Here is a 144,179-nt window from a genome sequence, read left to right as displayed (position 1 = left end):
GAGTCTCTATGGGAGACCTCAGCAAATAAAAATCTGCATGGATGGAGACTGTGATGGGTAAATGGTATTCTGTTCCTCTTTCATCAGTGTGAACTTAGACTTAAATAGTAGACAACAGTGGATCTGTTACTTTGCTGGATGTGAGATCTCTTTTTGTTGCAGTGTGAGAGACTGCACTGTCATCTGCTGGCAGTGGATGTGCCCTCTGCAGTGCTTGTTGATCACAGTGAGGAAAAAGCCAAAATGGTGTGCTCAAGTTATCTGTCCTCTGGAGCATGGAAAACATGGAGCTAAAGTTACTTAGTTTTCCAGTGGATTAAAATACATTTATCATGAACACACACCAGGACCTTTGTTTGACTGGTCACAAAGATGCAGAAAGCCCCTCATTGTCATTCCACAGTTGATGGGAAGTGTCTGTGCCCAGACAAACAAGATGAAGGGAGGACACAGACTTCACAGCACAAAAAAGAGACACTTTTGTAGTTCTAAAGTGAAGCCTTTGACAAGAAGGAAAACAAGGAAGAGGAGGAGAAATAGTGATAAAATAAAGTTGGAAACTGTAGACTTGACAAAACAGATATTAAAACAGATATTTGTGACTTCAGTAAGGTTTCCCACCTTCTCACTGGTACCAAGTCCTGTCAGTGGTTCAGTCTAATGATGCTTCTACATCTACAGAGATTATTTCTGTGACAGGTTTGAAACAATTAATTAAATGAAGCAAAGGTCAAAGGTCAGGTGCTGTTACATATTTTATTTATTGTTTATTTATTTACATTTTTCGGGCTTGCCTCTATTCACTCTGACTTTTTTCATGTTTTATAGTTTTACAACTCTGAATCACGGTGGATTCATTATGCTGTTTTGATTGTAATGTGAACTGCATCATGTTTCAACCCTTTTTGAACTTTTAACTTTCATCAAGCTGAAGTTTCTCTTCAGGCAATATAATATAATATAATATAATATAATATAATATAATATACTATAATATAATATAATATAATATAATATAATATAATATGTGTTGGAGCTGTTTGTTATTCTTGTAATATTTAATCACTAATTATTTAGTTATTTTTTGTTGTTTAGTTCTGAAGAATACACCTTTAGTTTTCTTATTATATTTAGTATTGTTTGAGTTAATTTGAGTACTTATTAATGCTTTTATTTTGAAGGTACTGGGTAGCTGGGGCGCACTAGGTGACTCTACATGGGTATGCAGGTACAGGTGAGCCAGGCACCTGGGAGGGTTTATGGTTTTTTACCAGGGCAAAAGAGGCGGCAAAGGCCATTTTTCTTTGTTTGTTTGCCAATGGAAAAATAAACCGAAGAAACTTCATTTTTGCCTGGACAATGGACTTTGTTTTTTCCTGCGTAAATTAATTCCCTAGGTGCCTCAGTGGCCGTGTGATTTGATTTTGTCTTATTTTAGTTTTTGATATTTTGATTCTTGATCACTAAATTGAGGACAAATAGCCGCTACAATATGATATGATATGATAAAATATAATATAAGCACATGCAGATCAGCCATCTAGAAATATATATTCAGTAGTGATGATGTACCAGGATGTAAAAAGATGTTTTAACAGCACAAATCTACTCCATAAGTTACAAATCTTAACTCCATGTTCAAAATACACAGGAGCGTGTCGGGGAAAAGCTCTGTACCTGTTTTTATAGCAGCAGGTTTAACAGCTGCTGAACAGAGTGCCTTAATTTTCGGGACTTTTCAAACCAAACCTCCTAGGAAGCTAAATTATTAGCTACATGTCAGGTAAGTGACATAGGCTACTTTATTTAAATAACGCAATTACGGACGTTACTGACGAAAGGACATTAGGATTCTATGGTTGCTATGGGTTGTAACATTATATATATATAAGCAGGTGGCTCTGCTGTCAGTCACCATTTCACTCCTGAACCCAGAGAGAAAGATTTTGAAGGAAGTTTAAGCCAGCTAAAAGCAACGACCAAAACAGTCCCAACGACTACTGACTGACCTCAGCTCCACCATTTCTACATGGAGAGGGTAATAAAACGAACCGTTTTAAACAACTGTAACATTAAAGCTTTTTATGGTGTTTTGAATTAACAGCCTGTCCAGTGATTAATTAGCTTGTTAGCTAAATTGATGTTAACGTTAACCTGAAGCTCTAGTTCATGAATTCACTTATGTTGTTAACAAATATCAGTGTGGGCTTAACTTTGAATAATTGAAATAACACCAAAAAGTTAAAAGAAGTTACTTTAAACTCTTGAAGTGTTTTGAAGTGTTTATCAAGTCTCCACTCATGGTACTTTGACGGTGGAAAGCTAGAATTCACTCTGAAGTTCAAGGACAAACAAGCTAACATCAAATAACTTTACCGAAATCTGAAGAAGTTTGATAATGAAATTGTTTGAACATAAAATGTTTCATGCACCACAGGATTTTTTCCCAAGATGTCGCTGACATACATTGTTTAATACAAACATTATACATTGGTCAGGTTTCTGTTATGTTTAATGGTAGATCGAAAAAACTGGTGTTTACTTTCAAATGAAGCCACCAATTTATCTGAAACACACGAGAATTGCTTTAATAGCTGATGGTTGCTGATTTGATGATAAAGTTAGATAAGATAAGATAATTTAAGATAAGATAAGATAAAATAAAGTTTATTGTCCCAGTTTGTTTTGGGCACATAGTGCAACATAGCTGCATAGCAGATACAACCATCATATACAAAGAAGACAAAGTGTATTTGAAAGTGTCAACCTGTCCAGTATAGTGTCAACCTGACTGTCTTGTTGTGCGCTGTTGTGCCTGTTTTAATGTAATATCAGAAACTGTTACCTGTCAGAATAAGAAAAGATAAAATGAGCAACGGTTTTAATAAGGAGCTAATGACAAAAAAACAAACTTGGAAAAGCAGAGCCTGATGTTTACTTGGTTGTGGTCTCAAAAATCAAGTGAGAGATTTTTATCCTTAAGATGCTTCCACATCTTTACTGCACAGAGAATTTCCTTAAGTGATTTTGGGAAATGTAACTGAAGAATAGACCAGACAAGCTGAGAGAAAGTAGATTCACCAGTAACTTGTGCAATAGTATGAACAAAGTCAGTTAAATCAGACATGCTCTATCCTAATCCTGTCATGATTAGTTTGATGTATCCCACTGTACTGCATGAGTCTAAAAGGGATTTAAGTGAAAAAAGTCCAACGTAACTGCCTCCTTTTCTCTCTCTCTCTCTCCATATCATTAACAGGGAAACAAGAGGAAGTGGGAGGAGGACAGCAGCCCTCAGCTGTCCACCTCTGGCTCACAGGTAAGGGTGGGGATCTTTGGGTACCTGACATTTTGGTTTGATTCCAATTATTTGGTGTGGATTGAATGATAGAAAAGGGGGCACAGTCTCTTTCTCCAGCACACCTAGTGTGTCCCAAACCATTCAGCTTTTGGTCCAGTCAACAACATGTTATTAATTTCAATTCGGATACTTGATTTTTGACATTTGTGAATGGATGCTGGATCATCCATGTCGACATTGAGATGCATCAAATAATGGATTTTTCCCCCCACCCTTACTTACAGGTGCAGCCAGAGAGGAGCTCCAGCCCTCAGCCGTCCACCTCCGGCCATCAGGTGAACGCTGCTTTGCCACAGAGGAGCTCCACTCGCCAGCCATCCACCCCAGGGCCACGGGGTAGAGAGCAGGAGGCTGCCTGTATGGGTGTAAGTAGTTCATCCTAAACACTCTGCTGTAAATGTACACAGTAAGAGCACTGCCCTTTGTGGAGGTTGCCCACAGTGATTCTTGAAAATACAGGAAATCAGTCACTGAAAAATCCCAGCAGGCATTTTTAGAGCAGATCATAAAAATAAAGTTGATGTTAATGGATTTTTTTTCCTTAAAGCAAATAGGACTGACTTGTGAATAGTTTTGGTGTTTCTGTTGGCAGAGTGACCTCCACAATCTGCCTCAACCCAAATGACGTATCTCATTCCTCTCACTGAAGTAGTTTGACTTGTGTCTTCCTTTTTCTCCTCTGCCCATCTCTCTAACAGCCTTATACCAGGTGGCTGAGAAGGAGACGGAGGGAGCAGACTAGTAGCCGCCAACGCTGCCAGCAGTTCGCCTCTAGTCTGCAGCAAGGAGGGGGGGAGGTGCCGCCGAGGAACTTCCCTATGGAGGTAAGACTCGCCCTGGATTTCACGCCTGTTGTAATCATTCCCGCTTCGGTTTCACTTGCAGAACAGACAGAAGCAGTAGACATGGTATGGTGATGGTGGGCCACTTCCCCATACGGTAGGGAGCTCTAAGTATCTCCGCACAGGTATAGTATACTTAGTGATAATTCCATCTCCACACACACGTTTCCTAATCTTCTTCTACAGCTCTTTCGTTTCCTCCTTTGAAACAAAAAACAAAAAACAAAAAAAAAGCTTTGGTATGTAGACATAATGATAAGTTTAGATTAATTTAAGATATTGTTAAGTAGTAACACATTAAGAATAAAGATGAGTTGTGATAAGTTTAAGTTGTAGGTAAGTTTAGGATGTAAGTAAGTGTGAAGATTAGGGTTTATGGATAAGAGATGTTCAGTGTAAGATATTGATAAGTTTTGTTAAGCTCAGGTTATAAATAAGTAATGGTAAGTTAAAGATATTTATGAGTATTGATTGGTTTAGGCTATGGATAAGTGTTGCATTTAAGACATTGATAAGAATTGATAAGTTGAGGATATAGATAAGAGCTAAGTTTAAGTAATAGATAAGTAATGGTAAGTTTAGGATATAGATAACCACCTGTCAGGCTCTGAACTCTTCCCCTTTCCTCTTCCGAAACAAAAAACCTAAACTTTTTGAGATAGTTAAGTTTAGTGTTTAGTTTCGTCCTCCTCTTTCTCTTAAACAGTTTAATCAAGATAAATTAAAATAGTGTAAAATAAGGAAAGGCTTTAGGAGGGTCTCCAGGAAATGTTCCATTCATTTGTTCTATTTTAAAGCTGTGTTCAGGTTATTATAATGGCTTAAAAACAGGACAAGAAATACTACAAAATCATCATCTGTGGTCTGTTTTTTTAAATTACATCTCAGTTATTGATCTGAAAACAAGGTCAAAGCAATTGTCAGAGTTTACAGAGCAGTTTTAGATAGTTGTTATTGGTTTGTTATATTTGGATGGAACATTTCCAGGGGGTTAGGGTTAGGGTGGGTGGACCCTCCTAAAGCCCTTTGCTTCTTTTACTCTTGTTACTGTTACTGAGTAATGACAAGTTTAGGATATTGATAAATATTGGTATTTTGGGGATATAAATAAGTGTTAAATTTAGGTTATAGATAAATTATGTCAGGTTCATGTTCTAACTCAGTAATGATAAGTTTAAGATATTGATATGTATCAATAAATATAAGATATAGATTCGTGTAACATTTAGGTTATGGATAAGTAGTGTTAAGTTTATGTTTTAACTGAGCCATGATACGTTTAAACAGGGTTGAAAATTAGCGCTAGCCACCAGCTAGTTATAAATAGGTCATGATAAGTTTAAGCTATTGATAAATATTGATAAGTCGAGGATATAGATAAGAGTTAAGTTTAGGTCATAAAGAAGTAATGGTCAGTTTAGGCTAAAGATGAGCAGTTATAAGGTTTTCAGCTCTTCCCCTTTTTTCTTCAAAAAACAAAAACATTTTTGTAGATAGTAAAGATTGGTGTTATGACTAATTTTTCTTCCTCCACTATCTTTAAAAAGTGTCATCAAAATAAATTTGAATAGTGTAAACAGAGGAAGGGCTTTAGGAGGGTCTCCAGGAAATGTTCCATTCATTTGTTCAATTTTAAAGTTGTGTTCAGGTTATTATAATGGCTTAGAAACAGGACAAGAAATACATTACAATTACAAAATCATCTATAGTCTGTTTTTTAATTACATCTCAGTTAATGAACTGAAAATAAAAGCAAATGTAAGAGTTTACAGAACAGTTTTAGATAGTTGTTGTTGTTTTGTTATATTTGGATGGACCATTTCCAGGGGGTTAGGTTTAGGGTGGGTGGACCCTCCTAAAGCCCTGCTTCTGTTACTCTTGTTACTGTTACTGAGTAATGATTCGTCTTCTCTTAAATTTCTTCCTATATTTCTTAAAAAAACAACAGCAAGCATCAAGATATATCCTTACACACACACACCTATGAATATATACATACATATACAGTACAGGCCAAAAGTTTGGACACACCTTCTCATTCAATGCGTTTTCTTTATTTTCATGACTATTTACATTGTAGATTCTCACTGAAGGCATCAAAACTATGAATGAACACATGTGGAGTTATGTACTTAACAAAAAAAGGTGAAATAACTGAAAACATGTTTTATATTCTAGTTTCTTCAAAATAGCCACCCTTTGCTCTGATTACTGCTTTGCACACTCTTGGCATTCTCTCCATGAGCTTCAAGAGGTAGTCACCTGAATGGTTTCCACTTCACAGGTGTGCCTTATCAGGGTTAATTAGTGGAATTTCTTGCTTTATCAATGGGGTTGGGACCATCAGTTGTGTTGTGCAGAAGTCAGGTTAATACACAGCCGACAGCCCTATTGGACAACTGTTAAAATTCATATTATGGCAAGAACCAATCAGCTAACTAAAGAAAAACAAGTGGCCATCATCACTTTAAGAAATGAAGGTCAGTCAGTCCGGAAAATTGCAAAAACTTTAAATGTGTCCCCAAGTGGAGTCGCAAAAACCATCAAGCGCTACAACGAAATTGGCACACATGAGGACTGACCCAGGAAAGGAAGACCAAGAGTCACCTCTGCTTCTGAGGATAAGTTCATCCGAGTCACCAGCCTCAGAAATCACAAGTTAACAGCAGCTCAGATCAGAGACCAGATGAATGCCACACAGAGTTCTAGCAGCAGACCCATCTCTAGAACAACTGTTAAGAGGAGACTGCGCCAATCAGGCCTTCATGGTCAAATAGCTGCTAGGAAACCACTGCTAAGGAGAGGCAACAAGCAGAAGAGATTTGTTTGGGCCAAGAAACACAAGGAATGGATATTAGACCAGTGGAAATCTGTGCTTTGGTCTGATGAGTCCAAATTTGAGATCTTTGGTTCCAACCGCCGTGTCTTTGTGAGACGCAGAAAAGGTGAACGGATGGATTCCACATGCCTGGTTCCCACTGTGAAGCATGGAGGAGGAGGTGTGATGGTGTGGGGGTATTTTGCTGGTGACACTGTTGGGGATTTATTCAAAATTGAAGGCACACTGAACCAGCATGGCTACCACAGCATCCTGCAGCGACATGCCATCCCATCCGGTTTGCGTTTAGTTGGACGATGATTTATTTTTCAACAGGACAATGACCCCAAACACACCTCCAGGCTGTGTAAGGGCTATTTGACCAAGAAGGAGAGTGATGGAGTGCTGCGGCAGATGACCTGGCCTCCACAGTCACCGGACCTGAACACAATCGAGATGGTTTGGGGTGAGCTGGACCGCAGAGTGAAGGCAAAGGGGCCAACAAGTGCTAAACACCTCTGGGAACTCCTTCAAGACTGTTGGAAAACCATTTCAGGTGACTACCTCTTGAAGCTCATGGAGAGAATGCCAAGAGTGTGCAAAGCAGTAATCAGAGCAAAGGGTGGCTATTTTGAAGAAACTAGAATATAAAACATGTTTTCAGTTATTTCACCTTTTTTTGTTAAGTACATAACTCCACATGTGTTCATTCATAGTTTTGATGCCTTCAGTGAGAATCTACAATGTAAATAGTCATGAAAATAAAGAAAACGCATTGAATGAGAAGGTGTGTCCAAACTTTTGGCCTGTACTGTACATTTATATATATATATATATATATACATACATATATATATATCGAGGGCTTGGAGCACAAGGGGAGTAAGTGACATCTTGGGCAAAAATTAGTTTTATATATCATTTTAAAGGTCTTGGTGAGCCCTATCAAATGGTAAAAATATATGGTCACTGTCATTTTTACTTTTTGAAATAAAGGCTGAAAACATACAGGCGTAAGTGAAAACCTTCAATTGAATTTGGAGTGAAATAAGCATAAGTGCACTGACCTTGGCACACAAAAGGCGTAAGTGCAGGCCAAATGCAGAAAAATGGCGTCACTGTACAGTGTTAAAGGACAAAAAGCTGTTGATACATCACTTTATGAAATTTTGATTTTGTTTCAAATATAAAAGTAACCATTTAAGATAAGATAAGATAAGATACACCTGTATTGATCCCACAATTGAGAAATTCCAGTGTTACAGCAGTCAAGGGGAAAGAGTCAGATTAAAGATTTCAAAATTTAAAAACGTAAAACAAACTAGGCATGCAATAAAAGTACAAAAATACAAGAAACAGCAATAAATAATAATAATGAGCAGTGAATAAAAAGTGAGCAATGGATTAAAGTGAACATATTCAGTGCAGAGTGAATATTGTATGTACAAATAAACAACAGCAACATGGGGGACAGTTATGCTTATTATGGTGTCCATAAAGTTTCCATAGTGTCCCTAAAGTGTCCATGGTGCAGTTTACTGTGAGCAGTGCTGGTTATGTAGCCTGACAGCAGCAGGCAGGAAGGACCTGCGATAGCGTTCCTTCACACACTTTGGGTGAATCAGTCTATCGCTGAAGGAGCTCTCCAGAGCTTTTATCTCCTCCTGCAGAGGATGGGAGTCATTAGTCCTCAGAGATGACAGCTTGGCTGTCATCCTCCTTTCTCCCACCACCTGCACAGTGTCCAGAGAGCATCCCAGGACAGAGCTGGCCAGTCTCTTCCTGTCTGCATCCGAGACGCTGCTGCCCCAGCAGACCACTCTGTAAAAGATGGCTGATGCCACCACAGTGTCAAAGAAGGTCTTCAGGAGCGCCCCCTGCACTCCAAAAGACCTGAGCCGCCTCAGCAGGTAGAGTCTGCTTTGGCCTTTCCTGTACAGTGCTGTTATGTGATCAGTCCAGTCCAGTTTATTGTTAAGATGAACACCCAGGTACTTATAAGATGTCACCATCTCAATGTCCTTTCCCTGGATGTTTACCGGTGTTGGGGGGAGGAGTCTGCGCCTGCGGAAATCCACCACCAGCTCTTTGGTTTTCCTCACGTTGATCTGAAAGTGGTTCCTCAGGCACCAGTCAACAAAGTCCTGGTTCAGTTCTCTGTACTCCCTGTTGTTCCCATCTGTGATGAGGCCGACTATGGCAGAGTCGTCAGAGAACTTCTGCAGATGACAGGTGGGGGTGTCGTATGAAAAGTCTGCAGTGTAGAGGGTGAAGAGGAACGGTGCCAGCACCGTCCCCTGCGGGGCCCCCGTAGTGCAGACAACTAAGTCCGATACACAATCCTGGGTCCTGACATACTGCAGCCGGTCTGTGAGGTAGTCCAGGATCCAGGATGTGAGGTGATTAGCCACCCCTATGTGCTCCAGTTTGTTCCTCAGAAGTGCAGGCTGTATTGTGTTGAAAGCGCTGGAGAAATCAAAGAACATGATTCTCACAGAGCTTCCAGGCTTCTCCAGGTGAGAAAGAGCTCTATGCAGGAGGAAGATGACGGCGTCGTCCACCCCAATGCCAGTTTGGTAGGCAAACTGCAGCGGGTCCATTGAAGGGCCTACTGCGGGGCTGAGACGAGACAGGACCAGGCGCCCCAGAGTCTTCATGAGGTGCAATGTTAATGCCACCGGTCTGAAGCTGCTGAAGTCCTTGAGGTGCGGAGTCTGGGCACAGGTACCACGCAGGATGTCTTCCACAGCTGTGGTACTCTCCCCAGCCTCAGGCTCAGGTTGATCAATCTGATGGTTTCAACTATCCTGCACAGTTGCCGTCTGGACCTGCAGCCTTCCTCGTCTTTATCCTCCTCAGCTGATCTCTCACCTGACAGGTAGTGAAGGACAAGCTGGAGCAGGGGGGCTGTGTGCTGGGGGTGGAGGTGATGAGGGTGGGGGGAGGAGTGGGGGTTGGTGAGATGTCAGGGGGAGTGGGGGTAGGGGAGGTGTCGAAGCAGTGTGCCAGGAGTGTAGGTGGGGGGAAGGTGGAGGTGAGGATGAGGGGAGTTGCAGCCGTGATGTCTGGGCCAGGGGAGGGGCAGACTGATCAAATCTATTGAAGAACAGATTCAGATCATTCACCCACTGCTGGTCACCTCTGGCCTGGGAGTCTGGTTGTTTGTGTCCTGAGATGGTTTTCAGACCTCTCCAGACTCCGCTGACATCACTCTGCTGCAGCTGTTCCTCCATCTTCTTTTTAGATTCACAACTTGTAGTCAGTTACCTAAAAAACCCGTAAGAGATGATGAGCAGTTGTAGGCATTGAGGCCCAATGATTCTCACTACTGTAACTGTAACATCTTAACTGTAAGCATAATAATAACATGAGTTTCCTTGGGGTTACTCACAGAGGGTTAAATGAACTGATATAGAGTAATGGTACAAACAGTTTTAAATTCATATAATGTTAATGATAATTAACTGTTAGAATGGATTTTTTACTAGCATGTGGTTCCTGGAGTTCCTTACATAGGATTAAATGAGCTGATATAATTAGAATATGGTTCCATCTGTTTTTGAATGTTATATTCATGAAAAGTTACTGATGATTGACAATATTCAAACATTTATAGAGAAAATTACATGTTTTTAATGATGTTCCTCTGGTTATGTTCAAATGTTTTTAAATAGGCTGTTATGTCGCTGTTACAGTATCTTGTCAATGAAAATAAAGAAGCAAAAACTATTTAGGACTTATTTTGGCTTGTTACTCTGTCTCTATTCTAGTATCAGTGTCACTTACGCCCTTCACAACAACCAAAAGGTATAAAATACATAAATATATATATATTACTCAGATTTACATCGTCAGTGGGAACCAATGAGATTAAGGTTGAGCATCACAGACAGAGTTGGGAAGTCAGAAAGAACTGAGAGATGGACTAATGCATTGTTGCTTTTGATCTTTTCATGAGTTTTATTTATATCAATAAATATTTAGTAGCTTCACCTTAATATAAATATAAATCAAGGAGTGATAAAGAACATTTGGATGAAACATTGTCACATGGTTACAAAAGTATTATTTTTGTATTATTCTAATAATCATAAACAATATTTGTATTATCTTACAGCCCTTTCTCAGTCTGAAATTAGTTCAACAGCAGCAAAACTTTAGTAAAAATAAACAATTGATATTTGACAAAGTAAGAACACTTTAGGAGGGTCTACTGACAATATTCCAACTGATTTTTATTACACTGCATTATGTGAAGGCAATAACTTGACAGAAACAACTTTCATCAGTATTTGGTACGATTTTAGACTCATTTCAGCCACAAGAGGTCAGGAGTTGACAGGTCTCATATATTAATATCACAGCCTGCACTCTTTTGTCAAAGTATAAGCACATCTGTCATTTCCAGGTGTTGAGTGTGAATGTCAGCTGAATATTTAGCGTACATTGGTAGATAGATATAGATGTAAAGATGTAATGAGGGAATAAACAATAGATTGCAGTTAATTTGTTTTTCTTTTACATCCATGCTTACACAACAGGTCAGTAATAATAATTGCTATGTTTTTTGGTTGATAGGAATGTGTATTGTGCCACTGTGTATTGGAATGTGCATTGTGCCAGTCACATGCTCATGCATGTACACGTGTCCTCACACACATGCTAATCAATTACAAGACACAAACAAAACAGGAACCCAGTCATCAAAACACTGCTCCATAGTTCTACCGGTGATCAGAACCTCCACAGGGTACCTGTTATGGAGCTCATACTGTGCACTCCTGACCTCCTGTGGCTAAAACTGAAACGCTCTTTCAAGTAGCTGCGTTGCTCCTGGCATTTTCTTCACTGGTTCATGTCAAGTATGAGACATAAACAGTTGAATGAAATAAACTTTGAGGCCGATACCTGTTTACATTGCATTTAATGAAAATGTACATTTGGATGGAACATTGTCAAAGCCCTTTGCTTCAGTCACTGAGTCATTAGAGTGAGTTCAACAGCAGAGCAAAAAGTTTGGATGCAACTTAGGAAAAGAAATAAGCAATATATGCATAAAAGTTATATTAATGTGTGCTTAAAAATTAAGACCTCATCAATTTTTGAAGCAAAATAATAATAATAATAATAATAATAAACAACTTTATTTATTTAGCACCTTTCATACGTGGTGAAGCTCAAAGTGCTTCACAAAAAGTGAAGAAACAAGAAAAATTAAAACGTGCAAATACTATCTGATAAAACCAACAATCAGATAAAAAACAGAAGAGGCAGCAAATAGCAAGAACAGTTACACTACAACCAAAGGTCAACGTCACTGTCAAATCACTTAGTTAAAATAAATTGGAAGGCACAATGATGGACCTCTATTTCTCATGCTTCCGTGTTGGAAAGCCACATCATCAACACATGTCTACGACATTATCAAGGCACCCCATGCAGATAGTATGGTAATGTCTGGACAAACAAATCCACTCCACCTGCAAATTACAGTGTGGACAGTCTGTATTCAAGATCTGATTGGAGAAACAAATGTGATTTGCTTGCAGTCTGAACGTAGCCAGTGACATCAGAGCTCACCTGAGAGCCTGTAGCTTACCTGTGTGTGTATCTCTGTGCTGGTCGGTTGATGCTGCTACCACCAGGACTGATAAAATGATTCATGGTATTTACAAACAAAGTGATCAGTTAGATAAGCTGTGGCTAATTTGCCCTACATGAAATGTCCATAATATATTGACCCATACAAATAAGATAAGACCAGATAAGCGTCTGATGATCCTCAGAGGGGACATTCAGGTGTTGCAGCAGCACAAAGAAATAAGTACAGATATACAGAGAATTTAAAAAAACAAAATACAATAAAATAAAGACAAGATAGTACTTTACTTATCCAGAGGGAAATTGTTGTACAGCACAAGAAAAGAGTACAAATATATAGCATGCAAATCAAGCAAAATATAAACAATAAAGATTATCCTTAAGGTGCAAAAATAGTACACAATGGCAGAAATGTAAACAGGCTAATGGTAAGGCTTGTAAACAGGTTAATAGCATGGTGCATATCCAACATATACAGGTATGTAAAATAAAAAATAATAATAGAAATACAATAGATACAAAGTAAGGCTTGTAAACAGGTTAATAGCATGGTGCATATCCAACATGTACAGGTATGTAAAATAAAAAATAAGAATAGAAATACAATAGATACAAAGTTAAAATTACAAAGCAGCAGTGACATAATTGTGTGATTACAGTTTGAATGTGATCATTTGACAATGTTGCATCAAATGAAAACTCTTCTCCCCCTCTCTTTTTTAACAAAGAGCACTGTATTAGCAGCACTTGCTGTCACTTTTACTGATTAAAATCTCACTCAGCTGTTACCGTTTAACAACAATTTTGTGAGTAACCTGGTGACAGGTCAAAACATTTCTAATGTTGGGTTTGTGTACTCTCTGCAGGCAGGTGTGTATACTAAAGATGGTTTGTGGGAAAACAAACTCCAATCACAATGTGATGCAACTTCACTAGTAAACAAAAGAAATGCGTAACGTCAGTTTCAGAAAAAGCACCCCCAGCTTTATTTGCAGTCATATTGTAACAATAATTTCAAAGTAATAGTTTTGAACTTTGGCCTTCAGTTTTTTGGATCGAGTAGTGTAAAATAGAGTGGCCTATACTTGTTTCGGTGAAGGAAATGTCAGATGAAACAGGCAGAGCTAGTCAGTGGATTTGGATGAGGAGGAATAATGTCAGTTGGGGGCCAGCAGGGGGAACTACTAAGCAGGGTACATAAGTCCTTGAGATCAGGTGGAGGAAGGTTATTTAAGTGTGGGAGTGGCCTATTTGAATCCCTTTTGTTTGAGACTATGCTGCAAGGTGAGTGTGTTTGCTGATCCTGTGAGTTTATATTCTCTATCTCCTTTAACTTAAGCTTATATTGGAGTTATGCTATGTAACATGAGTATGGTGAATGTGCTAGGATAGGAAGTATCAGCACTGTCACTACCTGGAGCTTGCATAAACGGAGCCTGGGTTTGTTGAAGGTGGCAGTGCTGTTTGGGCTGAGAAAGCCTGTGAGTTTATTTTCTCTATCTCCTTTAACTTTAGCTTATATTTGAGTTATGCTATGAAGCGTGTGAAATAGATTATGGTGAATGTGCTAAGAAAAGTTGTATCGGCACTGTCTCTACCTGGAGCTCGAATGTATGGAGCCTGAGTTTGTTGAAGGTGGCAGTGCTGTTTGGGCTGAGAAAGCTATGTGTAAGTAGAGAGATCACTGTCTAGCCTCCTGGAGGTGTTATGGGACCAACTAGATGAAAAACTGGTGAAAGGAGGTTCCCACCTGATGACCCCAAAGACATGTTAGTTATCACTGCTCACTGGTCTGTATAGTTAACCCTATGGGCCCGAACGACGCATAGTGCGTCCAAATTCACACCTGTTCTTCTCTATTGATTTTCTCCACGACCGTGCATCATAGCGAGAAGCCAACCATATCATGTGAAACAGTGGAATTGTAGCTTTCCGACAAGACTGAGCACTTGTCAGTAGTCCAGTGTTTTCACAGCGAAAAAGAATGATAAAATTACACTAAAATTATGTATAACAGAGCTTTCACACAGCTTTGCACACACATTACTCTTGGATGGATTACTCGTGAATGCAGGGTTGCACAGAAATGCCACATCACATGAAAGTGCAGGAGCAGAGCTTTCCAATGATACCACACACATCATTGTGCTGTCATCCCATCATGCAATAAATCCAGATTAACTGTCTACAAAATAAAAACCTGACAAATTTCTTTACAATCCATTATACCGATTTGGTATCAGTCACTTCATATAGTGAGGAATATCGTATCTTACCACGTCTTGGGCTTGTGTGTGTTTCTCCCTGTCTATCCACATTTGTAGTCCTGCTTTCAAGATGCAAATATCTCCATATTGTCCAGTTGACACTCCATCAAACTTTGTATGACAAGACCAGCCACTTCACCTTTGCGCACCCAGACAACTGAGGCCTAATTATGCATGCATGACAGGGCAGTAGTCACCATATACATTGAGGGGGACATGTGTCCCCCCCCAATGCCCAAAATGCCCCCCCCCCCCCCCAAATATATAACTGAAATTGAGAAACAAACTTCGTTTACTGCAAACAAAGTGGCAAATATCATCTTGGAGGACATCATTGCACTTGGTTGACTATTGTTCTATGATCTTAGATGTAAAAATTGCATGTTTCTTTCAGATAAAACACATTTTTGACTTGTGAATGAGTCAATGGAATTTCTTGCAATAATGAAAAAATACTGGCAATCATGTCCGCCTGGCACAAACCACATGTTTTGGACAGCTGTGAAGTGAGAGAATGTCCCACCATCATGGTTCTTATATTGCCAGATTCCAGAGAGTCTCCCCTCTTCATATATGGCAGAATATGTCATTTTCCAACTTGCTATGGTGAGATACATGTAAAAATGTAAGAATTTAGTAACAAAGATTTGGTTTTTTTCATTGATATAAAAATTAATATAAAATACAGGCACATAGAAGGACATGTAATGATGGCAAATCTGGTTAGCCCAGATTGTCCTGAAAAAACCCCAAGATATAGTATGTGTATGTAGCCTTTATAATGACTGTGATATGAGCTTAAAAGTAAAGGCAGTAAAAATACCCCAAAAATGCCTAGGGCCCATAGGGTTAAGCCTTGCTATTGATACCAGTAACACTGCCACTGAGGAGGAGCAGGAGGAGGAGGAGGAGGAGGGGGTAGTAAGAGAGGATGCAGGTGACATTGAGGTCAGTATGCCAGTCAGAGAGAGAACCATGGAGCAAAAGGTTAGAGTTAGATGGCCTAGGGCAAATGACAGTAAAGAATGGAAGATAGTTAAAGCCGCAACAAGGAACTTTTAACTGGATATGCAAAAGTCTCTCGTTTCTGCTGATGTCTGTGCATGACCTACAACAGCAAATGAGACCATCGGTCTGAAGAGAAGCTATTTCTATATAGTGTATATCCATACCTTTAGGAAACTGTCTCCGGGTCTGCCCCAGGTCGCTTCCAGGACGAAACAATTTACGGCACTCAGACGGCACACGTCATCTTACCTAGCTGCTTACATTTAGTGACTCTTATAAATAGTTGCTATTCCTCCTCCTCGACCCGACGTCCGTGGGGAGTTAAAATAGCAGCAATCATCGGGTAAAAGTTCTGTGAAAGCACTGGACTCACCAACAGTCAGCCACGTCTCAGTCACACAGAGAAAATCCAATCCTTGGGAAGTCAGGAAATCCTTCAGGAGAAACGTTTTGTTCGCTAGCGATCTAGCATTTACCAGCCTAATCCTGGCAGGAGCGGGCGGGTCCACGGCGTTAGCTGTCCGGGGAGCCACACATAGAGGCCACAGGCTGCGCAGATTCACCCGGTGCCAGCAGGGACGAGGAGAGCAGGGGCCACGGGGCTGGAACACCTCATCCGGGCCGACCACAGGTACCAGCCAGGCGTCGACAGGGTCCAGTGAGTGCCGAGAAATAAAGAGGTGAGGCACCGCTCCATACTCAGTCCAAGAAGCTGTGGAAGTGCTCGCCAAACTTAAGCCTTGGTAAGCCTTCAGCCTTACCAGCCGACTGCTGCGTTTACGCTGGCAGCGGTGGCGCTTATGCCGGAGAGGTGGAGCTGGGGCGCGGCAGAGGTGAGCTGGGATCACCGATAGGAGCGGGGGCAAAGTTTTCCCGTCTTGTTGTTTCATTCATCCCGGAAAAAAAAAACACATGTGCGAGCCAGGTAAGCGTCTATACGACAATACGCACTAGAGCTCATGGGAAATGTAGGCTTCATTCCGGCAAAACACTACTGCTTTTGTCCACAGGGTTGCCAAAATCAACTCAAAATGAAAGTTCCTTGTAGGGGCTTTAATAGAGATTTGTCAGTAATCTCAAGCAGGCTTAGAGGAAATGCAATAGAAAAGTTAGAAAAGATGGGAGATATAATTTACTAATATGGTGCAGAGAGGTTTGGGGTGTATGAGAGACGGGGGTGAGAGGGCACAGTCAGGTAAGTCTAGGCAGCAAAGAGAAATAGAGAAGTTAGTTAAGGAAAGGAAACAGTTAAGAAAGCAGTGGAAAAAGGCTACAGAAGAAGAAAGGGAGGGCATTAATGTGTTGCAAGAGGAGTTGAGAAGCAGGCTAGCAGTTCTTAGAAGGGCAGAGCATCTCAGGAAAAAGAGGAGGAAGAAGGAACATGTAAGGACAGGTTTTTTCAGTGACCCTTTTAAGTTTGTGAAAGGATTGTTTAGCCAGGAAAAGGGAGGGCGTATAGTTAAGCTTTGCCATAATAGCTTATAGGGTTGGGAACGATTAACCGATACGACCAGATATCCGGTTTGACAAGCGAGAGATACGGCTATGTCGGTAGCAGCCTCCTCAATCGATACGAATCAGCCATGAATCCTTAGATCCTTAGACTGTAGAGTCATGGATTCGGGTATTGCGAGATTAGCAATCGGTTGACTGACTTTAACAGTTTGCATCTCGAAAACAACGCGAGAGCCGGCGGCATGCTCCATAGCAGGCATTACTGACAGCGATAATGGATGTAAACAACAGCGCCAGCTTGACCGGTGGAGATGAGGAACAGAAGCTAATGCTGGTTGGATAAACCAGGAAGCAGCCAAGCCGCAGCAGAAACTAAAGGCGAATCCTGCCGGTTGTGGGTTGAATGGGGGTCACAGACACAGACAGAAATACGTATTCCTGTCAAATACGGTGGCGCATGATAACGGCTTACCGGCGACCGACAAGCCTGGCTCCAGGTCCAAGAAGTCTTTGTCGGTGTCATGATTGCCCAGAAATACCATGCGAGCCCTGGCAGCACACAGGTATGTGACGTGTCAGAGGAGAAACGAGCAGTTCACATTTCCACAAACCTCACCGCACTTTAGGGACTGTTCTTTACTTGTCAGGGGAGAAGGGTGGCTGGTTGATTTTTATTTTATTTATTTATTTTATTTTGATCCCCCCTTATGTTAATCACTTATTCATGCTGTTTTTGAAGTATGAATAAGTCAGTAAGTAATTTATTCCATTGAAATATCATTGATGTATTTTAGAAAAGTGATTTATCTTTTTTATAAATGACAGAGTGTAGCAAACACAGAGAAATAGTCTGACATGCTGTCAGTGATAAGCTGCTAGTCATCACAGTCCATGATATCAACTAATAACAGGAGATGTCAGATTCTGCCCCTACATTGCATGTTATTATTTTATTCTGCTTTATGTTTATATTGTACAGCGTTATAATAAACTTTATTCCAGACTCAAGTCCATATGAGATACATACAAAAACACAGACAATACAATAAAAACAACACAACAAGTAGGTTTAAAACACTTAAATTTTACTTAAAGTTCACTTCACTTAAAGTTTAAAACTTCTCATTTTTATATTGATCCCATCCAACAAAATGATGTTCATTCAGCAAGACTTTTTTTGGTCCATGTCTAAAAAGAAATACATTTGACATGTGATTTTGTTGTTGTTTGACTTTTTATTTTATTTTTGCAAGTGCCATACAGCAACAATGCTTGGGGATGTGGTCTTTTACAAATTTGAAAGTACTGTAAGAATGTCACTTTTATAGAATTGGCTTTATTTTATAATGTATGATTAATGTCTACATCAACAAATGTTAACCATAGAATCGTATCAAATCGTATTGTTCCTACACTGTATCGAATCGTATCGAATCGTTCTGTATTAAAAATATATCGTTTTTGAATCGTATCGTAACCCGTGTATCTAGATATGTATCGAATCATCTATCACAGAGAGATTCCCAACCCTAATAGCTTATCATAGGGCTTAGGAGGTGCTGATCTTTACTCTAGAGCACAAACTTCTTGTGTTTATTTGAATTCAGTGTGCCAGATATATATTACATCAACACTGCATGTCTTCTGCTGCTATGAGTATATTTATTTTCATAAGGCATCTTTGTTGTAAAAACCTAAAGGTGAATAAAGTTCTGTTTTTTCATTCACAGGTTGTAGATCAAATTCTTTATTTAGCATTGCTGTGAATGACAGCAGAAAGCACTTTTTTGTAATGTTCCCGTGGTTATGCCATTCTCTTCATCTGCTAGCCCTGTGGTGTCTCCCTGGCAGAGCAGGGCTGCTATTGTGACTATTGACCTGTTGCACACTTGGTTCGTTCCTACTGGCACTTTAGTTTTTATTTGCAACAGTTTAATTTGCACTAGCCTACTGTATTTTATCTGCACTATTTATACTACAGGTTTTTTAGTGCACTTTTTATGATTACCTCCTGGGCTAGTGCAACCTTAAGGAGCTTTTATTCTTTTAGCTTGACCTGATATGATAAAGTTGTTGTATTTATTTCATCCAGTAGTCCTAATTGCACTATTATGTTATTCAAATCTGCGCCTTGCGTACTACATGGTTGTCTTCTGTGTGTCTTGTTTGTATATGATGGTTGTAACTGCTATGCAGCTATGTTGCACTATGTGCCCAAAACAAATTTCCCGCTTGGGACAATAAAGTTTATCTTATCTTATCTTATAAGGTTTCTCTCCTGCCTTTTTTCTCAAGGTTATGCTACATTATGACTTTAATGGTACACATTCACAGAATTTAATTAACAAATGTTTAAATGTTGATAATGCAAACAAAAACAGGACAGCATTTACAGCAAGGTAAAAGTAAATACTATCTAATGATAGTTGTGATGATATGTGGATGGCCAGGTGTAGGAGGTTTGCTGACTCTCTGAAGCTGGAAACAGGCCAGTATCAAGACAGAAGAAATTATGTTTATGTGAAAGTAAAACTGTTACCTTTAAATCAAGTTACAGCAAACACTTCATGGCTGGTGCAAATGAAATTTATATTGTAGTTGCATTTACCTTGTTTGATATCTTCCAAACAGAGAAGTGTCCTCTGCAGTATAATACAGGAAATTACTTACTGAAGAATCCCAGCAGGTTTTTTTAGAGCACATCATTTAATATTAAGAAAGTTCATTTGGATGTTTCTTTCTCTTAAATAAAATGTAATAATAATAATAATAATAATAATAATAATAATTATACATTTTATTTGGAGGTCCCTTTCAAGTCAAGGTCACCTTACAGAGCATAGAAGATAAAAGATCAGTAAGACGGTTAGAGTGAATATGCCAGTTTGAACAGGTGGTTTCTGAGTTGGGATTTGAATGATGTGATGGAGTCTGACTATCTTATGTGTAGGGGGAGGGAGCTGCTCGGGCACCCATGGTACTGAAGCGTGAGGTGGGGATGGTGAGGAGTCCAGCAGAGGTTGAGTGGAGGGTGTGGGGTAGGGAGGGGTGTATTCCTGAAGGAGGTCACAGAGGTAAGTGGGGGCTAGATTGTGGAGAGCTTTGTAGGTGAGGGCAAGGTTTTTGTTTGTACAGGGAGCCAGTGAAGTTGGATGAGAACAGGGGTAATGTGGTGAATTTGACTGATTTGTGAATGGTTTTGGTGTTTCTGTTGGCACAGTGACCTTTGCGGCCTGCCTCAACCCAAATGATTTGTCTCATTATTCTCAACTACACTGAACAAAAATATAAACGCAACACTTTTGTTTTTGCTCCCATTTTTCGTTAGCTGAACTCAAAGATCTAAAACTTTTTCTACATACACAAAAGACCATTTCCCTCAAATATTGTTCACGATTCTGTCTAAATCTGTGTTAGTGAGCACTTCTCCTTTGCCGAGATAATCCATCCCACCTCACAGGTGTGGCGTATCAAGATGCTGATTAGACAGTATGATTATTGCACAGGTGTGCCTTAGGCTGGCCACAATAAAAGGCCACTCTGAAATGTGCAGTTTTGCTTTATTGGGGGGGTCAGAAAACCAGTCAGTATCTGGCGTGACCACCATTTGCCTCACGCAGTGCAACACGTCTCCTTCGCATAGAGTTGATCAGGTTGTTGATTGTGGCCTGTAGAATGTTGGTCCACTCCTCTTCAATGGCTGTGCGAAGTTGCTGGATATTGGCAGGAACTGGAACACGCTGTCGTATACACCGATCCAGAGCATCTCAAACATGCTCAATGGGTGACATGTCCGGTGAGTATGCTGGCCATGCAAGAACTGGGATGTTTTCAGCTTCCAGGAATTGTGTACAGATCCTTGCAACATGTGGCCGTGCATTATCATGCTGCAACATGAGGTGATGGTCGTGGATGAATAGCACAACAATGGGCCTCAGGATCTCATCACCGTATCTCTGTGCATTCAAAATGCCATCAATAAAATGCACCTGTGTTCATTGTCCATAACATACGCCTGCCCATACCATAACCCCACCGCCACCATGGGCCACTCGATCCACAACGTTGACATCAGCAAACCGCTCAACCACACGACGCCACACATGCTGTCTGCCATCTGCCCTGAACAGTGAAAACCTGGTTTCATCCGTGAAGAGAACACCTCTCCAACGTGCCAGACGCCATCGAATGTGAGCATTTGCCCACTCAAGTCGGTTATGACGATGAACTGCAGTCAGGTCGAGACCCCGATGAGGACGACGAGCATGCAGATGAGCTTCCCTGAGACGGTTTCTGACAGTTTGTGCAGAAATTCTTTGGTTATGCAAACCGATTGTTGCAGCAGCTGTCTGGGTGGCTGGTCTCAGACGATCTTGGAGGTGAACATGCTGGATGTAGAGGTCCTGGGCTGGTGTGGTTACACGTGGTCTGCGGTTGTAAGGCTGGTTGGATGTACTGCCAAATTGTCTGAAACGCCTTTGGAGACGGCTTATGGTAGAGAAATGAACATTCAATTCACAGGCAACAGCTCTGGTGAACATTCCTGCAGTCAGCATGCCAATTGCATGCTCCCACAAAACTTGCGACATCTGTGGCATTGTGCTGTGTGATAAAACTGAACATTTCAGAGTGACCTTTTATTGTGGCCAGCCTAAGGCACACCTGTGCAATATTCATGCTGTCTAATCAGCATTTTGATATGCCACACCTGTGTCGTGGGATGGATTATCTCGGCAAAGGAGAAGTGCTCACTAACACAGATTTAGACAGATTCGTGAACAATATTTGAGGGAAATGGTCTTATGTGTATGTAGAAAAAGTTTTAGATCTTTGAGTCCAGCTCACGAAAAATGGGAGCAAAAACAAAAGTGTTGCGTTTATATTTTTGTTCAGTGTAGATTGGCCTGTGATTTTCTTTTCCTCCTCTGCCCATCTGTCTAACAGCCTTGAGCGACGAGGCTGAGAAGGAGATGGAGGGAGCAGGAGAGACACCGCGATCGCTGCCAGCCACCTGCCTCTGGTCCACAGCGTGGAGGGGGAGGGGAGCAGAGAGACATTGCACGCTCTGCCGCGGCTACTAATGTGCACCAAGTGGGCTGGCCCTTCGTACATGTCTGCTTGGGTTCCGCGTTCTAATCAGGTGGAAGTGACGGCGGAAGTACGACGATGGTGTAACAGTTTTCCATGCAGAGCAGAGCTCTAAGTAACTCCTCACAGGTAAAGCGCCATGCTTAGCTGCACCACCAAGTATAGTGTACTTAGTGTCACTTACACCGCCACACACACTGTTGCTTAGTGTTTTTCTACAACTCTGTCTTTTTCTTTTTTTGAGACATAATGATAAGTTTAGGATAGATATTGATCAGATTTAAATTAGTAGGCTAATGATAAAGTTAAGATATTGATAAGTATTGATTATTTTAGAATAAAGATAAATGTTTGGTTAGTGTTATGACTTTTTTTGCTCCACCACTTTCTTTAAAAAGCTTCTATAGAATAGATAATAATAATAACAATAATAATAAGATAATAGATTTAAAAAAAATGTAAAAGAAGGAAAGGCTTTAGGAGGCAAATATTCTATTTTTTGTTCTATTTTACAGCTGTATTAAGGTTATTACAGTGACTCAAGAACAGGACAAGACATACGCTTCCAGAATCCATATATATAGTCTTTTTATTTTGATCTCAGTTTATGAATTGAAATAAAATTGAAAGCAATTGCAAGAGCAGTTTTAGATTGTTGTTGTTGGTTGGTTAGACCCTCTTAAAAGCAACTCTTAGACAGTAGACTCTCAGTACTGTCAATACTGTTATTATGTGCTTAAATCTGATGTAAATAGGGCCTATATATTCAGTTCTAACGGTCTAAATGCTTAAATTAATGTTTCAGTGAACATAATGAATATGACTTAAAGAAGTCTGAACTGTGCGCGAATACTTGCCACTAAAGACTACATATCCCATAAGCCTCTGCAACACATAAGTGATGTCACCTGATAATAAGGACGAGGGGAGGGTGTGCTAATGTTTACAACCACTGGACTGTCAATAATTTTATCGTAAAAACTGTGATTTTGTCGATACTTCAGCAGCATATGAAAAGACAAGTATACAGGGACGCAAACTAAATGACCTCTTCTCGCATTCAGGTAAAAAGAATATTTTAATTAAGCATTTGAGCACTTAATCAAGCAAGCTTGTTAGCGCTTAGCTCGTCGTAGTTATCTGATATTGATAAACAAGTAAGCGTAGCACAGCTATGTTATTTGCTAACGGTAACTGCACAAATTAACTGGACCTCAACCAACTCCTGCCAATGAACAAGCAGTAATGTTACATTGAAACACAACTCCTAGCGTTTCTTGTTGACCTCCAGTCTGTAACAGTTTAACAGCCACTACAACAGCTAGCTTGTAAGCTGTTTCGCTAGCTTGCAGGGGTTGAAGAAGCGACTAATTTTTGACCACGATAACTCTGATGGGTTTCACTCATAGCTTAACGCAACGTTACCCGGTTATAGATGTAAAATAGCCAGTTAACCAAACTAACTCACAAAATTTGCAGCTACGTACAGCACAGCTCCATTATACAGTAAGTTGTTTACTATGCAGCACCCGAAGCTGATATTTAGCCAGCTGGCACTTAGCTCACCCTACTTTACTCATACCTAACATAAAAAGCAGAGATGTTAATATTTGCCTCTTACGTCTTTGGTTGCTGAGTCCCTTACTGTCACTTATTTAAGCTGCTGTATCTCCACTGATGTTTGCTGTGATATCACTTACCTGTAGGTTTAAAAAAAACTAACATCATTGTCTTTTATTGTGGCAGGCTTTTGTTAACCGTGAGACATCTGGTTGCTCTCGACTCACTGTGTTACACAGTGAATCTGAGTGGGCATTTGGAAAGAACCTTTCAGTGTGTACATTGTGCTGGTAAACAGGTGTGTATTGTAATGTAAAAAAATATTTGGAAGTTACTCTCAGCTCTGCCAAGATATTACAGTCATGCTTTGCCTTTTGCCCATATTTTACTGTATCTTTTTCAAGCATGGCCTTCAGGATTTTCACCTAAAGAAAGAGACCTTACAGATGTTATCTTAAATAGGGCTGCATCTCATTATTGTTTATTTCATTGTTTTATGTGTTTTACATTACAGAATTGATGGCTTCTTTAGATTAAAATGTAAGAAAATATAGAAAAATAGCCCATCACAATGTCTTAGAGCCCAAAGTAACACCTTCAAATCGCCTTTCTGTCAGACTAAAGGTCTTAAACACAAAGATCTTCAAATTATATAAAACAAAGAAAAACAGTAAATCCTTACATTTGAGAAGCTGGCACAAATGTTTATTTGTGCTTGATAAATGACGAACAATTATCAAAATAGTTGCCTATAAATTTTCTGTTTAACTGATCAGTTGACTAATTTAGTCAGCTCAGATTTCACTTTAAATTGTTATAGGCTACCATAATTGAGTTTCTGCTAGATTGCAATTAACACAGTTTGCATTTTTCTGTAGGGTGTAAGACATGGAGCACATTAATATTGTTGTACTTTCTTGTTAGAATCGAGAATTCTGCTGCTAGTATGTCATTTTCATAGAAAACCCATTGATTATTTAAGGATTTGTAAATGCTGCGGCCAGTTTCTGAATATCTTGTAACTTCAACATGTTCTTGTTCATCCATTCATCTCTTACCAGTGTCCTGATGGAGTGGGTGTTCATCATGAACCGGATGAGCTCTCAGGGTAGCTCTGCAGCGCAGCGGAGGCGGATGGCTCTGGGAGTGGTCATACTCTTGCTGGTGGATGTCATCTGGGTAGCCTCCTCTGAGCTCACCTCAGTAAGGACTTTGTCTCAGTCAGTCACTTTTCAACACCTGCTGCCACAAAGTGGGTTGCAGTATAAGATGACACAACTGTAATAAAATGAGAGGGAGGCACAGGCCTTGATTTCTTGTGGCAGTGGCGGTATTATAAAATAAGGCTGGGTTTAGGTTTGGGCGATATTAGTGATGCATGGCTCGGAGTTTTTTAAAAACCCCACCAACCCAGCCCGTTAAGAAAGCCAATTCGCTCCTCCTGACCAAGAAAACATATGCATTAATCAGTGACATGAACCCAACCTGCAAATCCGCAAACCTAATTTGAAAGTTTCTGGTAATGACCATTGCTAATAACAATTGCTTGCTGTTGGTTATTTTGTTTATCATTTCCAGTAAATATCACAATATGTGTGTTTTCTGTTTTAAAAAAAAGTACAAACATAGGAAGACAGTATGGCTCGAGCGCACAACTGATTTTCTATGTGATTTTTTTTTTTATATGAAGTTACAGAGGTGCATATTTAACAGATTCATTAAGGACAGGGAAGCACATGCTTTCGGTTAGGACTTGGTGTTTGGCCTACATATTTACAGAGGGAAATATTTTTACAGGACGTTATGACCGCAGGGATTTAAATATGTCGGACTTCAACAGATATTCCTGGTCAAAAGCTGGATAAATGAAAGCCTGAGTTCTGCAGCGCTGATGATAAAGCTGCTTCCTGTGTGAAAGAGAGGCGGAGGGAGGGTAAGAGAAGGTGTAAGTTGGATTATTGTTCTGCGTTTTTGTTAGTTATTAATAACTTAATCAGAAGTTTAACTGATACAGAGATGCTGTAGTAAGGCCATGTATTGCAGTTCACAACTCACGCCACCAGAGCTCAGTGTCTACTGGTAGAATGGGCAGCTAAACTGAGAAACCTGGTGATTGGGAGTGGTGGGGATAACGTTACAGGACTAGAAAAAAAGAAAAACGCCTCTGCCCCTGTTTTGGAGTTTTAACTCTCTAACTTTATCTTGAGTTTATCTTTGTAACTTTATTTTGAGGTGACTTCTTCCAACTACAAAGCAGTTTATTAGCCACATGATTTTATTCAACACACCATCTCCTTTCAGCTCACTGATGTGGTGGTATCGAGTTATTGGGTCTTCCAGCAAGAAGGAAGCTTATCCCCTATCTATTCATAAACATGTACACCATAAGTATTTAAATCCAGCAAGACCTGAGCTACTCTTATCACTAGTAACTCAGCTTTTATGTTTTTTTTTTTTGTTGTTTTTGTTTTTTAAAATTCCTATCATATACCATACACTGCTGTGCAATGTCTGAAAGGTACAAAGGTATGAAAAAATAGATACCACCCAAGCCTAGCTGGGTTAGCAGCACAGAAGGTTGGAAATAGCTAGAAATGTAAAACAAGAGGAAATCAGCAAACATACTGCCTCTTACAGTCAAACATGTAAAGGAGTAACTAAACAAAGATAACTACAATCATTAGCCACATGTACTAAGCCAAAAAGTACAATGATTCATTTTCAAACATGAAGTGTAGTGAAAGTATCAAGTGTCATGTTATACTTATTAAATATAATTTGTTACTCTCCTCCCATGTCTTTTCGAAGATTTGTGTTCAACTTGACAGACTTGAAATGCAAAAGAAAAATAAACAGAAGTGTCTGAGAGGGAAAACTGTCTAGCTTGCAGCACATGTTATTTAACCACTACAAGCTGTTATCCTAACAGCATCCCTCTGTTGATTCTTCCTGTAGTACATTTTCAAGCGACAGGAGTACAACAAACCCTTCTTCAGCACATTCACCAAGACCTCCATGTTTGTACTCTATTTGCTGGGGTTCCTGCTGTGGCGGCCCTGGAGGCAGCAGTGCACTGGCACACTGAAACGGCGGCATTCGGCGTTTGTAAGTAGTTAAAGCACAGTCAACACAGGTTGGGAGCCTGTTTGCATGTTTAAAATGTTGTTTTTTCTCCAAACACTTACAACCTTTTTTTGCATTCCACAACCTCAGTCATGATGAATCACAAAGCACCCTTATATCAGGTTTATAGGCTTTATTTTTTTAGCTGCATCTGCAGCAGAAGGAAGAAGTTGTGGAAAACCTCATGGAAATCATGGGTCATTACTTTTTTTAAGTGTCTGCCTGTCTGTCCAGACTGACCCTCTTTTGTAGTTATTATTGTTTTTGTTGGGTTAGTAAAGATCACCCCATTGCACTGCATTTAAGCTCAGTTAGAAGCTGCAGCAGAGTGTTTTTTCTTTTGCAAATTAAGCCATTTTTGTGTTGTGCACATTCCTACATGATGGCAAAGAAGATTTTTGAAAAAAATGGTGAACCTTCCTCTTAAGACAAGATGATGACTGAGAATTCTTGGTTTTGGTCTGTAAGATAATGGTCTTAATTACATCTTTTTGCAGTTTGCTGATGCTGAGGCCTACTTTGCACCCTGCACCACTGACACCACTGTCAACAACTGTTTGGTATGTTGTTAAGTCACAGAGAAAGTTATGACTCTTAACAGCAAACTATCTGATGGTGCTAGTTTGCTATCATGTGTTCAGGTAGTATTTAAAGGGTTTTTAATATTTGATCAGCTTAGACAATCAAACAGAAATACAAATTTACATTTTGCAGTTGGTTTACCTCTTACCTGTAGTGCTGTTTATCAGCGTAGATTGTTTTGGTGTGAGTTGCAGAGTGTTTGAGATATCAGCCGTATAGATGTCTGTCTTCTGTCCAACATCGCATCTAGATGGCACTCGGCTTGTGGTGGTCAAAGTGCCAAAAAAAAAAAACGTTTGAAAAACTCAACAGCAATGTCTCTTTCCAGAAATCATGACCCAGTTACTTAAGATAATCCACAGACCTTGATGTGAACAGTTTCATGTCGGAGCTATTTTCTGTCTACCAAACTACACCTGCCAACTGTGTCACCACAGAGAAGGAAGTGTGCATCTCCTCATGGACGAGAGGCTTGTGACAGCACAAGATGAAAACATTAAAGGCGTTCTCCTTAGCTAAACTGTTAACCTGAGTTAGCAGTAGTATCTCACGCTTCCCTCTGTGTGGTAATGGGGTTGGCAGTGTGGTTTGGTAGAAAGAAAGTAATTCCTACATGAAACAGTTCACAACAGTGTGTGTGGAATATCTTGAGTCACTCAGCAGCTCACACCAAAACAATGTAGATTGCTAATAGCACTCATAAATGGTAAGAGGGAAAAAAGGGATTTGGGGGTGAACTGTCCTTTTGACAGCTATAATGTCTGACTTGCACTGTCACTCTTGTGCAGAGTGAACCACTCTATGTTCCGGTGAAGTTCCAGGATGTACCTGCTGAGCACTCAAATTGTTTAATTGGAGACTGTGAAACTTGTGAGTACACAGTTGATGTTGTCTGTGTAATAAATAACATGAAGCATATTTATTATCTTGTTTCAACACTCAGGAGTATGTTAAATTGCTTATGTTTTGACTGATAGCATCATCAGTTGGAATCGGTTGAAATAACAATTCAACAACAGAGGGCAGCAGTGAGCTATAAAAGTAGATAAAATGTTTTTTGGCGCTAATATGGAAGAAATACAATATTTTACAAGAGAAACCTCTGACCTTCCATGTGACCCTCAGACTCAGTTATTTCTTTTCTCTATTAATTCTCTTCTCACATACTGTCGTAATAAGAGTAGAATTATGAACCAAATGATTTTCTTCTATTCTTTCTTTTCTGAATTTGGCAGAGCAGTTGAAACATCTGATGTTCTTTGTGCTTTTCTATAACTTTTTATTGATAAGTTCAGGAGAGCTCTTACTGACCTCAATTTCTTGAGCTGGCTAAAAGCCAATGTACCTCCATAGTCTAAGGCCACAGTTAATTAGGATTTCTCTATTGATATTTTTAGATATTTATGTGTTTGGCACTTGTGTGACTTGTGTTCAACCCAGTCATGCACTGACACCCAATAAGCATGATATTTTGTGTAATTAAATAAAATGATGCCCTTGCTGCAAATACAAATGGCATCTTAAAAATTAAAAAATAAATAAGTATTTGGGCATTGAAATAAAAGCACATTTTTTCCCTGCCTCTTGTCAATTCAGGCTTCTTTCTTTTTGCACCTCCCAGCAGCTTCTAAAAAGCAGCGGGTGCGTTTCAGTAACATCATGGAGGTGCGTCAGCTGCCCTCTACTCAAGCCCTGGATGCCAAATTGTCCCGCATGTCCTACCCAGCTGCCAAGGACCATGAGGCCATGTTGCGCACAGTGGGCAAGTTAACCATCACTGATGTGGCCAAAATCAGCTTCTTCTTCTGCTTTGTGGTGAGACTAAGACAGCTTTTGATTTTACATTGCTATATCAAATTATAAACAGGACGCAATCTTGATGCATTGTATCAATGTATAATTGATAACACTCACACGTTTGATCATCCTTTTGTGTTATTTGCTAGCGAGGCGGTGACAAATGTGTTTTGCTGATACTTTGAAAAAGAAGTGCTTTTGGCACATATGAATTATGTAAGTGAGCGGAAAGATGGTTTATGAGTGCCAAGACTACAAGTCATTAATCATATAGCCTTTCAAGCGATGAACTTCTTTTAATTTGTGACTCATCCTCTCTGAGCACAATAAAGCACTTCTGGGAAACCTTAAAGCAATAAAGTATTTGACATAGGTCTTAATTTGATCACTTCGAGACTTTAAAGAGTTTGGGAAGCAGGGTCTGTGTCCACTTAGTGTTTTTCTTAGACAAAAAAGCATTTGCAGGGCACTGAGGTAGCTCAATTCCAATGCTTAATAAAAAAGCTCTACCAGTGCTTTTTTTTAAAATGACATGTTCCATGTGGATTTTGACATTAACGTTAAGCTAAGTAGCTAACGTTATACCACTTTCTGTGTGTCTCCTGTCTGCTCCCACAAATGGACATTTTTGTCTTCATTGTTTTAGTTTCTGACTAACGCATCATACAGTATCTAAAGGAGCAACAGTGACTACACCAGCGCCTTTCTGAAAAGTTCACAGATTTTCAGTTTAGAATAACTATGAGTGGAAGAAAGTCAGAGCACTCTGAAAAAAGACCCTGGGTGCTGCACTTTTTTCAAAGAGGCTGCATGCAACCTGAAAAAAGATGCTGGGCACTGTCTCTTCTGGTTGTCTGTTCATCTGTCCATGTCCTTCTGTTCCATTCTCATGAACAGGATATCTCAAGAGCACCTTGAGGGAATTTCTTCAAATTTGGCACAAACTGTCCCCTTGGACTCTACAATGAGCTGACTAGATTAGGTGGTCAAAGGTCAAGGTCACTGTGACATTGTGCGTTGCATGGTCGTGAATGTGGTATCTCAAGAACACCTTGAGGGAATTTTCTCAAATTTGGCACAACCATCCACTTGCACTCAGTAATGATCTGATTAGAATTTGGTAATCAAAGGTCAAAGGTCAGTTTGGCCTCACAAAACATGTTTTTTGCCATAACTCCAGAATTCATACATTAATTATGACAAAATTTCACACATCTGATAGAATAAAATGATGACATCATGTCATTTTGTATCCAAAAGGTCAAAGGTCAACTTCACTGTGACATCATAATATTCTGCAAAAAAAACACTTTTCTCGCCCTTACCTAACATCATATCTGAGGAACAGAAGGGGAGACATTTGGTCAAATACTGAATTGGTGACACTAACTGACACTGACTCTTGGATGTCCACCTTGAAACTGTGCTGATTGTAGAGATCTTTTGCAACATTCTAAATTTGAGGTTATATGTTTGTTTTGAATTGTTCAGTGTTTCTGTTTATCACTTCTAACACAGTAGGTATGTAGTGTTTGTGACTACACTGACACAATTCTGGCAGCTTTCTGCTTTTTTTTAAAATTTACTGTCATAGCTATTTTGGGCATTTTATGCCATCATTACATAGTAATAAGGTAGAAATGACAGTAAACAAATGAGAGAGAGATGTAACAAAGGTCTAAGGCCGGATTTGAACCGGGTACTTCCTTACTCTCACAATGAACTACTAAGGCCTCAGTGACTGGGACAGCGAGTGAAATTAAAAGTTCAGTCAGTCTGCAAAACCAGATTTTATAAAGAATGTGAGAAATATTTTACCACAGGGTTTTTGTTCTGTAATGTGCAGAAAATTTCACATTGCTGCTTCTTTTTCTCTTCCAGTGGTTTCTGGCTAACCTGTCCTATCAGGAAGCCCTGTCCGACACACAGGTCGCCATTGTCAACATCCTGTCATCCACCTCAGGTGACTCTTTGACTCTGTGAAATTGAGGCAAATTTGTGATATTGATGTTGATAAAATTGACTTAACTTTTGCTTCTTTCTCTTAAGGCCTGTTCACGCTCATCTTAGCAGCCATATTTCCCAGCAACAGCAGTGACCGTTTCACCTTGTCTAAACTGTTAGCTGTAGCTCTGAGGTAAGGCCTGAATGAAAGTGTTGGCAGACAGGTCAGTTGAGAAGGGCATGTTGGGAGGTTTCAGAGCTGAGCATATATCTGCATGTGGATGTATTGTTTTCTGTTTTTTTGTGTCTGCCTGATGTGTCTCCATGCTTTACATTTATTTTTCTGTTCCATAAAATGCCAACCATCCTTTTCAGGGAAGTAAAAGTTGATGGTCTTGGTGAAATATTATTTGATTCACAGGAGGAGCATAAAATATTATTTGTTTTACTTGCCTCTTTCGTGGCAGCTTTAGATTTTAAGAAAATCTTTTGTAAATATCCTTGGTACCAAAAAGGATAACTTCTATTTTGTTGTGCCCGATCTGTCCTCTGAAAAAACCTTGATCCCAGTACACCTTATTGAACAATCCCCTGATCTTAATCTTGTGGCAGCCCTGATACATATTTAATGGTTTTTCCCTAAGGCACCTATTCCAGTTTTGTTTGTCTTGAAATGTTGATAAATTAAATGTTAGTTTTAGCCAAATTGTTGCACTTATCTTATTAAGGCCTAGTCCACACGCTTTTTCTGAGTTTTGACTTTTTGTCCACACACAACCAACACATAAGGTCACTGAAAATGTACAGAGGTTGGCTAAGAACCTTGGTGCTATCTTTGATCGTGACCTGTGTTTTGAACCCCCGTCTTATAAAATTTTCTCTATGTACAGCCTCTTTTATCTTAAGAAGACACCAAAAAAAACTTGTACATTAAAATGCCCTGTTATCAGGCCTCTCAAATAAATCTTTAAACAAACTTCAGATGATCCAAAGTGCAACATGTCTACTCACCAAGACTATACATTAAGAACAAATTGCTCTGGTTTAAAATCCGGCTTCATTGGCAAGATTTTGCTTTTATTTTTTTTAAATCTTGGCCTGGCTCCACCAGCTGCAAACGTAAGCGTCACGTCAGCGTAGCGTCGCGGCGTATTCATTTGGGCTCCACTGACGGCGTACAGAAGCGACATGTAGAGAAGCCAGCGGGGTTGTTTACCGTTTGCTGAGCCGAGAGGCTGCATGTAGGCTGCATGAAAGTTAAAGCATTTTCCACCTAAGTTATTACATACATTTACAATACAATATACAATAAACAGTTTCAATTGTATTAAAATACATAGTTTAAACGGTAGGATCACGGATAAACATGGCTAAATGCATGAAAAAGAATCATCACATATCACCTCTGATAATGGTTTATTAATTTAAAAACACATTGTGCTCGTTTAGCACACTATTTCATGTAGTTTTTATTTGCTGGAGGGTCGGTAGGGGAGCGTAGTGCGACAAAAATAGAAGAGCCGCCTAAAATAGAGAGTTGGCGCGCGACAGACGGGGGTTGTCGCACCGCTTCCGTTGCCGGTGGAGCCGCTGTAATTGATTAACAGGGGGGCGAGCTGCTACAGGACTTGCGCTGCAGACGTGCCGCGCCGCTGACGTGCCCAGTGGAGCCTGGCCGTAAGTGGACAGACTCCTGACTCTTTATCTGATAAATTGGTCAAATACATTCCCTCTACATTCTTAAAATCCTCTACCTCTTGTATACTAATTGTCCCTCAGGATAGAACTAAAAAGTACAGTGATGATGCATTCTCTGTCATTGGCCCTCCTCCCTGGAAAAACCTTTGAGAGATGGTCAGACTCAAATTCCGTTGAAAGCTTCAAATGAAATCTTAAAACCTATCTTTTTAGACTTGAATTTATGTAGCTTTTTTAAATTAATTACATACACGTGTCTGTGCGAGGTTTAGTCTTTTATCTGTATTTTCTCATTTTATTATGTAAAGGACTGTATGAACTGTGCCATACAAATAAATTTATTCTATTTCTACTTCTTATTATTAGGGTTGTTGTTATGTCACTGTTTGTTGGTTTGGCGTGCTCTTTAACGCTTCAGTTGTGTTTTTGAGTTTTCATTTGGCCATAGATTTCTTTTTCATAATAGTGTGTTTATTGAGGATAAAGGAGGGAAAAAACCCTGCTTTCAAAAGTAAATGTGTCCATGTGGACTAGGCCTTAATTTTAGTCAAAGTGAACTGAATGAATTACTAGTTGGTCACAAGTTCAGTCATCCCTTTTGTGTAAGGCTCCAGTAATATTGTAGTTTGCCTTATTGTAGAAACTGACTAGAATGTTGATGTTGGACAGTTCAGCAAAACCCCAAATAATGTTCAATGACAATGCTTTTTCCATCCACTGCCCATGTTTTTTTTTAAGTTCTTGCTTTCTAAAACATATACTGTATGTGACATCCAGGTTATGGTCAAGGTTAAAGAAAGATTGTTGTTACGGTTGATAAAGCAACATTAATTGCAGATTGGTGATGCAATCCAGACTCTGGTCTCCTAAATCAAAGTCAGATGTCCCACATGCCCATCCACCAGCCTGACCTCCACACCCTTATATTGCTAGTTAAAGGACACACTACCTCCTGCATTGACACTTTAACATTGAAACTTGACATAAATCCTAATGTGCAGAATTGTCCAATGTTGGTGTACACTTGGCTGGAATTTATGAACATTGAAAGGGTCTTAAGGCATTTTGTCATAATGATGTAGATCTCATTTCAAACTTTAAGTCTTGAAATTCTACTGATTACCCTTTTAACCATGAAAATTTGAATTATGCCGCATCTCTCCTGTTTAGCATGGGAGGTGTTACCCTTGTGAGTTTCTCCAGCATGGACAACCCTGATGAGAAAGGCGTCATAGGTAACCATGGAGACAGCAAGTATCTGTCACTCTTTCACCTTGCTTTTGTTTTGTGAAATTGTATATTAGTCCAAAGGCCCAGGCACACCAAACTGACTTCAGGGAACTAGTAGTGACGAAATCTCCTTGCTGCGTTGCTTTATGTCACCTGTGTCTCAGCCAAAAAGTTGCACATGAACACACTGCAGACCTCAACCACCGGCCAACCAGCACTTTCGTTCGGTGCTTGCATGAGAGGAAATAACACTCCACACCAGCAGATGTAATCAGTTTGTACTTGTCAGTCAAAAAGGGAAACAGGAAGACCATCTTGATGCTAGTTAGCCAGTTAGCCCATTAACAACACAACAACAGTGTTGAAGCATCATAGCATATTTACCGTGCGCTAGTGAGCAATAACACAAAACATCAGGAAACGTTTCTGCTAAAAAGCTCACTGGTTAAAAAAAATAATCATACCTTATGTAACAAGTTTGTTCTGGTCTCACTCCCTCTTCCCTCTTGGCTCTTTGTTTACTTTCCTCACTTCCGTTTCTCCCCTCGTGCGCTGAGCTGAACTACCAATCAGAGGGATTTTGTTCACCGATTGACTCTGCAGTTGCTGACGCCAATTCAACACACTGAATTGGCGGCAAAAAAAGCCAACTAGTGCCGACGAGGGCCATTGGTGCGGGACACACCGCAGAGATGGCCCAACGTTGGCTGATGGCCGACTGTCAGCTTGGTGTATCAGGGCCTCAGTAGTGTTGAATTGATATGATTTGAAACCTTCTCTCTTTGAAAGTGTGATTGATTTTTATATGGAGGTTCCTTGTGGTCACTGGTGGGGGCGGCGCTGTACGCAGTCTACATCGTCATGATCAAGAGACGAGTGGATCGGGAAGATAAGCTTGACATCCCCATGTTCTTTGGTAAGCAGTGCTCAGTATATTGGTTTTGCCGAAAATGCCAGTATTTCGATCATTAACAATATTCTGAGCAATGTCTGCACCCTATCTTTGCATTTAAACACAGAAGAGACCCCTGCACAGTAGTTGTCCTCACTGTGGTTTATAGAAGGCACCTTTCGAGCTGTCTAAGCTGGAGATGCTGTGTGTCTCTTAGGGTTTGTGGGTCTGTTCAACCTGCTGCTGCTGTGGCCAGGCTTTCTTCTGCTCCACTACACGGGTTTTGAGGCCTTTGAGCTTCCCAGCCAGCTGGTGTGGACATATATCCTCATTAATGGCCTCATTGGAACCGTTCTCTCAGAGTTTCTCTGGCTCTGGTGAGCACCTGACCCATTGTTTATTCAGATCACATTTCTGGCACCAAACCATCATAATTTACATTTTGTTTAAGGACATTATCAGTTGAGTAAGTTGAACAAATGACTTTGAAGAATATACAGTATTTCAGAAACACTTTAATGCTGACCTGATGATGTGGCTTTTTCTCCACAGGGGCTGCTTTCTCACATCATCTCTAATCGGGACTCTGGCATTGAGCCTCACCATCCCGCTCTCTATAATGGCAGATATTTGCATGCAGAAGGTACATTTCCTACCACAGGGACTTGACAATCAGAGTCAGGGTTTGAAGTTAGATTCAAGATAATTTTTGTTTGGCATTGGCAAGACACCAGATTGAAAAGTGTGGGTCAGAGCAGACTGCAAAGTGAAGTCTTGTTAATGTTACTGTTTACTTAGTATACTGTTTTTGTTAGATTGCTTTACACAAAAAATAATTCACTTAAGTTAAAGGGAGTAAATGTTTATTAAATTTGGGGTTAAATGAGTTTTCAAATTTAAACATATGTTTAGAATTGTAACAAAAAAATCTGACAGTCATCACAGTAGTTGTAATAGCCACTCTCTGTATGTGTGTGGATAGGTACGTTTCTCGTGGCTGTTTTTTGCTGGGGCGGTCCCCGTCTTCCTCTCCTTTTTCATTGCCACACTCTTGTGCCACTACAACAACTGGGACCCTGTCCTGGTGGGGCTGAGGAGAGTGTATGTCTTCATCTGCAGGAAACATCGCATTCAGAGGTACACACTGCTTGATTCTACAAAGGAATTACAGGTGACACAGCACAGTGTGACAGCTGTATTGGTGGTCTAAAGCTCAGAAACTGGCTAAGCAATTGATTGTATGAAACAATTTGTGCCTTAGCTAACATACATACAACCCACTGTGACAAGCCACGTAAAGTTAAGTGTTGATCATTTTCTAAGCACACAGTTTAGTTCATTTTTAGTTTGATATCTTGCCTTTCAAGGAGCCATTGGTTCCAGTATATGAAAAACTTGACCCCTGCATGGGAGAACAGTGCAACACTTTTAGTCCTTTTAGCAAGGTTACACAAGCAGCCAGGGCTGTTTTGAAAACATTGGGCCAGATCCTCAAAAGGATTGCACTGCTTTTGTGACCGCTAAACCTGTGCAAATGAGAGAAAAAAATAGCGTGCAATCCACAAAGCACACGCAAAGGGTGAAATGCACGCAAACTGAACACAAACTGCACTGCCACTCCTAGCTGCATGCATGTAAATTAGGGAATATTCATAAATTCTGCGCAAAATTGCCCCCTTCTTATGCAAATAAGCCTCATTGCAAATACCACCTAATCCACAAAGACCAGCGCTAATTGCCACAGGCAGTAAAGTGGTGCTATTTAACGCCAGTGAGACCCGTGTATTAAATCCACGCAATTTCTCTTTCTCCCTCTCTCACTCTCTCTCTCATGCAAAATGATTGCAAATTTCACTCAGTTGGTGGTAACTGTGGAGCATAGCCTATATAAGGGCTGTCATGCCAGGACTCCGGTAATCATGGCAGCAGTGATTGTAGCCAGGCGAAGGCACCGTAATGGCAGGCGCGCACCAGAAAGGATTTATCGGAAGAGAGTATCACTTTTTGATTTAAGTGACAATGAAATCATTTGCAGATACCGGTTGCCAGGCCGCATGATCCTTGCACTACTAGATGACATCAAGGATGACATTGAGCCTGCCACCCAGAGATCCCATGCTTTACCTGGCATTGTCAAATTAGTGTCTACTAGTGATGCGCGGATGGGCTCTGACGGCACCCGAATCCGCATCTATCCATCAATCATCCATCCACCACCCATCCGAGCAAATTAATTTTCTGTAATTACAGACCCGCATCCTCCCGCACCCGCATATTTATATTATCAGGAAAGATTAGATCCTGACCGATCCCGTCAGCTGACTGACATTAAAATAATCAATAAAATGGCGCTGTTACTCCGTGTGTAAAGGCGCACATTGGCACTCTTAATGAGGAGACACTCATTTCTGCTGCTGCGGGGATCACTGTGTTAAATAAACCCTTCCACATGACACATTTAAAGAGTATGCTTGCCCAGCCAATCATACATTATTTATCAGCGGGATATAAGCATGATGATATAGAGGGCCTATTGTATTGCACACGACACAAGTAGGCTCATTTTACATTTTAGAGCATGCAATACATTTTCCCCTCATTAATGTTTGTCAAAGCAATTTGTAAACTTTGTTTTTAAAGGGTGCGATTTAAATAAAAGTTATTATTAGGCTATTATTTTCACCCGCCCATAACCCATCTGCCATTAATCAGATTGTTCATTTTTATCACCCGATCGACCTGGCGGTTATAACTGCCATCCGCGCATCTCTAGTGTCTACACTACAGGTTCTTGCATCTGGCTCTTTCCAGAACCCCATTACAGGCGTCTCAGGGCTCTCACAGTCATCCATCAGCAGGGCCATGTGCTGCAAATTGCGCTCAGCTGCCAAACTTTGTGGGCGTGTTAGCGCCGGCATATGATTAGAGCAAATTCTTTTGAGGATAAGGCGCTAAAACAGGGCAGATTGCGTGAGCTAATTCTGCGCAAATAATGATGCTGTTAGCAGGAGCAATACATTCTTTGTGGATCTGGCCCATTGTCTTTTGGTCGATTGAAGGACATTGGATTTTAGATTTTGTTGCCAAAAAGCACATTTATGAGCTAAGTTGTCAGAAAATCAAACTAAGAAGATGAGGAGTGAGCAAAACAGCACCTTTGAAAAAGTAATGCAATTCAGTTCCATCCCTGGAAGCAGCATTTGGTGCTTAGCTGGGAGCTCTATTGATCAAAACTGGCAACAAAGCTGCTGTTTGGTTTTGGTATTGATAGGGAAAAAGTTTTGAAATCCAACATAATGTGGTTGTGTGCTCTCTCTCTCTCTCTCTCTCTCTCTCTCTCTCTCTCTCTCTCTCTCTCTCTCTCTCTTTCTTTTTCATCTCTCACACACACACACGCACGCACGCACGCACGCACACACACACACACACACACACAGGACCCTGTACTTCTTTACTTGTGAGGATCCTTATTGACATAATGCATTCCCTGCTTCCTTACCCTCAACTTAACCATAAACTAAAACTTATTCTAACTTGAACCTTAAAACCAAGTCTGAACCCTCAAACAGGCCTGTTAATGCCTGTCTTAAGGTAAGGACCTACCAAAATGTACTCATTCTCAAGGTCTAAAATTCAAATTGGTTCTCACAAAGATAAACAACCAAGTATACACTCTGGGCTTTACAAGCTGCAGGCCCAAAATACATGGTTGGCTTCCCTAAAAACTTCCAAAAACTTTGTCACTTCAAAAATGTATTTAATTTATTTAACAGACACAAACATGATTCAAACACTGTTCTAAATTAACTTCATAAAAAAATTGTGAAACATTGTTTCACAGCAGGTAATCAAAGCACAGTTTAGTACAGTTCATCTTAAATCCAGTGCTGTGTACTTCATGCATTCACATACAGTGGTACTCACAGTACAACATGACCCAGCTGTGCTGATCACCGGCACCCATCTATAAATAAATAAGTTAGTGATATGACAACACAACCATCAGGGGATGTTTTTTTTTCTGGTGGCACACCTGCGGAAGTGGAGCAGTGTGGATGAATGAAAAATTAAAACAATAAACACTTTATTTTGGGTGGTAATGCATTACAGGACACTGTAAATGTAATAATATTATGTGAAATTCTGTTAGTAATTTGTTATATTACGTCATCGCTGCTAAAACAGTGATTTTAATGCTTTTGTAACATCTTACTTTTGTAAGCCTCATTACAAGGTGATGGCAATGTAAAAAATATAAAGGTGATGAAGTGCACTCTCTAAACGATCATCTATCATGAGTTTAATGTTCATAAAATGCTTGATTATTAATGGCCTAGTACAGTATTAGGCTATAAAAGTCAACTTGTCTCATGTAAGGCATAAGCACTAGTCACTTATCTTATCAGACCAATCACATCATTATATCCTCAACACAACAGTTATTTCCAGGTGTCTCTCTTTCCTTAGACAGGTTATTTGTCACATTGAGCCATTATTATTATTGGACATTCATTTTCCAATGGACTGCTCTGCTTCAATAGCATCATGGGTTTAGTAAATGTGGTTAGTATGGCCTTTGTGATGCAACAGCAAAAAGAGTGTAAACACACACACACACACACACACACACACACACACACACACACACACACATCTGGGACCAGGCTAGGTTAATAAACACTCAGGTCTGAGCACAAAGCAAGTTTGTAAAAAAAAAGTAAAAATTCTATGAAAAGGTTTTAGTCAACTCATTTAAAAAATTAAACCTTTTAAAGTTTTAAATAGAAAGTGAGTTGTTGTATTGTTGTGTGACCTATTAAAAATGAATTGACCTTCACTCTGACACACACTTAGTCTTTCCTTTGACATTCTCACAAGGACAGTACACTCCATTTGTAGCTTGCAGCCTCGCTAAGTTAAGTCTGTAATCAGATGTACATGCTTGACTGACTATCCTCTCTGTGGCAGTTATGCTCTCCATTCTTCTGTGAATGCTGTGTAGGGATAATTATAATAATGATGGTTGTCAAGATGATGACTGTGATGATGATTGACACACCGTTCCCTCTGCCCACAGACTGCCAGAAGACAGTGAGCAGTGTGAAAGCCTTATTCCTCTACACACCGTCTCCCCCAGCGAAGGAAGCTTCTGCTCATGATCCAGCAGTCAAACACAAAGTAAATGATCACTCAGCCACATTGACCTGTGTGTGTGTGCATGTGCATGTGTTTAAGAGGACTCATTATTCAGCTGGGTTGTTTGAATCTTACCCTTTACAAAAAATATAAAAACTCTCAAGCTATTTTTCCTCTTCCAGTTTTAAAGAGGACCTATTTTACTCATTTTCACGTCCATATTTGGATTCTGTCTTAAACACTGTTTTAGTGCCTGTCTCTTTAACCCCCCCATTCTGAAAAAGCCCAGTCTGCTCTAAATGGTCAGCATTTCTGCAGACTCATCATCTCTGCACAGCAATTGCAGCTGCAGAATGACTGTAAAGGAGAATAGTGTCACTTTATTTCATGAAAAGTCATGAATAAAAGCTTCTAAACACAACCGGACATGTTCCAGCAGGAATCTGATCCAAAATTTGGGAGAAATTAACAACATGAGCAACTACGATTACAGGTTTCCCTGATGTTAGCATGTAGCTACATGGTGCAGTGTATGTAATGTAAAGGCTTCCAGTAGCATGCTTGGAGCAGATGATCATATAAAGAAATTTGCCATGATCTGACATCAGCTCTTAGCCAAATTTAAAAAAAACTTTTAAAAACAGTATTCAGAACACTGTAGCCTGAGGTTTTTGCTCACAGAGATTACTTTTATATACGTTTACCTTATTGAATCTTTGGCCATGTTTAAAATAAACATCTAACATTGTAACTCTATATATAAAGTGCGACAACTTCTAATGGTTCTAAGTGTTATTGTGTTGTTAATTAAAATCAATGATGCTTGTTTTTGAAGAATAGTGGATACATTAAATTAAGCCCCTGCTTGACGACTTCGGTAACATTTTAAGTAACTGCATCCTCTATAGTTTGGACAATGTTGAAGCTGCACTAATATATAATTTCTAATGTTAACAAGGGATAAAATCAGTACAAAAAAAAAATGAAAGGGGCCACTCTTAATCACAAACTCTCAGAGAATTGTCACTGACTTCTCTCAGCTTTACAGAGTGTGTTTTTGGCTATTTTTTGTCCAGCAGCTCTACTCAGTCGTGGTTCCTGCAGGCAGCTGTTTTCAGTGAAGCCTCTCTAAAAACCCACTGTGTACTACCTGCCCAGCAACGAATGCCAGAGTCAGGTATTTTTCTTAGGAGTTTGTGGAAAGGAGAGTGAATATTTAGACTAATATTTGTCTGGTGGCCAGAAACATTACTCCAAATGAATGCTAATAATGCTTCATCAAATAGTCATTAGGCAATAGTTTGCAAACAAGCACAGCAACTTCATAAGGTGATAATATGTCACTGTTTTGTGTTCAGCTTGTTCTGCTGCCCCCAAGTGGCCAGCTAGGCAGCTTTAATATTAACACTTTGTTAGATTTGCATCCCAAACACTTGGATTTTGTAATAGTTAATGAAGTTCAGGATTCCTACTATCTCCTTGATGCTCAGTTGTTTCTCTTAAAACATCTGTCAAGTGTTTGTCAAACGCCCTCAGTGTTTAGACATGGTGGTGAATAAGATGGACAGAAGACGAGCAGGACAGGAAGATCATGACGTAAATATTTTAGACCAGAGACTGGCCACCCACTTCACAAAGTCTGCATCTCAGTGAAGTCGCCTGTCTGTTCACTATTCATTGGTTTAGTCAAGCTTTTCTCAGCTGCCTCCCAAACCGACAAAGTAATTGCCAGCAGGACAGAGAGATTTTGAACTCAGCATGTGGTTTCTAATAAGGTGTTAGTGGGGAATGAAAACAGTGCAATTTAGGACAGACTTAAGCCTGTCTGCTGGGTATGTAGTGTCTAATGGAGGAGCAAAACCAGAAGCAAGTGTATATGTGTGGACGTCATTGTGTCCATTTTCATACAATTAAGCTTGCGACTATTACAATTATTTCATTATTGATTAACCTTTTGATTATTATTTTTGTTACATCATTAAGTGTTTAATCTTTATAGTGACACAAGATGATCAATGTTATTCACTTTACCCTCCAGTGGTTTTAATGTTTTGGCTGATCAGTGTGTGTACATATATATATATATATATATATATATATATATATATGTATAATACTGCATCTTAATAATAAAAAGTATAAAGAGAGCTATATACACAATTGGAGGCTGGGCCCACTTTACTACGCATGAAGCCAAAAAAGCTGGATATGCAGTATGAAATTACCCACATCATCGACATCATAGTGTCCATAGAGGAGGTGCACTGGAGACTTCCGCCGGCCAAGCAGCCAACTTCCAGTTCAACCCTTCGCTAACTTGGATGGGGAAAAAATTGTTAAATTGTATGGCTCTTCTAGACATTAAAAATGTTATAGTAAAACGAGTCATTTCGCGGGGGTTTTAATATTAAAAAAATGTATCCACTGATTACAGATCTATTTTACTATGTAAGTCTGAGGAAAAAGTCTTCTTTGGAACTACAGCATCATGTGACGGATCCGGATGTTGTAATTCAATGTTTGGCTGTTTTGTGAAATTGACTCTAAAGTCTCAGGGCTGTTCTGGGGGCTTATCTTCATAAATAGTGATTTGCCACAATGTTAATGTTCTGAATGAATGAATGTTGCACACAGAACCTTTAAAATATTGGAGTGAGTTTACTAAATACCCTCCATGTGCAATCTTTTAAATGGTAAAATGCAAATTCCCAGTGTGAGTACAATGCAAAATCAGTGAAGTAGCACTACCCATACATGTCTGTACATAATTCTGTTCGTTTGACGTGTTTTTTTTTTATTTGTCTCCCAAGGCGGTGAGAGTGGATCTCACTGAGCTGACAATCTGGAAGCTTTCAGAGACATTGAACTACCCCAGTGCCTCCTATTAAATCTATTTATTTTCAAGAGTGCTGAGACCACACATCCATTTCTACAAGCTCACTTCTATTTTCGCATTCCAGTCATCCCAGACTGAGATCCTGTTTTTATTTTTTGCCTATGTTTTCTGTGTAGTAAAAAAAAAAACCTTACGGTTCTCAAGGTGCTGGACATTATCAGTGAATACTATAGTGTCGTGACCAAATGAAACGGTACATATTGAACTGGATCATAACACTAACAGAGGCAGAGTAGCTCTGTGTGTTTCTCCTATTGACAGTCTCCATTTCACAGTCACAAATTTTTTTTCAGGCTGAACATTCTTCTGTACTGGACATTCTTATTTTTGTCTATACGCCTTTTAAAACTGTGCTGCTATTTTGTACGTTTTTGTGTGAAGCAGACAGAGTGCATTTTCATAAATGACGTATGTAAAAAGTTTGTTTTTGGTTTGGCTGCATTTGATAGAGAAATCCTGCTTTTCCATAAATCAGCCATGTGACATACTTCATATGAGTCAATCAATATGACTGCAGTGTTTTCAGGATGTGTGATGTGGTAGAATCTGAAACTAAGCACGGTGTTGAGTTGATCTTACCAGCATCTTCAGTTTGGGTAATGACAGAACCATTGAGAGTGACTTGTGCGTGCATTGTGAGATATTTTTTCACTTACTTTAGACCTCCAGATGATACTGACTCTGTCCTGATAGTATTCAACATTTTAAAGGGGCAGTTCAGCCCAAAATTAAAAATACATCTTTTCCCCCCTCGCCTGTAGTGCTGTTTATCAGTCTAGATTGTTTTAGTGTGAGTTGCCGAGTGCTGGAGAAATTTGCCGTAGAGATGTCTGCCTTATATAATGGCACTAGATGACATTTTGCTAGTAGTGCTCAAAGTGCCAAGAAAATCATTTGAAAAACTGAACAGCATTGTGTCTTTCCAGAACTCATGACTCAGGATAAACCACATACCTTGTTGTGAGCAGTTTAATGTAGGAACTATTTACTTTTTACTGAACTACACCTACCAACCTTATCACCATGCAGAAGCAGAAGGAAGTGTGCATGCATCTACTGCTGGCTCACCTAACACCACTGAGCTAGCTGATGTTACAGCCCAGCCAAGAAGATTGCAATTAATATTTCCGTCTCACTCTCTCAGGAGCATGAGCCTCTCGTCCCTGACTGGATGCGTGTTCCCTTCTGCACGATTATACATTCGGCAGGTGTAGTTTGGTAGAAAGTAATTAGTGACTAAGTGAAAATTCCTCACACAAGGTCTAGGTCTAAACTGATACAGGTAAGGGGAAAAATTTAGTGTGAACTGTCCCTTTAACTTCTCTCACTAAATCTTTTATTTTTAGTCCTTATTTTCTTTTGTTATGGAAACCTTTGTAGCCGGACATGAAGTAAAATGTAATCACATTACAGCTGAACAAGAATCCTTCAGCATCCTTCAACAGCTTTCTTGTTTCCCTCTGTACCTCTGACAGTGCTGGATCATGAAGACAAACTGTGATAGAGACATAATATTTGTGTTTTAATATGAACATATGTTAAGCCTTCTGCTATAAGCTACAAACGCCTTGCTGCAATAACGGTCGTCTGCTCGTACTGTATGAGCAGTTTCCTTTTCCAAATGAGTGTAAATACTGTACACAGTGAAGCATTAACAGAGAATTGATGTTTTGTTTATGAAATTCAGATGACCACTACAGATTCCTGTCTGAGATTGTGTATTATTTTATATTTTATGTATCATTGTAAATCATTACTGCCAGAGGAAGTGTGTGCATCACAGCAAAATTCTCTTTTATTAGCAACTGAGATTATATCACATTGATTAGACTGTTGTATATGATCATTTATGATTTATTTACTGTGTTTGTGATTTCATGTGATGAGAAAAAAGCATTTCTTTCAGTGTGCCTCAGTGTGTGTCATGTAAACACTACAGTTGAAGGTGAAATGTCAATATTATTCCACATCCTGTTAAATGTCAGCTGTGTGTACATCTTTATGGAGTGTTTATAGCACTCAGCATTGACTGGATGTATGAAGTGGAGGAAGTAATAACCGGCCTGTGAGGGTAAAGTAACGGGTTGAGCACTTTAAGTGACAGATATAAACTTTTCTCGTTCATGTTCATTGTTGCACTTGCAGTGTATTTGCCAATCAGTCCCTCCTGCCACAGTTGCAACTATTAAAGCTTTTCAGGAAGATTAGTTTCCCATGTTGTTTGCTTAGATTTCAAAAGAAAATTATCATTATTATTTTTTCTCATCTTTTATCAATGGTGCTTGTGAAATCATGGATATGATTTTTTTTCTTTCTCAGGTTCTTTGTCTTGTTTTTCATATCTGAGCAGTTTCTTTGTCTTTCAAGTGTCATTATTGAAAATGTTATATCTTAAAGAAGGCTCTAATAGTAACATCCCTTTTATCAACCTCAGCTCTTGAATTATCCTTTTATTTTGTAAATCTGTTTTCATACTTACACTGCACTATTAAAACATCTTTTAAAATGTCTGTGTTCAATGGCATATTTCTACAGATCACATTTCTTTTGAAGAAACATTGCAAATGTTGGTAAGATGTGTCAGAGTAGCAGCATTTCTTCTTTGATATGATTTGCATGTATTTGCTCTCATATCCAGACCATATAGTTGTGAACAAGTCTTTTGTGCAGATACAAATAGAAAGTTTGTTACTAGGGGGAAGTTCTTTTCCACAGACTGGATTTTTCATAAATGAACTCCTTGTTTCCACATAACTCTGTGTATGTAGTCCACCAGAAGTCTATTCATTCCTTTAAGAACCTCTGTGATCTCTGAAGTGTTTGTAAATTTACCACAAGTGCATTGAAAAAAACTGAACTTTTGCAGCAGATTATGGACAGATACACACTGTGCCACACTAAGTTAGCATAAAACACAAATATGCAAAAAGATTGATGAATGTAATACAGCTCTATACATTTTTTGTGAGTGAAAAGTTGGCGGTATGTATGTTAGCTGTGTAACAAAGACTGCATGCATTGCGGATCATACATCTTAAACTATCTCACAAAATTGGCTGCAGACCTGCTCAGCCAACCTCCTCACTTATCTGTCGCCATGCATTATTATTATGTCGCTGTACTGCTTCATGCACATATTTCACAAGATTGGAAGGTGAAAAACACTCAAAATTAACTTTTCTGTCATTTCTGCAGTAGTGTTTTTATCCATCCATAATGAGATGCTTTTCCTTGGGTTGAACACTAGGGGTGTACTGCGTATACTAAGTCCGGACATAAAACAGTGGAAATGAGACGTTACTTATTCAAAGTTTGTATGCTTATAGGAAAAAAGCTCTTGGTTAGCCGGACACTTTTCTGCACATGGATAGTCCATACCTGTCCATCCAGAAGGAAGGCAGGTCAAGTATTGGTGGAGTGGATGACCTGGAACGTGTTATTGTGAGTGCTTTGTGGATCAGGAATCGGTTGATGCAATAAATCGGATAAGTTGGAATACCTATGAGGTTTCTGCCAAAATGAGTTATCTTTAAGAGTTTTTTTTCTCATTGGTGTCACAGACAATGGTACAGAAGAACTGGCTTGATAACACTATAGTACAGGAGAAGAAAAAGATGGGGTCGGACAGACTGGTGATTTTGTTTATGGATGCTGTAAGTCTCCGTTGACAATGCTTGCAAATTCCCATAGTATGCTGATTGAAACTGAGGTTATTGTATGTCCAGTGTGATACCAAGGTATCTAACAGACTCCCCTACCTCTACCTTTTCTTCTTTGATGGTAAGACCAGGGGGATGGACCGGTGTTTTGGGGAGGCTTAAGAGCAGTTCTTAAGTTTTTGAAATGTTAAGGTGGATAAATCTACTGTTGCAACATGAAATAAAATGCGATATGGTTGTTGATAGGCAGAGAAAAAGTCGTTATTGAGCAGTGTGACGATGGCTGTCTTCTGCATGTTTAAAGTACAGGGAAGCAGTGGATGGACTCTGACAATCGTTTGTGAAGAGGGTGAAGAGAAATGGACTGAGTATGCACCCCTGTGGAGCGCCGGTATTGAGTATAATGGTGCATGACAGTGAATTGTCAACCCTTTCTGCTTGTGGTCTTTCGGAGAGGAAGTTAACTTGAACTTGAATATGCTGTAATTTCTGATGCTGCTGGATTGTGTTAAAGGCTGAACTAAAAATCAGTGAAAAGAAGATTTATGCAAGGTGCTAGCTCCACCATCAAACTATTCTGTGAAAGTACAGGCTAACTGGAGGGATTATTGGAATATGATACTGTTGTGTTTTAGCCAACTAACTGTTGTGGCTTTGGTTGCTAGACTGCCTGTTGCATTTTATAACCACCAAGCAGAGTGGGGTTGTGGAATGGCTGTGTCAAATCACATATGTGGGGTGTCAGTGGCTTAGTGAATAGAGCAGGCGCCCCATGTACAAGGCTGCTGCTGCAGCAGCCCGGGCTCGAGTCCAGCCTGTGGCCCTTTGCTGCATGTCATCCCCTCTCTCTCTCTCTCTCTCTCTCTCTCTCTCTCTCTCTCTCCCCCTTTCACACTTAACTGTCCAATCAATTAAAGGCAAAATGCCCAAAAAAATATCTTAAAAAAAACAAAACAACATCACATATGAAATGTAGCCCATTAAATTAAGGTATTGCTGTAAGGAAGTAGTGTTTCATAACATCGTGGAATTTTTTGAGAGCACTATATAGTGGATACATTTTTACACAGGTAGAATTTGGACACTATAGTGCAGTATATAAACTAAGCACAAAAAGTAAAGTGTGTTTGGTAGATTATTTCTTTGTTGTACCAATGCTTCTTGGCAATAAATTTTATACTGTTGGAAAGCCTGTTTATTTCCCTTTTAAATGGTGTCATATTTGTAAGGAAGAAGAAAACAAGGGTGTTTGCACTGTTATTACAAGTCCAAAGAAAAACTCACATCAGGTGCGTAGGCAAAAAATGTCCAGAAGAAAGCAGGAAAAGCTCGCACACTGATCAGAAAAATGGATTGTCCACTCCAGAGGTTGATGGATGTCAAGGCAGCATGTTTAATGGTCCATCAAAAATATATACAAAAATATATAACAAGTGCTACCATAATGTGAAAAACAAAAAGAAACAAAATGTGACAGAATGTGTGTGAATAGGGCTCTGGTTCTTTCAGCACAATCTATAATTGCATTGCATTGCAAGCTCTTCTCTGTGCACAGTTTTCATGGTGAAGCTGTTCTTTTTTTCTTTAGACAGCCATAATCAAATATGATTTATGAAGTCTTACAATGAAAAAAAATGTTTTCAGTTTATAACAAGAAAAACAAGGGCTGGCTATATTCAAAATCACTTCCTATTTACTAAACTAAGCACAAAAAGTAAAGTGTGTTTGGTAGATTATTTCTTTGTTGTACCAATGCTTCTTGGCAATAAATCTTATACTGTTGGAAAACCTGCTTATTTCCCTTTTAAATGGTGTCATATTTGTAATGAACATGCATTTGTGGGATGAGCAGTGGAGCTGAGTATGTGGGTTGTGCCCATGAAAAATTTGCCAGATCTTCTCTGCCAATGCCAAACAGCTTTTTTTTGCTGTTGCTATTGACTCTTGTTTTGAGCTTCTGGTACTCCCAGTGGTCAGTTGGTGTCTGCTCTAAGAATCGGCATGCCATGTTTGACTAATCTGGATAGGGCAACTTCAAGCTGGTGTTCCGCAAAACCTAGTTGTGGCATTATTTGGAGTGAGCCTGAGTACCATCTGCAAACTGAAGGCCAAGTTCCAAATAACGGGGGATGTCAGAGACAGGCTGCGAAGTGGGCGTCCCAAGCAGACGGCACCCCTCATCCTGTCAGCACTTAGGAACCGTAGGCAGTCTTCTACAGATTTGCAGTCAAGGTTTGCAGGGCAATATGGCCAACAGCTCTCTGACCAGACAATCCGGAACAACCTGCATGAAGCCAATCTCCAGTCTCATAGGGCTGCCAGGAGGCCTGTCATGACTGCCCACTGAGTAACATCTTTTGGTGGAGGCAGTGTGATGGTGTGGGGCGGCATCTCCATCACTGGAAAAACGAGGCTTGTCATCATTGGAGGCATCTAAATGCAGAGAGATACCGAGATGAAATTCTGCAACCAGTGGCAATCCCATATTTCCACAGCCTGGGACCAAACTCTATCCTCCAAGATGACAACGCTTGCCCCCACAGAGTGGGGTTTATCAGACACTTTCTCCAACCTCACCTCAACCCCATTGAACACTTATGGGATCAGCTTGGGTTTTCTGTTCGTGCCAGAGGGACCAACACAACCACGTTGGCTGACTTGCGACAAATGCTGGTTGAAGAATGGGATGCCATCCCACAGCAGTGTGTGACCAGGCTGGTGACCAGCATGAGGAAGAGGTACCAGGCTGTTGTGGCGGCATATGGTTCTTCCACACACTACTGAGGCTTCTGTTTGTTAAATGAATAATATATATCTTATTTCTTCAGACTTCAATCATCCAATCCACCAAACAACGTCATACAAGAGTCAACAGCAAAAGAAAAAAAAAAAAAAAAGCTGTTTGGCATTGGCAGAGAAGATCTGGCAAATTTTTCATAGGCGCAACCCACATAGTCAGCTCTGCTGCTGGAAATAAACAGGCTTTCCAATGGTATAAGATTTATTGCCAGGAAGCATTGTTACAACAAAGAAATAATCTACCAAACACAATTTACTTTTTGTGCTTAGTTTAGTAAATAGGGAGTGATTTTGAATACAGCCAGCCCTTGTTTTTCTTGTTATAAACTGAAAACATTTTTTTTCATTGTAAGACTTCATAAATTATATTTGATTATGGCTGTCTAAAGAAAAAAAGAACAGCTTCACCACGAAAACTGTGCACAGAGAAGAGCTTGCAATGCAATCCAATTACAGATTGTGCTGAAAGAACCAGAGCCCTGTTCACACACGTTCACCTCTTCAGGGCCATTCATCTGCCACAAAAAGCACCTTCATTTCATTTTGAGATTTGTTTGAAAAGGATGCAATTCTCTTTCATAACGTTGGAAAACATTTCTTGGTTTGCTAAAGATAGGTTTTGTATTCCTCTCAGCATATAATGCTGCATGATGGCTTCAAATTCAAATCGAGGCCAAAAAAAAAAGGTATGTAGAATACCAGTTGAGCCACTGAATGCCTGCAAACAATACATGCCTTGCAACCACATACATCATCAAATTTAGGCACTGACTAAATGTTAAAAAATCTGCTGTTACAAAAAGCAGCACACATTTTAGGACTTTTGGGTGTAGAATATATTTCCTTGAGGCATTTCATGTAGACCTAGTCTGTCCCTTTTAATCTTTTCATTGTCAAGTGGAGACTCAAGAGGATAAGGCTTTTCCTTGCTATTCTTTTTGTTCCATCCTTTTTTATACAGTAGAAATACCACTTAGGCTAAAAAACTGTCCCAGCTCTCCAATGCACAGCTGGATATGTAACTATCAAGCATTAGTTAAGCCCTTCTCATGTTTGTTAACCATTTTATGTTGGTTTTTTACTTTTACATCAAGCAGCTGTGAATCTTTCTAGCATGCAGTAGGCTACAATACAATACTGCACATGAGATGTTTATATCAAAGTCAAAGACAATTTCATGCCACATCTAACAGACGAGCACCTCATTATTGAGATATAAATGTTTTCTCAAGCTGTTTGTAATTACACACAGACGTGAACACGGGAGCAGATAATTCAAATTAGATGTGAGTCATAAATTAAGAGGCTTCAATATTACAATGAACAATCAACCTTGATTTTATATTTTTTCCCCTCCACTTTTAAGAGTTATCATCTGGCTGACAATATGATGCCATGCACAACACAATGGTTTAATTGACGGTATCTGACAATATTCAATTAGAGTGAGAGGGCATTCAAAGCTTTTATCTAATCAGGTTTAAACCTGTAGACATTAGTTCAGCTTTGTCTGTGAATGTAGAAGCAGTGATGTGTCTGGTTATGTCTGGGGAAGAGATTCTTATTTTTAAGGATGACAAACCAATGCTTTAAAGGTCCAGTGTGCAGGATTTAGGGGAATGTATTGTCAGATGTAAGATAATATAAAGTTTTTTTTAGTGTATAATCACCTCAAAATAGGAATCACTGTGTTTTCATTACCTTTGAATGAGCCATTTGTATCTACATAGGCAGCAGGTCCTCTTTCAAAGAGTCCACCATGTTTCTACAGTAGTCGAGAACGGACAAATCAAATACTCACTCTAGATAGGGCCATTCTCATTTTCGCATTGGATGCCGCAGTTAGCAGCTGAGCAGCGTCAGGAAAACACATATTTTAATACGAAACTGCTCCATGTCCATCTTTTAACTGAGACTGCAAATTATTCAATGTTTTTTACAAGTTTAAATCAACAGGTCTGTTTATTTTGGAGAGGAGGAAACCGCTGCGGATAATTACGCTTCGAGTAAAAACCTCCTGAATGTCTGGATCTCAAGTTATCAGAGAAAAAAGGTTAACACAGATGCAGGGCTAGCGGTCCATCTCTGATGAGCTAAACACTGTAGAAGAAACACTGATTTGATTCTCAGCAGCAGTTTGTGGAGTTTCAAGTGGTGGGTTGGATAACTGATGAGTTGATCTGATCAGAACAGATCAATGGATGAGAGGAGCAGCTGTTTGTGAGTGAAAGCAAACTTTTAGATCCAGCAGGATGAACAGTGAAGTTTCACTGTGCCTAGTATTCTGTTACTCCATCTGTGTCCAGAGTGGGCTCATCACTGTGAGAAAATGGAGCAATAAATAACCAAACAATATATATATATTCCAACAATGCTCCTAATGAACTGTGCAGCTCTAAAAATAGAAACCTCCTAACAATGAACATTAAAGGAATTCTAACCGGGAGAAGTTTCCAGCTTGTTGCAGTCTTCAGTCCTTACGTGACGTTTTATTTTCTTAATATAAACACAATCTCCATGAACTCAGTGGAAAATATGGTTACCTCACAGATGCAGCTATGTCTGACTTATTTCAGCCTGGTTCCTGTTTGAACTTTTCAACTTCCCTGCACTCATTGTTTTTAAATTTAAAAACTATCTCGTCCACATTTAACTTCTCTGTCCTCCATAAAGGCTTGTTCTCCCCCACTTTCTTACCATGCTTAAGGTGAAAGTCACTTCTACTCTGAATGTCACTCTCAGGTTCTCCAGTTTTACCTTTAACATAATCTCCAAACAAAACTAAAAGATTGTTAATCTCAACCAATCTGATTCATTTGGTCAGAGTCAGGCATGCTGTTTTAATTTTTTTTTTCTTATCAGTTTCCAAGTTGCATCAGGTTTCATGTGTTGTAACTGTATTTCTAATCTCAGCTATAACTTGGAGTAAATCAAAGTGTTTCTGTGAAAAGGAGGTGCATTAGCACTGTTGATAAGAAATGAAAGCAGGCCTCAGCGCTCATGCTGCCTGTCGTGGTGTTTAATGTTTAACTGCCCTGCCCTCGTAGGTGGGAGGAGGAACTGTGTGTGAGTGGAGTGCTGGCTGACTCTTTGCTGAGACTGAGGTGAAACCACCCGACTATGGACAAGAAACAGAGAGGACTCTTGGGAATCCCAAAGGATCATCGGGAGGAGGAGATGAACCAGGCTTAGTGCCACACACTGGACTTGTGGTGATAAGACACTGAATGTTTAGAACACAGTTGGAAGTACTAAAGAGTCCTCATAATTTCTACTGAGGAGTGTCACCTACCGTGATTTGGAGTTTACCACCCACTGGGATACCCTCCTTGAGGAATCAGACATAATTCCAGACAAAGAAAAGTCTTGAGTTGTGATCTTGGAAATCGTCTCACTTGAGGCTCTTGGCTCTAATCACAGAGACTGTGCTCAGCAGAACTGATAAGCTAAAGGAAAAAAATCAATACCTGGAAAATCAGAGCTCACCATTCCGTAACCATGAGTGAGGAAATGGAGATAGCAGACAAGAAGGACTGGAGGGAGCTTGAACCCAACTATTCTCTCAAAATCTTCCTGACATTCTTTTACAGCCTCATTTTGGTGACAGGTATCATGGGTAATTCAATCACTATCAGAGTGACACAAGTGCTGAAGCGTAATGGCTACCTGCAGAAGAACGTCACCGACCATATGGTCAGCCTGGCATGCTCAGACTTGTTGGTGCTCCTCATCGGCATGCCAGTGGAGCTCTACAGTGCCATCTGGTTCCCGTTTTCATCTGCAGAAGGGAACGCTGCCTGTAAGATATACAACTTCCTGTTTGAGGCTTGCAGCTACGCCACCATCCTCAATGTAGCCACTCTTAGCTTTGAGCGCTACGTGGCTATCTGCCACCCGTTCCGCTTCAAAGCCTTGGGTGGGAAACGTACCTCTGCCCTCATCACCTTTGCTTGGCTGGTGTCCGTGCTCGTGGCTCTGCCGTTGCTAGTTGCTACGGGAACGCAGGGACACATTCCCTATCTGGCAGATACACCTGTTCAGAATCTGACTTTCTGTACAAATCTGAGGGAGCGCTGGGTGATGTACAGGGTTAGCATCTTTGTGGCTTTCATCGTCTATATGATCGTGTTGATCTGTGTGGCCTTCATGTGCCGGGCCATGGTCCTCGTCCTTCGGAAACCTTTAGGATCTGTGGATAGTGGCATCAGCGGAACTCAAAGAGCGCACAAGCACGAAGGTTCAAAGGTTAAGACAGCCAGGAAGCAGACCATCATTTTTCTTGGTAGGTTGTTGGTTTAATATCTCAAAAAATACATTTTAGAGCTCTCTGTGTGTCTGTTTGTATTGTGAGAATACTGTCCAGTTTTGTGTCCACATTAACAGCAGAAATCTCTGAAATGATTGACAGAAATGTTACCAAGTGTTATTTTTTTTACATCATGTATGGTGGTGTGGGTGACTGTGTGATGCTGATATATTACTACCATTGCCCAGGTTGTTCACATGTGTCAGACAGCCTCTTCATCTGTTTATGCCAGCAATTAAAACACCACACTGGCTCTGTGCCACAAGTGGAAGTGAGAAAGAATACATTTCCAATGTTATGACCATTCAAATGATTGATTACACACAGACACACAGACACACATACACACGCTGCTTTTGTTAAGGGTGTGCTCTTGAACTGAAAGTGCAGATAAACCATCTTGTGAATAGTAAGTATTGCTGGTTTGTTTGTACTTAGAGATATGCTCAGCCTCAGTCCAACCATGCTGTCCAGTCAAAATTGGTGATACAGGACTGAAGTTACAAAAAATATGACGCGCATGCTGTCATAATTGTTAGTAACTTAAGTCCTGTATCACCAAATTTTGACTCGACAGCATGGGTGTCATACTTTCAGTAATTAAGAAATTTCAGTAGCTGTGGACACCACTATTTTCAATGTCAAGGGGCTCCATGTCCATGTTTTAACTGAGAAAACTCAGAAAAAAGACTCCCACAAAACTTAGTATCAAAATGAACAAAAACAACACTGCCATGAAAAATTAAATAGCAGAGAGACACCTCACAAAAGACCTCACAGACAAGGACTCTCCCTCCGGGTGGTCAGGTATGCAATGAATGCTGAAACAGCCAATAGTAGGCCAATCCAGATAAAACTTTAATAACAGGATTTTCAGAATAAACAGAATGTGAACACTGGGGTGGACATCCTGAGGACATCACCACTGTCTTGGTCCAGTGGACATCAGCTAGCATTGGACACAAGTAGGGAGGGACTCAGAGATGTTAACGGATGCTGATATGCCCCACTGCAGACAGGCTGACATGAAAGGAGATAGGAAATACAGCAGACAAACTCCCAAAGTCCCTTAGTCATACAGCAGGATGGTCACAGAGAATGACCACATGAATAAACATACACTGATAGGAAGCAGGACACACAGAAACTAAAATCCAGACCCTGGAGAAGGAAGCTGTTAAGATTAACTGGCTGTCATTCCCTGTTTAATATACAGGTGTATATTAGTCAAAACTATTTCTTAGTGAAGGAGTACTTCATCTGCAAAATGGCCATTTGTATATCAATTTATCACCACTTGTTACCACCACTTGAATTTGTGAGGAAAACTTTGTTTTCCAACATGCCTCCAAGGTGAACAAAGAATCCAGTCAATGAAGCCAGCCTCAAGTGGCCTTTCAATAAACTGCAGTTTTGGGCACTTCTGTGGTGGCTTTATTTTTCAGCTCTGGTGGCTGCCGCTTGGTACAAACAGTCTTATACAGAGCCGAGTAGCGTGCCTAGGCACATGTATGCATTTGAACTCAAGCAGTGCACATGTGCATGCGTGTGCTCAGACACACTCAGGGCACGCCACTCGTAGGCAGTATTGTTTTATATTGTAACTTTTTTGCGGAAATGCATGTGAGTAAAACTGGATAAATAATATAATGAATGAATGAATGATTATACTGCACGAGTCCTGTGAGAATTTGTATATGGATGTTTTAATATAGTTTAGCTGTTGGTCCCCAATGATTCAGTTCATAAAGAGTGTTTGCCTTTTTTCTTCATGAATTCAGCAAAACACATGGTGAGTAATTGATATACAAATAGTGATTTTGTGGATGACGCATTCTTTTAGTAAAAGATAAAGGAAGGGAATTTTTTTCCCCCCTTAGCTCTGTTAAGCATGCTAGTGTCTTTCAGCTCATTGTTTTGGTTTTTCAACCCATAACTTGTTCTGGTTCACTCCCAAAGCTCTCATCAACCTTGTTGTCAGCAGAGTCAGAGAGCTGCAGCCACTGTACACTACCTCCATTCACCACATGGAAAACAGACAAAGTTAACAATTACCTGGTGAACAAAGTGAAGCATTTAGCAGCTAAAGAGCCAGACATTTTTCTCAGGAGTTGTCAGAGATCAAACAGAGCTGATAGGAGGGTAAATGCTTCTTACATTTGTCAGGTGGCCAGGAACACAACTCCAGATGAATGCTAATGTTGTTCTGCTGGCTGTGTAAATAGGCAGTTGTTATAACAACTTTATGTAACTTATTCTGCTGCCTCCAATTGGCCAAAGAGAAAAAAAAAGAAAAGGGAGAAAAAAAAATCAAATAATGCAGCTTTAATTTAGCAGAAATTTCTTCAAGAAAAGGAACCAACCGATATAAAAAAAAAGAACTTAATTTATCATAAAGCTTGTGTTCACGTTTAAAACAATCATTTCAGCTTTTAGTTCTGGTTGTTTAAAAAAAAAAAAGAAGTGAAAATGGCTGTTAGCATTATTACATGATAAATGTTCTCAAGTGTACAATACAGGTACATGTATGCCAATGGAAACTAACCAGATTGCTCTTTTAATTCCTTTCTTTCATCAAGAGTAAAATGCACAGCCTGTTTGAATTACATTAGAAAACCTGCCTCTTTAATTGCAGAAAAGAAAGTGTTCTAAAGAAAGACAGCATGCTGAGAAAAGGCTCTGCTCCCCGCAGCTTTGTGATACCTGTCATCTACATCCCAGCTGCTACCTGCAGCTGATGACCAGCCAAAACATTTTTTAAATTAAGGTGTGTTACAAGCAGGTGTTTTGGTTTTTATATATTTGCAAAAGGATCTGGGACACATTAATGAGGCAGCATATAATAGTCAAATTTCCTTGTTTTGGCACAAAAGTACCAAATCATTCTCATCCCCAAGTCAACAAGACTTTCATCCAGGAGACCACAGTCTGTGTCCCATATAAAACAAAAGTCAGTGTTGTTTTAACATATTGTTATGTAACTTAATGTACCTAAATCCTGTTTGAAACATGACATAATTTGTGTACTATATTCGTGCACATCACTTTACATTTTATAACAAACCTACTTCACTCATTCTTGAGAATGGGACAAAACCTTACTTACTCTTAAAACACTTACTCTTTTTTAAAGATATTTTTTGGGGCATTTTCAGCCTTTAATGGATAGGACAGACAAGTGTGAAAGGGGGAGAGAGAGAGGGAGTGACATGCAGCAAAGGGCCAAAGGCTGGAGTTGAACCCGGGCCGCTTCAGCGACAGCCTTGTACATGGGGCACGTGCTCTGCCACTAAGCCACAGACACCCCAAAACACTTACTCTTCAATTATGCTGAGAAAATACATTTTAAAAGATCAAAGTCTTGACTATTAAACCTTGAAATGGGCCAACCTCCCGGCGATTTAAGTTTTTCTTAAATAGCATTCATAATGGATGTCAGAGGTAAGATCTGAGGGAGTTGATATCTTATGGAGTTGACCAAAAATTATAAATTTATTTATTTCACAGCAGTTGTAGTGAGTAGCCATTTTACTTTTCAGTGTTGTTAAGATGTTTCTTAAAACCAATCAAAATACTAATTTGTAAACCATAATTGTCATTTAGTTTTTATCTTTAAGGGCAATGGAGTTGACCTGTTATGGTTGAGAAACACCGAACAGCAATATTATTGCATAGCATTCCCGCCTTTTTGGAGACCAGAAAGGGAGACAGGAGTCCTCAGGATATGGCTAACTCCTTTTTTGCCTGATTAAATCATGTTTTTAAAAGAAATCTGATGGAGCTGACAAAAATCTGGGACTCATCTTTAAAGGACAAACATTTTCCCAAAAATGTATTTTATGTATTTTAAAGGCTTTTAACACATTTTTAATTGTTTGTAGTTGTGAGTTCTTGTCTGGGACAAGGCTGGTATCTTGCACAGGGCACGCTTAAATTTTACAAAAATGAAAGCAGATCAAAATATTTCAGAAATAATATTTTTTCCTACATGAATCCTTTAAAAATAATGTTCCACATTGGAAACGACATTAGTGTGTTGATAAGTTAGAATTTCAAGGTTTTTATTTTTTGGTAGGACATGATTTTTTCCAAGAATGGTGACCAACATGATATTTTTTTCTAAACCTATCCAAGTCGTTTAGTTGCCTAAACCTAACCTCAATCATTTCATAACAATAACTATGTGTTACAATGTGTTCTAGCTGCACATCACATTCAGTTGCTAAAGGGTGCCCTGTGTGATGCTACGAGATGCCAAGGGGCTTGGAGAATTGAAGGTATTTGATGACCTTGGCTTCCCAGACAGAACAGATGACTGATAATGGTGTCAAACATGATCCCATGTGATCACATATATTATCAGATATTTTCACCAGACACTGGACCTTAAACACAGTGTTTTCACTTTGGAAACAAGCTTCAATCTGTTGTTACACATCTATTTTTTGGGCTACTTCTCTGCATTCCATCACCACACATCCTGTGTGTTTACTGACACACATACAACCACTCTTTGTTCAAACACAGTCACTCATGATGGATCAGTCTGACATTGACTGTAAACCAAATACAACTACAACTAAATGGGTCTGAATCACAGCATTGGAACTCACTGTGTACTTTTACAGCTTATTCTCACATTTCTGAGGAATTTATTCTATAACCTGGCTGGCTGCTAAATTGCAAGGTCAGTGAAACACACGCAGTTGTTACTTTTGTGTTGTATGAGATTTTTCTTTAAACACTAAAGGTTTGCACAGTTGGATAATCAGTGGGATACAAAACAAGCACTTTCCTATGTTGCCTTGAAATGAAAACAGATGCATGTGAAACAGTAGACCACAACCTCTGGGAATACTATACTTTTAAAGTGAAATGCCCCAAACTTTTAAGCCCAGTAAATTATTGACAGGTGTTTTTTTTTCAAATTTTTGAAACTTATATTTTCTTTTCAAACTGTGAGTCGGTTGAAGCTCCCTAGTTGAAGTTGGTGGAGACACACTTTTTTTAATGTCTAAATAGCATCAATAAACCTATGACAGATCTTCCTTTTCATTTTGGATGGTTCAACTCTACAAGATGTTTTTCCACTATGACAAAATCTATAGTAACTATCCTTTACACTGTTGAGGGGTTAGCACTGTGACTATAACTAAGCTTAACTACTCAGGACAGTCATGTATCAGCACCACTGAGAGTCACTGAGACATTTAATCAGCCTCGCAGCATCATGCAGGAGAAAAACTAATGATGGATACATGCTGACTTTCTGCTAACTCCTTTTTCCATTTATCTTTTAATAAGACACTGACATATCAACTCATCTAACTAACACAAAGGGTTTCATATACAAAATGATTAATAAGTGAGCAGCATGTTCCCACTTATATACATCTATGTTTGTTTTCAGTGTTTCCTAGAGTACAGGACTGTGGCACTGCAGTCGTGCTGTTTCAATTACCAGCCAGTCACACACCCTCACCAGTCTAATTATGTATTAAGTATTGGACAGTGTGTGAATCAAATTGAGTTTCTGTGCTCTGATGACCTCAGATGGATGTGGAAGGAGGGGTCAGCTGCATTACAACTAATGCATAAAATGGGGTTTTATCCATTAGTCACAATCCTTGCGCAGCTTAATTGCCTGGTAGAGCATAATTGTTTTTGTCCTGCTGTACGGATGTAATTTTGAATGTGCTATAGACATAATCACACTGACTGGTGTTAATGAATGAGAATGGTGACATGGTTATGTTTGAATGTTTTGTATGATGCTGTGACTGTGATGGTCATGGTGGAAATGAGGAGGAGCAGCTTTGCAGTTATGATGATGATAATGCTGAGGGGGAGGCTGAGGATGGTGACGGTGATGTGATGATTAGTAGCAGGAGATGGAGGAACAAGAAAGGAAATGACAGATGATAACAACGGTGGGAGCGTACCTATGTTCCCTGGGTTCTATGTTCCCCGGGTCCTATGTTCCCCGCTTTGTATGGGAGCCCAAAAGGGTCCTATGTTCCCCGCTTTGTATGGGACCGGGGAACATAGAACCCTTTTTAATAATAAGGGTTCTATGTTCCCCGCTTTTCCCCAAAAGGACCCGGGGAACATAGGCCCTTTTTTTTAAAAAAGGGTCCTATGTTCCCTGGCAACAGCGGGGAACATAGGACCCTTTTTCTTAAAAAGGGTTCTATGTTCCCTGGTCCCATACAAAGCAGGGAACATATTTCCTTTTGGGGAAAACAGGGAACATAGAACCCGGGGAATATAGGGATGACCCCAACAAACGGTTATTTATGGTAAAATGGTCCAGAGTAAGAGAATGATAATGATGATGATGATGAGTGGCTAATTCGGAAGAAGAAGTAGTATATAGTATATACTATTCTAACCCTAGGTCACTGAGTGAAGAGAAGCACCATGAGAATTATTTCTTGCTATAAACTGAAACACCAACAGCATCAGCTGCAACAAATGTAGATTTATTTGAAGCTGCACTAATCAATTTTTTTTACTAACAATGGATCAAGTGGTTGTAAGTGCATGTAAATCCCTGTGTGCATATCCCACTGGCAAGCTAATTGCCACCACTCTGTACTATTCTCGTATGGTGGATAGCTCTGATATCGGGAAGGCTATGTCGCAGAAGCAAAGCACCCACCCTCTGGTTTCCTCCCAGGTTAACAATGTTTGCTCTGTTAGCACTGTTGTGGTTGTTAGCGCTGTTGATTGAGTTAGCACAGTTAGCTATTAGCCGCCAGCTCAGCCACCCTCCTGTCAAGAATCGTGTCCCTCTGAATTACAGATATGCTCTAAATACAGCTCCTTTAGCTATTATAGCTCAGAGATCGACTGGCAACAAAAGCAGCCCATGTATTTGCTGTCAAGCGACTCCAATTTGATAGACCAAATTTAGACTGACACAATATGTTTGTTGATCAGCAAATATTTAATTAAAAAAAAAAACACAATTGGTTAATTTGTATTATTTGTGTTAGGCTAATATTATCCAAGGTTTTTCCTTCCCATGTTGGTGTGTACAGAAAGCAGAAATTCAAAATTGAATGAATGTAATGATTGTCTGATTGTCTAATTTGACTTAATAGCCTGCTTTTCAGAATTATGTAAAATTTTGCAAAACAGTCAAAAAATATTTAACGAAACATTTTTACTGCTATCACATATTGCAATAGATGCTGTGGCCAACACTGTGCCCAAATGGCATGTTTTAAAGATAAGTGTGGGCAAGCCAGCCATCACTCGCATCTCCATCATCAAATTAGCCAACACTACAACTGTAGTGCACTTACACACTTACAGTCACGGTAAATGCATTCTAATGGGGGTGTTGGTGGCTTAATAGTTAGAACAGGCTCTGTCCCCAGCTTGTGGCCCCTCGCCGCGTGTCACTCCCTCTCTCTCTCCCCCTCACCCACCTAGCTGTCCCATTCATTAAAGGCAAAAAAGCCCCCAAAAAATAATCTTAAATTTTTTTAAAAAAGCATTCCGATGGAGTCAGTGGAGAGAGCTAGTGACAAACTTGTCGAAGTTAGCAGATGGTTTGCCCATGTGACCACGACCAGTTTTCAAAATTAGGTGTTACCAAAGGGTGTATAAAGCCAGCCCACCGTGAAAATTCACAAACTTCCCAATGGCTAGTTTGCACCTGTGAAGCATGCAGCTGTTTTCCACGTTTAAAAACCCCACTGTACACAACCTGCTCAGCACCAAAAAACAGGCAAAGTTCACAACTAACTGGTAAACAGTATGGAGCATTAAGCAGCTTAAGAGGCTGAGATACTTTTGTCATGAGTTGGTGGAGACCAAAACAGACCTAAAGGGATACTGAATATAAAAAAAGAAAAAGTTCTCTAACATTTTTGTCCCGTAAGTTAGTCTCCATGCATAACTCATGATTTTAATGCTTTGTGTATTAAAATATGGGATTTCACCTGTTTGTTTCAGAGCAACATATCTGAATGTATTGATATGGATGGAATTATTGGGATAAGTATTTGTGGCATCCCAATGAAACTACACATGAACATCATTTTACTCAGCCTGTGAACACAGTTGTGTAAGCTTTATCAAATCTGAGAAAATAACCATGATGATGTCATCAGGCTGATTGGGCTTTGATAAGGCAGGGAGGGTTTCACAAAGAGACACACTTAAGTTGCATTATGGGAAGTGTAGGATCCAGCATTTTTGGAGTAATGGGGATTAAATGTCCTGACACCTCAGCCTCTGCTGTAACAATTTGACCATTCCTTGTTTAATCCATAAGTGCAATGCTAAATCACTAGAAAGGCTATTAAAAACCTGATGATATCCAGAACTCTGACGTTAGCTTCAAGAAGGCATTGGATTGACAAACTTCCCAACTTAACTTGAAGGTTTGCACACTTTAGATACTGGTTAGTTCCATTTTCTTTTTGAATCATCTCTTGTGAATGTAGTGGGAATGCAAATTTGCTCAATTTGCCAATTAAATGCTTAATGCAATCTGTAGTTTAGTCTGAGAATTCAATAATCACAGTTATGAGAGAGAACAAACAAGCTATTCCCCAAACAGAAAGCTGACAGTGCTGTAATGAAGCTTTGAATTGATGAAGATGTTTATGCAGGCGGTTTGATTGAATGGATAGATTCCCTCAGTAACAGAAGGTAATGTGTTTATGAATAACATGTTTAACTACACAAGCTGAAAGTAAAGCAGAGAAAAACACAATGACATGGGTAATTTTCTAAAATGGTGTTTGTTTTAAAGGCTGATAGTATGTATCATCTATGAGAAACAATCATTCACATTTTGGGGCAAAGTACCTGTCTTGTTGCTCAGATGGCTGAAAGCTATGTACTGGGTTCAAGGAGAAATTCTTTTAGGGGACCTATTATGGTCATTTTCAGGATCATGCTTTACTGCTGTATTTGAGGTTTCTATTAGAACATGTTTTCATGCTTTAATGGCAAAAAACACCTCCTGTCTGAACACCTGAATTCACCCTCTGTCTGAGATGGCTCAGTTTTAGTACCTGCCTCTTTAACCCCCAATCCTAAAAAGCCTCGAGCTTGCTGTAATTGGTCAGCGTTTCCGGATCTTCTGTATTTCAGTATCTGCAGCATCATTACAGCCAGGGAATGACTGTAACGGAGAATAGCTGCACTTTCTACCATGAAAAAACACCAATAATAGCTTCTAAACCCAACCAGACATGTTCCAGCAGGAATGTGATCGGAAATCAGTAGGCTACATGATGTAAAGACTTGCAGTAGTGTGCTTAGAGCAGATGACCAAGAAATGCGGCATGCTGTGATGTCATACTGTAGCCAGAATAGAGGAAAACTGTTGGAAACTGGGAGTCCAGAAGCCTGAGATTTATGTTCACAGACATTACCTCATTATTTGAAACTTTGGCCATGTTTACTATGAAGGGAGGAATAAAGTACTTAGCAAGAGCTTGAATCAGCTGTGAGGAATCAGAAAGAAACACAACAATATATAACATGATTATATATATATATATATATATATATATATATATATATATATATATATATATATATATTTTTTTTTTTTTTTTTTTTTTTTTTTTACCCCATCTTCATATTCTTTGTTGCCACATGCTCTGTTAAGTGCATCAGTGGGATCATACTATCATACTAATAAATAGCCTACACCTACCCTGCATTCCCACATCATGTATTCAGAAATACTGCAGTGATATTGCAGCATCAAAATGATTTGGGCAAAGAGGAAAGTGAAATTGACTGGATCTATCTACTCAATGTTGTTTGGAAGAAGTAACTGTTGCAATATGTATTAAAGCTTTTAGCTTTGTGGTTTGTTTGTTTGTTTATTGTTGTTTTTAGCTTGGAAGGTTCCATCTTTCCGCCTTTAATAATACTACCTGTACAGTTAACAACTGGGAGGAGGCAATGTGGAGTTTTGGATTGTTTCAGATTTCAGCAGATAATCCTTTATTAGGATTAAAGTATGATATAGAGTGATTCCATAGTGCATAGAAAAGAAGTAAGATGAGGGAGTTGAAGAGAGACTACAATCTGATAGCCTTGACGGATTTTTAATCAGGAGACCTGTACTGTAATGACACTCCTCTGTGTGCGATAGTCGTTCATGTAAACAGTAGGAATTGTGTGGGATGTCCACAATATACACTCCATCTCCACACCCTTTCACTCAATTACTTTACTTTTAACCAAGAGCAGAATATTGGTATGTGTATAAATATTGATAAGGTCAGATATGGAGGGAATTATGTGTGTCTTATGGTTGACAAAAATCACAACTGAAAAAAGTCCTCAAGATAATAAGAATGTTTTTACTCTAAAAGAATGAAACAAATAACCATATAACCAAGTAATATTCACACTGCAAATCATCATTTTTCAAGAACTACATACTTGCTAGCCAGGCCATATTGTAGTCACCTCACATCCACAATATCATGTCTATTACAGCTACTTCAAAATTCATAACCACTCAGTCCTCATAAACAACATCTCAAGCAGCAATACACTGGCAACTGGACTCCATCGTCTCTATAATGCAATATTACATTTTACTGAATATTACTAGGGGGGTCATGACACAGTCTGCTGGCATCAACAGTATTCACTCTCCTCCTTATTGACTGCTGGCTTACTCTGCTGCAAGAATTACTGGAGTTTGAATTTGAATATGAATTGTTATTGCACTTGGCAGATAGAAAAGACCTGCTGCACATTACATTGAGTTCCACTCTGATGCACACTCGAAAACAGTCATTCCAGTTGTAAGCACTGATGTCAGTTACCTCTCAAGTGGCCACGTTCCTGTCACCGCTCCACTACCTTGAAATAACTTATAATCCTGGTTAGGCTCTGCAACTTTGGAGAGTAATTAAAAGCACGGAACATCCTTGTTAAGTTGCCCACACATCACATCCAGGACAGAAGGTTAATTGCTTTAGATAGTTTATTTTCAGACACTGGGAGACAGCATTTGTGAAATGAATATTAATTCTGTTTTGCCGCCTTCAGCCCTTGGCCCGTGAACTATGACTTTTGCAGACTATTTGTGATGGGAGCACTCAGTGAGGCTGAATAGATATGAAAAGAAGGCGTGCATGCAGAACAATAAGAGAGCAGGGAGTGCTATTGTTATTCTTCAACTGTTTTCATTCAAGATGTTTGCAGTGATAACCCTGTCTTTACTTGTACTATAATTGCTGCTGAGGATCAAACAATACACAAAATGATTTGGAGAGCTGAAACATGATATAAAAGTCACACAGATTCTGCTGTTTCACCTGAACCTTTGCAGTATGTGTGACTGTGACATTTACCTTTAGGCTGGAGTCAAATGCAGAGCAACATATCTTTAATCTCAACCACACAAAAGGCCAAATCAAGAATGTACACACCAAAAGACTGCAAACAATTCTGTGACAATTAACTCTGGCATTTTTCAAGCTGGACTCTATTTTTCCATGTTTTTGTGTCTAAGGGCATTTTCATATTAGGTACGATTGATTGGTACCCTGCCTGAGTATGATTGCGCCCACCCCTCTACTCCACCACTGCTCAGCTTTCACATTAGTACCTGAGTACACTTGCGTCATCCACGTGACATTTTTGTTGTGCTACAGAGTAGAAAAGGGTGCCGCAAATGAACACCGCTGCCCCGGGAACCTTCATCATTGAGGACCGGGCAGAGCTCTGTTCCTAGCGGGAGGAGGAGTCGCTGCTGTTGGGCACAGAGCTTTCTGCCTTCTGCTGGAGTTCCAGCTGCAGGTCAAAAGGTGGCAGCAAAGCCAGATGTGGATCTGGGCTCTAGTGCTATCTGATATAGAGGCATCACTGTTAAACTGAGACTATTTCATATTTCAAAACTGGTTAAAACTCCTTGTATAATGTTAAATATCAGTCCACTTCTGTATTTTGGTACAGTTGGTGTTCACACCTGATGTGTACCATACCGGAGTACACATAACCCATACTCGACAACTCCTTTTTGATTGGAATTGGCAAACCGCGCCCAGGTATGGTACACAGTATTCACACCAATCAAACAAACTGGACTTTGGGGTTAATTATATTCAGATCAAAGCCCTGATCCCTGACATGAATGCCCCCTAAGTGACTCGTATGAACCACGATTTTTTTAATTGGTCCAGTATTGAGAGCAGCCGGCAGCAGTGAAACAGGCTACATGTAATCACTCAGGGTGCACCCTGTCTATTTACATCCATTAAAAGTGCTTGTTTTTGCGGATACTGTGCCATGCTTTCATTTGCACTAAGACCAAGCCAAAACAATAACTTTAGCTAAGAACATTACTCCCACTATGTTTACAGCACTCTTAAAACAGGTTTTTTCTTCAAGTGTAAGTGTTTCAATGTAGATCTGTTTTCCTCTTTGGCTGGCAGTCGTCATCCTTGTCAAATGGTCTGCAAGGGGCAGTGTATGGACAGTGTTAGGTTCCATTGGTAGCACAACTGGCTACTGGCATCTTCCTATCCCACAGAGGTATTCTATGAAAGCACGAAATGTTGCAATTTATTTTGTTGGCACAATGCTCCAACACGAGCCATTGTTTTGTTTTTTAGATAAGAAATTAGCTCTCTAGCACTCCCATTTTGTTTGATAATAATGGAAGGGTCCCCTCAGATTATGTGTGGTCATATGCCTACAAAGTTGCGTGGTGATGGGTGAAACCCTTGAGATGTTATACACCTTTATGTGATGAGCCACGCCCTCTGCAATATTCATTGCCTTATAGAAGCTCAGTTTTAGTAAGTTTTCCAACTTTTGCCAAGAGGGAACTTTAGATATTGGTCCCTAGATTATGTTCACCAAATTTCATGCAGATCGGTCAGACTTCCTAGGAAGAGATCGATTTTAAGTGTTTTTCAAAAAATTCAAAATGGAAATCTATATAACTGGAAGTTATGGGTTCTTGAGGCAAATTTGTTCCTCATGAGGAGAAGCATCTCTGTGCAAAGTTTCACGTCTCTATGACATACGGGGCATGAGATATGCCCATTCAAAGTTTGCAATTTCAATCGGTAGCTATAGCACCCCCCTTTGGCCAATTGATGTATTCATTCGCATCCTCCCATGACCTTCTACCACTGTGCCAAATTTCACATGGATTGACCTAGTCAGTGAGGAGAAAAATGAGGAAAAGACACACAAACACACACACAGACAGAGTTCTCTTCATTATAAGATAGTGGCAGGTTTACCATTCAAAGTTCAGAGTCATTTTTGAAGCAATGATTCCTCAGTTATATGGTATACATTTTTAGTTGGCATCTGTCAATTTTGCCTGCTGAAATGGCAACTGTTGTGATCAGATTTTATCAGTTGTGGCTTATTAGCTAATTAAGCTAACTTTTGTGTCGAGCTGACTTGTTTGAGAGCAACAATGATTTAATTTGGTTTTGAGTATGCAGCTGATGGCTTAAAACATGATATTGTGCCAAAGCTACAGGTACATGTGCCATGCAAGAAATCAGCATCCTCCCCAACTGCTAATCTGTGTAGAAGACATGGAAACAAAGAAACAGAACTGTGCAACAAAACTGTGCTTCAAATCCAAAGCTTGACAGACCTACTACGCCTACTCATGGTTGCTAAGCTGTAGTTTGACAAACGCTATTTGGGTCAGGAGGTCGAGCAAAAAGAGAAATTTACTCACTCGTTCTTTCTAATTACATCTGACTGCTGGTAAATAAATCTGTTTGTGCAGTCCTGCTCAAACATTTAATAATTATCTGTTTGTCCACCCACATGGTATCACAGGTTGAAGCGCAGAACGATTTGCTAAAATTATTTGACATCTCAAACTACTTCAAAAGATTCTTGACATTCAAAAACAGCTGAAGGGTGAAACTGGTGAGGTGTGTTGCAGACGGTTTTTCTCTGTTATAAAACATGTTTATGTTTCTCAATATTGACGGTTGAGAATCAGACTTGTTTATATATATGAACAAGTCTGATTCTCAACCATCTATATATATATATATATATATATATATATGTGTGTGTGTGTGTGTGTGTGTGTATATATGCACATATATTTGTTTATGGTCTACCTCTCACACATGGCTCCCAGCTGTGATAGCATTAGCAAACCTGATAAGAGCCAGTGGATAAACAACATTGTACATGAAGGACATTTATTCTTGTGCAGTACACATAGGCCCACGATACAGATACCCACACAGTGACTCTCTAAAACTCCTCTAATGACTGTCCAAGCTCCACCAGACTCCCAGCTTACAGAGTCTGACAGTAGCTGCTCATGGCTGGTTAGCTCTAACTACCAGCTTTACATCGCTGTCCATGCTACACTGAGTCTTCCCCAGGTTCCCTGAACATCCGTGTCACACCCCCTGAAGTCTATTCTACCTCAGTCCTTTGCATGTTTCAGTACTCTGAGACAGAGTGGGAGCAAATTTTATAAGAGTAGTTATCCTTCTGATTTTCATAAGTCCACATCAACGTATTTCACAGCACCACTGACCCAGAACGTATCACGCCGCAATCTTTTGCAATATCTGCACAAGATGAAGGCAACATTGACATATAATTTAATTCAGTTTAGTTAGATTTTATTTATATAGCCCAATAGCATGAATCACATTTTGCCTCAGAACTTTACCTTCGAACGTTGTTATTGCTGATATAAATATTTTTTCTTGAGCCTTCCGGAGTGACAATGAATGGCCCTCCCTCCACCATATTCACAACAAATGTATGCATTAATGCAACGAGCTAACAGCACAGAGGGAGTTATGACCAAAACAAACAGTACATTTTTTAAGCACAGTGCAAATCCTCCTTTCAAATCGTATCATGGCACAAGCTGTGTGCGCACTTGAATAGAATATGGGTGCAAGACAGCCTCCCATCCTAATGCACAAAACCAAAATTCATAGTGTGCAAACAGCCAGCATTAGTGATATGTGCATATATTTGACTTTTTTTCCCCAAATAAACATAATATACACAACAGTGGCAACAGTGGCCAGGATAATATCAGGAACTTGAAACAGTGGCCGTTTTTAGATCTTAAAACCATACCCTTGATGATCGAAAGTTGCTTGAAAATGATGAAAGCCATAATATAGATACATAGATGGAGTTTAGGGGTCACCATACAGGACTATTGTCATGCATGCCCCACATTCAATGGGTGGTTGAGGTGAATGTACACCCACACACCCACCCACCCACACACACACACACACACACACTGCAAGTCTCTCTTAGGAGTTGTGTTTTTGGCCTCCTGGTGAATGTAGGTGCAGTACTATGCACTCTCTGCTCTGTTTTGGTTTAACTTGTAGGGGAAATATCTCTTTAGCTGATAAAAAAAGTTCCCCTTTCTTTAACAGCAAATGTCGGTTTATTTCAACCTGTCTCCTATCGTCCTAAATTTGTTTCAAGTGACTAGTGACATAAAAATAATAGTTAGCATGTTAGCCATTAGCCTAGATACAGCCGGGGCGCATAGTAGCATCAGACCTGTTAAAACGTAAGTGAACGGGCAACCTTCAAGTGCAAAGTTAGTCCACTAAACAAGCTTTTTTTTCCACAAAGACCACCTCATATCTTTAGGATAAATGTCAGAGAACATATAGAAAACGACATGTAAACGTGTTGTCTTACCTTATGGGTGTGGTGCCATGTTTGTTTATTATCTAGCTCTGCTTTCCAAAGCGCGGCCGAAATATTGCGAGAACAAGCAGCGATCTCATAAAAAAAAGTCAGCCATTATTCTATAAATCTTTCTTAAAATAAATGAATGAACTTTTCAGGCTACTGTCCGGTTCTGCCTTCCAGCTGTTGCTGCTTGTTCTCGCGATATTTCAGCCGCACTTTGGAAAGCAGAGCTAAATGGTAAACAAACATGGTAGCACACCGGTAAGGTAAGACAACACGTTTACATGTCGTTTTCTATATGTTCTCTGACATTTATCCTAATGATATGAGGAGGTCTTTGTGGAAAAAAAGCTTGTTTAGTGGACTAACTTTGCACTTGAAGGTATGCCCGTTCACTTACGTTTTAACAGGTGTGATGCTACTATGTGCCCCGGCTGTATCTAGGCTAATGGCTAACATGCTAACTATTATTTTTATGTCACTAGTCACTTGAAACAAATTTAGGACGATAGGAGACAGGTTGAAATAAACCGAAATTTCCCTTTAATACATGAGACTTGAAAGTCTGGCGTCTGCAAGTTTCTTTCTTTCTTCCCCAACTGAGTGAGAATTATGGAGGTTGCAGCAGAAATTATATAACAGCAAATCTAGAAGGCTTCAAAATATTCAGAAATCTACAATGTTATATTGTTCTCCAGAGAAAATCTTGGGATTTAGTCAGTAATTTTCACTGAAACTCCAACTTTGATCACCGTATGGGAATGCATCATGAAAGATAGACTAAAGGGGAATTCCTGAATTACAATGTTCCCTTGTAATGCTAGTCAAATGCAAACATAGCTTATCATGTACTGGAAAAACATCATTTTAAAAAAAGCACTGATACTAAAGTAAATAAGTTATATTCGGGATGTCTCAAAGAATTCTGGAACGCTCAGAAAACACTCACCAGGCAGGGTGGTTAATTGCAACAGCAACATTGATAATAACTGTCAAACATAATAAATTGAAGCCATCTGATGGTGCATGAGAATCTCAGGAGGGATTATTCCTTCAAGAGGATTCATAACTTTCTTGGCCTTGCATTGTCTTACCTGTTCCCAACAACCACTATCTGCCGGCCTGCCAGAGTGGGGCCATAGCTCATGAACTGCAGCGACAGCCCAATTGCCACCCACAAACCTCCTTTGGATCGATGGGGTTTATTTATTGTGTTTGACTACAGATCCTGACTCCCCTTCGGCTTGTTTATGCTGCTTGGGTGGCCTCTTTCAAACCCTTTTACTATCAAATATGAAATAAACCTCGGGGAGGATTTGTTGAGCCTCTTTGGGCAGGTCAATGAATGTGCCTCACCATTCCTCCTCTCTAACCTTCCCTCGTCTCCCGGCATCTCCTCTGCACTGAGTGACAGCAGCATAGTTAAGTAATAAGCTCCAGAGCCCAGTGGCCCCTTAGCAGCTCACATAGCTAAAGGCAAGCCTTCCTGCGAGTGACAGCCTGCACTCACCAAGCCGCCTGGGAGACAATCCTGCAGACAGCTGAGAGGGCGACAGCGTAGCTTCCTGGTGTGTCAGCGCTCTGAGGGGAAATCACAGGTTATACTGCGTGGGTGTGTTTACTTATCTGCTTTACAACACCATACCGTACAGTACCACACACACCAATGTGCTGTAGCATGACTCCTTGGATTGACTGATGTTTGGGTGATATGAGATGATCAGGTTCAAATCTTATTCAGGTACTTTTAGTTCCACTTGTCACAATGGTTGTTGGCTTTTTCTGACATTTTAAAAAGTTAGCAATAGTTTAGCAAAATGAAAAAATTGACACATGCTGTAATTTTTGTAACAAGGAAGGAAGGAACAAAACCTTGCTCTTGCAGACTATATCCTTAAAACAGTATTCATTGATTTTTTTTGTGCCAATTTAGGCCAGTGGAACAAGCTGTTGATACAACTTTCATATGTTATCATTTTTGTTTATATAACCTCCTGATGTATGCATGGATGTTTCCAGTTGCCTCTCTGCCAGCTCTGCTAAATTTGTACAAAATTTGTGCTAAATGTTATACTATATAACGTAAAGGTGTTCTAATGTTCTAATGGTGCCAAGGTAAACCATAGCAAACAGTGGGCAAATTGCTGACCACTTAAAGGGCCAGTGTGTAAAATGGGTTGAAAACAGTGACATCAGTGGTCAAATTCTAGATTGCAGGGCTCACTCGCTCACCCCTCCTGTCGGGTAAATGACGGTGGCCTCGTAGGGACAAAAAGCCTTGCGCACGAGTTTTTCAAGAGTAGGTCTATCTAGCGACGAGGTGAATGTTTATTTAGAAATCTAAGCCATGTTACGATATTGTAATGAATCCCTCACGAGCAGGAGACCAGAGGAGCATTCAGGAAAAAGGCCAGTTTATTTGAGCACTCCAGAAACTCCGGTAACACTCCAGGGGGTAAAAGACTCCGTCCCAAACTCTGACTCTTCTAGCGTAACAGACACACTTCATAACTTTACACACATACTCGTTTTCCATACCGAGTGGGGACCCCCTCCCCTCTCTGTTTACCGGCTACACTGACTGACAGCGTAGCCGGTAAACAGAGCTCAGCTGTTTATTTAGCCTAGCAATAGCTCCGGACTATAGTAGCTGCAATGGACGACTTTGAACGCGATTTTGAAGAGTTTCTTGTAGCGGACACAGACCCAGAGCCATACCTGTTTGAGCCGGAGTATACAGATGAGGAACTCCATGTGTTTGATGCTGAGCGGGCGAGAAGAGAGGCTGAATGCACAGAATGGGATTCGGTGCTACCATCGCTGGGGAGATATATCATCAGGAGGAAAAGCGCCGCAGAGAGTGCATCACAAGGAGTGAAGTTGCGTCTTCTTTTCCTCGCAGATGACGGTTCGGGTTCATTCTCTCCTGTTGCGTGGTAAGTGTGGTCCATTCGCAAACTTTATAACTAAAAAAACTTTTCACTACTCTCTATCGACAAACTACTAACACTCTCTGCTGTTTCCTCCTCCTTCTTTCTTCCTTCCGCTGTCTTCGTTGGTTCATTTATACACGCAAAACACTTCTCTGGCTGGCTGGATTGTCCGCTCGGGCTGCTTTACATACATGGCGGCGCAAGATGGCGACCTCTCTAAAGCAAGGCCCTTGCTATATATATATATAAAAGCATAATTATAAGGCTACGAAAACCAAATGAATTTTATTTTATAGCGATTATACACTTGTATAAACATATTAATGGGTAGAATATTCAGATTCAGATTCAGATTGACAATAAACCATGCCTAATATTACACACTGGCCCTTTAAGAGTTAAAGGATGCTTAAGCCGTCATACGGCTCTTATACATACTGTGGGCTATTGCACATATTCAGGTGGCACCTCTTCATTGGCCAGCATTTTTATGCAGATTTCAGTAGGCGAATGTGATTGGAGGAGAGTTTTACCGATAGAATCCAGTAGAAGTTGGGGCCTGTGTGAGATAGAACTGTAATGTTCCTTGTCTTACTGAAACTTGACTAAGGCCTGGCATTCAACCAGGTGACTCTTTTCTATATGCTGATCTGACAGAGCGGAGGACTCTAGTGAGAGAAGGGAAGGAGGCGTGTGCTTTGCTGTGAATAAGGACTGGTGTGACAATGGAAATGTGGGGTGCTGTCTTGTTCCTGCACCGGATGACCGCTATACGCAGTGCAGAGGTGGCTGCCTGTGTTCGGGATCAGTGATCATATGGTTATGTTGTTGAGGTCATATACAAACAAACTATGATACATGCCCCCAGTGAAGTGAGAGATGTAGCTGGTCAGAGTTTGGAGCACGTTCCAGGGCACCACCGTTGACATCACCAATGTCATCAATGAGTGTGTTTATTTAGACATGAATAACCTGTTTATGATTGGGTTTATGGAGTATTCTGTTTATGTGTTTGAGCATATAAACGCAATATCCTGTTTTCAGAAACCCAGGTTGGACCTTATTCTATTTATAAGAAACCTGAATATGCCAGCTGGAGTAGTCAAAAAGAAAACGGGATATTGTTGCATGTACCTTATCCTGGTTATTCAGTGTTGCCAACTACCTGTGCAGGCACGGCTTCAGCTAAGTGACATAAAAGAAATGCAAATAATGGTGGCAACAGCAGTGTCTCACTCCCAGGGCAATTATTAAACAGAGTTTGGTCTTCAGGTAATGGAAGAGACTGCATATCTTCAGCCATTGCTCCCCTGTCTAAACAGTGTCCAATGTCAAATGTTTATAGTCCATATTCGGACATGTTTTACTCATGAAGCTGCAGCTGATGAGATAAACCTCCTCAGACATTTGGAGAAGAGACTGTAGTAATATCCCCAGCCTCAACACAGCACACAGCAGGTAGCACTAAAACCTTGAGGAGAGATTAGATGGGTGACTTACTGGTGTGCCTGCACTCACTTGTGGCACGTAATTCACACTGTGGAAGACTTATCAGGCTCATATTTTCTTGTAAGCACAGTGATTAATATTTCATGATACATCGAAGCATTTTACGACACATTCATAACATCATTTTGGCTTTAAGGCAGCAGATAGAGAGAAGACTCAGATTCAAAACTCAGGCCACAAGTTCATATCAGTTAATTTCAGATCAGTGATAAATCAAGAATTACTTCTTACATCAGTAAAATGTATGCCCATTGATATGATGATAATGTACAGCTGTGTCTCTACTGTGTATTAACCATAACACAGACAAATAAACCCATGTTTTTCTGATCAAACTTAATTAAAATGTAAAAAAAACCCCAAACATAATCCTCTTCAGCAGAAGAAATTACATTGTTGTATGCCACACTAAAAGCATAGACTGTACAAAAATATTTGACATGGCCACCGTAACATCACCCATTTGTTTGTAGACTCCCGTTATGAAGCCTGAATTCTGGGACCATATCTGGTTGATAGGGTGGATGTAAACTTAACACTAGCTGCTAGCTTGGTTTTTGACACTTTGAGTGTTAGCTTCAGTTTTCAGCCCGAGGTTGCTACTTGATTAAAAGGAGTAAATTCAATAATGAGACTCATTGTCTGTTGGAAAACCAAACAATGACTTTCTTTCATGGGCCAACCAGTTGTAACTGCATTAATCTGTTGCACTTTATTTTGGTTGTTGACAGAGTTGGTTGGTTGTTGACAGAGAGAAAAACTGAGTGAGAAAATAAAAAATGATTAAAGGCAAAGTTTCAAGTGTTTAGTTTCAGACCAGATCTGAACACTGCTCAGCTTCCTCTCTTCAAGAATCTTATCACAGCGATCCTGAAGTTGAAAAAGTGCTTTCTTACCTAATGAGGGGCCTTTGTTATGCTGGATGCTGCTGATGGTGAGGCTGCAGGCACAAAAGCGAGCAGGTGGGGTTGAAGGGGCTTTTTAATGTCCTGGGGGACGCAGTGCTTCAAGGAGCTTTGCCTCAATCAAAACAAACTGGCATGTTTTATCACCTTCACCGGTAAAAGCAATTAAAAAGCAGAGGATGAGAGCAGAGGATGTGCCCTGTAGGATGGCTGATGAATCATAATAACATGTCAACATTGCTAAAGGACCATTTCCCCATCTGTTGTAATGGCTCTTGTGTTTCAGCAATGTCTACATGATGCACTGAGGTGATGCTACCCCACAATTATGCATACATTTACAGTATTCTCATTTTATATCAGCAAGTTTGATATTATGCATACAACAGAAAAAAAATCTTTAGTGACTTCACACAAAGATAAGATGAGATAAGATAAAATAACATGAGATAACAAGATTTTACAAGGGACTGCTCATGGTGACAAACCCACTTTGCAGGTCTCCTCAGTGCTGCAGAACCTTTGAGAGTCTTTTAGCTCATTGTTTTGGTTTTGCTTTTGTATGATATGACAGTTTGTATGACATTCTACAAATTAGTGCCACCCAAATAATGTTACATACTTAACATAAAGTTATGTGCTTAATGTAAAGTTATGGAGGTTAGGTTTTGGAAAAGAAACATGGTGAAACCATATCTTAAAATGACTCTAACTTAACTTGGCCCCTGGTCTCTTGGGGAAAGTTCTGTGTTTTGTGACCCACCCAGCACCCCTACCTGCCTCCTTACAGGGACTGCTTCCTTCTTTCCTTCTTTCTTTCTTTCTTAGTGCACTGGTCACGTGATTGCAGCCTTCTTGGAGACATGAGTTATGTACAAATTACTCGCTCATTATTTAGTGGGCAATTTACGAATTTTGGTACATGACCTTTTGTAGGAAAATGTACAAACAGTGCATGAGAATATCCTACATGAACAAAGTTGAGTTTATCAGAGATGTTAACACAGTCTTGATTTGAGGTCATTTCATGAAAAATTACTCAATCTAATTCTGAGTGCTGGTTTTATGTGGATCAGACTTTTTCCTGTGATTTCTATCTTCATATCCTGTAGGTACAATGCAGTATGTTTTGGAAACTCATGTAGACATTGATTTGATGGCCTCCCAAATCATTCTAATTCTGTGAACAAATCACAGTTGTAATGGGCTTTTGCCATGATTACAGTGTTTGCAGTAGAGATACAGCTGCTACACAACAGGTTGTGTGACACTGACAAACACAAGGCTGGAACAAGTTGATTATTACTGCTGATTTGCCTCATTACTGAAAGCCTTTTACATTTGCAACACAGACATGTCTAGAATTACACTCTTCACTCTTGATTGGTCATGAGATTGGTTGTGCTGCAGTCACAGCAGGTTTGTTATATTGTCCAACAGCATCACATCACTCTCATCAGAGACTGAACACTAATTAGCCTACCACATTCAGTCCTAAATGATTTTCTAACCAAACAGTCATAAAACTGAAGCTGTGAAGCGGATGTGACTGGATGAAATTAACAGCTCACAGCTGCTTGCTTGGAGTACTTCTACCTTTGACAGGACCAAAAAAACGAGACGGGTCTGATTGCTGCCGCAGTGGGGCGTTCCTGTTGTACACTGTTGTGATTGGCTCGTGGGGCACAAGAACGGTTGTTTAGAGGATTCCACTCCTTCACCATCAATGCAGAGCTGGATCTGACTCATACTTATGTTAGTTTTTGCTTCCTCATAAAGACACACAGAACATGACAGCAGATGACAGTAAACCAAGATGAGCTTTATTCATATGTCACGATAGAGTCAGTAGTTATCTTGTGTAGGCTACAGTATGTGAGAAAATGTGAAAGTTCATGATGGCAGTTCAAGTACACATATTCCAAATATTAAGATGCACGAAGGTTGGTCCTTTACTCAGTGACAGCCAGGCTGAAATTTTTAACAAAAATATTAGCGCTGTTCAAGCAGGATTCCACGTCTGCTGATTAAATGGATCACCCTTTTGGGGGATACAGGCTGCAAGCTAGCTAGCAAGCTAGCACCAAGTGTTTTGCCACCATTATTAGCAACAATAGATGCTTTGCATGCAGTTGCTTGCTTTGTCCTGTGATGCCATTGTCCTCTAAAAGATTTTTCCCCATAGACTTAAGTTGTAAAAGATACGTCTGTAAATCAGTGGATAACTGCTTTTGAGCATCACAGCTCCCACGAAATGACTCATTTCATTAACTAAGGATTTGATTGATTTGGTCTGATAAGCCATTGGTCTAGAAAAGCTGCATGATGAAATCATTTTGTCCCCACTGAAATTAGAGGAGCGCTAAACCAGAAGTTAGCCAATCTACCTTTGGAAGTCTCTAGTGTGTTAGCTCTATGGGCCCTACAGTGCAACAATAGATGTCAAACTTTTTTTTGCTTAATGCACCACTGAGCAATTTACCTAGGAATGAATGGGGCCCTGCCTCCAATGCTGTATTCACTTGTCTTTATACAAACCTTACCAGGGTATAATGAGTACTTGTGGTAGTCCTTGTACCTTTAGGATTTTAATTTGTGATGATAAATGAGAATGATGTGAATTCATTGAGTGAAATTGAATATTGACAGCAACACTGTCTGCTAGGTCCCTTAGATCCTCTGACTCAAACCGCTTGATTATTTCTGAGGTCAGAACTAAAAGGCACAGAGGGGCAGCCTTTGTTAAATACGATCCCAAAACTCTGGAACAGATGGCCTGAAGGTCTCCAGGGCTCTAAATCTGTTGATGCGTCCAAATGAAATCTTAAGACACATCTTATGTGTTGCTTTCTCTTTTCTTAAGTGTTTTCACCTGGTGGTTGTTTTATGTTGTCTTTTATTGCTGTTGTTTTATTGTGATTATTATTTATTTTATTTTCCCAGTTTTTATTGTTTTATCATAAATGTTATAATTGTCTGCTTTTATGTTAAGCACTCCATGTTGCATTTTATGCATGAATTGCGCCATATAAATACGTTTATTATTATTGTTATTTTTCTGAGATAGGACTTTTCATGCCAAAAGCAAACTACATCTTTAATGTCAGCAGTTATGGAGCTAAAATATAACAAAACACACAAACAAACACAAACACACCTTCTCTCATCTCCTCTCTGTCCTTTTGTCTGTGACTTACTGAGCCTGTTGGGCATCATATGGTCAAAATAAATATTGGTGTGGAAATCTCTTACTTCATCTGATCCCCAATCAGTTCAACCACTAAATGATCTGCACGCAAGTAAGTTGGAGATTTTGAAAAATGTGTGACCAACTTGTAATTCTTATGTACTTTTCATTCATTCAATATGTTTTTGAGCTAAAATAGTTGTTGGCTTTTCAAACAAACTAAACTGCTAAAGTGCAGAGGTTTTTGTCAATCATCAAGCACCTTCATGTGTATCACCACTTCCTTCTAAGCTGCATCGATGTAGACCCTGATTTGCAAATACTGTAGCCTAAAATACTTTTGAAAAAATTAGATTTGTATTCTGGCCAACAGAGGTTTAAACTGTATGTGTAGGTAAGTGTAAATGAAAGTGTCTTAAAAACGAAATCTTAAAATAAGATTATTATAATTCTGTTTAAAAAAAGTTTTCAAAAAATGTAATACATTATTTGAGTGTCATGCCAGTTGAATGAAAGGACAGACTAATTAGTGCTGTTAAAAATAGAGCAAAAATACTTTAATTGTTAACAAACACTCCTTTTGTTCTGAAGGCCAAAAAACATTTTATCATCCCTAGGAGCTGCATTCTCACACCTATTGTTTCTGTGCCGTAAAAAAGAAAAAAAGCAGAGGGTCTGTGTTGGGATGATGAAGGGAGAGAAGCAGACTCTTCCATAAAATCAGCTACTGTTGCCATGTCGTGGATTGATGAAAAGAAAGAGGAAACTGAGACATTGTTTTCAGCCTGCTCTTTGTTTCTCTGCTCTGCTCAAGTACTGTTATGGCACCTTCATTTAATCAGGGTAAAAAACCAACATCTGCTTCAGTCTGGAATCCTCTCAAACATCACTGTGATTGATGCAGGCTTGTGTAGCGTGTGGTGAATGGGGATGTGGTGTTATGAGTACACATGGTGCTGCACTCTTTTAATTGAATTCATAGAAAGTAATCACGTTCAGTGAAGTGTTATTCAGAGCTGAAGTAATCTCTGCTGGTTTTGAGTCGAGGCTCGAGACTACTTTCCTGATGTCTTGGATTTGTTGCAGCTTCTTGACTCAGAAATAATATTATTGTTGTTGTTTAGTGCATTGTTACTAACAGTCTGATTAATCTCACATGACCAGAGTAAAAATGTGGAATGAATTTTCACCTAATATTATTTGCAAAAATGTGGCCGCTAGACTGTTTGTGCAGTCTGTGCAAGACATTTATGAAGTAACGCTTGATTCGATAAGCACCCTTTTCTCAAGTTGAATTGCATGACACATCTTCACCTGAGTTCGATAAACGTGCACCTAATAGTGCCAACCTAAATCTTTATTGTACTTGTAAGTAATTGTCTCACAGCAAATGTTTGCCTTGCATTGTGACTGAAAACAACTTGACAGCTCATCCTCAGACTGATCTCAGAAGTCACTGGTAAATTCAGTTCTTAAAATTGATGCATTTTAAACTAGTTGATAATTACTGCATGTGCACTATCACATTCCATTGACTTCACATGGAATTGCACCTAGTCGAAAAAAGTGCTTTGCATTCCAGCACATTCTCATTCCAAGATCGTCAAATACATGTGCGATATCAACGCCAAAGGCACCCTTAAGTGCCTTTATGGGATGCACAAGGCTTTCAACTAACTCAAATGTAAACCCATCTGCAGCAGTATTTGACACTGAAAGCAGCTCATGTAGTATAAGGAGTGAGAAAGTCATCATAGGCTGGGAGGGGAAAGGAGGTGAATGGTACAAACAAACACAGGACTTCCACCCAGTAGACCGCTATTTGTGTCATGTGTGAAACCAGAAGTCATGTTATTTAAGGGGCCATGTCCACCAAAATGTTTTTCATGGGGGCCAGCATATTTTTTTAATGCTTTGCAGTGGTTGCAACACGTATTTACACTATGCTACAAAAGCCAGAAGCATGATGAGGTAATGAGCATAGGTGTTCAACTTTGGGTAAAAATATTTCGCTTGTCACTGTCACTTCAGTCGTTTAAATTACAGTGGAGGAGGGACATTGCAATCGCCAAGATCAACCGTTAAGTGTACAACTGCTGAACAACAACAAAAATGGAGGAGAAATCTCATAATACATTGTATATATATTAATACATGTTTCCTCATATGAACCCACACAGACAAGGGGTTCAGTCCTCTCTTCCCCTCATCCACAGCAAGATACTTCCATGGATATTCCGTATCATAGCAACCAGATGCAACCAAAACGTCTCAGCTCAAAAAAATACTTTGCCCTCAAGGCACTTTTAAACACTCCAGCTGGACGTATCCAACAAGCGCCTGGGCATTTTCGGCTTGACAGACACAGTCCCTTAATGTAACATCACTGAACTTGCAAATGGGGGCGTCACATAATTATATACGACTCACCTTACCTATTTATGTCACGTTACCTCTGATTGTAACCCTGAAACAAACGTATGTATTTTAACCCAAAACATTATCTTTTTTCTAAACCTATCCAACTAGATTTGTTACCCAAACCTAACAGCAAACATTTGACAATATTTGTCGGTATGAGATGCTGAGGGCATGTGACAAAGCATTGGTATTTGACGCCTTTGTTAAGAAAACGAGTTGCGGCTAAACACATCTTTACATGAGAGTCAATGCAGCTATAATGTATACCTTCATCACAGGATTAGCCAGTCCATTGGTTACTGTACACATTCATCTTTACACGAGATTACTTATCGCTGCCTGACATGTGGGTACATTTATGCTGAAGAATTTATTACTGGCAGCACTATAAAATCTTGGCACATACAATATCCTCATGGCATCATTGTGGACTGTAAGTCCCTGCAAATTGATCACACCATAGGTGAGCAGTATACAGCAGTAGACAGCAAACAGATAGACCTTCACACAAGTTCAGCACAGGTGAGAGTACAAGTACAAAGTTCAAGTGTGATACCATTACCATATCATTTATGACATTGTTGATAAGTACTCTTGTCATCTAAGACCAGGATATTTGACCTCACTGCTCAGTTTAAGAGTACTCCAGTAGAACTCTGGACACACAGATCTTCTGTGCTCTTTACATCTAATTATCATTACATTACTTAGTTCAGCATTAAATCCTATATCTGAGCCAGCACCATAATGAGAGCTTATACACAACAGATGTTGTAGACCAGCTCTGCAGGCAGAAAATATGATCACATCATTGGCATGCATAAAAAGATTCATTATGAGATTATGAAACCACCACCACCAGATGTTTTACAAGCATTTAGCTGCCCAAACAACTAAAAATATGACTGGACATAATATCCCACCCTCCCTAACCCCTTTAATGATATGAAAGTATTGTCTGACCTGCATAGTCTGAAAGTCAAACAAAAACAAAATACATTTAAATGGATATTTAGGTATATATTTAAAATATGGCGATGGACAATATAGTGCAATGTTTTTTTCCCATATTGCTTCAGTTTCAACCTGATCTTTGAATTTAATTAGGTTTGGATAATGTGTCACCTCAGTTGTTACCAATAGAAACCCAGTTTCCAGAAAAAAAATGTTGGCATTGTATGTTTCTGCAAACAACAGATATTTTACATTTGCTAGTTATTATGTAGTAGACATGTTGTAACCTTATGTTTCAACAACACTGTAATTAATGTGTGGTTAGGTTTCAGCTCAATAAAAACTGGTTGTGGTTAGGAAAGATCATGTTTTAGTTTAAAATACCTGGTTATGTGGGGGAAATCAGCAGCAGCTACACTGGAAAACAGTGACTAGTGCCTGAAATTGGTGATTGGTGCCTAAAATGACGCTGGAAAAACAGTAATGGGTTGCTACAAAACACCCAAGTTTGTGCCAAAGAAGCTGCTGGAATAACAGTGACAGGTCGCTACAAAACACCCACATTTGGAGCCTAAAAAGCTGCTGGAAATAAAGCAATGACTTGCTAATTCACAACCTGTTTTGTTGTTTGTTGGTCTTAAACAATGTTTGTAGCTTGGCAGGCATCTTGTTTAGGTGACACCTCATCCATCATCCCCACCACCTACTGATGAGAAAATCAGCTCATATACTACATCCCTTTAGAAATGTTGATATAATACTTATAAAATGTTCATGGTTTGTAGAAAGGTATGTTGCCGACATTTTCTTCTGGCAACTAGGTTGAAACTGTTGTAGTTAATGCTGTTGAGAACAATTTATCAATTTGATTTTTTAAATCAGAGCATCTCCAGAGCAGGATTATCTATCAACAGGCACCCATGTCTTCATGAGAAAATCTCCTCTAACATAATTAGATTACTTCCATTATGAATAATATTCCTCTGTGACTTACTCGAGTTCTTCAAGTGCTTTAATGACTAAGGATCTTCCGTTAGCCTACAAATTAATTCGTTCACACTCTTCGTGGATTTCAGCCCAACATTACTAACAGTCTCTTCTTTCTCTGTTTGCCTTGGGGGAGGAAATCACTCTATTTGTGCCTGACAGACTCATAAATGACTTTAGATTTTCCCAGTCTGAGAGGCTTTTGTGGATAAGATGTAATGAATCCAATGCAGTTGTTAATAGCAGGAAGAAACCTTAATTGACCTTTTGTTGCAATCATTCTTCATGGTTTAATTTATTCTTCACGGGTATTTGCCATGAAGGACAGCACCATTTATGGCAGAAATTCTAAAGAATTATCAGACAGTGTTTGACTATTTGAAATTAAGGATGTTTTTCTGTGATTGGTCTACCTGGCACTGTCTGAGTTGGCCTGTGAGTTAAACCCACCCATCTGGCAACTCAAAAACTCATTATGATGCAATTGATATGCCAAAATTCCAATCTACAAAAAGCTCCTTTATACCCTGTGTGGGTGTAAATCATCCACGGTGCTTCTGTCTACTCTCCTCTGATCGTGTGTGGGTTCAAGGGATATTTGTACTCACTGTCACAGGCTTTGATAATGTTTGCCTTCATCACAGGTTGCTTATTATCCACAGGACAGACTTTCAGCACAACTTCATCCAGTGTTTGAGGAGAAACTCTAACCAGATCAATAAGACGGCTGCTAAATTATTCACTCATCTCAGTGTTCTGCGTGTCATAGTTTCTCTTTTATTGTCATTTCCTTCATCAGCACAGAGGTGGTTTGTATTAATGTGTGGCTACACATTTATTCACTCACTGTGTTGTGATTAAACACACATGTTTACTGTTTATTTTGTAGTATTAATTATGTATGTGCCCTGAAACTGACAAATCATATATCTGAATGCATCAGTAAATAATGTTGTTAAATAATTAGAATAGAGTGTAAGAAATAGAAAGCTTTACATTTAAATATCCAATCACTTAGCAAATACCAAGCAAAAAGCTTTTTTTTTACCCCATTACCTTCAGTCACTTGATAAAATAAATTAAAACTTCACTCTCTGTTTTATCTCCCACCTTCTCATTTTATTTTACCCCTCTGTTTTCCACTTTTTTTAAATACTGACTCACATTTATTTATCTATCTACGCTATTGTGTATTTTCCCCATGCAGCATTTTCCATTATCCCCGTCACATTTCCAAATTTTCTAATGCTTATGTGATAATAAGATGTTCCGAGCAATTAGTGGAGGATTGTGTGGCTTGCTACTTTGTAGCTGGCAAGCTAATGCAAACAGCTTGGCCATGGTGAGCTGCAAAGTCTTTGCCGCCATCACAGACACACAAACACACAGACACACAGACACACAGACACACACACACACACACACACACACACACACACACTATGAGGGGTCAAACGTTTCACCCAACCACACTACAACGCGTCACTTGCGCCTGCCTAGGACACATCAGATTTAATCAAACCATGTGAGCACATGCCTACATTTTACATAGGGTTACTATGGAGACACGAGTGTTACACACACGCCCGCTACATAATGCACAGGCGTTGTGCACTCCACTCACACGACTATGAGGGGTCAAACGTATCAGCGAACGCACACACACTGCATTCACTGCGTACTTGATATGTGTAAATTGCGTGTGCAACCATCACCGTGTACTTGCTTTGCGTGCACTGCGTGTGCATTCACCGTGTACTTGTTACACATGCAATGCGCGTGCAATGCCTGCACACGCCTAGACATGTGGTTATTAGACATGCGTGCGTAGACACGTCATGTAATCACAGGGGTCAAAAGTGTCAGCTGTTGAAGCAACAACGCGTCGTGTTACGGACGTGTGACACGTAGCATCGCTATGCTAACTCTGCTAATTGGACGTGCGTGCGTAGGCACGCAGGTGTAGTGTATGTGTAGCGTTTGTAACGCGCTGTGCACGCGTACTGATAAGACATGTGAGCGCATCATGTGAGCGCGTCGTGTGAGTGGAGCGCACAACGCCTGCGCGTCATGTAGCGGGCGTGTGTGTAACACTCGTGTCTCCATAGTAACCCTATGTAAAATGTAGGTGGGCGCTCACGCGGTTTGATTAGATCTGATGTGTCCTAAGTAGGCGCAAGTGATGCGTTGTAGTGTGGTTGGGTGAAATGTTTGACCCCTCATACACGACGCGCTCACACATTGTTACACCCGCAAACGTAATAACGGCCCACAAACATAATAAACCACAAACGTAATACAAATCTGCAGCTTTGAATATAATAATCCCGCAAATGTAATAAATTTCCCACAAACGTAATAGCAGCTGCCTACTACAAACGTAACACACAATTTTCCGCAAATGTAATAACTATTACATTTGCAGGAAATTATTACATATGTGGGAAGGTGAAAATCTAAACTGTAATAACTTCCCACAAATGTAATATGAGACTGAATAATGTAGTTTTGTTTGTTTACTTATACACCTGCCAATAGTGATGCGTGTGTTGACAAGCAACCCACAGGTCGGGTGGGGCGGGTCAGAAAGTGACAGAGTAGCGTTCTGAGTAAGTTAGAAATAACTTACAGAAACACACACACATACACACACATGCACAAACTGGTCATTCCTTGTCAGTTCACAGAATTACTCTGTGGTAGCAAATATGTCGTTTAATTGGATTTATTTTATTTTCTTCTGCCTCTTGTTAATACGGATTTCTCTGCAGCATCTGGCCTACAGTACCTGTTCAGCACCTCGGACAGGATGGGTTGGCTCTCATAGGGGGTCAGGTGCAGGTTGTAAGGTTTTAAAAACCATGGTTTACAATAACTTAATCCTCCTCCATTCAAAAATATGTTTTCTTCTTGTTTCTACAGATGAATGTTTGAGCCTCACTGTGCAGAATGACGTATGTGCAGAGCTTGACACTCAAAGGCTGTTTTCACATTTATCTGCTGAAAATGCTCATATGAGGGGCTAGGGCTACAAGCCTATGTTGGTGGCTTATGTAGCCTATTTTTGAACCATTTAATTAAAATATGTCTGCATATCAAATGCCAAAAACTTGAATATGTCGTTCTTTCTTTGGAAGGGCTACAAGCATGATTTGTGACATCACAAATATTTTAGAAGCCAGTCATGGTCCAATGTTCAACTTACACAAGTGTGATGTGGAAACTTGAAGCCTCCAGTGCACATACACTGAGAATGAACTTAACAGTGAAACCTTTGGGATGAAGAATAAAATTGGCATATTTATAGATTCTAGCATTTTTAATGAGGGAGAAGGTGTAGATGTCATTTTAAGGATTTTAACAAGATAATTGAATTTTTTGTGGAAAAACTATATAATACATTATCATTCAAAGAGAAACATTTATATACGTTAAAACATGTCTTGAAGGAATCTTTAATGATTAAATTATCATTTATTTTCATAAAAAAAGATAATTGTGATAATAATCACAATTATTTTAATCATTATTATTACTATTATTATTATTTTTCTTTTAATTATTTCATCCCCATATACACACATATACAAAATCACACATACAATAATATAACTCAAACACACATGCACGCCCACAAACAGAGCAAGTTTTAACAGTACTATGCTACTCTTTTCTTGTTTTAATTCATGAAATTCATTAATTTTTGTTGAACTGATTCTTGATGCTTTGGCAATATTGTTGTTGTGATATTTACACCACTAAAGCAAATCTGAATCTAATTGAATGAATAAACCACGAATACTAAAAATCTGCAGCTTATACAAGTTGCTAACTAGATGTCTTCAACAGGCAATGATATTTTCTTCCCACATATTCTTGTCCTTTAGATTCTTGCCTATTTAGACTTATCAAGTGTTGTGTATACAAATGAGCAATTCCCTTACTGGGAAAGGGGTGAAAAGTTGTTCCAAAATTGAACTGTTTTACCGCGAAGTGACCATTGCCTGCGCATCTTCTTTGGTTTGATTGGTAGAGTTTTGATGCATACCCATACATTAATTTATTTGCGGCAACTATCAAATAATTCATATTCAAATAATAATAAGTGGATGAGACCTTACATTACACTTAAAGGCAGGGTCTGGAGGATTTTCCAGTTGCTGTTTGTAAACACACATTCAAATTTGGCCCCTCCTATCAGGCTCAACTCTCCTGGGTGTATGGAGCCCGGAGGTACGGAAGAAGGCTTCACAGAAGAGGTTCAGGCAAGGCTTTATTACAATTTATTACATTTGCGGGATTATTACAGTCAAAGCTGCAGCTTTGTATTACGTATGTGGTTTATTACGTTTGTGGGCCGTTATTACGTTTGTGGGTGTAACACAACGTCTTATCAAACGCTACACATACACTACACATGCGTGTCTACGCACGTAACCACACTAATGACCACACGTCTAGGCGTGTGCAGGCATTGCACGCGCATTGCATGTGTAACAAGTACACGGTGAATGCACGCACACTGCACGCGAAGCAAGTACACAGTGATGGTTGCACACGCAATTTACACGTGTCAAGTACGCAGTGAATGCAGTGTGTGTGTTTGCTGATATGTTTGACCCCTCATACACACACACACACACACACACACACACACACACACACACACACACACACACACAAAAACAAAAAAAAGAAAACAAAAGGAAAAAGTAGCTACTGGGTGTAACTTCAGCGGCTTATTCAGAGTGCAGCAGCCTAACTGGTCTTCAATCTACCCAAGTTCCCAGTGGTTGCTTGAATCTGATTCAAGACACTGGTACTTGCCTGTTGTGCTGTGAACGGCTCAGGCTCATTTTACGTCCAGGACATTGTCAAACCACACATCCACAAAGCTCCACTACTGCCACTGCTTGCTACCCCCTCACTCTGGAGGGGCCCTGGCTACTGCTCTGCAAAATCTTGACTGTTTGCTGTTGTGGCTCGTAAATAATGGAACGAACTGCCCACTGACATCAGGACAGCAAAAAGTCTACACTTCTTCCATCACAGACTGAAAACTCTATCAGTTAAGACCGCACCTCGGCTGAAAAATGTGACACTTGAAGTAGATCAGCATATTTGAAGAAGTTGCCTAATTTTTGCACTTTCTGGGTTGTACCCACATGGTTGAATGCACTTACGTTGCTTTGGCTAAAGCATCAGCCAAATAAATGTCATGTAATGTAACTTTAGTGCTGAGTATGAAAACTGTAAGAAGAAAAAATTAATGGCAAAGGATCTTTTGAAAATTGAGCTAGGTACCTAGCTGAAAAGGCTAGGCTAGCTTGCTACACAGTCTTCTTACTTGCTCCACTGATACACATGCATGCACACACTCTGAACCAATTATTGCTGTGTATGTACGTGGGTACGCCCACCTCATTATCATAAAAACTGGAAATGTGGTTGGTAATATTGATAATAAGCTTTCTTTTTACCAACTGATTGGAGGTTGAAGCCGTTTTAATTATTTATTGACATATTTTTTATAGTTTGTAAGTTATATTATTTAACTTTATGTCTGATAACCTTCAAACATTTTTGTCAGGTTTTGGCTCTATTGTGTAGAAGTAGAATTTACAGAAATCTAAATTATATATTACAGTGGTAGTTTAGGTAATATATTCCATGCAGTGATGGAAATGTCATACACATAAACCTTTACTTTTTATTGAGAGAGTTAATAAGTATATTTTGTTGGCTCATCTTACAGTATATGCTGCACTGATGCAGACTGAAGTTAACAGCTTCTGGGGCTAAAATCAGTTGCATAATCATGCAGTTAATAAATGAAGAGGCTCATTTCTTACCTTTCCCCTCATCACGCAGATAGTCATGATTTCATCACATAGTCATCTTCTCCTTCATTAACACTTTTCATTTTGGTAATGTTATAGATTTGACATATGCTTTAAATCAATATGCAATCAAAACTACTATGAAGATTTAGTCTTATGTCAGACAGCATCCATAAATACTAGAGGAAATATTTCTCTTCTTTTGATTATTCAATTTAAATCTACGGAGCAGTTTCCAATCAGGGAACTGGAGGGCATCAATGATGTGGTGATGCCCTCTATTTGAAAAGTTCCTCCATGAGTTATGAAATAAATTTTGCATTCACTAAAGCCCTGCTGAGAATGCAGGTGGTATTTCTGGAGCAGACAGCTTGCTGCAAAAAGATTCAAGTGAAGGAGTCAGTGCTGCAAGGTTTTCAAAGTGATCATTTTAGCTTGTGCTGTTGAATATTCATTCCATTACACTTACACAGTGTCATAATAGGGTTGGACTCAGACTCTTCAGATCATCTGGGATGTCTCAAATTGTGAATTGTAACTAAATATCTGGTCTTGCTATTAGAGACATCATCACTTGCTGTTAATTAATTCCATGTTGTGTCTTTACTTAAACCTGATATTTTTTTCCTGGGTTGGCAAACAAAAAGGTCCAGATAAGGAACATTCACCTGGGTGTCACCTTTGATGTGTGATCGACAGTAGTAATTAATACTAATGAGACAATGATGTCATGATTTCTGTTGTTGTGCAGTGTGGAACAATGGGAGGACTGTTGAAGGAGAAACATTTGTTCAAGGAGCTTATTTCAAGTGTGCATTTTTGATGAGCAATTGCTGTTGGGGCGGCAGTAGCTCAGTCCATAGGGACTTGGGTTGGGAACCGGAGGGTTGCTTGTTCGAGTCCCCGTCCGGACCAAAATATGGAGCGTGGACTGGTGGCTGGAGAGGTGCCAGTTCACCTCCTGGGCACTGCCGAGGAAGGCACCGAACCCCCCAACTGCTCGGGGCGCCTGACCAAAGGGCAGCCCCCTCACTCTGAGATCTCTCCACTTTGTGCATGTATAGGTCCTGTTTGTGCATGTGTGTGTCTTTCAGACCTGTGTGTAATTGACAAGCAAGAGTGAAAACACTGAATTTCCCCTCAGGGGGATTAATAAACTTAAACTTGCTGTGTGCATTTATTGTAAGGCAGGTCTTATGACTGTTTCATGATAAAATGCAGTTAATACTTTTAATGTAAGGTAGCAGCAGTAGGCAATTTGGGGTTTGCATTAGCAGTAACTTTGGTGAATGGCAGTGTGCTGCTGTTGCTCACTGGGAAATCTTTCCAGATGTAGTCACAATGCTGTAAAACTTGTATATGATGTGTGTGTGTTAGTGTGTTGTGTTAAACCACACGTTTTTTTTTTTTTCATAGGTGCCGCTTAAAATGTTGGGATGGCATATCAAAACCAAAAACCATAACTGTATTTCAGGGGTTGCTATTAAACTCATTGTCAGTGCGAGAGTTAAGAAATCACATACTGATATACTTTGTTTTCTCATTTTACAGTACATATGACTAATTATCTAATTCACATAGACTGATGCCAGTGCAGTTAACATTTTGAGTTCTACAACAATGCATCTATACCAGGGATAATCAGCTTGCTTTGCCTGGGGGCCATTTTTGCAAAATGACAGGAGGCCATGGGCCAGTTAATATACAAGCATTAATAATATTTATCAGTATATGTAATAAATCACTTTTCAGCTTTTTGGCCTTTGCTGTCATGACTCATCTTTGTCCACAGGAATAAAGGCGCAGCAATACCACACAGGCCAGGTGTAAGCAGGGGTGTTTCTAGGTTTTGAGGACATTCGGGGCTTAGCCTGACCTCTGTCAGGGGGCTCTAAGGGCATCCTCTCTTGACACTTTTTTTTTTGATAAACAAGCTCTTGTCTTTTTATGCACTTTGGTACCTTGTTTTCATTCAACATACAAAAAAATCCCAGTCTGAATCCATTTAATTTGATTGTGAATTAGGAAATGGTTGGAGGGCCACTTGGCACCCTTTCAAGGGCCAGATTTGGCCCACCTATATTTCATAGTAATTCATTGTTTTTTAAATAAGCTTATTCTTAAAAAGACAAATATTCAGCTTTAATTTGATTTTCATTAATTATAAGAAACAAAGCATTTTAATTAAAACAGGCCTTCTCAAGGTTAGGAGAAACTCACTGGTACCCTTAGAACCCATTTTCATTCAGATATCTTGAGGTGGGAGTTCAAGGGACCCCTTTGAAAATCATCATGCCAGTTCTTCCCTCATCAGAATTTATCCGAACTTTTGAGTACTAGTTAGCCCCCTTCCTAACAAGCAAACATAATATGGTATCACACATCACGCGGCTTTTCATCAACTGGTTTAACAACAGAGTCAAACCGTTTCTGGGAGTTTGTTGGGACAGCCCAGGATCAGACCACCAGCACAAAAAGGATTAAATGCAGATATTGTTTGATTGGAGATGTTTTGATACTACTTGGTACCAGGTTATTTCAGTCAATACCAATATCATAGGCAACTGGACCTGCTTTAGTTTCATCTCTCATTCAGGAGGCTTCTTTCCACCAGTCAGTTAGATCTGAAGAAGCCTCTTGGACAAGAGGTTATGTCTTTAAGAAACTCAAGCAAGTCCAGCTGCCTACGATATCATAATCATGGCTCATCAACAATCAAACCTGTAAACATTAATACTCAACTGCTGCCTCTGTCCACTCTTTAACAACTGCCTGCCTGCCATATTCTTTTGCTTATGTCTGTCTTGCTGTTGTTTGTTGCAGTCTATGCTTGTTTTTTGTGAATTAGGCTGCTTTGTAATTGTTATTTGTAGAGTCTTGGCTTGCTCTGCTTTTATGTTTGCGTTGCTATGTTTACCTGTTACTATATTTTTTATCTTATATCTTAAACTGCATGCAATGATATTGTTTTAAACTTCTAACTTTTTTATTACTTAGGCTGCCAACTCAGATCTGGCCAGGGACTGCGGATGAAACCTAGCCTTTTGGCTAATTCCGGTATATTTACAGTTCACTGTTCATTAATATGCATTGTCCCTGATAAATAAACAAGTAAATAAATAAATAAAAGATATAGCACTTAGGATTGCTGAGAATCTTCATCAAGTACTGATACTCAACCCTAGTACCAATTGATGCCTTAGGCTGTCTCGTCTCACAAGATACCACCATCACACTATCTTAAAAAATGTGTGCCCAGCAGCCTCACAATGCCTAGTAATGTAAGCCTCCAATTATTTTCTGCAGGGTGAGGCCAGTGACTGGCCCCGCAATTGTTTCAGGGGGGCCATAACCCTCTCATGAGGACTCCACTGCTGATATGACTGTAGGAGAATGAGCAGTAAAAAGTGAGGCTTACACCAATGAGACCAAATTGTAACAGTGACAGTAACGCTGGATTACATGCATGAATCATTTCCTGTGAATCCATCATGTGTGCGAAGGCAACTAGAATCCTGCATGGGAATGCACTAATAAAAACTACTATATACTAGGTAGTACCACACAGAGATGTTGACATAATGTAAATACTTTGAATGACTATTGCTGAAAAAATCATGACCATAAAATGTAACAAAACTTGGGGGGAGAGAAAACATTAACCCTTTGAAAGTTAAAAGGTTACATCTTTATCTCCAACTTTCATGGCTGCATGTAACATTGAGGCCTTTAAAAAGAGTTCTATAGTCTTTTTCCTTTTTTTAATTTTTTTTTTTACCACATTTAATGATGTAACATGTTTACTTGAAACAAAGGCTCAACTTACCCTGTTCTCCCCCACTGTGCACTGCATCATAGAACTAAGAAGCTCAATCACACACTCTAATTACTGCAAAGACAGACAATTAATTGTTCCGATAATCTGGTTTAATTGCTTTCTAATTAGCAGACAGTTATATTTTGCCCATGGTGTGGAGACTGTAAGTCTTTGTGTAGTATGTGTGTGTGTGTGTGTGTGTGTGTTTGATTGTGTGTCAGGGAGCTTGGGGACACCACAAATGAGACTGCAGTTTTGAGGCAGGCGCGTTCAGCATGACAAGAGTGGAATTATAATAATAATAATAATAATATTAAAGATTTATCAACAACATGTAAGTGCTTCACAGATATCCAAGTGTGGATCGAACACATACACACTTTCAGCTTCACACACTCCTCATTGCAGGGACGTTACTGATCTGTGCTGACTCAGTGGCAGTTTTCCAGATGAACGCCTAGACTGTGATCAATGAGCCGACATGACAGGTAGAACCAAACAAAAAAAAAAAATCCATCTTAAAGAAAGATACTGCCATTTCATACATGGGCTATTGCCTTGATCAGAGTAAGACCACCAATAATAAAAGCAGCCTTGTTGGCTAATCAGTATCAAGCTGCATCATCCCTCTAAGTGACATTTTAGAGGCCTATTTAAAGTTTGAACTTTGTAATTTTTAAGAGCCAGAACTAACTACCAAAATGCATCATTCCTCCAAGTTTTATAGAAACTGAAAAAGTGGAGCTTGTGATACTGATAATATCTTTATTGGACAGTTAGTATCATTTCTAAGGATGGTAGGGTAACGATGGCAAGTTTTCATCAATTGCCCATATAGCAGGGGTCATCAACTACATTTGTCCAAGGGCCAGAATTTTATGAAGCAGACACTGCAGGTGCTGCAGTTTCAAATAAAAAAAAGTATTTAGGCCTATTTAGCCTATCATTGTTTAATATTTTCACTTTCTTTCAAATACAGTGTTATTTTTTTAGGATTTATCAGCATAAACAGACTCCTTAAAACATGGGAAATCCATAATGATAGCTAGATACCTAACTAGAAAATGCTTTCAGACCTCCGCCAATGAGGCAGTTCACTGAGGAGTGATGGTTAAAATCTGTAATTATGGAAACATGATTGCAGAATGCAGTCCTGATTGACAGGAAATATTAATCAACTTTAACTGGTTTTGACGCTATTATGCAGGATCCTGATCGGTGGAAAATGCTTGCAGGAAGCAGGAAGCAGGAAGAAAAGCCTGCTGAATTGTTTGACAGGCAAGCAAAAATGTCACTCCTAAGGAGCCTGAAGCTGAATGTTGATGTAGAATATAGGTGCTTAATAAAGAATGGACTGAAAGTATTCATTAATCTTACTAACTTTCAGTAACAGTAAACCTCATTTGCAATGAAACGATTGATATTGCAGAAGAAAACAATCTCAGGCGTCATCATCACACAAGGCTCAACACATATCCTTGGCTATTGATGACTCTACTGACAACACTGATATATCCCAGTTATCCATTTTTGTAACATATTTTGATGAGGCTTGGGTTCCACTGGGAGGTAATACCACCAGTGATATTATCTTTGGAAAATTGGAGGAGCTATTTAAAAAGGCATGGTTTATTGTTAAAAAAAAAGTCGACCTAATTGTTACAGATGCATGGTCAGCAAAAACTGGGGTCCAGTGAGCACAACTGAAAATGTCGCTCCCAAAACTAATGCACTTCACTGTCTCATTCACCAAAACGTGCTGTGCGCCATACTAAGTGGGGATCTAAAACAGTTTATGGACAAAACAGTTAAAATAATTAACTTAATCAGAGGGAATTCAAGTAAGCAGCATCACCTGTTCCACAAATTTGTGCTGGAATCTCAGGCTACTCATGGTGACCTCTTACTCCACACTGACATGCGCTGGCTGAGTAAGGCAAAGCCTTGGAGCACTTCACTGAACTCAGGGATCGAGTTGTGGATTTCCTGAAGCAAAATTAATCAGGAGCAGCTCACCGCACATCATGCAAAACAGAATACAAGTGCAACTTTGCATTTTTAAAAGATGTATTTTTCCATTTTAATGCACTCAATCTGCAACTACAGGGGAAAGAAAAAAATTCATGGTGGGTTTGGTGGAAAAGCTTGATGCCATTGAGAAGAAACTGGAGCCATTTCACACAGATTTGTAACCAGGGAGGCTGCTGAACTTCACCACACTGAAGACAGTAGGAGTGAAGAACGTCACTGACAATATAAAGGAACTCATCACACAGTTGAGGTAGAATTTCTCTGGCAGATTTGAAGACTTGGATCAATTCACCACAAGCTGCAGTGGAGAATTCTGCTCCATGGTGCTGAGATCTTGAGCATTTTTTTGGGTAGCTTGTCTCAAGAGATTAGACTAAGAATATGGCAAACTTAAGTAGTGGCTACGTTTGTGCTCACTGTGGTTGGGTCAAACTAAACATGCAAATCTATGTTCTCAAAGATAAATACTATCAAGATGCATGAGAGAACCCATTGTTAAACCACTCTTTGGAGGCCATTTAGTGTAGTAAACTGGAGTTTTTGAAAGCTGCAATGTTCCAGGACTAGAGTGACCAAGTTGGTGGGTCTGGGGAAAAAATAAACCCCTGGCCGCTTGTGATGCATATTACCAATCATATTTGCAAATTTCAAACTAGAGAGGAAACATTTAGTCAGTCTACCAAGTAGTTAAGCAGCAGAAAATCAACCAGCAAAATATCTGATAATCAGTTATCATTTAAATTGGTAGAATTGAATGAAAAAAAAGCATTTGTTGGTTGCAGCTGTTTCATGTCAGGATATGCTGCTTTTCTCTATCATTGTCAATCAAATATCTTTGGGTTTTAGACTGTTAGTCGTAAATAATAAGCAATTGGAAGGATCCATCTTGGGGTTTGGGACATTCAAATTTAAATCACCACAAACTAATTGCGACATAGTCAACACAGGGGCCTTCATGGCCCTTTTAGGTTTGTTGTCCTGGAGCAGTTACCTGCTTTTCCCAACTGATAAGCCTTGCTAAAGGGCAGAAAGTCTCAGAAAGAAACACAGGCAACATATTGTCTGCTAATAAGCGTATTGCATCTAATCTCTTAACAAACATTGTCCACTTAACACCTAGCATAGAAGGCAAAACTGGAGCTGTGTTTCAGGGCACTTGAATCATGTAACTCCAACATTCACTTCCTTTTAGCTCTGGTTTTGTCTCCAGTAACTCCTGTAAAAATGAGGTAAACGACTAACTTGCAACAGCAAATACATTTTGAGACCAATGTAATGCTGCCCGTGGTCAGTTTTTTATCATCATAAGTAGGAAATGTTAATTTATTGTATCTGGAAAGTTAGTGTATATATTGATAAACTCCAATTCTTTCACTGAATTTAAATTGTCTTTCTGCAGTACCCTCTTGTGGTAACCAAAGCCTGATTGTTTTTCACAGTTATGTTGAATTGAATTGAAGGCTACTTTTGTAAATTCTATAGCCAGTGGGATGAAAGTGACAGTCAACCCCAGATTCATCCTTGTTTTGGAACAAGCTTTGTCCACTTGGCATTTCGCCTTGCTATATTTGTGTGTTTTTGATGCTGTGTCAGTGGTTTTCGTAGCTTCCTCTTGGAATGAGTGCTTCTTACCGCCTGACACCTAACTCTCGACCTTACCTTCACCCTATGCCAAGGAACATTACTAATATGAAGAAAATAAGTAAATACAGGCAGAGGGGCGGCACTGCCATGCCTTCACCATATAACTAAAATTATCACTACTGAATAATTACAGGCCATTAATCTTTCTAACTAAGAGTGTGAATTTTTGGAGCAATGGACCTTTGCAGCAATGGATGTTTGTTTTCGGGATAACGCGGTGTTGAACAAATGGGCTTTCAGTCCAGTGGGACATTTATCGGACTACTGGTGTTTTGGAATTTTGGGCTGTCAGAAAAATGGAACGGCACCCTGAGGGCAGGGCTCCTGCAGATAAATACACCAACACACACTTCTAGTTGGCTATTAATGATGATTGAGAGGGATTGCTCTGTATGAGTATACATTGCCATGGAATGTAATCCAGGCTTAAATTCTCAAGAAATGTATTTGGCAAAATATTATAACAAATATAACAAAGTACTTATATTCATTCATTATCTGTAACAGCTTATCCTATTCAGGGTTGCATCCAGCTGACATTGAGGGTTCACCCTGGACAGGTTGCCGGACTATCACAGGGCTTACACACATAAAGACAGACAACCAGTCATGCTCACATTCACACTCAGGGGCAATTTAAAGTCACAAGTTAACCCAACCTGCATGTTTTTGGACTGTGGGAGGAAGCCAGAGAACCCAGAGAAAACCCATGTTGACACACGGAGAACATGCAAACAGAAGGGCCCCAGCTGGCTATTTGGTTCTAACCCAGAAACCTGTTACTGAAGTTCCAATGTGCAGCCCAAAATTATTAAAATACAAATGTAATTTATAGGTAATTTGCACATGTTTCTTAGTATAAATAGCTGTCTACCATTGTATAGCTGGGTTGATAGAAGTGGTAACACTCTACGATAGTGCATCTCGGATGTAGAACCAAAATAATTAGCTAAAAAACACTAAAAAGAAGCTAACAGCTGTGTAGAGTTGCAGAGTTGGTTGCAGGTTTAAAGTGGCTTCAGCAGGAGGAGCAAACTGTTACACATTAGGGTTAGTGGTTTAGTCATTATGGTTAGTCATTTGATTCACCGTTGATATCTGAAACACCAAAGAGTTTAAAAATAAAAAAATGATGCAGATCTAAAACTGAATAAAACTGACCTTTAATGATGATGCCTCCTTGCATGTCAATCCATGTAAGTTTTTAAAATGCCAGAGCACATCATCCTCCCACACTGTGTCAGTGGTGCTGTGTATATGACGTCATGTTCAAAAGAAAACTGCATTTAAATACAGCGTCCCCATTTGTCCAATCAGTGATATTTTTAAATGCTGGAACATAATGTGATGATGTGTCATATTCCAGGTTTTGTCAGTGCCATCTTAAGATTGTTTTGATGGAAGCGTGTGTGGACACAGTGTCATTCAAATTTTTAAAGATATGACTCATGACATTGATAAAAAGTTTATCTTGACAACAGGTTATTTTTCTTCAGCAAACATGTTTTACTGGTGGGACCTGACAGGATGGATCTAATAGGATTTGACATCTCTCTCTGCACATAAACTTTTATTTAATGCTCAATAACAACTTCATGTTGATCCTTCATTGCCATGGGCTTCTGCTCCAGCTGTAAATGTCTCTAAAACACCATGAAAGCTGAGAACACTTTTTATGAAAAACATCACGCATTTTGACATCAAACAGCCTTAGAATCAGCCAGCGTTTGTCCCCTCCTTTGTCTTTCATTTTACTTGTCTCTCTTCACATTGTATGTTGTGCATTTGTATTCCCAGCTCGTTCATTTTCCTATTTCAGTCTCTTCTCCCCCTCATGACTCGTTTTCATCTCAATTTTCTCTGTGTCTGTGTCGTAATATCTCTTTCTGTCTCTTCATTGTCCTCACAAACTTTGCTTTGACTCAGTCATTAACAGTGATGAATATCTTTCCACTATAAAATGCAGTACTCATCAATGACATTTTATTTTATCGATTTCAAGTCGGCATGGTACAACTAGCCTTAATAAACAACACAATAAATCCAAGTATTGTTTTTTGTTTTTATCCTTTTCTATTTTGTCTGTGCTTAGTGGGGTTTAATGAAAGGTTGTCACTTTATTGTAGGACTTTTCATTGCCATTACTTTTTCTCCTTTTATCTTTAATCATTAAAATAATAATTGAAAGGGTAGTTTCCTATAATGCAGTGTGCTATATTGTCAGTGTGATACACATGACTGTGGTTTGAGTGTAAATATGTGTCTTTTTAACAGCTGCACATAATGATAAAATCTTGAGATGTCTTTTTGTTTGGAGAGGAAACTATCAGGATCCATACCTTGACTCTGCTTCCATTGTCATTACAAGGACCTTACCTGAGTACATTACCTCCTGAACTGAATCCACAAAATAATAATACATGACAGCACCAGTTAAGATATAAGTGTAAACCATGCTAAGTTTTTATTTAATAATGTAATACAAAATAATAATTTAATACCAGTTTACTGGCACTGAGTCGAGACAAGTAAGATATTTATAAAAATCAATTTTATTTAGTCACAGTAGCAGGAATGTGAGATTAACACTACTCTAAATGGGTAGAAGCTGAAATTGCCTATATTTACTCCACAGTATCTCCTGAGTTCATGAGTGAAACACTACTAATACAGGAATTGAACCCTGGCTATACAACAAGCTAGAAAGTGCTCCAGGAATGAGTCCTAAAACCAGAAATGAGTTAGCATTTTGGCACTTCTGGTTCCCTCATCTCAAAGTCAATAGATTTTTTTAACATTTCTTCGGTAAGTTGCCTGAAATAAGGTCTGTGGTTAACACAAGCTTGAGCGAATATGTCAGTAAATACCCCACTTGTGAATTTTGAATCCTTTATGTGTCTTTAAAAAAAAAAAGAGGTTCAATCCAATGGAAAAATCACACAGTGACAAGGCAACCAGGGTGATGCTAACTTCCATGTTGGCAGACAGAAAAACTTAATTCAAGCACTCTATAGCTGCAGATAGCTAGCAATGAAACATAAACGGTCAAATGCAACATCAAATATCAAACACTGGACATAGAAAATGAAAATACTAAAGCTGGCGATGAAAACAGTTAATCAAGAGAAAGTGCAACAATGCCCGTTGCAGGCCTGATATTGTCATCAAGCTCACTGAACTACTGTCCAAATATCACACACATGCTCTCCAACATGGCTGCTAGCTAGCTAGCTGGCAAAGATTCAACTAGATGTTAATCCTTAGTTGATTCAGTGGTACTACTTATTTCTTACAAATAGAGTTGAAGGTTTTAGGATTTAGTGGCATCTAGTGGTGAGATTTCAGATTGCAACCAACAGAACTCGTTTCTTTTTTTTCTTTTTTAGACTCCGATGCCATACAGTAAACATATTTGTTTAGAAACTTACAAAGTGAACTGTTGCAATTGTCGTCATCTTTTTTTCTCTTACCCATCTTTCCAAGCGTGTGAAGAAGCCTAGGCCTTAGGTAATATAAAAATGCAGAAGGCCCTCTCAAGAGCCAGTGTCAGTATCTGTTCTTAGCTACTGCAGAAACATGGCAGAGTCACCTGGTGAACTCAGTTGAAGACGACCTGCTCCCCTTGCAGATATGAAGGGCTCATTCTAAGCAAAATTAAATGAAAACACAACGATTCTTAGTTTCAGGTGACTATACACCAATGGTAATTGGACCTGTAGTGGAATAGTGCCTTTCTAGTTGTTCAACCAATCAAAGGTCTTTTACCCTACTTGTCACATTCATCCATTCTCAACCTGCTGAGCCATAGCCAGCCAAAAAAATAGTTAGATACAATCTCTGGCAATAGATCCCTCTAGATCCTACACACTGCACCTTTAAAGTTAGTCAGACACAGTCTACACTCATTGTTACCCAGGAGCATCTCAGGGTTTTTTGAGCTTATACAAGTGATTGTAAAACTGATATTCCTGATACTTTTACTAGGCTGATCATCACCAGCTGTTGCTGCTGTTCGATGTAGAGTGGAATCTCCTCCAATAAGTTCCTCGTCTGCCCTGTTAGCACAAGCTAATCAATTACTAATACTGTCTCTTGCATCTTTGAAACAAATTAAACTTACACATTGGCCCAAAGCAATCAAAGTTTGCTGAAGATTGAGATGTAAACAAACATAAAGTGGGAATTTTACCACCCACACTTAAATCTCAATGAGGAGAGCTCTTCTCAGGAGTTTTTCCTCTTTTTTCAGATGACACTGGGATAAATAATTCCCTCTGGAGTCTTGGATGGCGTATTCTAAATAAATGTGTGGCTATCTGTGTTCCACAGCAGGAAGTGATGTCTCAAGCCAGATCATTTTGTAAATGTTTAAAGGCTGTTTGGTCACATTCTAATACCCATTAAAAACACTGCAGGGAAAACGGATAAACACCAGATTAGAGAATGAAGATGCACATGATTCAGACATGACAGAAAGATAAGTCAACGGGTCGGTTAAGCAGTCAGACACGCCAGCCTGTATCCTGGAGATCAGTTCACTGTGGTTCACCTCGGTGAACAATGTAGAGTGTACTCAAAGGTACGTCTGCATGCAACCTATTTAGGAGAATCTGCAGTACACGTAGAAACTGGAATGGATTGGGAGAATAAACATTGGCAGGTATAATAGGCCTGATTTCAATCACAATCATTTAAATCAATCTCATCTTCTCTCTACTCTGACTCACCAGAAGTAGGCTGTGCCATGAACCTGCCATTGGACAGCTACTTTGGCCAGCATTCTCCCTCCCTCTATCTACATGTTACAGTTTTCAAATTCCCCTTTTATTAAAGGGAACAACAACCTACGAGCTAACAACTTACATACTCAAAATGGCAAGTTTTAAAGAAGAGTTGGTTCATGCAGTAAGACATGCCTTTGTTCTTTTGGTGATTTTTTGTGAAGATCTACAACAAATAAGACTCTGATCCTATGATCCGTTTTCTGGCACGACCAATCAGATTTGATTTGTCACATTATTGTATGCTGGCAGCGGCATGCACCAGTCCCATCCATTCCACTTCACATGAACCTCTGTGATATTGTCTGCAAGAGCCACATACAGCTAGCAAATTGTCTGTGGTTTAAATGGGTTCAGTAAGCTCCTCCAGAGCTTAAGTATAGTCAGACTTTCCCTTTAGAGCACAGATTATCAAATTACGCTTTTTACTGGTAAATGTTGAATCAGATATAGTCAACATATTTTGGTTGCTGTTTTTTGTGGCATTTTCATTTGCAGAGAATTAGCCATTTTAATGACAGTACTTGCCTCCCTATGTGCAAATGTTCCACCAAAACAAGTACTGCCCCAACACTATTTTGCCAGAATACTGTCACTGCATCCTGGGCTTAGATCTGCTGAAACCTATTGTGATTCGTTTAAAGAAATACAAACAAGCCAGAGCATTTTTTTTACCCCTATTGTTTTCTTCCAGACTTTTCTCTAGCGCTGAGACAGCACTGTGGAGATAGGTCTGGCTGCCCAATATCTTCCTTCCAAAGGAAGAGAATGATGCTGTCTGTGTCACAGGGCTCTGACAGGTTGGTGATAGAAGAGAACAGTCTGATGCCAAGACTTCAAGAACAAACGGGTGTCATTGTGCAGAGGGCTCAGAATTGCTGCAAGTTCAAACAGCGCCCTTTAAAAGATTTGATAGCAGAAAACACCTTGGTAAAGTGATGCCCAGTGTAAGGAGTGATAATTAATGATGTTTAGTTAAGTAAGGGGCCAAACAGACTTTGGGAGCCACATGCCAGTTTCTGATATTAGATGATGGCGCTTGGATCGACAGCAATAAACAGTTTTTGCCTGCAGAAGAATTTTTGGGTCCTGTTGCTTCCCATCCTCCCAACCTGTTGTACAGATTCAGAGGTGATGATTGTGCAATGATTGTTATTATCAGCCCTCCAACTGCAGCTTAACTCCCACAAGTATTTTCTACATTGACAGCATAACTGTAACCCTCCTAATGAAATCTTGTATTTTCTTACAGTACAGTTTGACATATTGGGAAATACACTTATTTGGTTATTTGCCGAGACACAGATGAGAATATTGGCACCACTGTCATACAAGAGATTGCTGTCAATCTTCTCAGAGCGAAAGCAAATAATAGTATTTCCCAATTATTAAACTCCTTCAATTTCATAATTTTTCATGGCTGTTCTCTTGTTTCTTCTCATCTTTGGTGTTTCTGACTTCTTCTCTGACTTTTCCTCAGGTCTAATTGTGGGATCCTTGATGGTATGCTGGCTTCCAAACCAAATTCGTCGTCTCATGATGGCTGCTGTGCCCAAGTCCCGCTGGACTACTTCCTACTTTCGGAGCTACATCACTCTCCACCCTGTGGCTGACACCTTCTTCTACCTCAGCTCTGTCCTCAACCCGTTCCTCTACAACCTCTCCTCCAGACAGTTCAGGGAGGTTTTTGTCCAGGTGCTGCGTTGCCGCCTCACCATCGAACATATCAATAAGCGCACCGTGCAGAACTCCCGAGCTGCTTCTGCACGCTCTCTCCAACCCCTGCTGATAAAGTCATTGCGTCGCAGCAGGGCAAACCGCCCCAACCTTACACAAGAGAAAACTCCCACCTTTACAACCTTTCAGAGTCAAAATGACTCAGGAGTGGCTTCAAATACCCAAACTCTTAGCCTTACTGAAGAGTCAGACTCAACTCTCAAAACAAAGAGAGATAACCCATCAGAAACTGAAGTATAATGTGCTGTACAATTTAATGGGACACAGTGAACAGTAAAAACAAAGCAAGGATGCTTGTGCTGTGCCATCACAAACCGATAGAGATATTCTTTATACACAGTAAACAGAGTACAAAGTGTTATGTCAGGAATTTCATTAACAGATCATGCTCAGCTGACAGTTTGGCACAATAGCAAGCTTGATTGGACTCCTCAAGTGTGAAATTGTTATCAAGTCAGAAACTATTATACAAAAGCTCAAATATTCAGTTAAGCATGAAGACCCTACAGCTTGAGTTAAAGTTAAAGGTGCCCAGTGGAGTTTATGGCCACTTGTGGTGCTTTGAAGCTCTATTTTAATGTCTGGGTCCTTCTGGTATTTTATATGTATATATATATGTGTATATATATATATATATATATATTCTCAGAATCGCAAATGTGCAGTGCATAAAACACGCTCCCAGGAATAGCACTGAGATGTCAGGTGATTTTGGCTTAGAAGTTGGAATAGCAGGTCACCTGACATGCACTGACCTAAAAAGACTTTTTTTCTGTACACACACAATATAAAGGCAATAGCTGTAAAATGATAAATAAAACACCCCCAAATCACTCTTTATACAAGTATTATCAGAATTTGAGCTTTAAGGTCCATCAAATTTTAAAAGACTGGAAGAGCAGTAAATAAGTAAATCATTTTGGGGAACCAGCAGGGATTAATTATGCAGTGGGCCAAAAAATTTACCAGCCAAATAACGCCAAGAAAACTTTTTCCGTGTATGCACACAGTGAGTGAATTTCATGAGAATGAACTGTGGTATTTTATGCCTTAAATAATTAATCAGATGTCCCAGTGATATAAATGTCCACGCATGCGCATGAGGTTGATATATTGACTAACATAAAAAATAAAGTATTTGTGTATCCTGTATCATGTTGTTGGGAAAGTTCATTTATTAGCCACTTCATAGACACATTTTTGGATCTGATGGCCCTATCAGCAGGAAAACATCTCAACATTTCAAATCACTGTTAAAAAAGTAAGACAGTTGTGTAGTGGGACAGGACAGGGCTATGGTTAAGATTTGGGCAGGTTTAGACACAAAAATGTTCCATTTTGGAAAAGATCATGATTTGTGTTTAGATATCTAGTTAAGGTGAGGGAAACATTGATTTCAGTAATAAACATGTGGCTAAGGTTAGAAAACGATTGAGGTCATTGATAAAATAAATGAATGTTTCTTGATATGAAATGGGATACTCTATGACAACGTCATCTGGCTTCCTTTTTTGCTTGCTTTATAATTCCTACGGCTGCTAGAGGGTGCTGTCACTTGATTGTAAACGTGCTGTTTTGGGGCACTTGCTGAAGTGACTGATGCTGTCATTTTTCTTGGACAGTGTCCAATACAATAAGCATACTATAAAGCTGAAGCCATCTTAGAACAATTTAATATTCAGTTCTTTTAATACAACCGTGACATGCAAGCTATGGGATGTCCAGTCTCGGAACCCATTAGCTATCACTGTTAAAACGCTAAGCCTCTGGGGACAATGGCCAATATTTAGGCAGATCTGGAGGAGATATCCGGATATCTAGGCCAAGACTTCTCTACATACAGATATTTGCATATGAATGCAGAATTAAAAAAAAAAAAAGCAAACAAAAAGCTAAATTGTGGTCAGACGATAGCCAACGGGTTCAGAGATTGCATTTCGGCCAGTGTGTTCAACCACTCCACAAAGACTGTTTACCTGCTGCTCAAACATGACTGGTCAACAAACGGACTACAAACAGAAGCCAGAATACTTCTGATACCAATATCTTGTCCCATTGCCTACAGATTCTGCAAACATATGCAAATATTTGTTTACTGAGACTATATGATGTCCAGTGACTTCATGCTGTTCCACTTGCTAACAGCTGGTAGCACTAAAGCCACCAGAAACTTGTATCAGCAAAGATAGGAAAGAAGAGGACAGTTAGCTAACGTAAACCACAGGCTGTATAAAACGTAGCCACTGTGACCTCAGCCACTGGTTTGTGGACTCCCATTTTAAAGCCTTAAATTTAGCATTTCGGCCATCACCATCTTGGATTTTTGGAACTAGAAGTTACTATATTTGAATGACAGGGTGGAGCTGTGGAGGAGCAAGGGGTGGATCTGACTCACAGACTGTGCTGGGCCTCACAGACAACCTGTCACTCAAAGCAGCTACGCCATTATTATGCATAACTTAAGCCTTGATCAAATCAAGTGAGTAAGCAAGTGAGTTATATAAAAATTCACTCCTCCGTACAGTTGTCACGAACGAGGAAATCAGTTATAGAGACCAAGCTGTAAATTTTTTTTTTGCTGTAAAGTGGTCATTTTAACAAGGGGGTATATGGTGAGTGACTCGCTCTTGGAGCCAGCCTCAAGTGACCATTAGAGGAACTGCAGTTTTTGGCACGTATGCATTGGTTCATTTTTCAGCCCTGGAGGATACCGCTTGGTGTAAACATAGATGTAAGCTATAAAGGCCCCGAAATATTGGCTTTACAAATGTATTCAACATGTTACTTAAACCTCAAAGACACACACACAAAACTCCATAGGATACGTTTAAGGTCCAGGTCACCTCCAAAGCAACCACTCAAACACTGCAAAAGCAACATGATATTACACTTGATGGACAACATCAACTTCTTGCATGTTTAGCACATCACTTTACATGTTATCATAACACATTTGGCTCTGAAATATTCTGTCAAGGTATGCATACTGATGCCTTACCATACAACATATTCCCTGATTATAGGGAAATAGCACATCTTCAAGGATAACTTTAGAACTCTTTTGATAAAGCTGAATGAGTCAATCAGCAGTCACCAACATGTAGCCACTCTATGGCCTTCACTGTAGCACACACACACTGAACTACTGCTGCTCCACCTCGGTGCAAACTGTTCTACTTATTAGAGATGTGATGAATTTGTGATGAGTAGTTAGAAAAAGGTTTGTGGACTTCATCATGCTTTTGTAGCTCTATGTAGGCTAGACAGACAGCAATGGTTGTTACAGAGTTTGAGGATAAAAACAGAACTTTTTTATGTCCTCCACTGAGTGCTGCTAGTTGTTGCTGAGAGCTGTCAGTTGGATGACACTATATTTGTGAGGGGCTTGAAGGCTGGAGGTGGCTTTAATAAAATGATACGTTTTTCTTCATTCAATGCCTTTTTCCAACCTGCATTTTTTTTCACAGAATCATATATCATTCATACATATATACTGTCTTTTTTCAGTTTATTGATACAACAAAATTGGTGATTGTTCCAATTAACGGTATTAATTTAGATTTATTCAGGAGAACTTTTCTTAAGACTCATGAATCATGATTCTGAACTTTCTTTCCTGCAATGTGTCTTATTTGACCTTGTACTGTAAGTTAATAAAGACAGATGTGAATGAGCCCCCTGCTGCCCAACAAAATAGCCAAAAGCTGTTTCATACACAGCACAGTCCTCCACTTCACCTTACCCAGCTCTCCTTGTAGCTGCACCAAGATCATGTTTGTGACATGACACATGTGATGTGATTGAATTTCTCAATTTGGCCTTTGGAGGCAAGATGCAACATTAAGGAAGTCAAAAGAACAAATACTGTACAAAGCTTCCAATATGCCTCAAAGAATATGCACATAAAAAGTATGTATTCTTCACTGCTTCAGTTTATACAGTTCCAGATCATGTTGTCTCCACTGTCAATACAGGTTAACTCAGTGTGTGAAGGTCTGTCAGCACAGGGTGGAGGATAGTAGGAGGACGATGTAGAGAGAAAACACAGGGAATTGTGGCATGGTCAGGGTAATGGCGGCCGACGGTTGGGGACGTTTCTTCTGCCGTGGTCCATTACACAGTGGTGTGTTACAGCAGGTGATGCACACAGAGTTGAGCTTGCCGGTACAGAACTGCTGGTAACCAGAAGAAGCAATAAGACAGGCTCCTGATGAGGCGCAGGACTTGCGGTAGTGTATCCCTGAAATAAGACAGAAATGGATGCATTAGGTTGGTAATGAGAGAATTACAGGGTGCGGGTTTGTGTGTGAAAAGGAACAAAGACAGAAAGAGTGAGATGGAGGCATGCAATTAAGAATAAACAGGATGTATGCTTTCATCAAGGGGAGCCCAACTTAAAGGAAAACATCTCTGCATAATTGGCTTAATGCAGCCATAACACTTAGCTCTCCTCTGTGTCTCTCAAAGATTTGCATAAAATTGTCACAGTGTCTGGTATAATTAGTCCAGAAAGCCCTTGCTTTTTAACTGGTGCTCTTAGCGGGTGCACCTTTTCTTCTCTCTCTTTTATATATATCCAGAGGAACTTTAGATATAACACTAAGCCCAACGCTTTCTAGCAGCCCAAAGATTTTCAGTCCAGTTACTTTAGCATGGACTTTGAATTTCAGATTTCTAAATAGGAGTGAGGGTGGCACTTAAATGTGCTTTAAAGACAGGCTTAAGGAGAAAAAAAATAGTCTCGCAGAAACATACATTAGATTGTTGAGGCAGCAGTGTGAAAGAAGCCAGCAGTCAATCAACCAGCTGCAGAACTGCTGACATAAAATACACAGGCACCAGCTGCACAGGTAGCAGGGTTGATGGTTTCTTCCTTTTCAGCCATCAAACATGGGAACTGTTAGTGTTTCCCTCTGCTATATTGCTGCCTTAAAATGGGGTGGAGGTTACTGTGTTCATGAAAGGAGTCCATGTGAATGCCCCCCCTCTTGCGGTATTCACAACCTCAGAAATGGAAATGTTCCAAAAGCCCCGAGATCTCAAGTTGTGATGAGTTTGCTGACATATTCATGTCAGCAAACTCACTCAAATGGCGAAGGCCATAGAAGTTCATTTTCCAGTGGATGGTAAGTCAATATATTGTAATTTTACTTGTATAGATTCTTTCTTGTTATATGTTTGTGATGAAAATTGAGCATCTAGTTGTGTATCACAATTGACCATCAAATTCTGCTTGAGAGTCTGGAACATTTAATCCTATTTATCTGATTGATGTCAGTTCATTCATGTTCATGATGAATCATCTTTGCAATCTCAAGTTTGTCTCGGCTTTCCACAAGGTTCTGTGCTCAGACCAATACTCTTCACTTTATATATGCTTCCCTAAGGGGAACAACATTAGAAATCACTCTGTAAACTTCCATTGTTATGCAGATGATACACAGTTTTATCTATCAATCAAGCCAGAAGAAATGGATCAGTTCACTAAACTTCAAACATGCCTTAAGGACAGAAAAACCTGGGTGAGCTCCAATTTCTTTCTGTTAAACTCAGACAAAAACCTAAGTTATTGTACTTGGCCCCAAACACATAAGAAACTCTCTATGTTAAGATATAGTTTTTCTGGATGCCATTGCTCTGGCCTCCAGCACAACTGTAAGGAACCTCAAAGTAATATTTCCCAGCAGAGCTCTACCCAAATTCAACTTAAGCAATGGTCTTATTAGCCAGAACTTAGTGCAAATGTGTAAGGGTGCAATTAAAGGAGCTCTATACAATATTCAGAGCATTAATATAGCAGCAAACAACCATTTGACATTTGACATCAGACTTTCAAAATCAGATACAGATGTGGTCAATGTCAGAATGCAACTGAGCCACAGTGCACACAGCCTACTGTGTGAGTATTGTAAAAAAACGGTTATAGATTTGCCCAAATACTCCCATAGAGAGCTATAATTTTTTATACCAAGTGTACACAAACATGCAACTATGAGATCTCTTAAACTCTGACACTAATCCAATAATCCGATCCTCACAGAGGCAGATGTCTTGGCCTGAACAGTTGGAGCTACACCACACAGACTGGATATAAAGATGGCATGACAGTTCCCCAAAAGTGAAGCCTAATATCTTGATTTCCCCCTGATGGCTGGCTGCAATAAAGGTCATAAACCCCTTCCCCTCTATGTTAGTGGATGAGACATGGGCCTAAATAAAAACTCAAAGCAGACATCACATACATTTTTCCCACCAATGGTCTCTGTGGTTTAGTTAGTTATATCACACTGATGTTGAAATGTTAATTTTTTTTAATAAGTTTTGCTTGAATTAGTTATTTGATACTATAAAAGGGATATGAAATAATGATTGATAGCTGTGACTGACTTGTGATTGAGTCAGTGTGGGGGGTGTGGTTTGGATCTTGATGCTGTGGTCCTCCAGTAGATCACTATTTGTAGACTGGCTCCAAATAACATCACAAGGCCACCAGGGCAAGATGACAGCACCTGTATCTGGGATATTTTGGGTTCATTTTTGCACAATGGGAGAAAGTGGAGATGCATCTTTCAACTTCATATACAGTCTATCATGCTACACAACAACATCTGGTTTATCCAACAGCAACACCAATTCCTGATATTATGCAGTTGCTGGTAATTATCTGAGGTGTTTTCTTTAGGACTGGAGATATAGAGGTTTGACCTCATTATCTTTTATATTATCTTTGAATCAGCAACTACCAAGCTATTAATTAATGATAACTTGGTTCCTGATTTGATCCTTACACATTCATTTGTGAACCTTAAGTAAGATCATTTGTTGTGTCATCTGTGCCCATGAAAATGTCAATGCTAAGTTTTTCTGATTAGATATTCTAATATCCCCAACACAAAATGAATATGAGGATTCTGTGTAGTTTGGTGGAGGAGAAATCACAAAACACTCTAATATTATATTTAGAGCCATTTTCAGTGTTTCAGCATTTGATTTGCAAAGCTCCTCTGAAAAGCATCCATCTCAGAAAAGTTGACTTATCTCCACCAGCTATAATCCACATCACAATGAAGTTTAGTCAGGGAGCCGCAGAATTAAAGAGACCGACAGCTGTGACCATTTCAGGTGGTGTTTTTTTTCTATTTGCACTATAAAGCGTTGATTTACTACAGCTTGTTAGAACAAGTTGTTTGTGAGATTAGTGGACAGAGACGGTAACATTTGGTTGACATTTTATCTCAAAGAAATATAGATACGAGTACATGAACTTCCAATAACCCTTGTAATGTGTCAATCTTATCTCCACCTGAGTGCAACAGATACAGGCATAGTAACATCCAATGTACTGCATGTTCATTTAAATTGTGCATCCTTCCATGTCTTATATACTGCAAATATCAGCTGAGGTCCCAGAAGGTGTTGAGTAATCCAGTGGAAACACAGTGGGAAATGTTGCAAAGCTCTGGAAGGAAATGTCCCGTCTTCTCACAAAGCCTGCAGAATAAAACCTGATTCACACTGTGTTTATATCTCTATTTTTAGCTGTTGCACTCTTAAAGGATGGCAGCACTTCTGAGGATCTCTGTCATTTTCAGCTCAAACCTTATAATGGCCGTTGATATTGTGAACTAAATAAGAAATCTGTGGGACAAATATATGAAATAACTCAAAGTAAGAAAATCCTGTGGTCACAAACGGCTATATAATCTGTTGGTTTTTATCTTGAGCAGTAATTGGAAAATAGCGGGAGCCGATAACACAGGCAGTCAGTGGAAAATGAGGTGCAGTAAAAGTGGGAAGTGTCACTGACAGAGAATACAGATTTGATGGTTTTTCTCACCTCAAACAATCACTTACCATACAATCCTATTAGTTCAGCTTTTATATAGCTTTCAGAGTTTTTCAGTTATTGGACTTCAAGTTTTATCATTTTTATACACCTTCTCAGATTTTTACAGTGTTGTATATTGTGAAGAATGTTAAAAGTGGCAGACTGACTGGGTGACATCACAAACTTTTTTTATCACCTATACAGACGCTTGAACTGTAAATAGTTGGAGTCAACCGACATTTCAACTGCTTTCTATTCTTACACTTTGAATGATATTTCAGGGATGTCAGTTTCAGTAAATTTTTGATAGCCAGACACCCATTAACCATTAACATTTAAAAAAAAAAAAAAAAAAAAAGATAAAAAGACCTGAAATACAAGAGACGTTTTCCATTCAGTTCAGCGCTCCATTTCCTAAGTGAGCTTTCAAAGCACTATACATTCATAGGTGGTAATTTTTTTTTTTTTTTTTTACAGTTAATATTTTGCCTTCTATTTTCTTTTGGCTTTGCTGACAGTCATGTGGCTAACTGTGTTAACATGTGGAAACATGGTGCCTACACTTCTGTCCCCACTGCTTAACTAGCCACTCTGTACTGCACACTGGCCAGGCAGGACCTAGCAAGCGACTCTACTTTTTCAGTGATCACCTCTGGTAACACCATACTGCCCCAGGGGTTTTGACACAACATAGTTAACAATGCTAAAGGGGTTTTATGACTCCAAATTAAGCCAAGTACTTACAAGGGCAATGTAGGGGGAGACCAGAGGGTGGGCACAATATCCTGCAGCAACACCACCATGGGTCAGGACAGCATAAAAAGCAGTAGAATGAGCGGCTGACAAGGAAACTGTGGAAGATTAAAGGTCGTACGTCAGTGACAGCTGTCGAGGAGCCACACTTTGGTGTCAGTTCTATTGGAGTCAATGGGGTGGGCACTGCAACTCACATCTTAACCCATCATATCTTTGTTGTTTCAACTGTGACTGAAAAAACCTTCCTCCAGACCAAAAAAACATTATGTGAGGCTTACTGACATTTTTTTAAATCTAAATACGCTAGGCTGACCAAACGTCCTCTTTTGCCCGGACATGTTGACCATCAAATTCTACTGCAGAAACTGGATCACTTAATTGGCCTAAAAGGTTCTGCACTAAGCTGGTTTAAATCTTATTTATCTGATCGTTTTCAGTTTGTTGACGTTCATAATGAATTGTCCTTACGTACCAAAGTTTGTTTTGGAGTTCCGCAAGGTTCTGTGCTCGGACCAATCCTATTTACTCTATATATGCTTCCTTTAGGTAACATCATTAGAAATCACTCTATAAATTTCCATTGTTGCGGATGATACTCAGTTGTATTTATTGATGAAGCCAGAAGAAAGTAATCAATTAACTAAACTCCATAACTGCCTTAAAGACATAAAAACCTGATTGAGCACCAATTTCCTGATGTTAAATTCAGACAAAACTGAAGTTATTGTTCTTGGCCCCAAACAACTCAGAGACTCTTTATCTGATGACATAGTTTCTCTAGATGGCATTGCTCTGGCCTCTAGCACTACTGTAAGAAACCTTGGAGTAATATTTGATCAAGATTTGTCTTTTAATTCTCATTTAAAACAAACCTCACAGACCTCCTCACGCATTTTTTCATCTGCGTAATATTGCGAAAATTAGGCCTATCCTGACCCGAAAAGATGCAGAAAAATTGGTCCACGCTTTTGTTACCTCTAGGCTGGATTACTGTAACTCTCTATTATCAGGTACCTCTAGTAAGTCCTTAAAAACTCTCCAGCTAATTCAAAATGCAGCAGCACGTGTACTAACAGGAACTAAGAAACGTGATCATATTTCTCCTATTTTAGCTTCTCTGCACTGGCTCCCTGTAAAATCCAGAATTGAATTTAAAATCCTACTGTTAACTTATAAAGCTCTAAATGGTCAAGCTCCATCACATCTTAGAGAGCTGATAATGCCATATTATCCCACCAGAACACTGCGCTCTGAGAACGCTGGGTTACTCGTGGTCCCTAAAGTCTCCAAAAGTAGATCAGGAGCCAGAGCCTTCAGCTATCAGGCTCCTCTCCTGTGGAATCATCTTCCTGTTACGGTCCGGGAGGCAGACACTGTCTCCACATTTAAGACTAGACTTAAGACTTTCCTCTTTGATAAAGCTTATAGTTAGGGCTGGCTCAGGCTTGCCCTGTACCAGCCCCTAGTTAGGCTGACTTAGGCCTAGTCTGCCGGAGGACCCCCCTGTAATACACCAGGCCCCTTCCCTCCTTCTCTCTCTCTCTCTCTCTCTCTCTCTCTCTCTCTCTCTCTCTCTCGTATTCTATTACTGCATCTTGCTAACTTGGCTATACTGCATGTCACTAACTCAGCTTCTTCTCCGGAGCCTTTGTGCTCCACTGTCTCTCAGGTTAACTCATATTGCAGCGGTGCCTGGACAGCGTGATGTGTGTAGTTGTGCTGCTGCCGTGGTCCTGCCAGATGCCTCCTGCTGCTGCTGCCATCATTAGTCATTAGTCATACTTCTACTGTTATTATACATATATGACTATTGTCACACATGTATACTGCCAGATATTAATACATACTTTCAACATATTGTACCACAGTAGCCAGAACTATAACTATAATATTATTACTTTCATTAATGTTGTTGTAAACTACTGTCATTACCTGCATCTCTCTCTCTCTCTCTCTCTCTCTGTCTCATTGTGTCATGCGGATTACTGTTAATTTATTATGCTGATCTGTTCTGTACGACATCTATTGCATGTCTGTCCGTCCTGGAAGAGGGATTCCTCCTCAGTTGCTCTTCCTGAGGTTTCTACCGTTTTTTTTCCCCGTTAAAGGGGTTTTTTTGGGGAGTTTTTCTTTATCCGCTGCGAGGGTCATAAGGACAGAGGGATGTCGTATGCTGTAAAGCCCTGTGAGGCAAATTGTGATTTGTGATATTGGGCTTTATTAATAAAATTGATTGATTGATTGATTGATGTCCACTTTTCACGTCCCGTCCGGGCGTCTGGGGGTTTTTTATAAAGTGATGATAATGTCCGGTTTTCCGTGTGTTTGTGTGGCCGCATATTTCTATCCGAACCCGAACCGAGTCCGACATTATTTAATGACCAAAGTACTGAGTTTGTGTCACACAGTGGTTACAGGCTATTTAACAGGCCGGGCATGCGCCGTGGGTGCTCAGCTGCGGAGACGGGAGCGGGAGGCGGGAGGTCCAACACTTTAATCAAGGCAGAGGCGGGCGGCTGGAGGTCCGAGACTTCCAGAGAGGAGAGAGGTAGAAACAAACAGCCAATGTGTGTCTGTGTGTGTTATGTTCAGGTGTTGTCACATAAATAACAGTGCCCAAGCAATAAACAGGACAGACAATAGGATTTTATTTATTTTTACAGCCCGAATACAAATTATAGCTACATTTTTGACCAAACCCGGCCCGACCCGTCGGGTACCATCGGGCTTGGATCGTCACACTCTAGTGTGTGTGTGTGTCTCCTATTGGGGCCTATCTGAATTTCTGTCTTTGAGAGATATTATTTTGAAATATAACTGAATTTTCTATCCATACATATAAATTTTAAATATATTAAAATTATAAGACATCTTTGAGTAAACTGCGAGTATCATTTAAGTAGGCTATGTCGTGGCCGGCCGAATGTCCTCTTTTTTGGAAATCAAAATATGGTCACCCTAAAATATGCAGCCTCTGCTGGACAGAGACTTGATCTGTTTGGAGACCAATAACAAGGAAATCGAACATGTATATTTAGATAAAAAAAACATCAGTAAGCATCACTTAATGTGTGTATGTGTGAGTTTTTTAAAGGATATTTAAAGCCAAAAACAGAACACTAAAGATATGACAGGTCAAAGTATGATTTGCCATGCCCACTCCATTGACTCCAATAGAACTGACACCAAGGTATGGCTCCGTGAACGCTGTCACTATTGTCATGACCGTTTCTCCTTTTAAAGTTTCTTTGGTAGCTGACAGGAAGTAAACAGGGACCAAAGCTTCTGCCCTAGCAACTGAATAGTAATGAAATGGTATACAGAACTTCATGCATAATCTGTCAAAAATATTCTTGGCAGCTAAACCATTGACATCCCTAACTTCAAGTCATATTTTAAAGTTTGTTACTGCTGACACTGAATCTATTAATACTGACTTCAATCTATTACTCTTGGACACTATTACTCACTGACACTTAAACTGCTTTCAGTGCTTACTCTTTAAATGTTAGTACTACTTTAGTGCAATACAAAGTGACACTTCAACTGTCTACAGAGCTAGCAATTAATATGGCAGCTGTTTATTACCAGTTTTCAAACGCGACCTCCCTGTCATACATTCTCGTGTCAGCACGGTGGACACGGAGCCTTCAAGCATTCCTATGAGACAACGCTGAGCAGATTTTTTTTCATGCAGCAAAGCCAGACGGTCAGTGGATAAATGCAACAAAATCGTCACTTCCAGGGAGGCTCAGCTTCCTGGGACCTAATGGAGCGGTAGGCGGGAGAGGACGCTCGGTGTCTGCATGATGATTGGAGGAATTGTCTAAAAGGCTGAACCTCTTTGTGATTGACAGCGCTTTTTGAGCTCAGTCCCATGCGGATATTTGCAAGTGTCTTTTGAGAGTCTTTTGACAGAGTGCCGTCCGGAGTTCCTTATTTCCATAAGCGATATAGCTCATTTTCACCATTTGTACAGTACGGTTCAGGTGTTTAAACCCATCGGAAAATCGTTGAGGTGTGTTTTGCTGTGGTTCTATGGCATGGACCATGAGGGAATTAAATTTAAAAGCACAGACACAGGAAGTGGCCTTGCTCAACAGTCTGACAGGAGTCACGTTAATTAAAAGGGCTGGTACTTGTGGTTATTACACAGGCTAGTTAATAACATGTCGGACAGGAAAGGAAAGTGTGGGATCATTTTGAGAAGGTGAAAGACAAACCCAAGATGATATGTAAACTCTGTAGCCAAACATTTGCCTATCATTTGTCAACTACAAACATGCCTTATCATCTGAAACATGTAAGTGGCTACATGCCCATGAGCCTCTTAACACAATCATAACTGCTTTGCTGACAGTGTAATTAACAGGCAGCTCGCTCAGTGTGTGACGTGCACTTGTAGAGTAGATAAAATATAGGCCTATATTAATGAAGGTTTATTAGTGCGGTTTTGTATTTCTCTGTAATGTAGCACAGTGTTAACAATGTTACTTATACTATTCTTTCTCAGACCTTGAACTCAAAGCATTGTGTTCCCCTGCCTAAAATATACAATTTAATAATAAATTTAATATTGTAAAAATGCTGAGGACTAGTCGACTAATGGCCCTAAATGACAACTTTTGGTCGACTAGAAAAATTCTTAGTCGGGCCTAGTATTTTAGCCATATTGTTACTGCACAACATATAAAATGGGTAACACAAACATATTGTTTCTAATTAAGAGGAACCTAAGCACAAATTAATGGAGTACAGCCTTTAAACAATGAAAAGCCAGAAGTCTGCAGTCTGACTGCTGCTTGAGAAGTTCTAAAGTCTTTCATGTCTTTCAGATTACATCAGATAAAGGCAGATAAAAGAAACGTTTGGATTAACACAGCTTTGTCTTTAACATTGACAGTATATGAAAGCTGTGTGAATGCCCTTTATAGCCACATGGGTGTTTTTACTAGGCTAATTAGACATCCGTTCAGGTTGATGGTAGGTGGAGCTTTAATGACTCCACTGGACTACTTGTACCAATAAGAATGTTAAAGATGTCATTTGCCCCATCCTAAAGGATGCAACAAAGCTGAAAAGAGAGTGACAGATATGTTGGTCAAGCTCAGTCTGCACATGATCAACAGGGAGAGAAGCAGTCTTATCAACACAAATACTGCAATTGAAATCACTTGTTTGTGTGCCATGGGTGTGCAGAGGCTTAAAACTGCTTTCATACACTGACAGTGTTTTCGCAGTAATAATCATGACAGTGTGACTATAAACCAGCATGCACAATACCAGGACCCTGAAACTAAAGCATCCCCTGACAGCTTTTCTCAATCAGCACTTTTTCACAAACTTTATCCTGAACATTGTTACCTGAAAATGTAATTTAAACTGAAAAATATTGTTAATAATTCAAACTATATTTTGAAATACTTACTTTGGCCAAGAAAATATTCACTATATTACATTTTCTTATCAGCCCATGCAGAAGCATGTGTGCTTCAGTAAGAGACGAGATCTTGAGACGAGGTAAAAAGAAAACCTTCACACTCAAAATAGAATAATTAACATAAAACATTTGATCTGTTCCAGAATGTTAATAAAAATGCATCAAAATAATTTTCAAATACAATTTCTAGTTTGTTTTACATTAAAGTGCCTTAATTGGCATAGAATCAATTTCAAGATTTTTTAAATCATGCTAAAAAATGTTGTTAATATGGACAACATTCTTTCATATCATACTGATTAGAGACTCCAACATAACTGCTTTGATGGATGCTAGATAAGTGATCAAATATTATGTGTGCTTTATATGCCCCAAAGCATTTAATCAGATAATAACTTTTTAGATGTGGGCAAAATGGTTGTGTGAAGCATCTCATCTGCTGGAAATATAACAAAGTTTTTTTCCAACTTTATTCAGAAAATTCAATACATAAAATAAAGATGGAGAAGAGGTGGTTCCACCTGTAAATACAATTTAGTAGAAAGTAATTAAATGAAACTCAAGTTATTTTCTGTAGCAGCAAATTACAGATGTCCCCTAAACACATCACAAGCTGTCCATCAGTAGATAGTAGAGGATATTTTTACTTTACTTGAGTAATTCCTTTTTCTGATACTTTATATTTCTACTCCTCAAGCATACAATATGGTACTTTTTATTCCACTACATTTATTTTACAGCTATAGTCACTAGATACTTTTCAGATCAATTTTATATGTAAATATATGATCAGTTAAAATAAACTGCTATTTCTAGCTACATTTTAAAAATGCCAGAGTTAAAAATGCCCAGCTTAAATGAAATGTTCTTTCCTCTATCATCTGCAGAGGGCTGAAAAGCAACAGTGAACAGGCAGTGAGTTGTGGTACTACTTCTCCTAAGAGGGTGATGTAGCTGTATGCAATACCTGCTAAGCAAAGATAAGTCAGGGATTTAGCAAATCCAGTCAAAAGAATACCACCAGTTTATGGTCTCACCTGAAAGTGAGCCACAGAGATCTCTACATGGAGAAGTTCATTTCTAAAATAGGTTGATAGTGTATGTGTTAAATATTCTTTAAAAATAAAAACGTAGGCTAGTATAAAAATATTATTTTAAAATGATATTTTTTTTAGAAAGCAGCCCTCTGTACCTTTGCATGGTGCAAAATCAGAGCACAACACATACTCCCAAGGCTCGGCTCTCGCTCTCCGCGGAGAGCCCTCGACTCCACTCCCACAGCCAACCCTTGCGCCCTCTGGCCAGGCCCGGCCCCACCTCACCCTTCCCCTCCCTCCGGGGCTCCGGGGAACCGAGTTCTGTCTTCCTTTTTTTGGGTTGTTCAGCTGTGTAGGCAGTTGTAGCCAATGCTGGGATAGCTATTTTACCTGGTGCACTGTTCGCCATTGCCGCTTGCTCTCCCCTTCTGCCGGCGGCACGGGAACACGCATATGCAGTAGAACAGCCAATAGGAATGCAGTGGTCTGAGCTGACCTTTGATTGGTTGATGCACATCGACACGATACTGATTCTTTAGAGGCTGAACACAGAGCCATGGTAAGGTGCGGAAACCTATTGTTTGTCTCAGACCACTTGATTTACATTATGCTTAGAGGATATTATAAAATTTTTACTCAATTATACCAAAACAATGTTGCTTACTGGAGCTTTAATTTACATTTGAATAACTAAATATTAATGATTGCTTAAACTTGAATGAATTAAAAGAAGCAGATTTAATGGATATTATCATGGGCTGCTTCTCTGTGGTTGTATGTTTAACAATATCATTTTCAGTGTCGACTCTCCACTCAAGAAGTCCGCCAAAGGGTGTACATTAAGATACTCATGTACCACCAAAGTGAAATATTACTTTCACAGCACATCCACAAATAGTCCGAACTGTCCCAGCAGATAAATGTGTCAGGACAGTGCAGCACTTTAAAGACAATGCTAAAACTGTGAGAAGGAGCTCAGGCAATACCTCACCTCTGCTGTTACTGAATCACTCTATGGCAACACTTCAGCGGCGCTCACTCTGTGCTCTGATACAGCAGCACAACATATTTATTTTGGTTATTATGTGTTTCCGACATCTTAATTAATGGAAAAGTTGAAGTGACAAAGCTTATTACTATCTATTATCAACTGTAAAACTTCCTAATTAGTAATTATGTTGTCAATGCTCTAATATTTGATTTATTACCTTGACATTATGCACTGCCAGAAGAACTGTTCTGATTGAAATTCAGGACAAATACACACAAATGTCACTCTGGTACACGCTGATTATATTCCATATGTACCAATTATGAGCATGGAGAATAGATGCAGTGCTGTGCCGCATTTTTGTTGAACAAATATCACCAAAATGAATCTCAGACAACACAACAGGAAAACATAACTTTTAAAGCACTTAGTGGGGATCTCATTTAATTCGTGCGTGGGAATTCTAAGATTCAGCACTTGAATCTAAATTATGCTGTTGAGCTAATTTATGGGGAAAAGGGTGAGATTTCTTATCAATTTTGGAGCGCTGAGGGAACTTTAGTCTAATGAGAATCAGCATGGTCGGCTGCACAGGGAAGGGTAAGCAGTCCAATATATCCAAGAGTCTGGAGAACCTTTGATTGCTCTGCTAAATGAGATTTTGACCAAATTAATCCAACAATTTTGGACACTGGTTGTATTTCTGTAGTTTTGAGAAAAGGCACAGAATACTGTCGAGACAAGCCGTTGGTTTGTAACAGTTGTATATACATGGATCAGTTAATTACAGTATAAACTAGAATCCATCTTGCTGTGGTATTACTCCAGCCACAATGACCCCTTTCCTACTTCCTACCCTCAAACTTCCTGCTCCCTTGCTCAGACCACACCCATCGTCAAACTCAACCTCCATTTTGATCTCAACTTCACAGCTGTAAAGTTTTGTGACTGCATTTTGCACAAGTGCAGCATTATCACATTCACAATATCTGTCCACAGACAGATATACAAAAAAAAAAGGCTTTTGTGGTTGTTCCCGCTACAATATGTCACCAGGAACACATTTTGCCATGAAGACACACATGCACACACGCACGCACACACACACACACACACACACACACACACACACACACACAAACACAAACACAAACACACACACACTCACAAGGTGAAAACAATACCAGCCATTGCAATGTTGTTTTGGCTGGCAAACATAATTTGTTCAACACAGGTATTTTGTACCTTGCTTTTAAATTAAACATTGTTTGAAACAGTGACTGGACTGCCCTTGACACACAAAAAATCAACTATTTCTTGGATGGAGTGGTGTATTCCCTACAGTATCAGTCTGCTCTGTGATCTTTATTATCCATCTAAATCAAGCTCGACTAAGCAGTGAAATTAGATGATGGTTGTTATATGAGCCAACATAAAGATGTCATCCAGATAAATGGTCAGTTGGGACAATAAAGTTGATAGCAGATATTTTTGGTGATAAAAGCCTGAATTTCATCATGAAATAAAACTTATCGAATTCTGAGCACTTGTGAATGCATTACTGTAATTTGGAATTTCCTGTACTACTTTAAATGTAGCCAAGATGGTCTCTTGAGATCTTAAACTGTTTTTCAAGACAGTTCTGGTCAAAGTAGCAGCAGTTATGTTCAGTGTTGGGCAAGTTACACTCAAAATGTAATATATTACATATTACTGGTTACCTTCTTTTGAAAGTAATAAGTTACATTACGATACTACTCTGTGTAGAATAATAAGTTACTTATTACATTACATTGCATCACTTTTACTAAAATGATGTCAGAATATCAAATGTTCATTTGATTACCTGCTGTGTAACAACATGACCATCATCCATTTAAAAGTACAGAAGCTCCAGTTCATTACAGTTCATTTCAAATCCACTGCTGCGCAGGTCTGACCTATCCATGCATTCACATACAGTGGTTACCACTTTGTATTAAAATCTCCTGCTTATATTAATAATAGCGTGATGATATAAAACCATTAAATAGCCGAGACCATTTAAAATAAATGAATAGCCTTGGACACAGGGAGGGTTAGGCAGAGGCTTAAAGTCTGATAATTATGAGATATGGATAAATATTTGTGGGCCTGGGAATAAATATATTCAGGATGTCAGACTGACACAGCAACGAAATCAAGGTAACAAAATAAAGATTGAAGCTAAAGCCTGCAGATCACAGAGTAAACGTGAACCACCACATCACTGCTGATCGCCACAGAAGAAAATGAATATAAAGGGAAACTTTGCTGATATTGAACCAGCTGTGTGGCATCGCAGTGTGTGCAGATGAACGCTGTTTGGCTTCACCCCCGTGCTGCTGCCAGCACCCAGACTGGCAGCTGGACTGTCGGGGGGCTGCGGAAGAAGTCAAACAACGTTCATCTGCGCACAATGCAATGACACACAGCTGGTTGAATATCAGCAAAGTTCCCCTGCTTCCCTTCACTGGTTCCTGTACAGGAGGGTCGGCCTTTTTTTCACTGTTATAATCATTAAAAAGCAAATGCAGCATGTGTATACATTCAGTAGGCTATATCTTCAGTAGCTAGCTAGCTAACCCTACACTTTTCAGGGTTTGATTTTGGTTTTGGAACAGGGAAGAAACGTTTATCTTTTTCCAACTTCTCCAGGTAACGCGTATCATTAATACACGATGTGCCCCAGGTACGACATTTAGCTCCAAATCCACAGCCTGAACATTAAGGAAATCTGAAACGACTGCCTTAGAGTCAATGGAGCACAGCTGTGTTGTTGTTGGACCATGGTCTGAGCCGGCCCGATGCTTCGTTATGATTGGCCAGTCTGGGGGCGGGACTCAGCGAAGGGTCAATTAAGGGCACTAAAACGAGCACTGTTGATGTCATGCAATGTCACTGTACCACACACCACCACAGTAAAATAAATAATTTGTCCTCCAAAATATATTAATTAGCTTATAAACTAGGATGTTAATCAGAATATTCCAACATGGAAAAAAACTTCAGCATGTAGAGAGTAACCTAATCACCTGTGTTTGTAAATCCAATCTGACACAAAAATGAGAGAGCTCTTGTGAGAAGAGTGTTCTCTTTCTACATGAGTTAACAAAGGGTTACGTTCATCATGCAGTCATTCCACTTGGTGCTCTGCTGCTCCGTCTCCCCAGAAAGAGTGTGCAGAGTACACTCTGCTTCTCCAAGACTATAGTATTCTGTATAACCAAATAGTATATTCCAACAGCACTCCAAATTTATGAACAGTCCACTTTGGTCCAGAGTGTGCTTTGGCACTTGGAGTGACTATTTCCAAACGCACCCTATGAGTCAACAGCAATGCTAGCACCTCTGTGAGGCTGTACATGGGCACAGCTGTCATTTGTGTTAAATGCATGATCACCATAACTATGTTTACATACACAAAAATATATTTCGTTTTTTGCCCTTATTCCAAAAAATCAATATTCCTACTATGCTGTTTACATAACTAACACGCCCTGTTGAGTTCATGTTGTTTATCACGTCAAAATATGAAACAGCCATTTTGCTTCTTTGCATCAAAGTAGGATTTTTTTTCAAAACATTTCCTACACTGGCAGACTTGTTAGACCATGCAAACATTACCTCCCTCTGTCATTCCCTCAACCACTGTCTCGAAAAGGTTGGTGTTATGTGATATTTGCGCATGTCCAAAAGTCTGTTAATTTCCAAGTCTTTTATAAAGTTTAAAAGTGGGTGTGTTTCTCTTTCTAACCCAAAATTTTGGCTCTTCTTTTGGGTATGCAAACAGAAAAGAGGGTGTGCGCATCAGGTATTAATTACAAAATACTACATTTGGAAAAAAAACTATAATTCTACTGCAATATGCTGTTTACATTACCCAAATTTCAGAATACTGTCATATTGAGAATAACAGGTGAGTATTAGTGTGCATGCAAACATATCCAATGACAATTCCAACTTAATGATGTTTAGCAGGTATTATGTTTACCATTTTCACCATCTTATTGGAGTGTGTTAGCATGCTAAAATTTGCTAATTAGCACTAAACACAAGCTGAGGCTAACAGAATATCATAGTTTTGCAGGTGCTTGTTCATAAACCAAAGTACTGAACAAATGAAAACTTTGACAACGGTGCTCAAGAAAAGGTAAGGGACCTCAAATGTCATTATAAACCTGAGGGGAACATAAATGCATGTAAATTTCATGGCAATCCATCCAATAGCCTAGTTGCTGAGAAATTTTACTTAATTAAAACCACAAATGTCAACCTCATGGTAGCACTGAATAAAAAGTCAGGGGATCACCAAAGACAGCAGGATTCAACAATTCACGGAAATCCATCAAATAGTTAACAATTTGTCAGTCTGGACCAAAGTGATAGACAGGTGGACACTGCCTTTCCTATAGCCATGCCGTTAGCATGGCTAAAAATGCAATGAGTCATTGACAGAAATTCAGTTTCAACTTAAAGTTTACTGTAACATTACCTGAAAATCATGTATCACCTCAAGTGGGGGGTTACAGGCACAACAGACTTCAATCTTTCAAAAAAGTCAGTAAAACATAGCTTTTCAGCTCTGAATTAGTTACACAGTATAATAATTAAAAAAAAAAACCATACTTTGATGTTTGAAAAACTTTTAGCATATAGAGCAAACTTAAGTCCATGAAACACTCCTTTGCATATACACAGCCATGCAAATCATACAATTAAACAAACTTCAGCAGCTATGCACAGTCACACTATTTAACCAAATGAATATAAACCACTGTGACTAACTGCATTCTCATTTCCTTTTTCCTGATACAGTAAATTAACTTTTGTGAATTGCAAAAGCTAATTTAGATAAGCCATGAAATCAAGAGCGCAGTCACCGCTTGTCTCCATCCTGCACCCTGTTCTGTGGTCTCTTCCACTGTTTAACATGAATATTGTGACCTGCGCAGTTACCAGTTGCTGTTACATAATAAGTACCGCCGATTGCGCATGCCTGCCATTATCCTCTGTAAACGTATGAAAGCTGTATTCTGGGGTATTCTGAGAAGTGATACTGTCTGATGCTGCCTGAGGCTATTAGTCCACTTGATGACAGGAGCCCAGAAGGATTTTCAGAATCACGTCATCCACAGGGTCATTATGAAACCTCATCACCTCTCGCTGTTAGAAGGTTCAAATACCCCTTTTCTACTCTTGACTTTGTCTACGATGTCCTGATCATCTAAATACATGATATTTTTTAGCAGTCTTTTTGTGTAGGAAATCAAAGGATTTGAATTTTCCTTCTTGATTTCAAACACTGAACTAGGGTCTGCCTGGTGTAAAACTTTTCAAACCGGTAAATACTAAGCCAAACACCGAACCGGACTGGTATACAGAATTTTACCACAAGGTGTCAAACTTAATCAAGCCACCACTCCCCAGTAAAACATAGGTGTGAAATCCAAAATTAATTATTACCCAAATTTTCAGGACTGTTTATCCTTCCGCTGAATATCTATTTCCAGTCAACTGCAGAATCAAGTCATGATCCGTGGAGTACCAACCCATTCAGGAATTTTCAGTCTGGCTGAAAATTGTCCAGATTGTTCTCATAGACTTTGATGTTGAGGCAGGTTTTTTTTTTAACTGCAGGCCCTACAGGAAGGTTCCAGGAAGGTTTGCACTGATGTGTTTTTGTCATTGGATGGTCCCATTTTCCAAGCTGAGAATTTGTTCTTCTAACTATGGTGTGTTCACAAGCTTTTTAATTGTAGTGTGGAAACAACATGGAACTACAAAGAAAATGTGTTGTATGTCATTGGGTTTAAACATGTACGTAAATCCTTTAACTAACTGCTTTAACTAAAATATTGCTTAAACTTATTTTGTGATTATTCCGACACCACCTGAGGCAGTGCCAACGGTCACATTAAAGATTAGCATGGTTAATGCAAATGACTAAGAAAATGACTAAAATGCCCAGACTTTAAGTCTGCTAAGACTTGACTTAAAAAAAGAAAAACAGAATGACTAAAAAAGCTGACAAAATATCAGTAGTTGCCTCAGTATAATTGCTTGTTTTAACTTGGTGTGTTGAGCACATTTAGCTCTAATTTCTAATTTATAAAATTGTACTTATTGTATTCCACAGAAAAGCTATGTTTGTAGGGAACTATGCTTTAAGTTGTGTCTCTATGAGAGTGGCATATATCTTGCATATTTGCATGTATATTAATACTTTATATACGATATCTTTAGATCAGAACAGTTAAATAAATACATAATGCTACACAATAAAGAGAAGGCTTCAGTGATCAGTGACTGAAACTGGCTGATACTCCTTACCAGCAAACAGAAGAAGAAGAAGAAGAAGAAAAGGAAGGGGATATACTTTATTAATCCCTGAGGGGAAATTCCATTTTTTCACTCTGTTGTCATATACACACAGGCCAGAAATACACACACATGCACAAAAAGGGGGCTACCTTGGACAGGTACCCTGAGCACCTGAGGGTTCAGTGCCTATAGCCTGTCCCAATAGACTGAACTACTGCCGCCCCCAGTGATTGGCCTCAATAATGCAGATTGGAGAACTCTTATTAAAGTGCTTTTTAGTAATGCAATACAAATTGAATTTTGCACCGTGATGGTGTCAGCACAGGTTACTGATGTAGGCTACTAGGCTTAGCGGTATGATGTCATACCAGCATTCCCCAGAACATGATTTTAAACACCACCAAAAACACAGATGCTCCTTTTTCAATTGACCTAATAGTGTTGGGCATGTTGTTGGGCTCTGGTTGGCACATGCCAGCAGAGGTCAGTTTCTACTGGAGAAACAGGCACCTGAGCTGAGAAAGATGGTAACTGTGAGGATTGAAGCCAGCCAGCAACACCAGAGAAAAACAGTGGTAGAGATATATATATCTGACTCAGTATATTATGTTTTTTTTATCAACCAAACCAGAATTATTGATTGTTGGAATAGTGGAAAGACTGAACAAGATAATTTTAGTGAGTTTTTTTTTATTTATTTATTCATGTCAAGTTTGAATGATGTGTGTTTTACAATCAGTTAACAAGGCAATAAAGCTGCAGAGAAACCTGAAATCAGAAGGTGTAGGGTTCTATCTTTCTGTTTAAAAAGTAATTAGGTGTAAGAATATTAACTTTCTTGACATTGTTGACTAAAAAAGGTATGAGAGCTTGTGGGACACTGAGAACTCACCACTTGTTTCTTTAAACAGATACCACCATACACTACCCTGGAAATCCAGAGTTCTCGCTAGAGCACAATTTGAATTTGCTTGGCGAGTCACTCTGGCAATCAGTAATGATGCTCATTACCGAAGCCACTGGGGCCGAGCTGCACCAATCACATCGGTGTATCTGATATAGGCGGGCCAGAGGCGAGCTAAACAGATGACGACAGCACTGACGAAGTCCAGAATCAGTCAGTAAACATTGCAAGATGGCTATGGATGAACATCAGCTGTTTGAAACGACTTTGGCCGCTACAATGAACGAGTTAGACTTGGCTTTATCTCTAAAAGAGGAGCAGAAGATGGCATTACAAGGACGTTTTTGCTGTTTTGCAGACCGGATACGGCAAGAGTTTAATCTACCAGTTAGCTCAGCTGGTAGCGTTCTGGATACATCACCCCGTGTATTATTCTGATTGGTCGTAGTGTTATCCAGTTGCGTGCAGTGATATTTTCAAATGCTTGGTGCTGCCCCTCGAATTGGGCCATTTGCATTACTCATAGCCAGACCCTAAATCTTTCATCACCTCATCACCACTCAGCTCTAATACTCCGGATCTCCGGTCATTCTCCGCCATATCATTACAGTTCACCATGCGGTAACTCACGTCAGGCAAACTTCCAGTTTGTGTAAATTTCAGTATGTATTCCTTGTGCTTCCTCATGCTTACCTTGTGTTTCTCCTGTCCCAGGAATCATCCAGTTCTTGCTCAGCCGCTGCCTCCCCGGACCCGCTCCAGCCCTGGCTCCCCTCACTGCTACCCTCCACCTGCCATCACCATTCCCCCGACGCCTCTGCTCCTCTGCCTTCCCCGGGCCCCTCCACTGCCTCGCCGCCTGGATCCCCTCCTCACTTCCAACCTTTCCCCCACCAAATAAACGTGTGTTCATTGCTCTGGGTCTGTGTCCTGGTCCTCTACACCCCCCCGAGTTATCACACAGGTGAAATGATATGGTATGAAAAAACGCATATGGGCTACTTTTTTGAATTTGCCATAATATATCATAATGGCAAATGCCGGTTCAGTCAGTTTGCATAAAATCAAACCTGTTTAAGGCTTGTACACCGGACCGGACTGAAAACAAAACAGTAAAACAACCCAAACTCTGAAGAGCACAGATTCCTCAACACCTACTTAGCGATAAGTTGCAACAGTTTCAGACTGTGAAATCAAGCTTCATTTCCCTTAACCTCATTTCTCTAATTAACCATTGTAAGACAAGACTTCTGTTTACCAGCTTCCATCAGTGCTGCCTGTAAAACCTGCTGCTTTATGAAAAAGCAACACTGTTGTGATTGTGTTGATTTTCAGAGCAATCCGCTAATCATTACACTTAACTATTCGTCTTATCATCACTGCTCCACTTGGTATGCTGCCTCTGTGGATACTGTGACAATTTTACATTTTCACTGTGAAGATAAACAGTGGGAGAGAATAAGGCACACTGCAGTGACAGTAACTGTGACATATTCATCTGTATGACATTAAACATTTACTTTGAGGCACTTTTCGGGAGCCGGCAGTTGGTTCTGTATGGTATCATGAAGATGTCAGTTAGCATTGCTCTTGATGCTTAAGGAGGTAGAGTGCTCTCTTATTCCTTGTCAAGTGTGTGTTCTTAATATTCTTTCTGTTACAATAAAATTCAGGGAAAGTAGCCTATAATTGTATGATGTTGCAGCTGTATCTGAGTATGATCCATGAAAACTGCCAAAACTGGAATTACACATTGTTTGGACAACAGAGCAATGGTATCATTAGTATTCATCAACCTGTCCATGTAACTGATATTAAAAGCTGCACTTATCCATGTTTTTCATATGAATCAAGTGGCTCTGTTGCCTAATGTGTAAGGTGTTGCTTCTACTGTTGAACCCACAGAGAATTAACCCCAAACTCCAAAGCCCTCTCAGTTATATTTAACTTGAACTTTTCAGCATCTTTTTGTTGATTGTTTGCAGTGTTTGCATTGATTGCAACTGCAGCAGCCGCAGCATTTTGTTATTTATTCATTTTGTTGCGAAAACACTCAGATAACGGACTCTGCGTTAGCATACCTGCAGCACCAACAGCAGGCAACGTTTGCAAGTATATAATAAAGAAAAAAGATCTCCAACACAACAACATTAGTCAAATTAGCAACATCAGCATTTATTTGAAGTCATGCATCTGGCCACCTGACACATATAAGTCCAGTGTTCATTTTTCTTTTGGCTCTGCTTTAGTCCCCCCCCCCCTGAAAAATATATGGTTCTGCTAAATGCTCTACCATGTTCACCAGCAATTTGTTCTGGTTGGTGGAACACACACTTGCAGCGTTCCGCACTTCCTGGCACGGGCAGCTGCTGCAAACTTTATTTCATTTCTACAAGCCTCACTTAGATTGTGTTTTGATTAAGGATGAGTACCGAGACCCGATACTAAATTAGCCCCGGGGCTAAATTATCAAAGACCATAGTATTGATAAGAGTATCAGTTCTTTTGTGCCAACTAAGTTGAAAATGACTCGAGTTGACGGCAGCTACACTTGTTACTGTAAGTGACATTACATTAGTAATGTAGTTAGTTTCCCGGCGCAGCACAGGGTGACGCAGGGTGGCAAACCCCGCGCAGAGCTAGTTTCGAGCAGCGCAACCCAAGATGCGCTCAGTTTGGTAGTTTGGCAGACCGAGGTGCGCTGAGATGGGTGTGGCAGCGCAGCAGGGGGAGGTGTCGCCAGCTGAAACCAGGTCTACTGTCAGTGTAGGCGGAGCGCAGCCGGTGTAAGTAAAAGTTTGGCAGCCCGGCGGACAGTGCGCACTTGTCACCAAAACCTCACAGGCAGGTTTCCAGAATGTCAGGCACATTAACGATGCAATAAATACCCAAAAAAACATTATTCAATGCAACTATCTGCAATCAGCACATAAATGTATCTCTATATCGACTGTCCCGTCACATCTGATGTCAGATTAAAGGGGACTGGCACCGTTTGGCACGTTTGGCACACGTAATGGAAACCCAACCTGATTTGATTAACACAGCTGCAAACTAATGAGTTCACATCCCTCTCAGCCAACCACTTGGACCTCCCGGACCAAAACATCAGTTTCCTCCTGGGAGAAGTTTGGCTGTCTGACGCCGCTGCTCTTTTCTGCCATAGCAAATTGAGTAAACTCTCATTACGCCTTCGCGCGGCGCATTTAAGGGCGAGGAGAGGGGCTCATTTGATTGGTGTGATGTGAATCAGCTGTGTAAAACCCACTCCACGCCTTCTCTCCTCCCTCTTTCTGACTTGCGCAGGTAGGAGGGACGGAGGTGGGAAAGAGGAGTAGCTGCGCCAGCGCGCACGGTGATCCAAACTTGCAAAATCCGTCTGGCCACACCCAGTTGAGCGAAGCGCTGGTGCACTGCGCAAGTTCAGCAAGCATGAACATGTAAACATGTAGACAGCGATATTCAATATGCTCTGTCCACAGTCTCTCATCCACCGACACTAGGATTATGTCTTACACAAGGACAGCACGCTAGTTCAGCTGATAGCGAATTGTTATTAATAAGCTCAGATGACAGCTGTCTGTATGGAGACTAACTTAGTTTGACACTTATCTTAAAATACTTTTAAACTTAGCTGCTGGCTGAGACAAACAGCCCCTCCTGTCTCTACCAGCACCAATGTTACCAGTAAACAAGCTGGCGGAGCCAAATACAGGGAACACACCGAATCATCTACGTCATCACGTTAATTTGAATACATTTTCCGGAACTTTGAGGTTCGGTGGAAATGCAAACCACACAGATTACCAGGAATTCTTTTACCCAGGTAAATACATTCCTGATAATAAAAGTTCCTGGAAATGTTGGTGGAAAAGGGGCTAAAGAGTCAAAATAAGTGATCACTTTCACATTACACACTGTGATTTGATCTATTGTTAAAATAAAAATATTGAAAGCAGCAGCTTTTAAATATTATTCTCAAAATACCAAAGTATCACAACCTTGTGCTGAAATAATGTATACATTAGAGGATACAATCTCTAATCACATGCTTTTTGGATGTATGTTCTTAGATTCATTTAGTCAGCAACCCCTGAAAATTGCCTGAGAAACTGAAAGGTGGTTGATTTTATATCCCTCATCACAGTACATAGTACTCCCCCTCCTTTAAAAAAAAGGGCATTGAAATGAAAGGCAGCCTGCTGGTGCATTGCAATCATCTGTCCTTTACAGATAGTGGGAGAGGAAGAGTCCTCAGCAAGGTAAAAGCACGCTTTTAACTTTTGTCAAGACATAATCAGAGGGGAATGATGATGATGATGATGATGATGATGATGATGATATCAATATGGGGTTGGATAGGAAGCCAGGCTTGTCTCATGCTACCCAGCTGAAAAATAGCCATCATCTCAATGGAGGTGGTGGATGTGTGTGTCTCTGTTCGTGGTGGTATGACAGAGGATTTTCATTCTTGAGCGATACCTTGAAGTTCTGCCAGCCAGCATCTTTCTCAGCTGGAGAGCTTGGTTGTAGAAGCAAACGCAAATGAACTGTACAACGCCCTCCAGATACGGACAGACTAATCTTTGACATAAAATAGCCCAATTGAGGGCGTACGTTAGCCACTCTGTGTCCTTTGCATCTACATCATAGAGCTGCATACAAAGTCACAGGCTTATAGAGGCAATCACAGGACGAGTATATTTGGGCAGAATCAAACTGTCTGACTGATTTTTATTCTTATCACTTAAGCATATTGCACAGAGGTGGCAGTGCAATTGTGAATGTATCTATTGCATTTCAAATAGTGATAAGGTGGGTTCAGTTGAATTTCTAAGCCCTCCTTTTCATGCAGAGCAGCAATAATGATAACACTGGGAGATAAAGGCTGGGACGTACATGAGCATTCATGCAGAAATTTTCTTATTAAAGAACTGTCGACTCTATAGTGCTGTGTGCCTGCCCTTTGGATTGGGAACCACATTTCCAAAGATAGGAGCTTATTGCTTTTGCTCATCAGCAGTATAGAGAGGGGGGAAATTGCCCCCAGTTTTTGCCAGGGGTGAAAATTAAGTAGACCTGGGACACGAGAGTAACCTTTAGTGTCAGGGTCCTGACTGCCTGCAGTAAAGAGGCATGTAAACACAGCAGAGACACATCACTAAAAAGGCAGCATTACCCTCATGAAAATGCAAAAGCTAATCAATACTTGAAAGTCTCTTAACTTTTTTAGACAGATATTCCAACTTGCATGCACAGTGGTTAATAATCTTAAATAAATGAGATGAAATTGTGTGCACAGAACAAAAACGTGGTTGAATGGACATAGGAGCTGCAGAACATGTACAACAAAGCTGATAAAATCCCAGTTGACTATGGCCTGGGTCTCCCCCTTTGGCTGATATCAAAACATCTTTTCAGGTAGGACCACATCAGGTTAATGATGTTGCCCATACACTCTAAAATGCAGCTCTAGGTCCATGAACATATTTGGTTTCATTTTTGTAAATACTCAAAGGTTTTAATGGTTCTGAAAACTGGCTATTACTGCACAATAATCACTGTATCATATGTGTACTGAATATTTTACCAAGAGGACTGGAGATGGGGTTTTGTAAAGCATTCAAAACTACCAAATATCTTAGACAGCACATCATGAACCAAACACCACAGGTGGATCATTAACTTCCCACAGCCAGACTGAACAGATGCTAATCTTCATTGTGTTTAACATTGTCCTTTCCAATTAAAGGTCAAAGACACTGAAAAAACAGGCCAAAGCAAATGGATGGACATTTTTTTACTCTCTGATCAGTGGGTTGTTGTTTTCAAATTGTAGTACCTGAGTAATACTGGATTTTTGAGGCTAATACCAATACCTATATTTGCAATTTTAAAAAACATGATAACAATGTGTCAGCCTATATTTATTTTAAGCCAGCGCGGCTCTAGCCTAGACTGTAAAAATATTGAACGGAGGAGCTGTGGAGGAGTGAGGGGTGGATCTGACTGAGAACCAGAGGACACTATCCTCAGACAGTGCCAGTCACTCATAGCGGCCACACTCATAATTTTGTGAAACTTTTAGCCTTAATAAAATGTAAATGGGTGAGCTACATAAAAATTCACCCAACATACAGTTGTCATGATTGGGCAAACTAGCTATAGAGACCTAAACCATTTTTTTTCTTCATACAAGACTGTAAACATGTTCATTTCTGCTGTAAACTAGAGCTTTCTAACATGGGGGTCTATAGGGATTAACTCACTTCTAGAGCCAGCCTCAAATGGTCATTAGAGGAACTGCAGTTTTGGGAATTTCTGCTTCTTTTTTCAGTCTTGGAGGATGTCGCTTGGGCTTTAGTGACATTAATGGCAGTTGGTCAGTCAGCTGGTCCATCACTTTGGAAATATCTGAATAAATAATATTAAATATTTTAAAAACTATTGGATAAACAGATCAGATCCTTCCCAAACACAAGGTTCCTACACATTTGGAATTTCAAAATTCCATACTTTTCCATACCCTAATTTCCAGACTTCTCTGCGTTTTTTTTTTTTTTCAGAAAATATGCGACATCTGAGTAAATATATCCGTGTATCATATTTCACATCATATTTAATTATTCTTAATAGGCGATTGTAGCCAAGTACCATAATGGCATGCAAATAAAAACTCAGGTAAGTTCAATGTCTGGGCTGAGGCAAAAAGGTTGGGACTCTGGGTGCAAGCGATGCAGTAAAGAGACGTCGGTGTTTTTTCCTTTCATGTGGCTCAGAATCGCCTTCTCCCCCATGTTGGCGATGTCAAATGATTTCACACAAAGCTTGCATCTAGCTCTGTGTGTGAATTAGGAATCCTTGGCCAACCAGTATTTATATACTGTATTGTCAAGCCATCCATCCAAAAACTTGCATCTACCCATTGTGAACCACGTGAAACTCGTCTTCTTGTCGAAGGTGCAGTGTTGGAGTGAAACTTGATACCTGGGGGGCCGGAGGAGGGTCATGGGACAGCGGACTGGACATACCACTTGTCAATCAGGTAAAAGGGGCGCTATTTTTTCTGAGACATTTGCTCTCACATAAACTGTGCTTGGCCCGGCATAAAACACGACCCAAATTGATCAAATTATTTTTGGAAATACCTAATTTTCTATTTTAGAAAACAGTATTTTAGAACAGTGGTAATAGTCTGGAAACATAAATATTTTTCCATACTTTATTTTTCATTTTCCATACTTTTTAATACCTGGAAATTGATCAAATTTATTTCCATACTTTTCCATACTTTCCATACTTGCGAAGGAACCCTGCAAACAACAAACCATGGATGACTTTGGATGTTCAGCTGCTGCTGAGGGACCATAATGCAGCCTTTAGATCTGTCAGTGATGAACTCTAGTGTGCTGCCAGATCCAAACTAAAGAGAGGCATCAAAGAGGCAAAAACAGCCTATGGGAAGGAGATCGAAGGTCATTTTGGTGAGGGGAGCCCCAAGTATGTTTGGCAAGGTAGCCAGCACCTCACAAACTACAAAAGAAGCAAAGACCCAAACAGCTGCAGCGGTAGCTGCAGCGGTAGCTGCAGCGGCAGCAGCAGCAGTGATGTGCTAGCTGAGAAACTCAACCACTTTTTTGCCTGTTTGTGCTGTGGTGTCGACCTCAGTAAGGCTGCTAGCCCAGATGGCATTCCAGGGAGGATACTTTGTGACTGTGCAGATCAGCTGGCAGAGGTAATCAGCAACATCTTCACTCTTTCCCTGTCAACATGCACTGTCCCCAAATGCTCCAAGTCTGCCACCATAGTGCCTGTCCCTAAGAAGACAACTATCAGCACCCTTGATGACTACAGACCTGTGGCTCTCATCTCCGCTGTGATGTAATGCTTTGAGAGGCTGGTCCAAAAACACATCAGATCCTCTCTTCCACCCACACTGGACCAACACTGGTTGAGGCTAGTGGGTCAACAGAGGGCTGTGTTAATGGCATCTTCTGTTGACCCACTAGCCTCAACCAGTGTTGAGGCTAGTGGGTCAACAGAAGATGCCATTAACACAGCCCTCTCCACACTGCACTGACTCACCTGAAACACCTGGCTCATATGTGAGGATGTTGTTTTTGGACTTCAGTTCTGTGTTTAATACACTCATCCCCAGCAGAGGTGTTAGTCAGCGCACATAAAGGTGGATCAAGGACTTTCTAACAAACTGACCACAATCTGTCAGGCTGGGGAACCATAAATCATCGACCCTGACACTCAGCACTGGAGCCCATCAAGGTTGCGTTCTGAGTACTCTTTTTACACCCTTTACACTCACAACAGCACACCAGCCCACAGCACTAAAGCATTCATCACGTTTGCTGACGACACTACTGTGGTTGGACTTGTATGCAACAGTGACAAGTCTGCCTACAGGGACAAGGTCCACAAGGTGACTGAACGGTGCTCCATCAATAACCTGGTACTTACCAACTCTAAAATCCTGCTCTATTATACATCAGAGGAGACATGGTGGAGAGAGTTACTGACTTTAAATTCCTGGGCACACACATCTTCCAGGACCTCTCTTGGACTTTGAACATGATACCTCTGGTGAAGAAATCACAGCAGTGGCTCTACTTCTTAAGAACACTAGTGAACCTGTCCCAGCAGCTGCTGGTGTTCCTCAATCACTGTTCTGTAGAAGGTATCCACTCTTATGGCATCCTGATGCGGTTTGCTAGCTGCACTGAGGCCAACAGGAAAGCACTTCAGAGATGTATAAAATCAGCACAGAACATCACTGGCACTCTCTCTAAAAGACATACAAAGACTGGTGCCTACGCTTGGCCACAAGCATTACCAAAGACTCATCTCACCCAGGACACCACCTCTCCACCCTGCTGCCCTCTGGAAGGCAGTGTAGGTCTATTAAGACCCACACTACCAGATTTCTTAACAGCTTCTACTCATGTGCCATCAAGGAACTGAACTCTGTTAAACACTAGGACTGTGATTATAATATTGGGTAGAGTGAAATAATCAAGACAAAGGGCAATTTACTATTTATTACTGTTGTTCCACGTACATATCTGCAGGTATTTTTTTTTACTTTTATCTGTTGTTTCTTACCTTCTACCACCGAGAGGAGATGCACTGAAATTTTGTTGTACATTTGTGCAGTGACAGTAAAGTATTCTATTCGATTCTACTCTAATATTCTACACTTTTCTATTCTATTCTGCTACTCTATTATACAGTCATGGTGCCCCGAGGATAGTTACTACTGATCTACTGATTATTGACCAACAGGTCAAAATGTTCTGTTATCATTTCTTTAAGATTAACTTGCTATCACACAATTGCCTTTTTACACATCCAGCAGACACAGAGCAACCTTAGTATTCATTTGTTCATGTTTCTAGCAACCAAATAAAGGTATGTCCATCATTCACTTTTCTTTCAGCTCTGTGAGCTGTGATTTTTTTTTCTAAATTTGAGTTGATGAGAGTGTTGAGAGTGAACCAAAAAAGTAAAGTTGCAGACTGTAAAACCAAAGCAGTTTGCTGAAAAGATGCTAATATGTGTGGCTTTGTCATCACTACAAGTGACCCATTTCATATTAAACATAGTCTCTCTCTCACTCTCTCTCTTTCTCTCTCTCTCTCTCTCTCTCTCTCTCACACACACACACACACACACACACGTATATATGTAAATATAAATATATACATACATATACAGTACAGGCCAAAAGTTTGGACACACCTTCTCATTCAATGCGTTTTCTTTATTTTCATGACTATTTACATTGTAGATTCTCACTGAAGGCATCAAAACTATGAATGAACACATGTGGAGTTATGTACTTAACAAAAAAGGTGAAATAACTGAAAACATGTTTTATATTCTAGTTTCTTCAAAATAGCCACCCTTTGCTCTGATTACTGCTTTGCACACTCTTGGCATTCTCTCCATGAGCTTCAAGAGGTAGTCACCTGAAAAGGTTTCCACTTCACAGGTGTGCCTTATCAGGGTTAATTAGTGGAATTTCTTGCTTTATCAATGGGGTTGGGACCATCAGTTGTGTTGTGCAGAAGTCAGGTTAATACACAGCCGACAGCCCTATTGGACAACTGTTAAAATTCATATTATGGCAAGAACCAATCAGCTAACTAAAGAAAAACGAGTGGCCATCATTACTTTAAGAAATGAAGGTCAGTCAGTCTGGAAAATTGCAAAAACTTTAAATGTGTCCCCAAGTGGAGTCGCAAAAACCATCAAGCGCTACAACGAAACTGGCACACATGAGGACCAACCCAGGAAAGGAAGACCAAGAGTCACCTCTGCTTCTGAGGATAAGTTCATCCGAGTCACCAGCCTCAGAAATCGCAAGTTAACAGCAGCTCAGATCAGAGACCAGATGAATGCCACACAGAGTTCTAGCAGCAGACCCATCTCTAGAACAACTGTTAAGAGGAGACTGCGCGAATCAGGCCTTCATGGTCAAATAGCTGCTAGGAAACCACTGCTAAGGAGAGGCAATAAGCAGAAGAGATTTGTTTGGGCCAAGAAACGCAAGGAATGGACATTAGACCAGTGGAAATCTGTGCTTTGGTCTGATGAGTCCAAATTTGAGATCTTTGGTTCCAACCGCCGTGTCTTTGTGAGACGCAGAAAAGGTGAACGGATGGATTCCACATGCCTGGTTCCCACTGTGAAGCATGGAGGAGGAGGTGTGATGGTGTGGGGGTGTTTTGCTGGTGACACTGTTGGGGATTTATTCAAAATTGAAGGCACACTGAACCAGCATGGCTACCACAGCATCCTGCAGCGACATGCCATCCCATCCGGTTTGCGTTTAGTTGGACGATCATTTATTTTTCAACAGGACAATGACCCCAAACACACCTCCAGGCTGTGTAAGGGCTATTTGACCAAGAAGGAGAGTGATGGAGTGCTGCGGCAGATGACCTGGCCTCCACAGTCACCGGACCTGAACCCAATCGAGATGGTTTGGGGTGAGCTGGACCGCAGAGTGAAGGCAAAGGGGCCAACAAGTGCTAAACACCTCTGGGAACTCCTTCAAGACTGTTGGAAAACCATTTCAGGTGACTACCTCTTGAAGCTCATCGAGAGAATGCCAAGAGTTTGCAAAGCAGTAATCAGAGCAAAGGGTGGCTATTTTGAAGAAACTAGAATATAAAACATGTTTTCAGTTATTTCACCTTTTTTTGTTAAGTACATAACTCCACATGTGTTCATTCATAGTTTTGATGCCTTCAGTGAGAATCTACAATGTAAATAGTCATGAAAATAAAGAAAACGCATTGAATGAGAAGATGTGTCCAAACTTTTGGCCTGTACTGTACATAAATATACATATAGAGAGATATAGAGATATTTATATATATGGTGGTAGCTGATAATGGTAATGGTGACACTATTTTTGAATGCTATCAAACTTATCTTTTCCATTACTGTATTGTAATTTCTTGTTCGATGAAGGCCTGAACACACAAAAAGGACTCATAGCTTCCATTGTGTGCACAGCATGAGCTGATAGATTTTCTCCTCAGATGGAAATAGAATAGTTTATATCCATGACTACCACTTCAAATACTGACCTGCAGCTAAGACTTTCATCCTATAATGATACTTAGAGAGCACTGAAGCGCTTGTCCCTGCTGACCTCAGATCGGTTTGATTTCTGCTCACAGCAGAGAGCCTGGCCTCTGTCTGAGTATGTTGGAGAGCTCTCATACTTTGTGTTGTCTTTGCATTAAAGGATACTTCAAACATGCCAGCCATGCAAACTGTTTGCTTGGTGTCATTTTCAAACATTCTTCTTTTCAACATGACAATATTTCCATTGATTCTGAATATATAACTGTCTGAGCACTACAGTGCACAGTGCACCCCAAGGATGAAAGTGCTCACTACAAACAAACTAATCCTGCTCATGAACAACTAGATGGTGCTTGGAGAGTGCAACACTCAATAGTTTTCCGCACACAGACATCACTGCTATTACTTTCTTTTTTAAGCTATATTGATTTCATGCCAAAAATAAACAAAGAGTGGTCTTCAGATTCTGAATCAAGTCCCTCGATTCAAGGTTGAAATCCCAGATCAATATCACCACCAAAATCTAATCATCTTTTCTTGGATTGAGGCCAATCTGTCCAGATTCTACTGAGTCTGTTCTGCTCTAAGATATCCTGACAGAGAGATAAGCACAGATGAGACACACATTTATGACAGCAGAGAGGAGGACTAAGCTTTCCAGAGACGTGACTCACCATCATCCTTCACCAGAACCTCCTTCTGGCACATGTCCTGCACGTTCACCGTACAATTGACGATGAACTCTGGCGTGGAGCAGTCGTGTGTCATCTCCTCACACTGGTAGCACTGAATCTGCAGTGCAAGCCCTGCGGCACACACACACACACACACACACACACACACACACACACACACACCCCAAAGTAAATTATTACATCTATTTGTGTGATATCATTTTCACCAGGTTAAATGTCCTCCACCATCACACTTGCTCACTTTTCATTTACATACTCCATTTATTTTCTCTTGTAACATGAGTAAAAAATTATTGAATTTCATTTCCTAAAGTGAAATTCAGTTTCAGTTTGGTGAATATTCTGACTTTTGGTTTCTTACACTCTGACCATCTCAAATTGATGTGACAGACATGCTCAATTATTCAGCTGCATTTGGGTTACTGGCGGGACATTTATTTTTGCAGCATGCTGCTGCAACATTTCATCACATCTTACTTTGAAAGTTGATATTTCACTATTTGTGCTGTAAAACGAATTTGATGAAAGTAAACTTACTTTATTGAATGTCCATCAAAATACGAATTATTCAGAACAGTAAACAGTTTTCCATTAACCAATAGGAATGCCCTTATGTTGTGAATACACATTTTGTTCTGACCACATTGAGACATTTAGGCTTTTAGCTCTTTACATATTTCAGTTACAGCATGCACAGTATATACAGTACAGACATTATCTGTGTTCCAAATGACCAGGTCCAAGCATCTTTCAATATTTTTAAAGCTGATAATTGTGCACATTTAATAAGGGTCAATTCTACAACCATTTTGAGAGTCATACATCAGATCACATCATCAAATGAGAATGGATGTTGCATTTGTTGCAGAATTGCACATATTGGTGGCATCGAAAAAGAAAAGAGGATGAGATTTTATGCACAAAATGACCCATCTTCTTATTTTACCATTGCTCAACATCTGTAACACTTTGCCTTTTATTAGTAAGTGCAGTTGTGAGGTATTTATTCCTTACTGAGTATTCACGTTATCTTGTTACATCAACTCCTTCACTAAAATACCGTGATTTTACTCATGTACTTCTATCTGTAACGGAGTATTTTAACATAGGCTAGTTGAAGTGGTACTTCCTCTCCAGTAAAGGAGCGCCTTCCACCACTGCCCCAAACTGATAAAATAAATGCCATCAGCGACTTGACAGAGAGAAAAAGCTTCTCTTTGGTCTGCCACTGCGATTACTGCGGAACATTATAGGAGATAAATAAGAGGTCAGATTCAGGGAAACGTTTCAGTGTCCAAGTGGAGTCGAAATGGTTCCTTCACTGTTAATCAAGAGTCTTTATGAAAACTTCCCTGTATCGTTTCAGACGCACAGGGACGCGTGTCCCAGCGAGGTTTACGAGACTGTCATGTCTTATGGGTGTCAATAGTAATTATGTAGCACTAGATACTTTAAACTTAATGCGTTCAAATTCAAGCTTTTACTCATAATGACTAGCCAGAATCAGAAATCTGCTGAACTATAAAGAAAGACAACGTCTGTTCCGCGCGGATCGCTCCAAGCTGTGTGCGCGCACCTTCTGCAAAAATACGCGTTTGGAAGTTTTGGTGTCAAACGACACCCTAAAAGTAGCGTTTTAAGGAATCCCATTAAGTGTTTTGAAAGAAAAGCTGTGTCCGTACCTGAGGTGAAGAAGAACAGGAGCAAAGTTGAGACGGTGAACAGCCGCATGGTCCGCTTAGTGAGACTCGAATGAGAAACATGAGAGACGGATATTTGCCGGGTCTGAGGCGCAGAGACAGAGCAGCTGACAGCCTGACATGGTGAGCAGCCTGACACCTCTTTCGATGCTTCACCTCTCTTATCCGCCGCTGACGCACGCGCACGTGCACGGTTGTATTGTGTACCACGTGATCAAAAAGTCACCGTTTTGACAGCGATGCTGAGGAACGACTAATGTGCTTTCTTCTCCATATTATAATTATTACTTTTGGCATTTTTGGTTATGTTGAATCCCATTACATTTGCTGCTGCTGCAACGAACTGATTTCACCATTGGGATCAATAAAGTCTGATGAAGAGTCATAAAGAGGCTAACAGGCAGGGAAAATGTTCATTTCTCCTCTGCCGACCACCCTAAATCTGTCTCATACATCTAAATAACTCCAGAATCTTTATTTGCTTTATTTATAGCTCATCATTTTACAGAAATTAGACTATAAACTGACGGTGCAGATTTAGTGCTTTCACCTCCAAAGTCCCCAGAATTTTAGTAATCTGTGTGCTGAAAATCACTTCATTACCATGCTTCAGATTTATCTCGATTCCTCCTTTGACCTAATATAAGAGGTCTATTAAAGAAAGGAGCAGCTACCCACTTCACTTTGGTTATGACAGTATTATTTTTCATTTATTTTGAGAATCAGAAGGTGCGAGCAAACAAACTTAGAGATAGGCTAGGTGACAACACAGGGTGACAACTTAAGTGCTACTGTGACAGGAAGGTGAGATCAGAGCAATGATGGTGCATGCTTATATGACATTATGTATATCACTATAGCCTCAGGATGAACACTGAATGCATTACACGGCATTCAACTTTAACAGTGAAACAGTGCAATTGTTTTCCTGTTAGTAGCACACCAAAACAATTCTAAAGGATAAAGCTGTGATTCTATATTTTTCCTCAACAAATCCCCAGGACATATTTATTGTTGGTTTGGGTAGCTTCACAGGGTTTGTTGACAGTAAGAAAAATATAGAATATCACCAGCAATATCCTTTAAATCCAGCTGAGTATCCCTTAGAATACCTTCCATATTAGACAATTCTGCCCCTCACTGATGAAGATTCAGTGATGCAGAGTGCTGCTTATGCAGCAGGGCAGAAATTTAAGGATGTGGAGGTTGTAGTGAGTTGGACTATGATGCAGGAGACTGGAGGTTATGTCCCGTTACTGACCTGCAATTAACATTTGCCTTTTTATTAATAGTTACCATGTGTCCAAGTGATTGTGTTGTCTAACTTTAAAGGGTAACTGTCTTCAACCTGGGCCCTATTTCACATGTTTTTGTGTCTTAGTGACTAATGGAGACAACAGTTTTTTGATGTGTTTTTTTTTTTTGGATGTAAGTTGATGATGTACACATGCCCTAAGTCGTTACATTGCAGCATGTTTTGCTGCTGCCGGCTGCAGTGCTCTCACTCAACACTGGACCAGTTTCAGAATTTGTTGTTCCCAACAGTTGCTTAGACACAAAAACATGAGAAAATAGTGACCAGGTTGAAAAATACTTAGGTTACCTTTTAATGATGCTGTTGAGTTGCCATAACCATGGTCTGCCAATAATCTGAACCAATAACTGGAACCATATCATAGCTGCCACGAACAGAGATTTAAAAAAAAAAGTCACTCTGTGATTTATCATTTTGCTGAATTGCCAGAAATTGAAGTCCTTGTAACAACAGAGTTATTTAAATCAAAAGTGATAAAAAGAAAAACAGTTTTGTTCATTAAAGCTGGGGTAGGCAGTTTAATTTTGGCCTCACTGGGTAAAAATCCAATAATAAACTTAACGCATATTGTAATTCAAGAGACAACATTAGACTTCTGCACCTCCTCTTGGCTTTGTTTTTGGGCTATAGAAAATCTAACCAGTGATGGAGGACTTTGGCCAATCACAGGTCATTTCAGAGACAGGGCATTCCTATTGGTTGTTCTACAAATGCAGATCCATGTGCAATGCCTGATTCAATGGTAGAAAACCCTGCAGAGAAAGTTGCTATTTCAGCATTGGCAAAAACTGTCCACACTGCAAAGCAAATCAAAAAGGAAGATGGACTTAATTAAAAAGAAAGTCTAGAAGAGAGTCTGACAATAAACAAAACAAAACAGGTGTCAGTATCTGCGAAGCATTTCAGAGATGGTCAGAAAATGTTGCTATAATGCTGGTTTAGTCTCCTGCTAACTGCAGCAAAAGGTTCACAGCTGTGGCTCCAAGTTCACACTGATCTAGCTAATGTAGCTTGGAATCACAGTGTCTCCTTGGCCTCATTCCCCACTGTTACAGACCACCTCACTGGAGCGGGTAGCTCTAGAGACTGACCACCAGTCCACAGCTGCAGCAAACGAAACCCAGCCAGCGCAAAGCTCAGCACCAGGGGGACCAGACAGCCCTGACTCCCCTCTGGATCAGCAAACTTTTTGTTGCTGCCATTGCACAGGTTAGACCGGTGCTGCCGCTGGCCACCCAAACACAGTGACATCTGGTGCTGGGGTGTTTGCACTGGAAGAATCCGAGCTGCCACAGCTGCCGACCAAAGGTCTGTCTCCTGAGCTGCTACATGCTCTCCTCCCAAGAAAGCAGTCCACAGTGTGAAGGATGAGGCACCTGCATATGCCTGTGGTCATCTGGTGGTCATCTTTTTTGTACCCCTCTCCCAGATTTCTGCCTACCCCAGCTTTAGTGGCAACATAATAACATCACTCCTAACTGAATGATGTGTGTGCAACAACCTTTCAAACAAATCACAGAATTTTTCTGATTGGGCAAAGGTTTCCATGTCATAGGTTTTATAGTTCTGTGGTCTTAATGGGAACAAACAGGATGATTTAACCATAGTTTCATTGCAGACCTTTGAACAGCTACTTTTCATAAGCAAATCATAAACTAAGACTTAAAACGTGCCTGAGGAAAAAAACATATTGCAGGCAGTGAAATGCATCATAAGTTAGAGGTAAACAGAAAGAGGGGCGCACTGCTCTCCGGTTTAGTGTGTGGCGGCACGGCACAAAAATCTGCCACAAAGGGCTCAGTGATAAGGCACTGTGAAGTGAAGCACTTCTCAAAAACTAATAACACTGTCTGCAACACTTGGGGGTAAAACCAGTAGGATACTCTTTCACAAGTTCAAAAGATGGATTAGTCGTTCAGTGCTGTACAGCGTGGACTAATATTTCATATAGGGCTGAAACCTGGCTGAACTATTTCTGCTTCATGACTGTGGTCCTCATTGCTGAGCCCGACACCATATCAACCTGCTCTTTCCAGACCTCAAACTCATTTATACTGTACATGCCTCACCACACCTACCAGCACACTGCTGCATAAAGAGGAGGATAATTTCAGTGCAGAACAAACCAAGCTGAGGACAAACTGATCTGCAGCAGGAGGGTCACATTCTGCTTTGTCATTGTTTAGCTGTTTCAAGAGGTGCAGATTTGAGTCTGTTTCAGTCCTCTGTATAAACTCTAGTAGTTTGATTCAGAGTCGTCATGATCAACCTGTTTTAATATGTGGATGAAACACTATGACAGGTTGTAGAGAAGCTGTTTGTGATTTACTATGCTAATCAGCTTAATTGGAACTCAGATAATTACACATTAAGACACTTAAATGTTATGAATCCCTGCTTTGGTGGAACTTTAAATTAGCTAACGGTCATTTACATTAAATTTTAGGCAATGAGGAGATTTACAATATCAAACAGGACACTCTCTAGTCTGAAATGAGACGTCCAGGAAGACAATTAAAGTGAAACTTTGCTGGTATGAAAGTAAAAAGAGATAATGGGCAGCTATTGAAACTGTCAGATTAAAAGATGGTTCAGTATTTTAGGAGAAAAATGTTCCAGCTGACTGGTTAAAATTCATAATTTGAGAATTTTACTTTATTTTTTATGCATTAGAATGACATAGACTCTTAGTCAGGCATCAGCAGTGAGAGCAACATTGCATTTAGGAAAGTTAGGCTAAATGTGCACCAGCTGTACTTTCTCTCTATGGCAGAGTGTCATAACATGACTGATGGCACACTGGGAGGCATTATGCATAGAGCTTTCTATAACAGCAACACTAATCAAGGATGACTGACCATCAGATCAGAAAAAAAAGCCAACTGCATGCACAATGTGTCCAGCATCTTAAAAGTGGAAGGAAAGCTTTTTGAACAAAATGTCCAAAATGAACTCAATTTATAAGTGAAATATGAGACTTCTTTTGTCTTTGGAAAAGGATCATATTGCATGCCTTGTTATTAAATTACTGTCTATAAATCAGAAGGAAGTCATTATGTCAAAGACAGTAAGACTCCA

At 39.8% G+C, this 144,179-nt stretch overlaps 3 protein-coding genes across 6 annotated transcripts; 2 read left to right on the top strand and 1 right to left on the bottom strand.

Annotated features, from left to right (window-relative positions):
- The first annotated feature begins 23,338 nt into the window (after positions 1-23,338).
- On the top strand, positions 23,339-43,773 carry LOC117251359 (solute carrier family 35 member F5-like). 3 transcript variants are annotated; one of them, XM_033617588.2, is made up of 16 exons: positions 23,339-23,504; positions 24,187-24,298; positions 25,062-25,203; positions 26,956-27,105; positions 27,621-27,683; positions 28,494-28,575; positions 29,327-29,520; positions 31,384-31,465; positions 31,552-31,639; positions 34,315-34,379; positions 35,186-35,290; positions 35,484-35,643; positions 35,819-35,909; positions 36,249-36,403; positions 40,344-40,444; positions 43,213-43,773. In XM_033617588.2, exons 3-15 carry the CDS (start codon positions 25,069-25,071, stop codon positions 40,423-40,425), a joined length of 1,452 nt encoding a protein of 483 aa, XP_033473479.1. In that variant the 5' UTR covers positions 23,339-23,504; positions 24,187-24,298; positions 25,062-25,068; the 3' UTR covers positions 40,426-40,444; positions 43,213-43,773. The 3 variants fall into 3 exon arrangements, with proteins under 3 accessions (XP_033473479.1, XP_033473480.1, XP_033473481.1); XM_033617589.2 differs by having other exon boundaries at positions 23,341-23,504; positions 29,330-29,520; positions 43,213-43,772; XM_033617590.2 differs by lacking the exons at positions 23,339-23,504; positions 24,187-24,298; positions 25,062-25,203 and adding an exon at positions 25,852-25,945.
- Positions 43,774-52,817: 9,044 nt separating this feature from the next.
- On the top strand, positions 52,818-127,482 carry gpr39 (G protein-coupled receptor 39). Of its 2 annotated transcripts, none has more exons than XM_033618173.2 (2): positions 52,818-54,038; positions 126,496-127,482. In XM_033618173.2, exons 1-2 carry the CDS (start codon positions 53,255-53,257, stop codon positions 126,747-126,749), a joined length of 1,038 nt encoding a protein of 345 aa, XP_033474064.2. In that variant the 5' UTR covers positions 52,818-53,254; the 3' UTR covers positions 126,750-127,482. The 2 variants fall into 2 exon arrangements, with proteins under 2 accessions (XP_033474064.2, XP_033474063.2); XM_033618172.2 differs by lacking the exon at positions 126,496-127,482 and adding an exon at positions 102,227-103,635.
- LOC117251676 (ly6/PLAUR domain-containing protein 1-like) lies at positions 104,392-139,958 on the bottom strand. Its single transcript, XM_033618174.2, has 3 exons — positions 139,769-139,958; positions 138,066-138,197; positions 104,392-106,723 (listed from the first exon to the last, which is right to left on the bottom strand). The coding sequence occupies exons 1-3, from the start codon at positions 139,815-139,817 to the stop codon at positions 106,482-106,484; spliced, it is 423 nt and encodes a 140-aa protein (XP_033474065.1). The 5' UTR covers positions 139,818-139,958; the 3' UTR covers positions 104,392-106,481.
- Positions 139,959-144,179: the final 4,221 nt, after the last annotated feature.

Source organism: Epinephelus lanceolatus, chromosome 14 (genome assembly GCF_041903045.1).
Source record: "Epinephelus lanceolatus isolate andai-2023 chromosome 14, ASM4190304v1, whole genome shotgun sequence".
NCBI lineage: Eukaryota > Metazoa > Chordata > Actinopteri > Perciformes > Serranidae > Epinephelus > Epinephelus lanceolatus.
Note: the sequence above shows the minus strand (reverse complement) of the source record. Positions and strands in the feature narration are given on the sequence as shown.

Bases quoted from the DNA above. Each gene is read 5' to 3' on its own strand.
- LOC117251359 (XM_033617588.2), top strand. From the start codon at position 25,069: ATGGAGTGGGTGTTCATCATGAACCGGATGAGCTCTCAGGGTAGCTCT. The intron at 27,684-28,493 runs GTATGTTGTTAA...ACTCTTGTGCAG, and splicing joins CCACTGTCAACAACTGTTTG to AGTGAACCACTCTATGTTCC. The intron at 31,640-34,314 runs GTAAGGCCTGAA...TCTCCTGTTTAG, and splicing joins CTGTTAGCTGTAGCTCTGAG to CATGGGAGGTGTTACCCTTG.
- gpr39 (XM_033618172.2), top strand. From the start codon at position 53,255: ATGAGTGAGGAAATGGAGATAGCAGACAAGAAGGACTGGAGGGAGCTT. The intron at 54,039-102,226 runs GTAGGTTGTTGG...ACTTTTCCTCAG, and splicing joins GCAGACCATCATTTTTCTTG to GTCTAATTGTGGGATCCTTG.
- LOC117251676 (XM_033618174.2), bottom strand. From the start codon at position 139,817: ATGCGGCTGTTCACCGTCTCAACTTTGCTCCTGTTCTTCTTCACCTCA. The intron at 138,198-139,768 runs GTACGGACACAG...TGTGTGCCGCAG, and splicing joins CCTGTTCTTCTTCACCTCAG to GGCTTGCACTGCAGATTCAG. The intron at 106,724-138,065 runs GTGAGTCACGTC...GTCTTATTTCAG, and splicing joins GGTTCTGGTGAAGGATGATG to GGATACACTACCGCAAGTCC.